Here is a 144,179-nt window from a genome sequence, read left to right as displayed (position 1 = left end):
TTACCCTTTTCATTATAAAAGTAAAAAAATTATAAATGAAGAGTTGAGAAGAAACATACACATTTACCTATTATAACATACTGATGCATCAATTTTGATTAAATACTTATTAAATGAAAAAGCATATTCAGAAAACTTTATTTTTAAGATTAATATATATTATTTATTAAAAATTATAAACATGATGGATCATTTTCACAATTCTATATAAGTTATAATTTACTCATAGACTTTTTTTTAATCAAGACTAATTCAATATTGCACGTTTTAGGAAATGAAAGTAATATTTTTATATTCGTTCTTTAGAAGTGCATATTATTAAACATAAAAAATGAAATTAAAAAATAAATTATATATATATATATATATATATATCATATATCCGTAGATTTCAATTTATAATAAAACTAAATTACATAGTTTTGTAATACTTTAAATAATTTGGTTAATTGTTTTTATTTAAATATATGAGTGATATTTTCACTGTGTATCTATTTTATACATAAAAGTGTTATTAACTATTTTACTTTAAAAAAATGATTTTATTTTTTATAGTATTATATAGAGATAATTGTATTTTTTTCTTATTTAGATAAAATATTGGAATGTCATATTTTTCTAATAGACTTTTCCTATACCATTTAAATAAAACTGTATTCTATAATCAAATGATTTTCTTAATATTTATTTTATATGGATTTAAGATTTTTTTTTATTAACATTTGTGAATTGATCAAACTTTCAAACATTATAAACACAGTAGACAACTGAATATTTAAAATGCATTAAGAAAAAATTATTCTTTCTATATTTTCTTAAATTCTTTTTGGTTTTACATATTTGTTTTTCTCTCTCAATAGAACTCTTTAAGTAAATTATTTTTCAATGACCTTTTTATTTCGGTTTCTATAAAAAAATCTTCCTTTTCTTATTCCTATAAAATTTAAAATAACTCTTTTTAGTGCTTACAAAATATACTAGTTTTTTTTATTTAATCCTGAAAAAGTATATTTTCTTTTTCTTTTTTTCCTTGCAAACTTTTAAATATACCTAATTAAATTAATATCTTATAATACTAATAATAAAAAAGACAGATAAATTATCAAAATAAAAATTCACGAGGACCAAAAGTATAATTTAGAGACAAGATTATTATTAAATTGTAGATTATAACATAGTTATAATAAGTTTCATATTTAATATTAAGAGTGAATTATATAAGTTTTTATGGTGTATGTAGAATAATTATAGCATATTTATAAGGTTCTGTAACAATGATTATGTGAGAAGTGCTTAATCATTCTCATTTCACAGTTTTCTTCTTCAAACAACTTTCGCAAAACAATGCTCACTTCCCTCTTCTTTTTCTTCCTTTTCTCTTCTGTCACCACCGCCAAAACGCACCGTTTCGTGAAAACCGTTTCCCCTTCCTCCTTAGGCCTCGACCAGCCGCAGAAGCTCAGCCACCTCCACTTCTTCCTCCACGACGTCGTTGCCGGCACCAACCAGACCGCGGTGCGCGTCGCGGCGGCACCTGCCACGGAGAAGTCCCCGACGATGTTCGGCGCGGTGGTCATGATGGACGACCCGCTCACGGAGCTCCCGGACGCCGCCTCCGCAGTGGTCGGGAGGGCGCAGGGGATCTACGCGTCGGCGTCGACGTCTGAGCTGGGGTTTCTGATGGCCATGAACTTCGTGTTCACCGAGGGGAAGTACAACGGGAGCAGCCTAGCCGTGCTGGGGCGGAACACGGTGCAATCGGCCGTGAGGGAGATGCCGGTGGTCGGCGGCAGCGGGCTGTTCCGGTTTGCCCGCGGGTATGCGACGGCGAAGACGCATTATTTTGGTCTGTTGGAAGCTGTTGTGGAATATAACGTTTATGTTTTCCATTACTGAAGGCTTTTGTTTTTAAAAAACGCTATTATTGCAAATCACGTTTTCTTAGTTATCTTTCTTCTTTAAATTCTGCTAATAATATGTTCCCAAGTCAATTCGGATTCAACTTGTTTTCACTAAATTATACTTTTTCATGTTTTTTTATTATTGGTTCCTTTGAATTATCTTTATTTTTTAACACATTCTTTTAAATTGTAAAAAATAGTTTTGCAGCTAACCGGAATATCTCACACTTTATTAAATATTTAAATATTACAAATTTATAATAATTCAAAAACATAAATACTAGTTATTCCGGTATGTTGAATATAATTCTTAATTTCGGTATATCAATATTGTACTTGTGTGGATGTCGGGCTTGAGTGATGTTGATCTACGTTGATATTATAGTTATTAAAAGTCTTTCTTCTTTCTTGCGCGCTCGTTCAGTCGGCGGGTACCTGCGATTGCACTCTGACGCTCAAGTCAGTGCTAGTGTTTAGTTAAATTTCTCTGATATTATCTTAAAAACGTACATTTCTCCCTTTTCAAAAGTTCTTTTAATAGGTTGACTTGGGTCTTAGCTGTGTGGGCCAAGTAACCGATTGCTAGAGACATGCTTGTTTAGTGGTTGTGGTTCCTGATATTATGATATTAAGAGAGTGCTTTACGAGTGTCTTTGACTCATTTGAAGTTACACGGTTTATATTCCACTTGTAACCACGTTTATTTATTTATTTAATGTGCAACCTTCGATCGTTCGATGTCGGTACAAATATAATTCTATATCCAATATAATTTTATATAATTTTAATGAATCGATATGAATCAATGAATCAAATAATTATAATTTATATAATTCTTTTCTTTTAATTTGTTTTTTAAAGATAAAATCCTCATAAAATATTAATGTATGGATAATGTTAGTGATGTGTTTTCAGTTTCGTATAAATTTTGTATGTTTTAAATAAATAAACAATATACAGATATACAAATAAAGTACAATAATGATATAATAAGAAAGAAATTTGTACTGTGTGAAATTTGTTTATATTTTTAGGAATTAGAATAAAAAATAAGATATTTAAATAGTTTATCCTAATTTAAACATTTCATCCTAATTAATATTCAACCTAAATTATATGAAGGAGATGAAAGAAGGATTTATTTGTAAAATGGATTGGAAGAGAATTTATATGAGTTAGAAAGAAGAAAAACATGATTAATAAGGTCATTCTAAATAAAACCATGGGAATTATTTATAATTTATTTTATGCTCTTTGTTTTTTTTTATATATATATTTTTTATTGATAATTTCTCTCTTTTCTTAATAATTTTTTGCTCTTTTTTAATCTTTTTGTGGTTAATTGAATCTTGAGTAAATATTGATTGATTTTCTTGTTGCTAAGTTAAGGTACTTTTAATGAATATAGTTTCAGCAGTAGCATTTTAAAAACATAATTTGAAGCAAGACTTATGAAAGAAATTATATAATTAAAAAATAAATAAATAAAATCTAAAAACGTGCTACTTCAATGAAAATATGAAAAAAATTAAAAATCACGACTTCTTCTTAAAAAAAATAAAATTTTTATAAATTTTTTTATTTAAAAATCATTTCTATAAATACAACTTATCCAATTATATTTTTTTTTAAATTACCCATTTCATGGAATCCACTTTTAATTTATAGAAAGATTACCTCTAACAACATTTATCGAGCTATTTTATTTTTCGAAAATTTACAACTTGGGAAATATATATTTTTATTCTGAAAAAGTATTTGAATAAATTTTCTATCGTAAGATATAAAGAGATATTATTCAAATATTGTTATAACATCTTTTTATGTGTATCTCATAAAATAAAAATATGATCTAAAAGATAAACACATCATAAAGAAAATATAAATAGATTTTAAATACAGTAAAATGCGAATTTTCATTCTTCTTCTTCTTCTTTCTAAACCTTTTCAGTGACTAACACAGATCGAAGTAGCACGCAGAGAGAGAAGAATGGGTACTCGAGAGGTCTACGAAGAGAAGCTAAGAACAGGGAATCTGGACCACGATCCCACCCTCAACCCTGGCCTCGGTTCCCCTCGATGCCCGCGCTGTCTCTCTCTCCTCAACCCTAATTCCGTTAGTATTTTTCTCACTCTCTTTTTTCTCAACGTCCTTGTTTCTAACTGCGCTTAAGGTGTTCGATGAATTGACTCAACCAAATTGTCTTTGTTTTGCGATCAGGAAAGGGGCGAGTGGACCATCACTCCCGTCTTGCACGACGCCACTGCTGTCGTAAGTTCCTCTCTTCCCAATTGGGTCCGCTTTGAGGTTATCGTATCATTGCTATTGATTTTAATATTCTAATGCCTTTGAGGTTAATGAAGAATTGCGATTTTTGTTTTTTGAATTCAAGGTTCGAATTCTGACTTTACGTTTGTTTTATGAGTGTTCTTTCTTGATGCTTATTGTCTTTGTGTTTGCCGTTGAATAGGCTGGCTCGGGGATTGGTGGTATGCTTAGTGCAGTTCATAGTTTGAATACAGGTAAGTTTAATTATCTGTTTTCTTCTTTGCGGTAAACCATAGGAGATTAAATTAAATTTGGTATCTAATGTCTTAACTATTTATTTTTTAGTTAGGAATTATATTTTAATTGGACATTTTAATATTTTTGAAATTTTGGTTTGTAATCGAGCCAAACTCTGTCGTTGGATGCATATGTAGCCGCGCTCACGCTGTGGGATAAGGCTTTGTCGTCGTTGTTGTATTATAAAATCTAGAGACGATGTTAAATCCTCTGTGCTGCTTATGGATTAAAATTAAAATTCACGTTCCTTCTTTGTTGAGGATATTGCTAATTATCTTTGGTTGTAGGTTTACCATATCTTCAAAAGGGTCTGAAGGGACCGAAGTGGCTTCCTTTTGTAGTCGGGGTATGTAGACCTTGATTGACTTTTGAGTTTGCTTTGCAAATTAAAATTACCTGGCTTTATGCTTTGTTGATGCTTTGAATAAACTTTGTATTGAATTTGGTTTCAACTTATTTACGCTTTCCTTTATACTTAGCATATTAGATGCCGTCATGTACCATAGAGTTGGGTTTTATTCTATAGTTAACTTATTTATTTGATGATTTGTTCACAGATTCCTCCATTGTTGATATTCTCTGGCTTAAGTGCTGCATTTGGAGGTAACTTCTGCACATGCCTACATCTTAGGCTTAAATTTGGTTCCTTATATTTCTAATAGTGCTCACAGAGTCATAGCTGAGTATTTGACAACTGTTGCACGGCATTGGCTTTAACATAAAAGGAAGCATGAAATGATACGTTATACCCCATTTATTTTTGCTTTTTCCTATTCCAAGGATACTACCTTGGGTATAGGACACAAGTATGTGTGCTAGTAACATGGAGTACAAGATCCCAGTATACGAAATAATATTCAAACAAATATAGATGCATGTATGATGACTGAAATAGGAAAAATAGCCTTACAATCACAACTAACGTATCATCTAACTATAATTGAAAATGCATGAAAAACTCATTACTCGCATCCGAAGTTAAAGGTCTAACTGATAATACCAAAGACATTAGTTTTAGTAACAAAAGAGACGATATTTTTTACTACCTATAATCATCTGAATTGGGAGAAAAGCCAAAGTTCCACTTCAACTTGAAATAATGCCAAAATATAGTATGTAAGTGGAGATAATCCTCATTTTATAAGCTGGTTTTGTTGGTTTAAGTTAGGTTTAAATTGTATATTTCACTGAAAAGTAAATACTGGGGTTTCCGCAGCTGGAAATTAACGGTAGGTGTGTTCCTTCTTAGTTGGGATGCAAGGTACACCATATGGAGGAGTATTGTATATCCATTAGAAAGGTGAAGCTCCCTATAACCTGTTGGATGGATAAGTCGAGTTGAAGTTTATTTCGAAGTCCAAAATACCTGGATGTTCATTAAGGATTAGTTGCTTAAGCTAAGCATGTAAGGGTCAACAATCCACTGGTATAACCTTTTCTGGCAAATAGGATCTTCTAATGATAAGGCCATTGAGCCCAACAGGGAAGTGGATCACATTTCCAGTTTAAGCCAAAAAAATCCAGCCAATTGGAAAGTATATTCTAGAAGAAAGAAAAGGGTAAGTGAGATGGTAGTTAGTGATGCTCAAGTTGTGAGGAAGTGAGGGACTGGATGGTTTATGAGGAACAGATGTGGATAGTGTGGGCCACTAAGGTGAGTAGTATTTCTCTGCTGGAGTGTGGAACAGGGAGTTTGTCTTCCTGTAGTAAGATTCAATCTCTTACCTTATTCCTTCCGATCTCTATCATCCTACACGGGGAAAATTCAAGAGAGCTTTTAGTAGCTTGATACATTAGGGAATTCAAAAATCCTTTCAAAGAGTTTTTTGACTTGAGGCAAAGAGGGTCTATTGAACAATTTATCAAAACATTGAAGTTCATCCAGGTCATCCCACTTGCCATAATAGTATATAAACTTTTGTTTGAGTGGGCTGCAGCCTGATGAGCATTGGAAGATTACAAATAAAAATTGGTTGAAGGTTCACCATTTACCTCAGGTATGTCTCTTTAAACTTGATGTGAACTGATGTCAGGGATGAATGATATTTCAGTTTTGAATATCAAGGACTAATGCCGTAATTTATAAATCTTAGGGAGTACTGTAAGTAACCCTAACAATTTTTAGAGACGAAAGTGAGAATTTACAACCTCAAGCATGGAGAGGCTGTACACCAGTGATTAGTGAAATGGAAGGGAAAATCTATTGATTACTTAGTTGCCACATTTTGTCTTGAGGACAAGGAAATTATTCAAGTGGAGGGCTGTGATAGGGACCATGAATTTGAAGGAGAGTTAATGATACGCGGCCTGAAGTTTGCAGGGTTTACCAGAGGAGTGAAGAAGGGAAATCTAGCGGAGAATCAAGAAATGTTAGGCTGAGCAGAGCTGGCTGGTTGTTAAACAGTTTGTTGTGCTATTAGGGGTAGTGTCAGGTGGGTTTGAGAGGGAGAGGTCCATTTGAATTTTGCAATACTACTGTGGTGAGGGGGGACAGAGCTTCATCTCCAAAGTCGTTTACGCATATTTCATTGAAGCTAACAATAATACTGGGGAGTTCTCTTTCAGTTCTTGGCGTTTTCCCTAGTATTTTGCTTTTCTGTCCTGTATCGTAAGTCCTAACAAGTTCAGCCCTTGCCATCTTGCAACCTGCAGTCATGACCAATTGACCGCTTATGCACGCCTGACTGTTTGGAGAACAAAACGGAGTTACCTAAAATTTAAAAAATAGAAATCTTGCCAGCTCCAGAGAGGGTAGAAAAGGGATTTTGTTTAAAAAGAAATGAAAAAGACATAATAGATTCCAATTTTGAGGAATCATTGTGGTTGTAATGCTGTGTTTAGGTCATATGACAATTCATGCCACAACTTCTGGCAACCCCATTAGGTGACTCGAGTGGAGCTTTGCAGAAGTTGGTGTCCCTAAATGGCATTGCTTTGCTGCAATTGCAACTTTATTTGTTTCAGTTGACTACTTTAGTATTAAGATGTAATATTTGGTAATTGATACTTGAAATGCAGACTCTTTTATCAATATTGCTTATAGGTTTGAACTGATGTTTACACTAGCATATGTTATTTGCCATGTGGTATGCCATACACTTTTCATAAGAAAAATCACTTAGAGGTGTATTAATATTAAGTCTTGTAGTTTATTGTGGCGATGATACTATATGCTTTAAATACCTTATAGTAATGTGGATACATGTGGAATTTTTAGGTTATGTGCTTCCAAAGTTCACTCAACTCACTGTAACATCCTATTATGCTGCCTCGAGTGGCTCACATTATGGAATCTCTCTTCTTACCCGACATATTGAAGAGAACTACAGTTCCAAAACACATATTGAAGAGAACTACAGTTCCAAAACTCAGCATCTCAAGAGGCTCTGATGATTCCTTTCGGGTGGACTTACAAGGAAAATACATTACCTACCAATTTTGTTTGCATTACCGTCTTGTGGATGGTTAGGATTGTTAAAGTTCTATAATATTTTTGTTACTCCATACAGAAATGCTTATGTGAATAATCCTTGTTTATATATTTTACTATTATCCCGTGATAATAAGTCCATTTATTTAACTGTAATTTGTAGTGTTTCAAGGGAAAGCAGATAAGAAAGATAACTTAGTAAAATTCAAGTCAACCAATTTTTTTAGTCGTTTTATCTGTAAGATTAATTTACAAAACCAATTCTAGCCCTACGCAGTTGAATGGGCTTCATATGCTCTGCTAGGGTCTTGCTCTGTTCTACTCCTAAATTCATCTCATACTTTCTTCTCTCACTCCCATAGTATATAATATAAGGCTAATTCTCCATGCACCATATCAATTGTGATATGCACCCCTGCACAGAAAAATGTCTATTTTACTCTTAATCTTCTGGATATCCATATCTGTAACACAAATAAAGCAATTCCAGATATGCAAATTCAGAATTGAGATGAGCTTTCTGAATATGACCATCAGTAATACAGGAAGAATTTAGAACTTTTTTTTCTCATTCCAGATGCGAAAATCTGAAAAAGGTAACAAGAACAATTTGAGATTTTAAAACAATATGGGTGCAAATCAGAATTGATCTGTGCAAAGGAGAAATAACCTAATATAATTATGTGCTGTTATAATATTTGGGCCAGATTTATAATATATTTGGGTCAGGTTTTGTAAATGGTAACGTTCATATTACGGAATGTAGAATATAATTTTGAATTGTGTAAAAGAGAATAAGATTATGTAATTTGGAAAAATATTCTAGATTGTGTATTTGTAATAAGATTACACAATCTAATTAGGTAATTTGGCATAACATTTTGGTTTGTCTAATTTGAAATAGGATTACGTAATTCTCTACTATATAGTTTTAGATAATAAAATTTTGAATATATCTATTATGTATTTATATAATTTAGAATATATTTTAAAAACTTTGAGTTGCTCAATTTGCAAACATCTCGGATTACTTGTTTTGAAATATAATATAATATGGGATATAGTTTTATGAGGTTAGAGAAGCAATTATGGAAGTGCACAAACAAAATCTAAATGGAATGGGATGAGAATGTTTATTATTATTATTATTTGGTAATAGTAGGCTGAGAATCATTCAGAGAAAGAAAGTATGTAAAAGATGTGTTGTGTAGTGGATAACATGATTCAAGTTGTCAATGTAAAGAGAGAAGGTTATATAAAAAAAGATACATATTAGTAAATAGGACACACAAATTCAAAGGAAAAATTATATAATTATTTCTTAAAAATATTGAAAGAATGGAGGAAAAAGTGAAAACTAGATGAAGTCAAAGCATTGTGGATTTAGGGTTTAGTATATGGGAATATAATAAAAACATAAGACAAATATTACATGCTGTTGGATCTAAGTTTTATCAAGCTCAATTTACGTAACCCAATATGATTTGTAAGACATTTTTTTTTCTATATTTTCCTATCTCATCATAAATTATATTTCATTTTTTTTTCTCTTCTAATTGTAAATCTTATCACACACATAACATATTTTTCATGAATTTAAAATGATCTAGTGATTAACCCAATTTACTTCTTGGGTCGGACTAATCAATCCACTTCGGATTTATGTAAAAATAGTATAATAATCCTAATATGATTTTTAATTTTATACTGATCTCATAAAAAATAATTAAAAGGCTTATTTATTTTCATTCACACCTCTCTCTAAACATGCACAAGGAATTAATCTCTCTGCTTTCAACTGTGCAATATTAATGTTCTCATTGATAATTAAAAGTAGTTAAATCGAAAGAGACAAGCTTGTTAAATGAATAAAGAGGAAAAAGAAAGTGGTGGCAATTAAGATGTTGATGGTTGAGTTAGCATCTTATGGTGTTGTTTGATGCTGATCTAATCTATTGTGGTGCTGATACGACACTAAAAGATCTGAGAGTACTTGGTTGCAAACAATCAAAATAAAAATATTTTTGTATGATTTGGTTGTAAGATTGAAAAAGCAGGAGTACAATGATTTTGGCATCTTTTGAAGAAGATTGAAGAAAAGAGGTAAAATGAATATGAAGTGCATAATGGTACATGAGATGAGATGATAAAGTCTACACCACACATTATATCAGAATGGAAGAAAGAGCCTTCTCTTCTGACACTTTCAAACTTCAAGAAATGAGCTTTGGGTCTTGTGATCCACTCCTTTATTGCATGGTCAAACAAGGTACATATATATATATATATATATGCATAAACAAATTCTCAAGTAACAAATCTTGCCTTTTATTATTTATCAACATAATACATTTATTGATTAGGTCACTACAACAAAATAATAAAAAGTATAATTATTTTAGAGATTAAAATAATTAATTAATATTAAACTAAATTAAAGATTATTTTAGAAATTTAAAAATTATTAGTATATAAAATAATTTTTATTATTAATAAAAAAATTAAAGTAATTTTTAAATTAATATTTAATTATTAGTTACAAAATTTTAACTACTTATATTTTAAATTAATTTTCAAATGACTAATTAAAATCAATTTAAAATTTAAAATATTACTAATTAAAACTTTGATAGCTAATTTAAATATTAATTTAAAAATTATTTTATAATTTTTATTAATAATAAAAATTATTTTAGATATAAATAATTTTTAATTTTTAAAGTAATATTTAATTTAGTTAATACAGTGATTAATTATTTTTATCTTTAAATTTAATTTTTATTTAATGATTTTTTTTTTTAGTAAGTTAAATATTCATTTTGCAAGAGCTGAATTTTGATTTTTCTTTTGCCTTCCTTTTAAAGACACTTGGTCATTAGATAACTAAAATCCAATCTGATTTACCTTTAAAAATAGATTTTGAATTAAGAAAATAAATTATAATTAGACAATAATTAATTAATTAAAGAAATGAATGTAAAACAAACTAATTTAAAATAAAGTTAACTTATTAAGTTATTTATGTAACATATAAAATAATATATACATGGAAAATTTGATAATATATTAAATTAAGTTATTACTATTACTAATACGAAATTAAATTTAAAATAGTTAATTTAGGACATGTTTAAATACAGTAATTTTTATTTTATTTTATTACATAAATCAATTCCTTTCAACCTTCTATTTATTTCTTGTAACTTTTCAATTTTTTTTTTATAAAACTTAAAACTTTCATGAAACTAGTTAGTATTGAAGATCTCTCACATCAATTAGAAATAAGGACATGTTGAGTTAGGTTGGAAATAAGGACATTTAAAATCTATTATAGTATAAGGTTGTTGGACTTATCATCAAGACCACCCATAAATATATAGTCATGAACGAGTTGACAAGACATGCAGAGGTGTATTGGAGATCCCACATTGACTAGAGATATGTACAAGTTGAGTTGGGCTTAAAGTCCACTCTTAATATGGTATCAGAGTTATTTAGAGTCTATATTAGCGAAAGTTTGTTGAGCTTATCAGGTCACCCACTATTTGGTCGCTATCGAACTACTAATAAACATATAATCTTACACACAAGTTGACAAATATCAACATGAGAAAGTGTGTCGTGTTGGAGATCCCACATATACCAGAGATAATTTTTTTTCATAGTATATAAGTGAATGCCTTTATAAACAAATTTTATAAGGTTGAGTTAAACTTAAAGTTCAATACTTAAAACTATATCAAATCAATAAATTATCCTTAAATTAGTAAAATAATAAGTTACCTTAATTTAAAGATTGATACAGTTTCAACCGTCTTAATTTAAAGGTTGATTGGAATTATTGAAAGACTCCCTACAAGTTCAATTCACCATTCCAATTTTTCCTATCTTGAAATAACATTATGATTGAGCCAAGTGGGTCAGATTCTTTTTCCAATCACTGAAAATCTTCTAGTAGTTTATAAGGAACTGCTGCTGAAGAAAAAAAGAAAAAAATTGGACTCATATCTATTACAAACCATAGATATTTTTTGAAGTAAGATTTCATAGTCCAAAAATGGTATAATTGACAAATTAATGATTCAAAATGTAAATTGTGACAACATATAAATAGTCTAAAAGGGGATATATATTTCTAAGTTGAAATTTAAATCCATCACCATCATGATTAGAATTAGCATAAGAGTCTTCCCTTTTATTCCTGAGACCTGAAACAAAAGTATGGACAAATATTGACACCAACATTTGAAGTAAAGCCAATTGAAGATTCCATTTCTGAATTTTCAGAAGGACAAAAAGGGCAGTGAACAGGGAAACTTCCATATTTAAAAGAAGCAGAGTGATGAAAATGGAAACAGTGGGACACAAATTGTTAATTATTAGAAGCATGTTTGTGTGATGAAAAATGGTGATTTGTAGTGATAATGAGGATGGAATAATAATGGTGAAAATGGTACATTCCATAAGAGAAAGTTGTGATAATGAGAGTGCATGGAGTTGTGAAGTTGCAGAGAAGGTGAAGATGAAATTGATTTGTGTAGGTGAGAATCACATGGATGAAACTTACTTAACCAATGTTGTGTGTGGGTGTGCCTACTCTACATTGAAGCATTGACTTGTTTGTGGTCCTACAATTTTGTACATTTTCATCATTTAATCAATAAAAAACTTGGCACCTCCTAAGACCCAGAGATGGGTAGCTTCTAGGGATGACCCTAGCTAAGGGACTAGGATTCCCATTCTCTCATCATTCTCTACCTTCAAAACTATTACTTCTCTTACCGTCCATTCTTTGTGGGGTTCCAAATTAATTCTAGGATCAAGAACCCTCTAATTATCTTCTTAGTTTATGAAATTTGACTACCTTTTTTCTAAAATTGATTTTTCAAAGTGAAGATGTCCAACAACATTATAAACAAGAAAATTATTAAATAAAAACTAATTTTATAGACAAAAATAATTAATTATTATATTAACTAGATTAAATATCATTTTATAAATTAAAAAAATATTAATATTTAAAATAATTTTTATTATTAATAAAATATTTTTTAAATTGGTGTCTAACTTTCTATGTTTTAACTACTAACTACTTATGTTCTAAATTAGTTTTCATTAGTACGATTAAAGACTAATTTAAAATCTAAAATATTAGTAACTAAATTTTGGTAACTAATTTAGATACTAATTTAGAAACTATTTAAAAATATTTTATTAGTAATAGAAATCACATTAGATAATCATTTTTTAGTCTCTAAATTTGTATATAATTTAATCAAAATAGTGAGTAATTATTGGTTAGTATTTAATGATTTTTTTAAGTATAATGATAATGTAATATTATATTTCTATCACTTTGTTAATTTTCATTGTTGAGACTAACAGTGTACTTTTTAAGGATTTGAGAAACTATTTTTTTTTCATAGGAATGAATTTATCTCAAATTTTAAGGATTGAAAACATAGTTAAAGATCAATAAATAATAATAAACAAACTATTAAAACATCTTAAGAGTGTTTTTAATAAAAGGGTTTTTAAGAACAAGAAAAACAAAGATATAAAATGTAAATTCAAAGTCTCTTTTATCAAATTATAAAGGATTTCTGAAATTTGGAAGTTTATATGGCTTTGTATAAATGGAATATAACTTTTTTTTTGTAATAGATTCTTCATGTCATTTTAAAATGATTCTTTATTAAATTAAGAAAAACCTTGTTATTTATCCCAACTGAAAACTTGCAGGGCATAGAAGAACTATAATATTCTCAAATTAATTTCAGAATTACTTTCTATTTCCATGGAGAGAAAAAATTATGAAATAAATTTATCCCTAAGAGAAGAATAACAACTAAACTTGGCATCTCTTGTTAGTACTATCATTCTTAATATAAGAATCTTGCTTATAGACTATCTATAGTATTATTACTTCTGTAAGTGTTATTTTAACCTTATCCTAACTTTAATAACTTGTTTAAATTAAACTTTCATAGACAAAAAGGAAATACAAAAAAAGCATCTCAATCTGAAGAAAGAGTTAACAAAAATCAGACTAATACTATATGTAAATTTCAAATCTTGTTGTCATGATGTGAAAATATATTCTTCATAGACAATTAATAAATACATACTTCTATTAGTGTTATTTTAATCTTGTAGTTACTTTAATGCATTCAATCACATAAACTTTCATAGACAAAATAAACAATACAAGAACATAAACTGTCACCACAGAAAAATTAAAAGAAAATTTGTTTGGGATGAACACATGAGAAAGAATGAGAGAGACAATTTTTTTATTAGTAAAAAAAATAGAATAAACACTAAAAAAATCACTAAATAGAAACTAATCTTAAAAACAAAACATAATTAGTCACTATATTAACTAAAATAGATACTACTTTAAAAACTAAAAAAATTATTGGTATCTAAATTAGTTTCTATTTTTAATAAAATTTATAAACTAGTTTCTAAATTGGTATCTAATTATATAATTAGATTTTAGCTATCAACTTTAGAATCTAAAGTAATTAGTAACTAAAGTAATTAGTAACTAAAGTTTTAATAGGAAATTAGATTCCAATTTAGAAACTAATTTATAAATTTTATGAATAATAAAAATTATTCTAGATACCAATAATTTTTTTAGACTCTAAAATATTATCTAATCACTACAAGAAAATCATGAAATAGAAACCAATTTTTAGAGACCAAAATAATTAGTAACAATAGGAACTAAAATAGAGACCATTTTAGAAACTAAAAAAAAAAATAGTTTCTAAATTAGTTTTTATTATTTTCTATTATTGTTAAATAGTTTTTAAATTGGTATCTAATTAGCAACTAAGGTTTTACATACCAATTATTTAGTTTTTAAATTTGGTCTCTAAAACATTGGTTGCTAATTAGATACCAATTTAGGAACTATTTAACAATAATAGAAAATAATAGAAACTAATTTAGAAACCAAATTTCTTTTTAATTTCTAAAATGGTCTCTAATTTAGTTACTATTGCAACTAATTATTTTGGTTTCTAGAAATTGGTTTCTATTTCATGATTTTCTCGTAGTGAATTTAGTTAATATAGTGATTGGTCTAACTTCTAAATAACAAAAAAAAAAACATAGAACTAAAAAATAACTTCAATTATTTATCCTACCAAAACTAGCTAAAAACGAATTAAATTTCAAAAACCTAGTATGGTTCCTAAACCCTACCTGAAGGTGGTGTATGTTAAGCATGGTGAGTGAAGGTGAGGGTGAGAGGGTTTAGAAGTAGAGAAAGTTGTTAAGATTTGGTGATGAAGGGTTTGTGAGAAGGTTGGCATATATAATAAGAAGAGTGAGTGTAGAAAGTGTGGTTTTCAAAGTTTATTGAGGTGTGGGGCGATGTTTCTTAAATTCGACTGTTGTTTCCCTCTCTGCATCTGAAAATAAGAAGGAGTGGTCCTAATAAGTCATAATGTGTGTGTACTCTTCTCTCTCTGTGTCTTCATTGTGGCCTTTATCACCTTTGCTCCCTCACATGCGCTTTTATATGTTGCATTTACTTGTGGGGTCTTCCATAGTTGGACTGATGTTAACACCACGCCGGTATTCAGGGATTGTCTTTATTTATATCTCTCTTTCTCTTTTGGTGGGGCTTTTCATCACTTCAAACTCAGTTTTATCTCCTTTTGAATCTAAACCAAAACCAACCTAGCTTTCTAGCTACCCCCTTCTATATCAAACTCTACAATCATCTATGTCTATGTCTATTTCTATGTGTTACACATCCACCATACAACACAACTATCTGCAAAAGTATATGTTAAGGTTTAATATATCCACTTCACAATTTATCCCTATACATATATATATAACACTACTCCCACCCAGCATCAAATTACTTGTTTATTTCACTTGTGCATCACTAAAGTCTGAGATTGTTTCTTCTTCATTTTTGTGTGTTAGGTCAAAACATCACCTACTTATTTTAACTCACTGTTTCTTATCAGATGCAGTAGTTAATGTCTTTTTCTTTCTTCTCCTTGTTGTGTAAAAAATAAGTTATTGAGGAAAGAGGGTGCTTTGTTGTTTGTTACTGTAGAATTGTTTTTTCAAAGTCTTGTATGATGGAACCTCAAATTGATTGCCAGATTGTGTTCATGTATATGGATGAATGAACATAATTGGCTTGGTTTAGGAGATAGAAATCTGTGGTGGGATTTCAAATTCTTGAAGATGACACAACAATATTAGTTGTCACTCTTTTCAATTTTTCTTTTATCAATTCGTTAATATACTCTCACATCATTCACGAGTCGAGGTCATAAACAATTTATATACTCTTATTCTTTCAATTTTTTAAGGACAAAATCCTGAAAAAACACCAATTTTCTAAACGAACAATATTTATCAAATGTGATGATTAACCCAAACCATACTCCTTTTTAACTTGAGGTTGAAACATCATCAAAACAAAATAAATTAATACATATATATTTGGGCGATACCTCAACCCTTCTCCTTAAACAATACTACGATTCGTTACCTCAATGGTAACCTTTAAACTTTTTGATGCCACTCTTTTCAATATCAAACTGTGAATGGTGTTTGACTACAGAAAGAGAAAAAAGAGAGTCAAATCTGGGTGAAGAGGCAGGTTTTGTGTATATGTGTTGACTTGTGTGATCTGCTAGAAGAACTGTAGTAGCCATGATGATTGAGGAAGTTGATGTGGAAGGAAATAATTTATTATATTTTTTGGTAATGGCATTGAATTTGATGAACATTTAAGATGTGCATACTACCTTGGGAAGTATCTAACATGAAGTCAGATGAGGACCTAAACACATTTTTATATATACATGCAGATTGCCGAATCTAACTGGTGAAAAGAAGAGTCCTTAATTATATCACAAGTCATGATGAGATGGGAAGTGAGCAGTGTTTTGTACTACAAAACACTTTCTCTGCACATCCCTTTTTTTTTCACCTGTTTGTTGAGAGAACTGAGCAGAATTATAGGGAAGAAAGATCTCTTTTCATTTTCTAAAAGGAAAAATAGTAACAGTCAGAAAGACACACACAGTACTTAACATACCTCATCACACCATATAATAATACATTGCCTTTAATTTCCCTTCCCAACTTCTCACTCACTGCTTCTCCTCATTTACTAATTCTTATATATAATATCAAAAATACTATTACTAGTTTTTATAGCTTCTACACTTTTCACCTTTTACCTTTTCTCACTGCATTTTCTCATTTTTATTCACCCTGCTGCTCTTTTATCAGTTCTCGTATATGTCAATGCCTATCATTTTCTCTTCTCAATCTTTATTGCACACATTTTTTTAAATGTAATGTCTATTATAATTATAAACTCTTCACAACCAAAAATTGTCTGATATTATTTTATCTGTTTTTTTTATTAGTAAGAAAAGATATACACTTCAAGCAAACTCCAACCGGCTATCCTGTTACAACTAGCTAAAAAACGATTTAAAATTCAAAGATTAACCTCATTGTCCTATCAACAACTATTAATTGAGTATACATACATACCAAAGGTTCAAGGTACCAATCAGAGAACAAGAAACTCATTGATGGTACATTTGACGAGATCCAAAATCAAACCTTAACTTAATTCAAGGAGAAAACTTCAAAATAGTCTACCACTCCGTTGAATAAACAATGTTGAATAAACAATTATTTCTACCTCCAAATTTCTGGCTTACCAAAGCAATCAAAGAGAGAGAATATTAATACAGATATTATTTTATCTGTATTAATTTATGGGACTAGTTGTCTTAGAAAGATTATATATGCAACCGAAAATACAAGACATTGATGAACAAGTACATGATAATGATCCTATGAATTAAAATTAATCTTATTTTCAATTAGTAAGGTATGCATATAATCCTATGAAGAAGTACATGCATGGTTGGTTGAACCATTATTTAAGTTTAAGGTCATTTCTTCATATATATGTACTTGTACGGTGGAAAACAACAGACAAATGAGTCCACCTCCACTGAAGTTTGTCGACAATGTCTTCATCAATGACTCATTCATCTTGTTATCTTTTTTGTTCTTACAAATCCCTTGCAATATTTTTCTTAATGCTTTTCTTTGAAGCATATACCTAGCTAATTATATCATTAATGCAGGTATTTTATGAGTTCTTATGCAATATTATTGGCTTGACTTATGGTATATGCAAACTAATTAATGAAGTTTAATCTATTATTAAGTTTCTTGTCGATCTCCTCATTTAAAAAACTCATTATTTATAATTGGTTAAATTTAAGAATGACTATATGATCATTGTCCGGGTGAAAATGAAAAATAATATTCATGGTTTTGATTTCTTCTTGAGTGAAAAATAATAGAAATATCTCTTTTAAAATGTAACATTTTCCTCGAATGTAACATTTTGGCTTGAAAATTTATAGATACGGAGAATGATACTTTGACAGTGTAATTTTTTCAAATTTACACTTGACAATTAATAATAATATTATTTTATTTTATTTAATTTTTATTAGTTGAATATAATATTTTATTATTAAAAGGGTTGTAAAGTAGAAGTGAGAGAAATAAAAGAGTGTCAAACAGTAATAAATTTTTTAAGCTTCTCTTTGTACAATTTTGGTTATATTATAGAAAAATCATTAAATAAAAATTAATTTTAAAAAAATAATAATAAGTTACTATATTGACTAAATTAGATATTTTAAAAAATAAATAATTATTAATTTCATAAATAAAACTTGAGTAGTTAAATAGATAATAATTTAGAAATTATTATTAATAATAAAAATTATTTTAAATACTAATATTTTTTTAATTTTAAAATAATATATAATTTAATTAATATAGTAATTATTTATTTTTTATCTCTTTCATATTATAGGGTGGAATAGGGTAAAATTTTTGGAAAGTGTATTACGAATAGCATTTGATTTTCATAATTTGAGTTTTAATTTTGTTAGGGTCATGAATGAATAAACTTATGAAGTAGTCTATATGATTGACTGATTTTTGTTTATATGTAAAAGATTTTAACACTCTTTTGTATTTTTTTTTCAATTAAAAAAATAAATATATAATAATAATAATAATTATATTAAGAATTCACGTTTATCCGATTCTACTAACATGTAATCACTTTGAAAGATTGTGTTTATTATAGACAGCATAAACAGAATGGTTGTTTTGGTTTTTTATTAAATGATTTTCTTACGTATTGTTTATAACATTTTTATGATACGTTATTAATTTTTTTTATCAGCAAATAATAAAATAAATAATGCAAAAGGTTAATGCAAATATTAAAAAATATACAGCTTAATACTTTTTTATGGGAATGTATTGTGAGAAAAATATGTTTCATAGTTGCATTATTTGTATTTTGTAGCATGTAAAGGTGAATGAATGTAGCAGCACGTTGAGGTAATTAATGAATAATAAGTTATGATATGTATTTGTGAAGTGTTTTTGTCAGGATATGGTGTATGCATGTGTGCATAAAATCTGATTGATCCACTGCATTCAAGAGTTGTTTGTACAATTGCCTGGAGACGCAGATGAAACGCCCAACAACAACTGTAGCCGAATTAAATTATTTATCACAGACCTTCTCCTTACTTGTAAGAAATGGAATGGTGCAAAAGTACTGCACTCATATAACTAGTTTTAAATATCCACAGTTGAATCAACTTTTGTTTCATCTGAAATACTGCAACCCCAATTGTTAATGCTTTTTACCATGTGGTTAATAATGTGTTCTCATCATTGTGACTTTCATATGTCAGATATAATTTTAAGAAGCTAATATTTGTTTTGTAATGTGTTTCTGGCTTCTTGTTGTATTAGACGATGGTTTGTGTGTATTGTTTTGACTAAAAATATGTTATAAGGACTCTGACACGGTAGATGATGATTTATATTGATGTGATCGACTATCCATGCATTTTAATTGAATATTGGTTTGGTGGTTGACAGATGTTTGTAGGTCAGGTGTTTGACAAGTTGGTACATCTTTAAGTGTTTGTATAAGAATTTGTACATTCTTGAAATATCTCATTTTATTTTATTTATTCTTAACAGATTAAAAAAATACTCTAAAACAGAGTTTATATATACTTTTTAAAGACTTTTCAAACATTCTATAAGAGATGTTTCAAATATGAAGTATTATTGCTCAACAGTGTGGGAATAATTTTATGTGGAAGCAGAAAGGGTTAGAAGGAGGAAATAGGTGACAAGAGAAAGGATCTTATGTCCTACCTAATTAAGTGTTGACCATTAGAGAGGGTACTGATTAAACTTGTTCACCTAGTTAATTCAGGAGGAGACCCAATATTGATTATGCAAACACATTTATTGTTTACCAGTCACCTCAGAAGCTGGTTTAAGTTTTCACTCACATTAATGTGGTTTCTCTTATTGTTTTTTTTTGTAAACTAGCCATGAAATAAGCATTATTATAGAGTGTTAAAGCATTTAAGACAGTGACATATTAATTTCTGCAAGATTTACATTGAATTAGATGAGAATAATCTGATATGAGTTGATCTAATTATGGTGTGGGGAGGGATTGGGGTGTTGTGTGAATGTTGGTATTGGTATGTCCCAAGAATTTATTAGAGAATGGACCTGTAACATGTGTGTGATTGATTACCTTTTTTTCTCTCTCAATTTTATAGGTATGGTAATAGATTGGGCAGTGGCCATTGTGGCAAATAAATCTCTGACCCTTTGTGCTGCCAAAATAACAGATGATTAAAGTAGACAGAAGCATGAGTACTAACTATCAGTCTATTATTGTTAAGGAGAACATGTCCTCCTCCCTCTTTCCCTAGAGAAGGAATCTACAAGTCCTATATTTCCACTCACAACACCAAAACTAACCCACCTAACATCTCTTTCTCTCTCTATCTTTCTATGTATATCAGACATAAAAGCAATGGGTACAGAAGATGGAAAAATAAAGATGCCAGTGTAACTACCATGTTCATATGTTCCTTAAAGTCCTGAGAGGAAAAGGAAGACACATCCTTTTCTAAGGGTTGGTTTTGCCATTTTAAACCCAAAGTAAAAACTCTTGGTACCACTTCCTTTGAATTGAATAAATATGACCCATATTAGGAATCGTTCAACACTTTTATTCTTACAAAGCAAAAGAGACATATCCCTTAAGAAAACTCGACTATCTATTGTGTCATAACTAACTAAAAAATACTTAAAATTCAAAGATTTTAAACCCTAAACGCTAAACCATTTAATCGATTAGATTTGTGTTATGGAAACGTGGCATAAAATAAATAAGTAAACCATGTTGTGGGTCAACACTACTACTCATCAAATCAAGTTGCTAAATTATTCGCTCTCTTGTCAATTCAATTTTGAATCATTAACACTCATTACATATGTGCATCCACTCTAATTCTGCTCTCTAGATCCTTCAAACCGTTATCAATTTTTCCAAACATGAGGACCACTTTGTTCAACATCCATAGCCAGTTGAGTCATCTGGGGTCAACCTAGCTAGCCATTCCACAATGAACCCCACAGAAAAAGCTCCAACATGTTGTTGAAGAAGCAACATATATGCACATGGTCTCAACCAAGATATTCCTTCCCCCATTTATTGAGAGAACACAAAAATATGCCATGTTTTCTACCTTGGTTTTGCTCACTTTGTCTCTGAAGCCCTAGGTGGGAGCTAGTTAGGTTCCGCCATGCATATTAGACATACAAAACATGGCAAAACACACACACGATCGATCATGTTATTAACCCAATCCATATGTGCACAAACCAATACAGGCACACATATAGAAAGATATCTATGAATCTTCAATTCTTCATGTTACCTGTCACTCATTAATTCCCTCTCTGCTGGTGTAAATGAGTGAATGAAAAACAAAAAACGTAATTTTGCCATTAATTGAATTGGGAAGCAATGGTGCCTGCTAATGGCATGGAAATATCACTTTCTTTCTGCAAAAACTTGAGCAGACCCATCAAACCTTATCATCATTACCTTTCACAATTACATTACATTGAATCAGAACCCACCTCTCTCATCACCCCACCTCCCTGGACAACATCATGGATTTCGGCACACGTGTGTCTCCACAAATTCTTCATGCGCACACAACTCTCTCTTACCCTTTCCATTCTCCCACACGTATCAAACACTTCTCCCACTCCTCACCATGAAACCACGACGTTACTATACGCATACATATGCAGTTTACTTTCGATCAACCTTTTGTTATATTATAGATTCGATCATCTGAAGTGATTCTTATGTATATAATAAAAGAAACTATCACAGACACACTCCATTGTGACCATAAATCACCACATGGTAACGAACCAAACCTCCATCTTTTTATCAAGATTAACAAAACGCAAAACACAAAACAAAACACATGTTTTGTTAATTCTAGTCACTTCAAACGTGTAACAACTCATACAAAAAAAAAACAGAAGCAATTGTTTTCCGGTTTGAAGAGAAAAAGCAAAACAGTGGAAAGAGGAGATGAGATAATCATGATTAGAACATAAATTAAGGTTTCATTTGTGATAATTAAACCACATATATATGATTTAAAATTGAACTGTTAATGTGAAAAAAAGGAAGAAAGAAAGAAAGAATGAGAAATGGAAACAATTTATCTCCCTCGTGAGGGGTAGAAAATTGTGATATTTTATGGATTGTGTCCCCAAAGTCGCTCTAGAAAGAGTCGCTGCCAAATCCCTGGATTCTCGTATTTCCATCATAGGTTATTACTGGCTCACGATAATACTATGTACGAAAACTATGGAAACATGTTATTACAGATGAAGATCCAAACTCACATGCTCCTGCACACTTCCGCGTTTCGAGTCATACACGTACCGGTTTTGGGACCCCGACCCTCCCACCACCTGCGACCCTCTCACGTGACTTATTTCCTCCGACGCGAACAACGCCGATCGTTCGTGGCTGAAACTAGGGTTATTGCTCGGAATTCGCCACAGGGCCAAGGGGTTTCCGTTGATAGGCTGCTGCTGGTGCGGCTGGTGGCTGTGGGAAAACGGCGTCGTTCCGTAGAACCTCGTGTTGGCGGCGGCGGCGGCGTTGTTCCACGTCGGATACGGCATTGGCGGCGTTGGAGCGGAACCGAAGCGGTAGTTCATGAGGTTGTAGACGTGGTGCGCGTCGGAGAACGTGCTTCCGTGCACCATCGTTGACTGGAGATGCGCGCGTTTGGCGTGTTGGCGTTCGCGCTTGTGCGCGTTTTGGTGGCCGCCGAGGGCTTGGGAGGTGGGGAAGTTGCGGCAGCAGTAGTGGCACTCGAACCGGCGACTGCTCTCGCCGTTGGTGTCGGTGACAGTGACGGTGGTGGTGGTGGTATCGTCCTTGTTAGCATCGAGTTCGAATGAGTTGATGTTGTTGTTGGTGTTGGTTGTTTCTGCGGAGTCAGAATGGTCGGGTGAAAGAAGAGTGTTGTTTCCGCCGGCGAAGTCTATGCCGAAGAGACGAATGGGTGACTTGTCCTTGGCTAGAGGAGCAGGGCGGATGAAGGGGAGTTGGGAGAAGGAGTCCACGTTCATGAAGTCGTGGAGTTGTCTGTGAGAGGAGGTGGTTGTTGTTGAGGTGGTTGTCTTGTCCATAAGAAAGTGGAAGGAGGGTTGAGAGAGTGAGAAGGGAAGAGAGTGAAGAAGAAGAAGAAGAAGAAGAAGAGGTTTGTAGGGTGGGTCCTATAAACAGAGGGAGAGTGGGGACTAATCTGTGGACAATTGGGTCTGATCCATCTCAGAGTGAAGCCTGACAAGGCCACAAAGTCTCAGAGTGGCTTCGCCTTCTCAAAGTACCATCTTCACTCCCTTTCACTTCATTTTAACTTCATCTACACATTTTTCTTTTGTTTTCTTTTCTTTTCTTTTATAACCAACCACACTTCCTATACTAAACAATTTCAAACACTCCATAAAATAATATTATATTTCCTATTAGACAGTAAAATCATTAAATAAAAAGTAATTTTAAAAATGAAAAATAAAATTAACTAAATTAGATACTATTAGATCTATTTTAAAGATTAAAAAAATTATTAAATTTTAAATTAATTAAAATAATTTTTAAATTAATATTTAATTAGTTATCAAATTTTTTACTAAATTTAAAATTTTAATAATTGATAGTTAATCTTACCAACTAATTAGATACTAATTTAGAAATCATTTACTAAAATTTTAGAAACCAAAAATTTAGAAATTATTTAAAAAAAAAAATTAGAAATCAAAAGTTTTTGTTAGTCTTTAAAATAGTATCTAATTTATTTAATATAACAACTAATTATTTTTAGTGTTTAAAATTAATTTTTGTTTAATAATTTTTTATAACTTTTATGGTTGAATTACATTTTGGGTCTCTAGAACATTTAGAAATTTTACATTTAATGTCTAATAAAAAAAATTCTTAACTTTTGCTCATTGAAATATTTAAAGATTTTGTATTTAGTTTCTGAAAAAAATATTTGTATTTCGTCAAAAGATCATCATGTTTTTCTTTTTAAGTTATTCTTTAAAATATTTTATATTTTTCTCTTGGTCTCTCATTTTTCTTTATCATAATAATTGGTATTATTTATTTCATATAATGACATCATAATAATTGTCTGAATTTTTTTTATTACAGACTAAATGCAAAATTTCTAATGGAAATCTACTTAAATTTCATCCAATGTGATAACAATGTCAAAATGGTTTTGCAATGTTATGAGTATTTAGGCTAGAGTTTACGACTTGACAAGTAGGTGTGATGACTTTAATAAGTGGATGTGATTTACATGTGAAAGTAATTTTTTTATTAAAGATGTACAATTTTACAAGATAATTATTAAAATGAGTAAAATTTTAAAAAATGACCTAAATGGTAAATATCTCGTATTTATGAGCATGTTGATAGTTTGATACTCTGTACAATTATTTAACAACTCAAATAATTAAGATTTTGAATTTTTATTATTTTTAATTATATAATATATATTATCATTATGAATTGTCAAAGTGAACGTATTTTGAGATTTTCTGAGACTGTTATATTTTAAAGATTTTCTTTCAAAGGAAGTGATCATATATATAATTTTATAAGAATAAAAAAATCTTAGTCTAATATGCAACAAACAATATCAATTTTAACTTGTTTTTGAAAAATAATACAACTCAACAACTAAATCAAGTAGACAAAAACAAATAACGGTAAGAAAAAAAAACATTGAATATTTTTACAGTGTGTATCTTAATTAAAGATATGTTAATTCTTAAATGACAATTCAAGTTCCAATAACAATAAAAAAATCATTCCTAACTTACAACACGATTATTTTTTAACTAATTTCTTCAAATTAATATACACAATTTTTTTTTAACAAACAATGTTTAGCTTACATACAATGATTTTTTTAAGAGTGGTTGGAGTTACATTCAAATGATTTGAGAGATATTTGCAAAGAAAAGAAAAACTTGTTTGCTTGAAAAAAAAATATAAATAGTCCAAGTACTTAAGACATTCAAATGATTGAGAGATATTTCTCAAAACTTCCTTACATAAAAAAAAAACAAAAAGATTTTCCTTTTGTCTACTTTAGAATCCTTATAGGTAGTTTCATCTCGAGTACATGCTTCAACTACTATGCTAAATTGTATTCATAATCATTCGGGCTCTAACATTTTTTTTACATCGTACACCTAAGTATTTTTCTCACTAGCTCTAACTTGATTGACGAATATATGGTGTAGCAATCCATTTTTTGACAAAAAAACCCTAAATATTAGAAAACATCTAGAATGATCCTATACACAACCATAGGAATAATGGAAACATAAAAACAAGAAAAGAAAATAAATGAGAGATTTTTGAAACAATAATTATAAAATTAATTTTTTTATCATAAATAATATTCAATAAAAAGAAATATATATATATATATATATATATATATATATATATAATCAATACATGGTACAAGAAAACTTATATTTGGTGTGAATAAAAAAAAATGCTAACAAGCAAATTAATCGATAGAGTTACATTTGTCAGACGTGTATGTGACTTTAAAATCATTAATGTTAAATTATTAGGGTCTATTTTAAAGTATAATGATTGAATCACCTTTGAAGTGGTTAACATTTATTTTTTTAATTATTATTGCCGATAAAAAAAAAGTTTACTTTTAAAAACCAACTCTAAATAACATTGGTTAAGTCGACTCTAATTTATCGTTAGTTTTTAAAATAATTTTTTAATTAAAGAAATTTAGGATCATTATGAAACACACTTTAAGAACCCAACTATGCATAACAATGGTTCCAGACTAGCCACGCAAATCTACACTCAAAGAACAGATGAGTGCAAGACTCCTCATCCACTCCGCAAAGACTACACACAAAACTTACTAACGTGATCCCACGTTTTTCCAAATTAGCCTTAATAGCTAACTTATTTTCCAACACCCTCCAAGCCGTAACTTATGCAGAAGGTACAACCTTACACTTCCAGAACTTCATGAACTCCCCTAAAGAGACTCACATTATTGTGAAGGTATCATAACACTATGTAAAACCGAGAGAATAGAGAGATTTAGCAGTAGTTGGTCTGTGTTTGCACACGTCAATTCCTCCTCAAGGTTTTGTTATTTGATGTACGTGTATTCATGAGATACCATGGATTGAGTTGGATCATGAATTCTAACTTTAGAAGGACTAAGAAATGAGGCTAGTTCTTTGGTAAAGTTGATCTCTCTTTCTAGGACCATGTATGATAGTACTAGTTGGTATCGCTTCTTTATTTCCTTGTTGCCTTATTTTACATCTATTGCAGGATTCTGCACACGTGGTCCTCCATCATCATGCTCAATGCTCAATCAACTAACTTACTACTATACTTTGAGTTTTACCCACAACTTTTTCTCCATTTTTTTAAATAATCTTATTCTATCTTTTTATCAAATAATAACTCCAACATTACAATTTAATATTGATGTGTTAGTTTCTGGATTAATTATTGTTTTCAAATATAACAATGAATAAGTAAAGAAATATTTTTTCATTTCATGTTTGATTTAAACAAAAACAGATTTAAAAAATTAATCAATGCAAATCAATCTAATAAAGAGCAGTAAGATCTTAATATATAATTAAGCCTCTGTGCTAAGACGAAAAAGAAACACTACGGTAATGACAAGCAATTTAGCACTCTCAAAGTGTTTTTTACAGGAGCACTTTCAAAGGTGAAAAGATTATGTCATTGTTTCTGATATACGTACAAAAAGATATATATACGTACAAAAAGACATGTCTTTAATTCCCAAATCTCAACTTCTATATTCACGAAGCATTATACTTTAAACAAAATACATTGTGCATACGACTTTAATCAAACTCTACGCAAACTGTTAAAATTAATAGAAAAAAATTATTTTCAACTAAAAATTAGTAATTAGAAACGAATAAATCTAAGGGAAGGGGGAATTTAAGAGGGGTAGTGATTATAAGATCAGTTAGTTAATTAATTAATACAATTTATATGAATAAATATTTGTAAGTATTATTTTTGTATTATTTTTGGAGTTCAGTATGTAACGGTTTTATCTTCAATAAAACGTCTCAGAAAGTTAAAGAAAGAATGTGTATTTAAAATATTTTTGATTTCGACTCCTATATAATGTGAAATTATTGGACGTACTCATATATTATTCGTCTTAGGAATCAAAATTCAGTTTATTCTTATGTAATAGACTTTTTTTTATAAGTAAATAATAAATTAAATTAAAAAGTGATATTTTAGGGGTGTATCAACTCTTATACAAGTACCAGAATCTTCACCATCTATCTTATAAACCAGAAACATTAAGGAACGCTTCAGAGTCTCTTTTGCTTTGTAAGATGGTTGAACCAACACTGAAGTGAGTCATATTTATTATATATTTTTTCGTTAATAAAAAAAATCAGAAATATTGCAAAACGGCATAAGCTTATTATGTACACTTAGGCTTCATAGACTCTTTTCATTGTAGATTAGACAGTAAATCTGCAAAAAATTATAGTGCCAAGAACCCTTACAAATCCTTACACTATCTATTAATCTACATACATACATAAATACAACTTTTCTGTACTTGAAATTGTTCCATTACATAAAGAGAGAGAGATAGGGGTTGAATGATTAGTCGTATTCAACTTTTGTCTAGCCTGAAATTGTTCCATAAATATATTTTGTGTCATATACAAAAAGAGAAGAGCTAAAGATGTCAACCTGTTTTTGTTTCAATTCTTTCAATAACTGCAGTGCCCATCATCTCACTTTTAACTTTTGTTTGCTTAAAACTTACTCCTAATTCACCCATTTTCAAAAAGAGAGAGAGGGTGACCTCTCTTCTTCTCATCAGGACCAAAGAGAGGTTCCATTCATTTGTCAGTGAGTTTTTCACAGAATTTATCTGAAATGGTAATTTAATGATTTTTCATCACTTTTTTTTCCCTTTCTTTTGTGCATAAAACAGACCACTCTTTATTCATCAATCTTTGACTCCCTTTGCCATTTACAACTTTCTCTCACTCTTGCATAATTCTAACCCTTTCTTGCCCATCCAAGACATGTCACCATCCACACTTTCTTTCTCTGCATAATATTCATTTTCTCACTCTTGTCTCTCTTCATTATCATCATCATCATAACCCTTTTTTCTACCATATACTTCATGCTCTACTTGCGATACTCAACATCTAATCAATCTATCTAACTACCCACTTTTCTTTAGGGTTTTGGGCTTCTAAACTTTTTACTGTTCATTATTTCATTTTTCTTTAAGCAATTCGTAAACCATTTAAAAGTAACTATGTAAACTATTTAACACATTAAAAGTGATGCATTTCAAAAACTAAAACTAAAAAAATTAGGTATAATTAGTTAATATGTTAAATCTTTGATGAGCACATTGAATTGGACAGAGTCTATTGGAGGTTTTTTTGAAGCAACAGGGAGAAACAAAAGAGTTTACAAAAATTTTCAATAGGATGAAGGGATATATTGTTGTGTATGTCTTAAGTTTAAAGTTTTGATCACATTTCTTAGTATTGTCCGATTATCTTATAGTATTTAATTAGGTTCTCTCTTCATATTTTTGTTTAACTGTTTTGAGGAAAGAGATATTTTAGACTATATATCTATGTAAAATGGTTGAAGTACCCCTCAAGTATTTTGAAGTAAAACTTTGTTTAGTTGTTGGATGTATGTCTTTAATTGAGGGTGTGACCTCTTTGGGGGGTTGAAGTAACTGTATTTGTTGGGTTTCTATATCTTGTACTGAGATTTTATGTTGATCTGTAGTGCAATGTTTGTTGGATCCTTAGTTGGTAGGGTGTTAGAAAACTTGGTTTTGGAGTTTTGTATAAGGGTTGAGACACTCCTTAAGTGTCTAATTTTATTTTATTTATTTTTTGCTGATAAAAAAAAACTTGAAGTTTTTGTTGGAGATCCCACATCGACTAGATATTAGAGCCTTTCATTGTATATAAGTGAGTGCAAACCTCACTCCATTGAGTTGATTTTATGGAGTTGAGTTAGGCTTAAAGTCCACTTTTTAACAGTTTTCTTATTTTATTTATTATTCATTGTTAAAATAAATAGGATATTACTAAATTCTATTGAAATACTCCTAAAATGTTTCATTTTATTTTATTGTTCACTTATGAGAAAAAAAAACTTAAATTCTTGAAGGAAATAAGGTTTTCCAACAGATTATGAATAAAAGTTTAACCCCATCTAAAAAAATATAGTCGATATATAATGAATGTAATAAATAAAAAAAAAGAGAAGTTGATTGTTTTGTTTTATTTGAAGAAACATTTTAGAAAGTGGAGGTTTTGATAAGTCCTTAGCAAGAAGCCCTTGGAAGCTCACATCACATCCCCTCCCTTAATCCGAACAAGAATAAGGTCAGTCACTCATCATCTCATGCAAAGGGCTTTGGCAATAAGGTCACATTCATGAGAGGCTTTAAGAGAGGGGACCATAGTTAACACATGGGGTTTCAATGCAATTGCGCCACTTTCATGTCCTAATAAAGTAGAAAATTTACCAGATGTGAACATCACCAGTTGCCTCTTTGCTTTGCCTCTTCATATGCCAACATCATCAGCGACGTTTCATGAATCTTAGAAAACGACACTACTTTACTTAAATTATATACTTTTTTTTCCACCATTCTTTTTATTTACTTACTAACAAACACCTCTTTATCTCACACCACACAAACTCACTCTTCTCCTCAATCTACACTTTCAAAAATCTTAATCAACTTCATTAATATTTTACCAACCTATCTACCCATGGGCTAAGATCCTTATCAATAAATTTCGCACTATGTTTCAGAATACATGAACTATTGTTTTGTGGAATTTGTTCATGTGGTGAGAAGATCATGTTGGATATGAAGGCATGACCAATTGGGTTGGGCTGACTAGGCACTATGTTTAGTGGGTGAGCTTAATCATTGTGTCTCTTTTATAATTTCTATTTAAAAAGATTATTGTACTTGTAATTGGTGTGCAACATAGTTGCCAGTGTGGATGTAGATTGCAGTTGACGAACGAACCACGTTAAAATCTTGTGGTATTTATTTTTCTACAGTTGATTCGTGATTTGTGTGTTGTTTCCGCGTGTGTTAAACCTAATACATGAGTGAAATTTGTTCATGTGGTGCAAAGATCCTTAAAGTGTTTCTTTTAATTTTATTAATTTTTTTTCTGATAAAAAAATTACACTAAACTTGTCTTATTGTATGTTAAATTGGATGATCTCCATTAGAAAACAGAATACTGGTAGCAATTTGGAAGATGGACACGTGTCTTTCACTACCTTTCATATATATATTTTCTTCTCTCAAAAGTTGCCAACGTGACTAAATCTTCTTTTATGGTTTGTTTACCTAAAACTAGCATAAGAAGGAATACTTATGCACTAAAATAATGATAAATAATCTAATTAAGACGAATTTCATCGATAATCATGTGTAGACGTGTTTAGATATAATTAGTAAATTCAAATCTGCCAATAATAGTCAACATAGCATTCTATCAATAATTATAATGCTTTCAGTGTGGTGGACAGTTAATACTTTTTAAGAATTAAAATCAATTTATTCTACTACTAAAATTGCATACAAAATAATCAATCAAATTTCTCATCTCCATTTATATTCCTATGGTCAAAGTTGTGACTCCTACAATTATAAGCAAAAGTAGTTTACTCACAATAAACCTCAAAAAGCCAACTTCAATATAAAATATAAAATATTTTATGACACTGAAATTTTTTTATCAATAAAAAATAAATAAACTAAAAAAATATATTTAAGAAGTGATTCAACCTTTATATCCAACAAAATATACTAAAAAGTAACTTGTCCAATACTCAAACAAAATCTAAAAAAAATCGTCTACAGCCTATCTTCACACTGATAATTTTTTGTTTTATGTTCATATGGTACCGTCCTTAATATGAGTTGAAAAAATATAATATTTTATAACAAAATAATAACATTTTTCCATGACAATCATTTTTATCACTAATGCTAACGCAATGAAAAATAATAATTTTATAAATTAATTATATAAAAAAATTTATTAAAATTAGTAAGTTATGTCACTTAGGATTTAGGGTTTAGGGTTGTTATTCTTAAATGTTTCATTTATTCATTTCTTAAATGATCAGGTTGGTTAGCGAGATCTAGAAACACATGAATAATTGTTTATTTAAATGAATAGTAGTTGATTATTCTGAAGTTTTTTCACTTGCACAAGTTAAGGTTTGGTTTTGTATTTCCTCATAGGTACTATCAGTGAGTTTCTCGTTCTCTGACTGTTGTCTAGAACCCCTGATATATATGCATTCAATTTAAAGTTACTATTAGGGCGACAGAGTTGGTCATTGATCTTTTGTTAAATTTAGTTGGTAGTGTCAGGATAGGTAGTAAGCGATTTCTTTTGAGTTTTTGTTTGTGTATAAGAAAATATATTTTTGACTTTATTGCTATATATGAAGGTTGAATCACTTCTTAAGTGAATTTGTTTAATTTATTTGTTTCTTATTGATAAAAAAATTATTATTTTTCTAATAAAATAATACAACCTCAATATTAATTAAAAATTAATTACACTACATTATGATACTTGAAATCATTTTACACTGACACGACTGGTCTATTTTAAAAATTTATTTATTTAAATAATTAACCAATAAAAATATTCTATTTTACTAAAAAAAATTCACAAAAATTTCGTGTGGGGACGAAAAATACTTCCAAAATCCATAACTAATACTTTTGTGATAATCCTTTTAGGCAACTTCTTCCAGAAACAAGTATGTATGGTGAAAAATGTCACACATCAACGTGTATCTATTTATTTATACACATTATCGATTACAATGTGTAAATCTGACATCAGAAGCCTCTGGAACACGAACCTGCCATTAACAGAAAAGTTTAAAATTTAAAATAATTTAAATTTGGAGTGTGTTTGAAATCACAATCTCCTTGGATAAAATATTTTTTTCATCAATAATAAATAATATATACATATAAACCATAAACCACTTCAATAATAATTCAACATATATAAAAAAAAAACAAATACAACTTAACAATAGAACACTCCCAACACAACTACTCAAAAACTAAAAACTATAAGAAGAATAAAATATTAAAATTTGATGATTTTTAGCTAGGTTTAGCACAAGGGAATAGAACCCAAGTATAAGCCAAGTGTCATAAATAGATGATGTCCTTATTAGGAATAATTACTGGAAGACATGTGACTTGTGAGCATGTATATGTCCAAATTTGGCACTTATTCACACTACGTACCCTTCAGACAAGGGTCAGAGTCAGAACACAGAATAATCCACAACAAAACCAAAAACCTATCCACTTTTCGCATATTTTTTCTCTCTATTTTTCCCAATAACCACTAACAAAATTCGTATATATTAATGTTACACTGTTTTATTAGCTTTTTTTTTATAATTTTATTTCAATAATAAAATTAACCTGTTCACAATTTAAACAGACAGTGAAAATAATATATTTTTTTTTTATAATTATTAATATAAAATTACTTCCAAAAACTGTCTTTTACTAACGCTAATAGAAAAAAAAATCAAGGATTTAAAGATAACGAAGGTTTAATGGTTAATATATACATATATTGTAGGTTTATATATGCTAAAGTATGACATTTAAGCTAACAAATAATTTTATTAAAATAAAATATTTTATATATTATTATATACTCTACAACAAAATTATTAAATAAAAAATAATTTTATGTGTACAAGTTACAATGGTTTATTGGTGTAGGATTTCTTGGCCGAGGGATGCTTATGTTGGAGTATGAAAGGAGAAACTCAACTTCTGATGGATGCCTAAAAAACTGCTTCTTGCCATTATGAATTGTCCAATTTTTTTTCTAGCTTTTATGCTACTATGCAACTTCACTAAATTAGAGACTATTTTAAAAACTAAAAGAATTTGGTTTCTAAATTAGTTTCTATTATTGTTAAATAGTTTTTAAATTGATATCTAATTAGCTACCAATGTTTTAACTACCAATTATTTAGATTCTAAGTTTGGTAAAAAAAACCTTAGTTGCTAATTAGATATCAATTTAAAAACTATTTAATAATAATATAAACTAATTTAGAAACCAATTTTTTTAATTTCTAAAATAGTCTCTAATTTAGTCACTATAGTAACTAATTATTATTTTTTTCTAAAAATTGATTTCTATTTCATAATTTTCTTGTAGTAATAGCATGACGTCTACGCTCTTGGATCTTATAATCTTGACTTTTTACGTCTGTTGGTCATTACTACATCTTTATTTAGTTGGGTAGTACTGATGGGAGTAAAATTTATCTTTAAAACAATTATAAGATGTGTGTTTTTGTTGTTCGTATTTGTTCATTTAATTGTTTATACTTAACCTGATTGATTTAATTGTTCATTTAATTGTTGGAACATTCCTAAAATATCCCACATTTAATTATTTATTATTTTGTTGATAAAAAATATAAATATATATACATATATATGTGCTAAAGTATACATTAAACTAACAAATAAGACAGCTTGATAATGAAAAATAAGGTGAAAATGAAATAATTTTTTTTATAATTATAGAAGAAAACATTAAAGAAAATAAGAATAAAGCAAACCCTAGATGTATACGTGAGTATAGTTCTGTTTCAGAGAATAAGCATGTTGGTCTGGGTCAGATTTTTGGTGTTTTATTCGTCGTTGGCTAGGTATATATATATATATACATACCTTAATTCTCTATTTTCTGGCTACCATCCACACTTAGGTTAATTGTTTCTTCTGTGTACGTATAATCAAGAAAAGGGTCATTGTCCATTTGTTCCTTCTTATCTCTTTTTCTCATCACTGTCACATTGCTTTCCCGAACCACCTCCCAATCTTCTTCTTTTACCTTTCATATTTATGTGTTATCTTTCTCTCTCTCGTTTCAATACTCATATCAAGGGAGAAAAAATATTCAAGAAAATATTTCTTTTTTTTTATCAATAAAAAAATAATTAAAATAATATGCAACTCCAAGAGATCTTCCTTTATAAACCTAAAATCAACTACATAAATTGATTTTCAATATTACTTGGATACTTTTCATTTTGCCCGGTTTTAATCTCTCAGTTTCTTTCTATATTAAATATGAATCTCACAATTACAATTAATGTGTATAAAAAAATTGGAAAATGTAATATAAACAAAGTATTTAGGATATTCATATATATATATATATATATCATTCAAGTAATTATGTAATTATTATGTATAAGATAAACCATTAAATAGAAATTAAATTTAGAGAAAAAATAATTAGTTATTATATTGATTAAATTAGATATTATTTTAAAGATTAAAAAAATTATTGATATATAAAGTAATTTCTGTTATTAATACAATTTATAAATTAATTTTTAAATTGATATTTAATTAGTTATCAATGTTTTAACTAAGTTAGGTTGACGCTTAAGCCCATGCTATAGGAATTTTTAATCAACAAAGTTCACCAAGATACCTAACCTACAACTAATCTTAATCATAATTAGTAATTAAAACATTGGTTGATAATTAGAAACCAATTTAGAAACCATTTAACAATAATATAAACTAATTTAGAAATCATTTTTTTAATATTTCTAAAATGATTTCTAATTTAGTCACTATAACAACTAATTATTTTTGTTTCTACAAATTAGTTTTTATTTCATGATTTTTTTTAGTGTATCTTTAAATTTTTATTTAAAATTTATGTATAAAAAATAAAAATTTATAAAAAAAGTTATATTTTCTATTATGTGATTGTGGAAAATTTGTTAAATATTGATCCAGTCGGTCATCGGTAGTCGATGACGTCAGCAACAGATAGCCACGTGAACCGATCTTAGCGGAACACGTGAGCCAGGGAAGCAGATGAGTCATTGAGAAAGTCACCCAGAGGGTGATCGGTGATAGGGGGTGGTCAGAGAGGGTGCGCGATCAGCGCCTAGGTGAGCGCTCGGGAGCAGAGGGTGAAACGTAATCGTGAATCGATCGGTCATCTGGTGAGAGAGATGATCATCGGTCATCAGTGTATCGTCATCGGGTGTGATGACGTAGCATGAGGCAACCTTGTTGGCGTGCTTGAGAAGGACACGTGGCAAAGGAAGAGTAAGTGAGAGAAGGCGTGTGGCTCAGGAGTTGATGAAGTCGCCGCTCGCTGGAGTGGTGGCGTTCTCCGGTTTCTAACACACGTAACCGGTAGTCGCCAGAGTTGTAACGTGATCGCCGTATGTGAAGATAAGAAGATCAGGCAATTTGCACATCGCCGAAAGAGGCAGGCGGTTTACACATCGCCGAGTATTCAGGAAGGCTTGTTTAAGGCTTCCAAGAGGTACAGGCGTGAAGGACGAGTGGCATGTTTGTCACATAGCAGCGGAGGTTGAGGCTATCAGATGATCACACCCTAGCATGAGGACTGGTTGAAGGCGCAGTTCTCCAGAGCATTCATGGTGTAGTATTGAAGCAAATAGCACTTGTGGCAGGCGGGACCACGGAGAAGGCGTATGCAGTGGCACCCGGTACTCGCCCAGTAGAGGTTGCGCTCCAGAGCAAGCTACGTGCTAAGTTATTCCTTGCGAGGATAACTTAGTCGCATAAGCAAGAAGAGTAGAAGTGACGCTCAAGTCGTAGAAGCTCCAGATGGTGACACGTGTACAGCTGGATGCGAGCCACGTGTCCAGAAGTGTAACCGTCAGGAGAGAGAAAAGGCTCAGGTATATAAGGGATTCAGAACAGATGTTTGAGGTAGGCTTTCAGAACGCTTTTCAGTACACTGAGATTCACTACGCACGGTTCCTTGAGTTGAGATATTCTCTCTGAGTTTTTGGTGATTCCTCCACTGACTTGGGCGTCGGAGCGCGATCGGCCGCAGTGGCGCCCACTTTGTTTTCTTCAGGTTCTTGCGAGGAATTAAGGCGTGAAGAGCAAAAGCTAACGTGGTGCGAAGCTGATCCAGAGGAGAGATCTTTGATGTGGCAAGACTCTTGCACTCAAGTCAAGCGGCAGGATCAAATACTAAGTAGAAAAAGTGTGTTACAGGTAGAAAAATGTATTATAATGATTCCAACCTCATTAATTGAATAAAGCACATAAAAGCTTTTTCTGTTCTTGAGTGACATTCTCCTTCTAAGAATATTTTGTTGTTGTTAACCACTGAAGATAAACCGTTGAAATAACTAGAACTTTTTGCTGCATAAATACCGAAGCTTCCTGTGTTCTGTTTGGTGTTTGTTTTCTTCTTTGGGGGACTCTATAAGTGTAAGCGTTATTAAGGTCAATATGAGTTATTAATTAGCCTTCAAAACAAACATAGCACTCCAAAATGGGTTATAAATGTCTTGGCCCTTTCACTCTTATATATTCTAGTTTTCTTTTTCTTAGTCTATTCAGCCTCCTTTTAGCTTCCGTAACTTCTCATAGCAAGAGTTTAAGTGATGGTTGTAGTCTTGTTAGAATTCAAAGATGAAAGATTGAAGAAAACGTAATGCGTAAATTATAACATTTCAGTGATGGTAATTGATTTTTGTTTAGTTCTTTTCTTTCAAAAAATAAAGTAAATTTTTGAATGTTATATGTATTATTCTTATGAAATATTATATTTGTAAATTGTGTTAGAGGAGTTATCTTTTCATCATGTTTTATTAAATTGAACAATTAGAAATAGACGATATTTGTTTAAAGATATTATGTATAAAAACTGAAGTATTTTTGAAATATTTATTATTATTTTTTTTTATAAAAAAGTTGCAAAAGTTTAAGTGTCTTTATACCCAATATAAGGTAGCCTCTTTCAATTCACTAATCATAACTTTTTTTTGGTAGGTGTCCATAAATAATGTTGTTGTGATTAAAAGTATGATAAAAATCTTTAAATTAATTAGTATCAGATCTTACAGTAATTTTTTCTAGAAATAGTTTTGGTGCTATTGAGGTGGATGATAAAAAAATTGTGAAAGTGGCAAAGTTGTCAGATTATAGGGTTTCTTTTGTTTTTTTGGGAATTCCAATAGGAACTAATCCTAAAAAAAGGCAACATGAAACCCGATTATCATGAAATTAAAGAAAAAATAGCCTTTAAAAAGTGTAAATAATTATCTTTTGTAAGTGGAGTGTATTCATAAAATTAATATTATAATAACTAAAAAACATTTGTAATATTTTATAAACATTTTTCTAGTTCTTTTATTATGTTAATTAACTTATGAAGAAATTAATATTTCATAAATGTTTTATAAACATTCTATCTTTTTCAGCTTTTTTTATCAGTAAAAAAGAAGGAATAAATTTGAAAGATTCAACGGATGTTCCAACACATATGTAATTAAGATTAAATAAGAAAACTTTATAAATTATTTATACATAAAATAGTTTTAAATTATAAAAAACTAAAGTATTTATTATCCAAAGATAAATCTTAAGATGTTACAAACTAAAGTACTCTCTGGTTGACTTTTTCTCTTTTAAAAGTATTATTTAACTTAAATCTGAGAGGTTATTTGTGGTGGGAAAGTAAATAAATATTTAGACTTAGGAAATTGAGAAGAAAAAAAAAATAAAAAGCAATTAATGGATATTTTATATAGCATAGAAGAAAACAGAAAGCAAGAATGTGGATGACAGAAAAGTGATGCGAGTGGCAGAGAAAACATGAGAACCCACCATTTTTGGAGTTGAAGGATAAAAGCTATAGCCAGATAGCACCATCAAGCACAAAAACAAGGTAATAAACATGTATGCATGGACCTAACATAGTGATGATGATGATGCATTGTGGGTTTTTTCTACAAGCAAGACTCTTAACTGTCAAATACATGGATACATAGTTCTTTGAATTCCTCAACTTGAAAGCTTGATGGGTATGATATCATTGTTTTCTGAAACTAGAGGGATTGGACCACAATGGTGGCATCTTTTCAGATGTTCAATTAGCACTGTGGGGGCCATTTATATTACGTGATATCTATGCTTTCTTTTGTTTTTATTAATCATCATCATAACCATTTTCTTATATCAACAAATCTTCATTTTCTGCATAAAATTTCTGCCCTAAACTCTAATCAAACACACTCAAGATGTTCTTTGGGAAAATAGTAAAATATGCAGATCACTAGGGTTTTCACCAATTTAGGAGCTTCATGTGGATTCATGTATATATGCTACCTGTGAATATTGGGTAAGAAAACAGCTAAATTTACCCACATGTTTCGAACACAACTTCATCAGGATTATCATATATGTACATGGTAAAGTAGGAATTTGCATTGGAGCATCCTTAAAATACTACATTTTTAAGTGATCAAAATAAACAACTCACTTGAAATTTTTATGTTAAATTTTGTCATGATGTAGCAGCATCTTAATAAAAAAATTATCAACAACAAAATGTATATTAAATAAACTGATCATATACAAATTTAATCATACTACAAGAGAAAATTATAATCAAACTGAGGAACAACAAAACATTGACTCCAGTTCTAAACCAAAGCATTTCCTTCTCAGTGACTGAACTGAGAACCATATACATAAAAAAAAACAGAAAGATCCCAAAGGAGAAATCTCTCTAATCCCCTCTAGAAAATGGAAGAATTAAAAAATACACACCCTCTCAGACCATTGAATTCAGTATTTCTGTCACAAATTGTTCTTAAAAAATATTAACAAAGTATATTAAAAAAAGAGCTTACTAACAAATCATACTCTTTGGGTGAATTCAAAAGTATTGTGGATAAGTTTTTTCTATTCTAATTGGTATCTGAGTCTTTGTTAGGTATAAGATCTGATAGAAAATACCAGGAGTTAATGTTAAATTGTGAAATTGTTTACGTTTATTTGTTTGTTTGTTTGTTTTTTATAAAAAAAAATCATACTCCTAGTTAATGTAAAACTTTTGAATATATGGAAATATAGTAAAACTTATTTTGATCCTATGAGATTATGAGAAAGAAGAAGTAAAAATTGAGTGGTGTGGGAAATGTTGATTTGTAGAGTTAAAAATGAAGTGGGGGAGTTTTGAAATGTTTGGTTGACCACCCTTTGTTAATCTTCCACATATGTTTCCATCATCTTATCATTTTGTAGAGATTTTAATGGATTCGCTGCAATGGATAACGAGTGGTTGATCATCTGCAGAGTCCATCAATATAGATTCGTGGTTCCCGAGACACAATTCTCCACATGATTACAATGTGAAAAGAAGTGGGTTGGACAAGCAACATATCATTAATTATATCTTTGTCTTCCATTAATTACATGATTTGATATTCAAAACAACATACTCTTAACTGAATCATTAGTTTTAACTCAAACAAAATGCCACCAATTCTAATTATACAAAGTGATGCTGTTAATGAAATTTAGTTTTGTGTGGGAATAGCAGTAAAGGACAACTGTAAAAACAAATGAATAAGAAAACTTTTAGAAATATCATCGTGAAATCTTCACGATGGCGCGACTGAAAGTTTATCCTTAATAACTACGAAGGTAGAAGTAATATGTTTTATTTTATTCTGATTGGTGTCTTGGATCACTCGTTTTTATGAGATCTATTAAAATGAGTAAGATATGCTAGTGATTAAATTGAAGTAAGGTTGAAAGAGCATGATGTCTTTAGATTGAGGTAGTGTAGTACAGTGATTTTGTGTATGGTGGTGTTTTTTTTACTTGTTGTATAAGAGTTAGATATTTCTAAAATACCTTCTGATAAAAAAAAAATTATTTTTACATAGTTGAGCAAGTGGTAGTAACAGCAGTGGTAAGTTTGATTTAGCTGTCGCTATTAAGGACAGAGAATCATGTGAGGGAGAGGAAGAGACACGAAAGGATGGAAATTGATTCACATTTGTATGTTGTTTTGAGTTTGACATTAAAAGCAGTACAGTATAGTATCTGAATTTGGTAGTTGTAAGTTAACGACGTTCACATGAATAATGTTCCCTTCATTTACTTCAATCACTGAACATTGGTCCACATTCATAAATCAAGATGTTGACACTTGACACTGCTCTCTATTCCATAAAGTGCTTCTAAACTCAAACCTTTTGTGCATTTATGCATTGCTACCTAATACTTCAACCTCTATGCTAATCATTATTTTCTATTTTTAGCTTTTCTCACCAATTAGTACTTTGGAAAATACTACTTTTCATTGCTTTACCACCCTAATTCACTCGTTATTCTTAAATACCATACTCTTTATTTATTGATACTTAATGAGAAAATCATACTATATCTTTCACTTCCCAACTATACCAACAAAATCCATCACTAGGAATTGATTTAGCATTATCATCATAGAAAATTTTGTTTTTAAGTGGTGTATGTAAGAGTGAATTTTAAGTGTAACTCAACTTCATAAAATCGGTTTGAGGTGAGATTTATACCCACATATATACTATAAAGTGTCTTAATATCTGATAAATTTGGAATCTCCAACACACCCTCTCAGGTCGAGGTTGCCAACTCGTGCGTGAGACTACATATTATGAATAGTCTGATAACGATCCGATAACGGGTGACCTGATAAGCTAATCAAACAATTACTAAAATATACTCGAAATGACTCTCACCATATTAAAAAATGAACTTTAAATCTAATTCAACTTCATAAAACAACTTCATAAAACAAGCTTATAAAATGAGATTTGTACTCAAATATATACTATAAATATACTAATCTCTATTGAATTTAAAATCTTCAACCTTAATAACAAGAGCAAATACCTTCTCTTATTGTCTGATAATGATTTACAAGAATCACACATGTTATTTAATTGGAGTAAGGAACAAATCTGAAAAGACATTAATTTACTGGGTTTTACCTACATCTGTAAATGGAAATGTGAAAACCCTAGCTGGCTAGCTGATTGAACCATGCACTCGGGCTCAGTGGATGCAGCTGTTCTAACTAATTTGCCACTGTATTTGAACTTTAATGTGCACCAAAAACAAAAAAAGAAAACTCGTGTCAACTGTGTAATGACAAGAAGTGTCAACTTCTTTGCAGGTTTAACCTAGCCATTTTCCCTTCTGAGCAAGAATCCAGTGCATCAGAGCTGCATGTGTTGTCCAAACCAAATGCTGCACGTTTCTGTTATCAATTTCTATACTCTAATGAACCCTAGCCCACCTGAAAATTTCTCATTTCTCTCTCCCCACACAGCACTGTATCAGCACAGTATAATGTACGTATTTGTATACATATTATTATACAACAAGAGAGATGTAGTTGGTAGGGCAAATATAGTAGTACGGGGTGAATTGAAATTAAACCAGCACTCTTTCACTGGTCCCTTGTTCTTGTGAATTGTAAAATCATTATTTCCTTAATAAATGTGGTCCTCCACCAAAAGAAAAAAGAAAGAGTGTCTAACTTGGTGTGGTTTTATCTTGTGTTTCCATTGGTTTGCTCCACACACTAACCTACTTGACCTTTTCTTGAATGGTTAATGATGTGGGGTAGGTGAGGTTTGATGTGAAATGGGTGAAACAAAAGGTTCCATATATGATCGCAAAAGGCTAAGATGCACCACACACGCATAGTCCAAAACTGTAAAGCTAAGTTGAGGACAAACCAGGAAAGCAATCATAACTAGTTATGGACGACTAAACATATATTCTGTCTTCACGTATGTGTTGTAACCCTTTCTTTTCATTTTTTTCTCTTTTTTCATTTGGGGACAAACACTTGTATCAAATATATGTGCCCATTGTTTGCTTCACAAAGGTGGGGGTACCTATGACCAGGTGCCAACTTGCAACCCTTCATTTTCATTGTCTTCTCATTCTCATCTATTTTTAATTAAAGTTTATATTAGTCATTTTTTTATCCATGTCGGATTGAAGAGACTTTTTTTTTCTATTGATGATAATCAAATACTTTATTGTAATAAAAAATTAAAGTTTAATAAATTTGAATTGTTTTATCTAAAAATAAAATATTTGAAAGTGATTTAAATTTAATGTATTTAAATTGAGAACATGTATTTGAATTTCCTATAAATTTTATAAAATCATCTATCCAAAGGTTAAGGCCTTACTTGTGATTATCCAAATATAGGTTTTAATTAAGATTGTCCAAACTTGGGGTTGCATAATTGGTTGGAATTTTCTGGTTTCTAACATTTCAATTAACCAATTGTGTACTAAAACAGTTACTATAAATTAATTCATATTACTCCATGTCGAATGAACGATGAGTGTAAGTTTTCCTTTTAGAAGGACTTTTTTGGAGAAATTCAGAAATGGGTGACAGAAGAACTAGGTATGAAATCTTTCAAAATAGTTAACTACAAGTTGATTAAACCAATTAGAGAATATTATGATGAAGTTCCTATCATGGGTGAGTTTGAGGAAAACCAAGTATATAGTGAGTTCTTGAACTGTATCTATATCTTTTGAAGTGATTCTAGATCTAAGAAGATGGTTGAAAATGTTAGATATAATCATTCATGGATCTCCACCTAAACTTTGGGAAACTTAATTATTGACATGTAACAAAAAAGTTGAAAATGGTGGTCCTGAGTTTGTTTTTGTCTCCTCTATTCTTAATTCTGACAACAGGTTAAATCTCAGAATGAGGTAAATAAGGTTGTATATATATAAATAGCCCGTTTTCAAACTCAAAAAGATCTTGCGTAATATAAGATCATTACAGACCTGTAAGTATTATTTCCATATTTTAAGATATAGTTTGTTCTTGGCATGATGAAAAGGGATAAAGCTACCACATGGTTCAGCATGGACCATGGGATAATTTGCAATAAATTAAAGAGGTGTTTATGGTATATTTCAAGTTCACAAGTTACAGATGTTAGAGTATATATATGGACATGTATGTATGAAAGGATTTTCTTCATTATGTTATTCATGTGAAATATCTAATAATTTTGTTAATTATTATAGTTTAGGCTTGAAGAAAGGACTTGTGAACATTCTATCAAGTAAACTTTATTGTGTGCTTAATAACTAAACAAAGTTTGTTTCTTCATGCCCCTCTTCTTCTTCTTTTGCATCCCATATTTTTTAAGATACCAAAAATACTCTTTTTATTCCATTGATGTTTTCTTGAGTGATTTGGAAAAATTCCAAATTATTATATAATCCATAAGTTATTTCTAAAATATGTTTATTTAAAAAAATATATTTCATATTATGAAATATGAAAGATATTTTCAGCTTCAGAAATATATTTCAATCCAGGATGTGTAAATAAAAAAAAATACATAAAAAAAAATGGATTGCAGAATCTAGAATGTATTTTTGAATACGTAAATATCTTTCAGATTTTACAATATGAATACAAAAATACCTTTCAGATTCTACATTTGAGATGTGTAAATAGAAAAAAATACATATTAGATTACAAAATCGAGAAAGTATTTATGAATATGGAAATACCTTTCTAATTCTACAATCCAGAATGAAATTTTTAAGGATAAAATGGTCTTTTCGTCTGACCTACGAGGGTGCGAGGAGAAGCTACGGAGGTAAAGGAAGAAACAGCCCTAAACAAACAGCTTAATATATAGCTGGGCTACAAAACTTCTTTTTATCGGCAAAGGGCTACAAAACTATAAGGCCCTTTTATATGCATATTTGTTTTTTCACTCACACCTTCCTAAAGTAATGTCTTTGTTTTTCTGTCACGGGTTTCAGTTGGTTGAATGAGAATTGTTCTTATATGGTAAAGATCCATTACTAATACAATACCCTTATTGTTAAATCGGTTTCAAAATGATCTTATGTTGAGGTTACCAATCCTACAAGTATATTTTATTCTATTGTGTGTGTTGAACTGCATCAAAAATAGCATCAAATAAATAAATATATATATATATATATGAAATAAAAGTGATTTTTTTATTGATTTATTAGTAATAAAAAAAATATTTATAGTTTTTTTATTTCGGTGAAAAATAGTTTTTATTTTTCAAAAATCTAGAGGTTACATTTTGGATACACAACTATCACTTTCCTCCTCTCATAGAATATAAGTACCAAAATATCTTAAGAAAATTTTATATCCTTCTTCCATACATAAAAAACAATGAACCCACATAAAGTCTTCCATAATTTATAATTTGATCAAAAGATATATATTTTATATGTTATTCTTTTATTTATTTAATTTAGATATAAAGTACATCATTTATTTGTTTGTTGCATTATGAGCACTATTATTATGTTTTATTATCACGAGAATGAAAACTGAAAGCGAATGCTACAGTCATGGTTGGAGATTTTCCTCTAATATTTTAAGAAGTTCATGTTTTTAATTTTAGAATGTGTATAACAAAACAGATTTTTTGGAAGTTTAACTCCGTAATATATGAACAGACTTCAGAAGTTCAGTCACAAAACGAGTAACAAATGAAATTGATGAAACTTAATTATAAAAAATACACATGTCTAGTTTTTTTTTAAATTACAAAAGAAATTGGTTTTGCAGAATTTAAATTCCTAAAAATAAACTAACAGGGAAAAAATCATAATTTTATTAGGGACGAAAATGTGAAGAATGCGAGTAGGTAAAAGAAGATATGTGTAATACCTTGATTTGACCATAAAAATGGTAACAATTCCATGTTAATAAATCAATGTTTTAATTTTAGGGGAAAATCGTCATTTTTATGGTGTAATAAATAGAAATTGGTAACATTTCCATGCTAATAAATCAAGGCTGATTCTCCTGTAACATATCATTTATGACATGGACGAACACAGTCACGTAAAATGTTTATTTTGTTTTTAATAATTTTAAATTTTTGTCTTTCGAATATTCATATCCGTAAGTCAAATTACAAAGTTCTAGATATATAAATCCGGAACTAGTATGTCATTTCCAGATTTCACCATCCAGAAATTTATTTTGACAACATAAATAACCTTCCGGATGTCAAGATCCGTAAGCAAACATAAATGAGTTATGGATATCAATCTTCAACACTATTTATAACACATAATTCTGGATATGAAAATCCAGAACTTATTATTCACTTCTGGATATGACCATCCAAAAGTTTAAATGAAATATGAAAATGAACTTTTCAGATTTCAAAATTCGGAATGTATAAAAATAATTTCTGAATATTGAAATTCGTAAGCAAATATGTAAAAATGAAGGAAAGAAATTTTAAAATTTTTGTTGGGTGCGAGTCAAAATTGATTGGTGCAGGAAGCAATGACCATAAATCAATGTTTTATTTACTATTGGGTTGTTGAAGAAATTGCCAACGCGAACATTTCAAACCCCAATTAGGTCCATTGTTTGTTTGTCATTGTTATTGGCATCCCTAATTTTTTTCTTTTTTTCCTGCAAAAAAATACCCACCGGTGGATCAAGCAATGGTGGTGCAACTATATTATTTGCTAATGGGCTATTTCCTTCTCACCCCATAATTCCAATCTGCAACTCCATGGAATTATGAAATGACCAGTATCTCCTTAATAACATGTATATTTTAAACCATTCATTTTATCTTCTTCTTTTTTGGTCACAAAGAGTGAGTCTGCATCGGACTGTTTCTTCCCGTACTTCCATAGGTTTTTCTGTCATCTTCATATACAACGTAAAAATACTTTTTTAACTTTTTTGTGTCACTCCCAAAGAGTAATTTCTGGATTTTGTAATCGAAATACGCATTTGAAAAAGACTTTCAAATTATGTAATTCAAAAGCTAAAAAAGACTTTCGGATTACATAATTCAAAAACTAATAATGCATCTAAAAAAATGCTTCCGGATTATGTAATCCATAAACTAATTATGAATTTGAAAAAAACTTCCAAATTATATAATCCGAAATATTACATAAAAGATATATTTTCAAAATGTATGGAGGTGCAGGAAGAAACAGCCTCTGCATCGTTGCTCCTTCATTGGTTGTTTTAGATCCATTACCACCACGTTACTGGAAGACAACTTCTTTTTTTCCTGCACCATATCAATTTTATCCTGCATCTTATATTTTTTAAATAATCGAGTATATAATAGGCGTTACGTTCTTACTATTATTTATTATATAGCTATTGGGACATTTAAGGGGCAAACAATGGTTCAATTAAAATATAATATGAAAAAAGTCATATGTGGAGCATCATAAGCTCGTTGAAACTCCGAAAATGAAAATGATTAAGATACCAAAAATCCAAAAGCATCTAAAATTCTCAATGAACCGTTTAAAACTATACACATTATATTTTATTATAACCAGGTTGTGAATCGAAATTTTGGAGTTTAAAACCACTACAAAACACAATTTTTTCAAACCATTAGAAAAATTATCATTAGCCACATCATCTAAATTTCTAGTGACATCAACTATGATTAAAAAATAAGTTATCTATAAATTACGAGACTAAAGAACAATTTTAAATTGGAGAGAAAAAATCACCCAAGTTTGAGAACTAAAAAAACATATTAAAAATTCTCTTTGTTTGACCGCTATTTTTTTTATTGGAATAGATTAATCATAACCACTAAATTAATCAAGTCAAAGAGTTAATCTAGTCTTTAAAAGTATATCTCATTGTGACTACTAGAAACTAATAATTTTTTGGAATTTCATGTAAGTTTATGTAATTATTATATATATGTTTACTTTAGTTTATAATACTATATGTACCTCAGACATAAATATGCGTATCATTTTTAAAATATAACAGAGATACATATTTATATATTATATAATTATAAATTATATAAATTATAATAAAAGTTTATATACATAAATATTTAATAGAAAAAATAATTTTTTTATGTCTGATTCAAAATAATTTATTCTTTAATTTTATGATTATAATAAAAATTTATATAATAAATTTGAATTTTTAAAAAATTAATTTATATATATTTTCTAAAATTATCTTAAAATAATGTTAAAATTATAAAAAATTAATAATTTTTTTTTTAAATTAAACACTCCATCGATATATATTTTAGGAGTATGAATATCTAATACACTATCATGACACAAAATTTTAGGAGTTAACTTAGTTAATTAATGAATTAATTTTTAGTAAACATATGTGTAGTCCTACACATTAGCATTAGAAAAGAAAAGAAGAGCCCCACCATTTTTTTTGTACACAGAAGCAAGACACAACAAAGCCCCACCACTATCATATTTTGGTTCCCACTTTGTACAGTGGCGGAAGTTGGGCACCACACCTTTTCTGGGTTACTAAACACTCGTTTCCTATCTGTCAGAGAAAAAAAGCATTTGTTATAATCCATCTCTGACGTTGACTTCTTACCACCCAACCTTAACCCAATGTCAATGCCCTTTCGCTTCATCACTTCCAAGCCAAGACTAATGTAGCTTAACCCATTCTCAAACAAAACAAAACTCACCGTTTCTCTCTCTCTCCTTGTGTTGAAGAATTTGATGCGCGATTTTTTCCTTCTCCACTCTCTGAATTCCCTCACACCACTTTCCCTATTTATTCCCCTCTCCGATCTGTCTCCGATTCTCCGTCTCCTTGCAATGCGCCTCTGATATTCTCTCTCTTTCCAGAATTCCGCGGAATCGTTTCTTTGGATTTTCGGCTGCTTCTTCCTCTTCGGACTGTAACTCACAACAGATTGAAGTAATTCACTAATTCACCTAATTTTTTCTTTATCATTTCCGCGTTTTTTCTGTTTTCCTTACGAATTAGAATGAAATCAACGTTTTCGTCGAGTTAACTTGTTGTTGTTTTTGCGCTGTTTGTGAATTGTGGATTGGAGTTATGGCGATGGCTTCGAAACGAAGCGCGAAGTCCAAGGGATTACGATTGAGCGGTTCCAGAGCTGCGAATTCGCCGACGTCTTCAACGACGTCGTCTTCCAAGCAGTTTCTAGAAACTTCCGTGGATGGTCTGAGCTCGCCGGCGTCTTCTTCCGCTCTGAGCAAGACGCCGTATTCGTTTTCCGAAGGCGTGCCTTTGGACGTGAAGGAGAATGTGACCGTTACGGTGCGGTTTCGTCCTCTGAAGTAAGTGTTTGCGTTTCGGAGCTGTGCATCGTCGTTTTGAGTTTGTTTGGGTTTTAGTTTGATTGGGGTTTGTTTGTGGAATGGTAGTCCCAGGGAAATTCGTCAGGGAGAGGAGATAGCGTGGTACGCTGATGGAGAAACCGTGGTGCGGAACGAGTATAACCCGTCCCTAGCGTATGCTTACGGTAAATATAAGGAAATTTGATGTTTATGAATAGGGTTTTTGTAGTTTTCTTTTGTTTGATTGGTTTGGAATGTGAAATTAAAATGTATGTGTTAGTAGTTTGCGAGTTTGGTGCTTTTGAGGTTAAAAATATTGTACATCATTTCGCATTCAACTTCTCTTCGATTTATTTTTGAGAATAGAAGCTTGTGAAGGTGATCGCAGCAATGAATGGTGAGGTTATTGCTGACACGCTGATTGAATTGATGAAACCAAAGCCGGAAGTATTAGTATCTTTTTTGGGATAAGAAGAATAATCTTTTATTAGAAGAAAGAAAGGAATATTAATATTAAGAGAGAGAAGGATGAGAATCATCGTTAGGCAAATCTAATAGGAAAGCCAGACACTAAACAAAAGCAAAACAACTAATTATACAAAATAGCTCTCCCAATCCCTTTCGAAATCTATGATGGGAACTCCTGGGAAGCATCTGTGTATTGAACACCAAAGAAAGGCCAAGCAGATAAAGATATGTTACATTAGCATTCTAAGCGTTGTTTATTAACTACAGGTGCCGAAGTACTGTGAGCATGTACTACTTAGACCTCTGAAATTAATGACTAGGAAATGATACAAGTTTTCAGGACACATCACATGCCCAATTGTCAGCATATGCTCCCAAGCAAGCCTCCAAATTTAGCATGCTTTTAGGCAATGTCATTTGAGGATTTTCTTCCTTACATGGATCCTTATATAAGAAAATGAGTCCAAGTGAGGACTTAGCAGTGGGACACACCTAACCATAGTAGTCATAGAATTGAGAAACTGATTCCCTACTTTAATTCTAACTGACCCACTTTTGGTTCTGTTAATTTCAAGTAAAAATAGTTGACATAATTTGAAGGTTAATGATATAATAAACCTGTCATGATCCTCTGAGAAAAGATTCTAAATATCATGTTATTGTACAATTTTTGCAAATAAAATAATTTATTGCATGGATTTTTTTCTTGAGAAATTATCTTTCTCTCCCTCTCTTTATTTCATGTCAATGCTGTGTATTTAAGTTTTTCCTGTTACTTGTAGATCGTGTCTTTGGTCCCACAACTACAACTAGGCAGGTCTATGATGTTGCTGCTCAACATACTATTAGTGGTGCTATGGAGGGCATCAATGGTAATTGACAGATTGAATTATTACTTCTATTTGTTTGGCTAGATTAAAGTATAAAATATGGTTTTGCTATGATCAAATTATCCTTGTTATGCCAGATTAGTTTGCGAATGTAAGCTGTAAGATAACACTAAACAGTATTATGTCAACTAATTTAGAGTCTATAATTTGATTTGTTTAGTTTGATATTTACAAACAGCTATTTGTTTGATACTAATGCTCATTAAAAATCAAGTTTGATATTTTGACTTTGGAACTGTCAATGGTATTGACACTTGACGGACTGTTGACAAAAATTTACCAAGAATTGCCATCCATAAAAATTTGATCAATATATGTAGAAGCCATATATTTTCTGGCTTCAACTGTTCACTTACCTTATGATTGTTGATAAAATAAGATTGTAAACTGCTCAGATGCTTGCTTAGGGAGGTAGGCCAGATCATGATGTAACCTCTAGAGGTTTGAGATTCAAGATCTTAGCAACTGGTTTCACATAATGTTGTCGTTGCATACAATAACCAGTTGGCTTGGACCTTCACATGATCAATGCAGAAAGAAAGTGAGGTAACTTGATCATTTGGAGCATGGAGCATTTCCCTTATGGGTGATATGCATGCAATTTCCTTTATATGGCAACCTATTTATTAGTGGCACTTTCTTCTTTAAGTTGGTCATTTCAATTAAAAGTCATCATCCGTCGTGACTTATATCTCCAAGGAACTATAATTTTTCATATATGAGTAACTTACAATTGAACCATTCTTCGATTTTTATTGCAGGTACAATATTTGCATATGGTGTAACAAGTAGTGGGAAGACTCATACAATGCATGTAAGATCACACTTAAATTTTTTTTCTCCCCTCATCTTGTTGATCTTTTATTGGTAGAGATCACATCTATTTTGCATTGAGAAATCCTAATTGAGTCAGGTAAAACACTATATGGCTTGAGCACAACTGTTGCCAGTGGAGGATACCTGTGGTCTCTTCCAAAAATAAAGAGAAGGAAATGTATAATAAATTTACCTATATGCGTATATTTATATGGCCTTTCCATGGCAAGGTATTTGTGATCATCAAACCATACCTAGAAGCTATTAGGTTAATAAACATTAAGGATGTTATATCTAACATGTTCCTTCACTCAAGAGTTTTAAGGAAAGAAGTGTGGACAGATGCACATGCCCCTCTTTTTCACGCTGAAGAATATGGCCAACAAGTATCATAGACTAAGGGCTGTGATTGATCGAACATAAGGTCCTTCTAGGAGAGAAAATTAGAAATTAACTTCTCCATAAGCTAATTTTGAATATAAGAATACATAATTTAATTGATCTTATTAGCTATTGTGTTACATGGTGATAGTACTTACTTAGTAAGATAGGAATTGGGGATACTGTGTATAACATTATGAATCCATTTGATTTACACAAAAACAAGGGACAAGACAGCATTAAAGTACTTGATTAACCTTTGAATTTAAAGAGTTGTGAGACAAAACAAAAGAAGTGGGAGATGACAGAACAAAAACTTATTTTTTGTTATTCTGTAAAAAAGGGGCAATGCTCGAAGTACAAGATCCTCAAAAGACAAAATTACACATGTTCTCCCTCACTCTGACTCCACTATTATATATGATAATGGATCGACAAACATAAAACAGCTCTGTATTACTACTTAGAAGTCTTTTACTGGTAGACCATAGAACTATGGTCTTACTTTTCCACAACAAAAAAGGTGGATAAAAGTGTGGCAATAATACTGCAATTCATAAACTTTTACATTTGTATTATGTAAACATATATATATATATATTATAATTTGTTAAAATATATAATACTATATTACTTTATAATAAATAATTAAAATATATAATAATATACTATTTTATGATTAGATAGAACAATGTCCATTGTTCATCAAATGATGCACAAGCTAGAAATTTGTTCCAAAACTTAAATGCCTGTGCTGTACTGTAGTATGCATTAAATGCACCCAATATGCTTATTAAACTCGTATTTCCAGGGTGATCAAAGATCTCCAGGAATTATACCTCTTGCTGTGAAGGACGCTTTTAGCATTATCCAAGAGGTATGTTGAATGCCAGTTTTCTGTTGCTTCTGTTTATTGTACTTCTTACCCTATACATTATAAAATCGGATGATCCTTTCACCAGACTCCAAACAGAGAGTTTCTTCTTCGAGTTTCATATCTGGAGATCTACAATGAGGTAGGCTGCTTCCTGTTCTCTAGCTTCTTGCTTGTCTTCATGTTGATATTGTCTTCCTCAAACTTAATTATTTTATTCTGAGCTGTGCATAAAATGAAATTTAAAGAAATTTAATGAAATGTTACTGCTACCCCTAAAGCTTTGGCTTTATTTCAGGTGGTTAATGACTTATTAAATCCAACTGGACAGAACTTAAGAATCAGAGAGGATGCTCAGGTGCTGATTTTATTTTTTTCTTACCAAATTTTATCATATTCTGTCTTTATTCTTGATAACTAATTGAGATTAAAGTTTGGATTAAGTTATTTTGATTTTCTTTGACTGTGTTGTTATTGGTCTCTACTCCAATTTTTTTATTATTGAGTATATTAACCATAGTTGAGTTAGGGTCAATTCATGTGAATCACTGACTTGAAATTATGACATTGACATCAATTTATTATGTAGATGGATGCTATAAAGCATCATGGGCATTATTAGGCAGGTAGATTAAGTGATTAACTGCATACTGAATATCGATGGTTTGTTACGTTGTCATATCAGTCCCTTTTTCTATAACTTCAGTGATTAGACACTGAAATTCTTTTCTTGATTGTTTGTTACTAAATAATTTCAATAAACTTACGTGATGGAGTTGGACTTGAAACTCTGGTAAGCATCTTTAATCATCATTACCTAGAGTATGGGGAGAAGGAGCAGATTTTTAACTTATTATTATATGTCATGTCTTAACATTTTCAGCTTTGTAGCTTTTATCTTTCCTTTTAGTGCTGTTATGAATGAGACTTTATGCTTACTTTATTAAACACATGGGTGGTGAAGGTGATACTTTAACACCCACATAGTAAAACACATTCACTTCACAACCCAATAAATTATTATTTAATTATATTTATTTTATTTTTTAATTTAAAATATTATTATAATTGGTTGTCAAATGTATGTTGTTTTCTTTTTGAGTGTCAAAGAAACATTTCCCTAAACACATTCATGAATCTCACTTGATATAATATATTTTGAATTTGTTATTATCTTTTATTGTTGTGTTTAGAATTTTTTTTTCTATGTTTTATTTTTTCAATTTGCCTTTTAATTTACCTTCTATGCTTCCATATTTGCCCGCAGTGTTTCTGTGATATCGTATGACAAATTTTTGTTTTTCTTCCATGGACTGCCATAAAGGTTGTATATTCATGGAAGATAAAGTTCTAGGGACTAAAATAATAATGAGACATAATTGTTGAGGCAGAAGTTCTCCATATCTTCTATCTATTTGGAAGAAATGAAGTACTAGAAAATAATATATGCTGCGTTTGAACAATTGGACATTGACTTGAGATGTAACTAAATTATAGTTTATAAGTTACATTACAAACTAATTTTGTGAAGTTGAGTTAGATTTAAAATTGATCTTCTAAGATGGTAGCAAACTATACCTTAGAGAAGTTGTCAGACTTATTGTGCCATCTGCTATCAAGTCATTATTAGACCACCTACAAGTATTTAGTTCCACACTCGAGATTTGCTGTCCTTGACGTGATGATGTGTGTTGGAGATCCCACATCGACTAAAGATATGATCACATTATAATATATAAGTGGGTAAAAGTTAGGATACACATAGAAGAGAAATTAGTTAGAATTAGAATAGTCACGAGTTAGTTATTTGAGGTGCTAGTTAGATATAAATAAAAAAGGAGAGGGGGAGGGGAGTGTGTGATTTTTGTAGATTGAGCTTTAGCTCTTTGTGAAGGGGAAGCCTTTGAAGGAGAGAGTGCTCTCCTATTTTTGGTTATTTTCATTCTATTCAATAAAAACATTTCTTTTCTTCTCTTTATAATTCTTGGTTCCTAACAAAACCTCATTTTACAAACCAATTTTATGAGGTTGAGTTAGACTTAAAGTTTACTTTCTAAGATCCTAACCTACTTTCTTCACTCATCATCCATATTAGGATGGAGTCTCATGTGAAGCATGCTCTTGGTGTTAATGTTATGGGTCGTACTAGATCCAGAGGACATCTGACTCAGGTTAGAATGAAGTTTTTGGATGATTAGAACTACCATATCATCTCATGATTCATGAGTAAAGTGAAAGGACTTGTGAGAGAAGGAAACATTATTACCCTACTCGAATCTGAGAGGGAAGTAAAAATATTGCATTAGATGTTGTTCGAGTCTATCATAGTAAGGTTTGTTAGGTTTACTATGCCACTTTCTATTAGGTTGCTATTAGACCACCTGCGAATATCTAGTCTCATGTTTTAGATGTCCAATCCTAAGCGTGAGTGGTGTGTTGGAGATCTCATATGAATTTAAAATATTATCAAATTATAGTATATAAGTAGGTACAGTTAGGCTTAAAATGCTTATTAATAGTCATGCAAAATACAAAATAGGAGTATTTTGAGAGAGAACTTGTGACATTTACATGTTATGGTATTTCACAGAGAAAATAGTATGTCGATGTTGCACTTACATATGTGTGTGTGTATAGACATCTTGATTTACCTATGTCCTACATACTTCTGAATAATAAATTCGTCATGAACAATCTATACCAAATGTTTAAGCTGTTAGGTGAAGATGAATGAATACATTAATGATTTTAAATTAATATTTCTAATGCCACCTTTATGCAAGAGTCTATTGGGGTTAATGTATGGATAATGCATGGGTCCACCTTGTGTTGAAATCAAACCTTTTTATTAGAAGAACTGGGATGTCAAGGATTGAACTCTAGACCACTTGGTTATGGAGGATTCGATATCCCAAAATCTTAAGCTGTTAATTGAAGATGCAAACTGATTTTATGTTTATATTTCTAACATTTCCCCTACATTAGATTCCATCTTAACCAATTTATATTAAGTAAAGGTGTCCAACAGGTGTACACTGCACCCTAGTACTTGAGACAAACTATGTGGGATTTTCCAACACTCACTCCTCCCCATCCCAAAAGCCCGTTGGACCAAGTGATACATGGTGGAGATTCCCTACAAATCACATAAACAGTGGAAATGGGAGCACCAATCAATCCTTCTTTATATTAATTGTAGTCCTAACTAAATAGAAACCAAAACATGAGATACGGAAATATGGTAAGATCCTAATAGATAATGAGGATAAGTTTTAAAAAATAATCTTAAGATATTTTAAGAAGTAACCAAGATATTATTGGATACTTCATATATTCTAAGAAAAGCACTCCCATTCTTTAAATTCTCACAAGAAAGATTCTGTTCTCTCTTTCTCTACATTTTCCCTTCTAAGTTTAACATGTTGATTATTATGTAGGGAACCTTCGTTGAGGGAATAAAGGAAGAGGTTGTACTCTCCCCTGCTCATGCACTGTCCCTTATAGCAGCCGGAGAAGGTAAATATGCCAGCTATTTTTGCTTCTTCTGAATTGTTCCAGTTTGTTGGTTTGCATACTATATAAAAGTCTTACTTCTTTTTCTGTTGTTTCTTTAGTAGATAGTTTTTGGAGTTTATGTAATTTTTAAATTATCACTGTTAAGACCATAGGAGAGAACATATTTTCAATGCTTTGTCATGGAAAACTACATGGGTAAAGGCAAGAGGGACTTACACAGGCCGTACCAAATTTTAATGTGACAAGAAGTGTGGGGGGGGCATTGAAGTAAAGTCAGAGGCTGAGTGATGATTTATGGGAAGAGGGGGCAAATGAGAGGTAGGAAATCAATTGGGGTAGTTTTGGGTGTTTTTTGCAAATGGGCAAAGAAGTTTCTCTTCTACATCTTTATTCCTAGCTCTCTATCTTCTGCATTTTCGCTTTGCAACCGGAACACTTTTCTCTGCAATTTTCCGTATTAATATTCCATGGTAAATCCAGTTCCTATCACCTTGTTTGGAAGTTTTCTTTTGGGAAATTTATTATGCATTTAAAATACTTAGCATATTGATGGACAATTTTTAATATGATATTCTCACTAACACAAAGTAGCTGCATACGACATATATGAGGCATATGAGTGGTTGGTTTGTAAATCCTAAACAAACCTAATTAACCTGTCCTGTTAATGATATTGGGAATTGGATTGCGCTATAACACTACTTGGTGTGCCACTGCTGAGTTATGTTATTTAATTTGATAACAGAGCACAGACATGTTGGGTCCACAAACTTCAACCTACTCAGCAGCAGGAGCCACACAATATTTTCCCTGGTGGGTTTGCAAGACCTTAAAGGATCAATAATATTTTTTATTTAGTTGCTATCATAGTTCTTTTATTATGTCCTATCCTAGCTATATTATTGACATTTATACTTGTTCCATGTGTGTTCACATCTTGAGTCACACTTTCATGCAGTTATATTTAATAAGCATGTAATGCAGCTTTGTAATTAGGATTTTGTTCCTGCACACATCACTTGATTGAGTTACATTGGAGCAACTCTTGATGACCATCTTTAATCCAAATTCCGAAGTTTTTTTAGAATGCTCCTTATTCTTGACATTTTCTTTTCCTTCATATGATTAGAAGGACTTTTTTTTTGTGTGCCAAGAGTTGTTTTTATGAAGAGATAATTTTACTCTTTTAACTTTTGGCCATCTTGTGACAGACTGTAGAGAGTAGTCCATGTGGTGAAAATAGTGAAGGAGAAGCAGTAACATTGTCTCAACTGGTAATTATTGAATTGTGTTTCAGAATTTTTTTTCCAATTCCTTCTCATTGCAAATGTGTTATATTCCAATTTTTAACTTGGGCAATGATTTTATTATTCATGCTTTACAATTTGCTATTGTAACTTACTTTTTTCTTTTTAAAAATACTTTACTTATATATGCAGAACCTCATCGATCTGGCAGGTTCTGAGAGCTCAAGGGCTGAAACAACTGGCTTGAGAAGGAGAGAAGGATCTTACATTAATAAAAGTCTTCTAACTCTTGGAACTGTGAGATCTCAAACTCTGTTCGCTGATCGTATCAGATTCTCTCTGTTTTTTCTTTTGAGATATCCATGTCTTTTCACCAAATTTGCAGTGTTCTCTGTGTCTGTTAGATTTCTTTTTTGTTGTTGTCTAGTTATTCATTTGTCATTGTCAGTCATACTGAACTAGCCTAGAATGTACTGATATGGGCTAGAAGAGACCAGAATTATTTAAGTTAAACCAGCCTATCTTTTTAAATTTAATCCACCAAAACTTGAAAATTTAAAAGATAACATATCAAGAGTCAACTACCCCACAAGTTTAATCTCTTGGGTGAAAACACATGAATGGTTTTTTATTACATCCCTCTAACATGCCCCTTAATCGAGCTCGGTGGACTTGAAATATTGATAATGCATAGGCTCACCTAACTTATGCTGAAATTCAAGTTTTCATTAGAAGAATGGGGAAGGCGAGTATTGAAGTCTAGATCACCTGGTCATTATATCTTGAACTAACTCTCTCAAGTTTAGGCTATTAGGTCATCATCATGTTTGTAGTTCTTGTGCTTGCTAAGGGAGTTCGCTTCTGAAAATAGTCATGAAGTTTTTCTCGAAGTTCATAGGTGTGTATGAAACCTAAAATGCATGGAAATCTTAGATGACAAAGATGATTGCAACCGTGAGAGCCTCATTTGATCCTGTTTTTCCAAACAAAATTCTCAAAATTCAAGATTCTATCGGATTGATTGCAAATATGGAGAGGAAATATGGAGCAACAACAATGTTACAAAGCCTATATGCCTTACTCACAGGTTCTACCTGTTCGTGCCAGCAAAGAAAGTTCTTCTCATGGTGCTCTTTTGAAATGGAGTGAAGTAGGTCACCAGAGAAGAGGAGGTGGAGGAGAAGAAGGATCCATCAAGGATCAATGGCTTGACAATGTATTAGGTTTAAGATTTTGAGAGAAAGTTCGGAGATAATTCTTAATTTCATTGAATGACAAAGTTATAAAGATCTGTTACAAGAATTGTATTTATACCAACCTAACTGAACTGAAACTAACTGACTTGACCAGCAAGCTAATGGTCTGTTTGGTTTAAGGGTAGGGGATGTAAATAAGGATGATGGAATTAATGGGTTTTCTGGGTAGGATAAGGATACAAAGGAGAGATGAATAAGTGAGTGGCCCCCAACCAGTACTTTTGCACTCTCTTACCAACTTATTTATGTTGCTCTTTCTATTTTTCTCACTTTTATTCTATTTCCATTCACGCCATTTCTTTACCTTTTTTGCTTGGGTTCTTGTGTATATAGCTTATCAGTTGATGTATCATACATCCTCCTTTCTTTCTTTTACCATTGATCCCATTACCTTCACACACTTCCTTTTTCTAGATTCTAGGATTTGGACTTCCCTTTTGCTTTGATATGTGTTAGAGATATGATTTGATTACATTAAATAGGGATGTGATAGGGAAACATCTTACCAACTATTTTGCATCATTAGATTTTGATTTTGTTCCATATTATTGTATCACTTCTTCATTATAAATAAGAATACTCATGTATGTATCCAAGACACGAAATTATTTGCATTCCTTCTTAGTTTCTCTCTTTTCAACATGGTACAGAGAGCAGTATCATCCTCCGTGACTTGTTTTGTCGCTCATCCTTTCAACAATATGTTTACTCAGTACATGTTTGTCATCCAATGATTACCTGCACTTATATACTGTTTACCTGAATGCGTGCAGTTCTTAATAGCTTTGTGAAGTGTGATTATTTTTGTTGCACAGGTTATTTCAAAATTGACTGAATGCAGAGCTAGTCATATACCTTATAGGGACTCCAAATTGACTAGACTACTTCAGTCTTCTCTCAGTGGTCATGGGCGTATATCTGTAAGGCTTTACTTTTGTATAGATATTCAGAAATGTGATTACATTCATTTGTTTACTAAAATAAATTTTACTATGATGATCTTTGTGGCCCAAAACTTGAAACATGGTTATTCTGACATTTTGCTGTCATTTAAAATACAGCTCATTTGCACAGTAACACCTTCATCAAGTAATGCTGAAGAGACACATAATACATTGAAGTTTGCCCACAGGGCAAAGCACATTGAAATACAAGCAGCTCAAAACACGGTATATTGAAGTTTTATTTCTATACAACCTGCACAGTACAAAATACAAATGCTGCTCCCTTTGTACAATGTATACTCTATTCAATCAGCCTACTACACATGCAACACTCCAATTGTAATTTGTAAACCTGTTGTAACTTCTCATGGTGGTCAATCTTTGATTTAAAGCCAACCTTAAAATGAAGTTATTCTTGAGAGTAGGAAAATAATTTCATCAAGATTCTGTCAAGTAGAATATTAAAATTTACCTAGGGTATTCTCTAGTAGTGGATGCTTGAAAATTACCTATATTATTACCTACCATGCTGTGCGTACATGTCCAGAGAACCTTATCCCTTCTAGACCTATATAGCTGCATCCCAGAATGCTTAATTGAAATTGGTTGCAAGTAATTTGAACATGAATAATTTATGTGGGAAGGTATTTTAGAAGATTTTCTATGTTAGTAGTTCAAAGGAGTATCTAGTTGGAATGGGATGTTTTAAATTCAGTAAGTAAACCATTTCATGTAGTTTGGAAGCAACATTTTCTTGACTTTTCACTTTGTTGTCCTACATCTGACATTTCTTGAGGAATTATAGCCTGTAAATATTTTAAAAAGATTAGAAGTCTTTTATTTGATGTTTTTCTTTTAATGAAATCCTTCTATCTGGGAATCACATCCAGCAATCTCGTAGCATCTCTGCTCCCTTAACTAATTTACATGTTAAATTGAACCTACAGATAATTGATGAAAAGTCACTTATCAAGAAATACCAGCATGAGATTCAGCACTTAAAGGAAGAATTGGAACAAATGAAGCGGGGTATTGTCTCAATTCAGCCAAAAGAAACTGGCGAAGTTGACTTTGTGCTCCTAAAACAAAAGGTAGACGTTGTTATATTACCAGGCTTTGTTTTATTTTTGGTATCCTATTACAGAGTGGACTTTAAGCCTAACTCAACCCCATAAAACCGGCTTGCACCCACTTATATACAATGAAATGTCCTAATCTCTAGTCGATGTGGGATCTTCAACATATCCTTTTTTAGCTTAAAGATGGTTTTCAGAATGTGATTTTTCTATAAATATTTTCTAGATATTAATCATAAAGGCAATACAGGTAATTATTTTTCAATTGTTTCCACTCTAAATATTATTATGCGTGGAATTGGAAATTAATGTAATATTAATTATGGAAATTATTTTGAACTAAATTTCCTTTGTATTGAGTTCATAGTTATTCTACGAAATTCAACATTCTGAATTTAAATAGTCATCAATTCTTGTGTAATGTGTAAAGCTAGAAGATGGTCAAGTCAAGTTGCAATCAAGATTGGAAGAAGAAGAAGAAGCTAAAGCTGCTTTATTAGGAAGAATTCAACGCTTGACTAAGTTAATTTTGGTCTCCACTAAACCAGCACACTCAACTAGATTTTCTAATCGTCCTGGTCCTCGTAGAAGACATTCTTTTGGGGAAGAAGAGGTATTTCTCTTTTCAGATTAGCTATATCAATGTTTTCTTCTCTAATACCAAGAATTTAAGTTGTTGTTTGGGGAAGAAGAGGTATTTCTCTTTTCAGATTAGCTATATCAATGTTTTCTTCTCTAATACCAAGAATTTAAGTTGTTGTTTTACATACTAACATAAGATGACGCTACTCTGCTTACTTCTTTTACTCATGTATATTTTTCTAATTGTCAATTGTGTTTACAGTTGGCATACCTTCCACACAAAAGAAGGGATTTAATCTCAGATGACGAGAACACTGATCTGCATGCTAATTTAGAGGGGAATGTGGATACAGCTGATGATTCTTATAAGGAAGAGAAAAAGACAAAGAAACATGGGTTACTAAATTGGTTGAAGATGCGGGTAAGTTGTCTTTTGATTCCTCTATTAAGTTAACTCTTTAAATATGCTATATAAAGACTAAATAAGGAAAATAATAAAGAATTATCTTAATCTGTTGTGAGTGTTCTCACTCTCACTCTCACTCTCGAGCTAAAGCTTACTAAGCTTTAAGCTTATGACTTAAGAAAAATTAGCACGCACTCTCAAAAGGAAAATAACAAACTCTAAAGTGGGCTTCATAAAACATGGATGAAAAGATAAGTCAATATTAGAGTCTGATTGAAGTGTATTGCTAGAAAGATATCGTAGCAGGGTGGTTGAATTGATATTTTTCCTCCTTATTTTTCTTGATGAGAAATGTATCTAAACATTGCCTAAATTAATATAATGTAATATTATGACTCAGAATACTAACCCAATAGTCCTATTTGTACTAATATTGGAGAACAAATAACTTCCTAAAGATAAGATCCCTATGAACTAGATAAAGTTCCTAACATTAGCTCCCTAAAATAAGGAAGAGTTGTCTAAAAAATAACAGGATTTATCCTAATCTATTAAGTTCCGTTATATTCATCTAATATTTTGTAGTTATTCCATCACTTCTATCTCAGGCATATCAATCCAGTCTATGGTCTTTGGAAATTAAGGAACAAAATATTTGTTAAACCTTATGTATAAAATAATTAATATATCAGGTTCATGGAGTGATGGCCTTTTATGCATTTCCGGGTGAAATTTGGTTTAAATTATTCTAATTAAAATGTTGTGTTGAATTCATTCCTATGAGAATTTAAAATGTGTATTTCTGTTTGAATTTACAACCATCAACATAATGTTAAAATCCTTTTACCAAGGAGTCAAAGGTATATTTGGTATAACATGGATACAGAGGGACAACAATTTGTTCAAATTTAGGATGTGGTACGTCATTAATACATTAACTAAAAATTATAAAATATTTTAGGATGTGGTACGTATAATTATTTCTCATTCTAATTAAAATTTTGGAAGCACTTTTTTCTTGATCAGGAATTATTTTGAGGTTCATTTTGTAGGTAATACTTCACAATTGAGAATTTTAATCATCATTCCTGAAATTTGTGGACCGCATTTAATTATGCAAGAGTTTAAACCTTCTTTTAATCATGATTTATTTTGCTGTATTCTTATACGTTAATGTCCCGTTTCTTCAAGTTCCTGCATTTCACTATTTTTTTTCTTTTATTCAGAAACGAGATACTGGGTTAAGTGCCTTTTCAGGCACCAGTGATAAATCATGTGGAACAAAATCTGTTAGCACACCTTCTACTCCTCTTGCTGAAAGTGGCAATCATGCGGAGTCCAGACATTCCCATTCTCTACCTGCACAAAGCTCTCCATCGACGGATTTTGTATCAGCAACAAGAGAGGATAAAGAAATTCGTGAGGATAGTTTATTGGGACAAGAGACACCTCTGGTATGCTCTTGACTGCTTTTATTGTTTCATTCTGCAGCTTGAGAAAAATTGCCATTTCTTATGCCTTTTGAATTTGATTCTTTTGGTGAAATAATTGATCAAAGATTTTGGTTATAATCTAAATAAGTTAATGCTAACACAAGCCTGGCATTTGAAAAATCTCTCATTCGCTTTGTTTTGCCAAAACCCAATTAAGCAATTTATAAGTCATTTCCATAGTCTTAAAAATCACCTTAACATATCTCAATTTTGGTAGCAATGCGCACACACATATAGAGGCAGAATCACATGTTTTAAATATCCAAATTTTTACTCAGTTAAAATTTGTGATAAAATTTTCTTGTATAACCAGGAAAGAGATTTTTGAAGTAAATTATTATTTTTTATTCCTGGGTTACGAGTATTCTCAAACATTGTTTATTTGGTTTGTAGCCAAATTCTAGTATTGTAATAACTTTTATCTATTGATATTTTTGCATATCTGAGCATGTGTTAGACTTAGCTAAAAGAGTAGTATAGTAGTCATGTGTTGAGTCCAGTTGGATGAATCTTTCTTAAAGTACTTTATTTTTGGGAACCTATCTCTATCTTCATTACTGAAATATGGATATGGAAGTTCTTGCTAGAGATGTGATGAGTTTTTGTATGCTATGGCCACACACACACACACACATATTTTTTTTATTCCTTGCTAGATTCCAGTTTTTTTTCTTCTTATTTCTAGATAAGCATTAAATCAATTGATGAGATTGATCTCTTGAGGGAGCAACAAAAGATTCTCTCGGAAGAAGTATCTCTTCATTCAAGTACTCTGAAGAGATTGTCTCTGGAAGCTGCAAGAAATCCTCAAATGGATCAGATTCATGTAGGCTACTATTTCTAAATCAATGTTTGCCTTGATTAGTATGATAACTTTCACTATTACGCCAGTATATCTGGGAGTTGATCTTTTTGTGGTTAATTTATACTTAAGGTGGAGATGGAACGGTTAAAAGATGAAATTAAGGCTAAGAAGGAACAGATAAATTTTCTGCAAAAGCAAATTGCTGATTCTTTCATTGCCTCCAATAAGCTGGATGAATCAGGGGTATCGCTAGTATATTCATTTTATATCATTGTTGCTTTTCTTTCACTTGTTACTTCTCCAATTCAATGCTGGTTGTTTTGTGTTGCAGAATCTCGCCGAGCTACTCACACAATTAAATGAAAAATCCTTTGAACTGGAGGTGACCATTATATAAATTTTGCCATATTTTAGTCTTTAATTGAAATTCAAGTATTCAACACTCAATATGTCTTCTTGTGGAGCTTTTTGACGGTTAAAATTTAAATAAACTTTTGGTTTGTAAACGGAGTTAGTGTAGTTCAAATCAGAATAAATAGTAGATAGTAATTAAGTAATTTGTTATAATTTTTTAAAGCCTTGCTCTGATCATACAAGAAGGCGATGCTCTTATTATATTATTAGCATATACAGTGTAACTTCCACAATGAACATACAGCCTTTGCCGCAGATTGTTTCTGATTAGTCTCGTATCACATAATTTTTCGCATATTCAGGTCAAAACAGCAGATAACCATATAATTCAAGAACAGCTTCATCAGAAGGTGAAAATGCCTAAATAATTTTGTATCAAATTTCTTGTAGTCTTCTTTTTGTGCTTTTAGCTAAGCAAAAAATTTGGCATTGTCAGATCCGTGAATGTGAAAGCCTTCAAGAAACAGTTTGCTCTCTGAAACAGCAGCTTGCAGATGCACTGGAGTTGAGTAACTTAAGGCCTATACTCGATCATTCTCAACATTTCTCTGTAACCAAAGATTACCATGATGAATCTTACCTTGAAAAGGAATCTGCCATGATGACCAATTCTGATGAAAAGATTCTTTTGCAACAGCAGGTATATTTTTTCTTCCTTGTGGGATCTACATTGAGTGGTAATCCCATTTGATTTCTTAGTTTCACATTCCACTATGGGAGTGATAATTAGGAATAGAATTTCACATTAATCCAAAACCATTTGTCATTCCATAAACATCTTAAAACTAGCATAAATGTGTTTTTTGAAGGGAAATATGGACCATTCAGTCATCACCTAATCTTGTTTAGGCTTTCTAAAACCTGCCACGCAAAATATGCGTCTTAGTTACTATATATCATTTCAGTTTTCTTTCTTCTTTCCGTTTTTGCTAATGAAATTCATCCCACAGTTTTACTCATCATTGAACCGCTATACTTACCAAACTACCTCCTTATGTACGAGTCATCTGATACCAAACGAATTTTAACATCAAAGAGCAAACTAAACTCGTGACTTTGGATTTAAAATTTTCACTTCGAACTTCCTCACGGTCTAGGGAAGAAAATACAATCAGGCAGATAGGATGTGTCTAAAATCTGAAAATCGCCCGTACTTGCCATCTGTTCTAGTGCTGCAGTGCTTTATATTATCATCATCAAATGACATTTACATTTAGTATTTGCCTTATATTCAAACTATTATTTCCACTTATCTGTACAATTAATTAGGCAAACGAGATAGAAGAGCTGAAGCACAAGTTGGCGGAACTAACAGAATCAGAAGAACAGTTAGAACTTCGGAATCAGAAACTCGCAGAAGAGAGTTCATATGCCAAAGGCCTAGCTTCTGCTGCTGCCGTTGAGCTTAAGGCGTTGTCAGAAGAAGTTGCCAAACTAATGAACCAGAATGAGAGATTATTGAATGAGCAGGCTGTATTGAAGAACTCTCCTGCCCAACGTAGAAGTAGTGGAACTGGAACAGTCCGAAATGGAAGAAGAGAAAGTCATGTTAGAAGAAATGACCAGGGTGGATTAAACTCTGATATCAAGAGAGAACTTGCCTTGAGTAAAGAAAGGGAACTTTCATACGAATCTGCTCTTTTAGACAGAGATCACAAAGAAGTCGAGCTTCAAAGGACGATTGAAGAATCAAAGCAAAGGGAAGCATACCTGGAAAATGAACTTGCCAACATGTGGGTTCTTGTTGCTAAGCTAAAAAAGTCACAGGGAGCTGAAACTGATGTTTGACATTTTATTGTGATCTTGTATTAGTGAGTTTGAGTTACTATCCATTACGACAATTGGATATTTCACTGGAAAGAATATGAGCGAGAGAGAGAGAGAGAGGTGCGCAATGAGTGTGCTTCTTGGTATTGGTCCATGAAAAGGGTTTCCAACCCAGTTTGTGTATACGAATGATGATTGCTATCTTAATGATTTTCCCCCTTAAAACTCGTTGTTAAAACAAAGGCATTTTTTTTTACTTTCACCTTCATTTCTTTTTGGCACATTGTAGCATGTGTTTTCATAAAGAATTTTAGAGGGTAATTTATTTCAATAAAAATGTTAAAATGTTTGATATGGCAAATCATATTTTTAAGTCGACGATGATCAAACTCTTCTTTTTATCAACACAGATGACCTAATTATGACACCTTTTTAGTCAACTTAGTTATGATTTTTTTATTGATGGTAATGAGATTATTTGTTTTGTTTATGCAAATTTGATATTTCAATCAACATTGATAGAGAATATTTTGGAAGTGTATGGTAATAACCAACGTTATGTGTTCACAAAACCCACTCAAAAATCATTTTGCCCTTTGTTTTAATGTGTTCAATTTTATCATTACTATACCCCTTTCCTTTGTCATTTGTCACCACTTATGACAAACGACATAGGTGAAAGACATGTTGCAGTGTTATTTGACAAATTAAAGTTCTTAGCAAAATTTCCTCACTCAAACATTGTAAACCTTATTTGCAAAACAGGTATGCCCATATTCACTCTCCTAAACAATACATATTTAAATAGTTCCCAGAACAATGCTAAACTCTGAATCTCACAAATAGATACTCCCAGTTGCCCTGCATCTATCCATATCCACACTCTCTTATCTCATATCATTTTCTATTTCATCACATTTAAACTGAATCTAGATCTACGTTTCTCATCTTAAACCTGTAATAAAAAAATCATTAAATAACAACTAATTTTAGATATAAAAATAATTAATTATTATATTGATTGAGTTATAAAAATAGTTTTTAAAAGACTACACACGACCTTCACCCCCTTTATTTAGCTTGGACCAAATATAGATGCCCATAGGAAAGTAAATAACCAAAACAAACACAAATTAAAGGCACGTGTAAGAAAGTAGAACACCATAGTAATAGAAAGAAGAAGAAAAAAGACACACAATTCAGTCCCAAGCCAGAATTGAAGACCCACACGTAAATTGCCTTAGATCTTCAAAGGCAGTTTCTTCGTGCACCCCCTACATTTTTCTTCCTGCACCCCCTACATTTTTCTTCCTGCATCCCCACAATTTTGTAAATTCCGAAACTGACCCCACAATTTTGGGATCTGGGAGTATGCTACGGATTCATCAATTCGGAAGTGAATCATGTTGCATTCCGGATGAGGGGGTGTTTTGGAAGCAAAGTTTGCATAAATTATTGATTTCTGGATTGCTGAATCCGGAAGTCTAATTTCTATTACGGATTGATGGATCCGAAATGATTTTTTTCATTTATGGATTTTTGAATCCGGAATGCATATTTTGAATTACGGATTGGCGGATCCAGAATGGTTTTTCAATTATGGATGTTTTGCATTTTTTATTTTGGATTAACACTATCATTCATGTACTACCAGAAGCATCAATCCATAAGATTACCGGATGCACCAATCCGAAAATTTACCGGAAGCGTCAATTCGAAAATTTACCGGATTTCATAATCCAGAATACAAAAAAAAATAAATGTACAGTTTATATAGGAACAGTTTTGTCTTTGCACAACTTTGTGGGGTGCAGGAAGAAAAATGTAGGGGTGCAGGAAGAAACTGCCATCTTCAAATTCAAGTCCAACTTCGGTTTCTTGAATAAGCCCTTCAAACCAGGTGGGCTAAATGAAAGAAGGGTGACTTGAATTACTCATGGTGACTTCAATTTCAATAGCTTCATTCTTCCTGCACCCATTAAATTTCATTTGCACCCAATAAATTTTTAAAAAGACTGTTTTACCCTTTTTTTAAAAATGACTTCCCTAACATTTGTTTTCTAAAGTTTTTTTCTAGAATGTATTTTCCGTAATTAAATATATTCCAGAAAATAATTTCTGAAAACATTTTCTAAAAGACTTTCGAAATAAATTTTTTAAGACGTATATAATGTGTTTTTCGAAACATATATAAAATATTATGAAATGTGTTTTCTGAAATAATTTTTTCAGAATGTTTTAAAAATAACTTTTCAAAACGAGGATATATGAGACATTTGATCTACCTAAATAATGCAAATAGATACCCTGTCAATTTTCAGAAAAATGAGTTGTGACTTTAAAAGTGGTCACATCCTAACACCTAATTTGATTTTGTAGTTTTTAATAAATTGCAAATAATTAAAATGTGTTAATAATATAGGTATTTTTTAATAATTAGAATTGCTTTACATTCTACGAAAACATTGCGCATTAGGCATTTTTTTTTATCTCTTTTGTTGTGTAATATAGGTAATTTGGATATGTTACAGTTCAGGAATTCACATGTTACAAATAATTAAATTATTAGTTTCAGATTTTACACTGATAAATCTAATTCAAAATATATATACACTATTAAAAAATCATTAAATAGAAACCAGTTTTAAAAATTAAAAATAATTAATTTTCATATTGATTAAATTAGATACTATTTTAAAAATTAAAAAAATTATTGATTTTTAAATTAGTTTCTATAATTGATATTTTCTAAATTTGTATCTAATTAGTTACCAAGATTTTAACAACCAATTAGATTCTAAATTTTCTAATAAAAATTTTGGTAGCTAATTAGATATCAATTTAGAAACTATTTATAATGATAGAAATTAATTTAAAAAACTAATAATTTTTTTAGTATCTAAAATAGTATGTAATTTATTCAATATATATAACAACTAATTATTTTTATATATGAAATTAATTTTTATTTGAAGATTTTCTTATAATAATATTTGACATATATATAATTTGATATTTGTCAAATGTTACTGGTGAATATGCCGGCATATTTATTAAGTATATTAAATATTTCTCCAAAAGAAAGAAAAAGAAAATTGAATTTACAAGTGAAATATAGTTGAATTTATTATTGATTCACCCATTTAAAGAATAAAAATAAGACCATTTTGTATGTAGATAAATTTATGTTATAATTTATTTAACATCTATTTCAGAAAAGGTTTTGCTCTTTACAATTTTATAAATATGTTACTTTGATTTCAATATAATTTTAAAGGCACAATTGGATTTTCATTTTTTAAAATTAAATAATTTTGATCAATTATTATAATAAAAATATTAATACTCATTTGGTGAAAAGATATAATAGGTATCACATATGAACTACATCTTATTGTATTTTAATATGATGTTGTTGTCCAACATGATATCAGGTGTTATATATTTTATGAAAATTTTAAGGTGCAACTTAATGAGAGGGAACCTAAACCTAAATCTTAAACCCTAAATCCCTTAATATAATTAGTTGTTTTTACTTACTTTTTTACTTTTTCCATGTACTTTTTCCATGTAGAATTAATTCATACTTAAAATCCTCACAAAATTAATATTTTGCTTAGTATATAATTTGGTTAAATTACTTTTTATTATGACTATTTCATAGATTTTGTTAATATTTCTTTTATAAAAAAATAAATGAAAGTATTTGAAGAATAGTTCATATGCCAAAAAATCTGATCCGTATATAAAGTACAATATATTGCTATGAATGTAGTATTATAAAAAGAACAAGATCCAGTACAATATTGAACTACCACATTACCCCTGCTGCACTCTATTTTGGAACTTTGTTTGATTTGGAAACCAGCATAAATACTAAAAGATAGAATCATCATATTTTGTCATTATTTCGTTTGTGATAGCTTAATCTAAGAAGGAAACTATTATTATTTTGTTACAACTACTTTCTATTAGATTCAAACAAAAGTATATTGAAAAGTCTAATGTAACCAGTTCTAACAAAAATCTTATTCTGCAAATCACTTACTCTAGAAAAGATCAACTCACAAAAGTTGTAACTCTTTCAAAATCAACTTATGAAAATAAATGTGTTCTACTTAAGAAAAGACTCATTGGCTTCACCAAAAGGTATAACATATCATCGATCTTTATTTAAGTGCATGGTTACAATTTTAAAGATCCCTTTGTAGTTTTTAGACATGGAGTAAAGACTTGAGTATTTTCTTTATCAATAAAAGAATACATGAGATATTAGGTATCTAAACTCTTATACACAACGTAGTCTTCATGTTGTACAGTATCAGTCTCTTAGTCTCTTCCTACCTCAAAATAGTTTTCCTTCTAAGATAATGTTTGAAAAATAGAATGATACCATATATCTAAATAACTTAGAAGACAATAAGAGGTTTTTCATCACACCATAGGAGATTCGTTTTATATGTTTTCTCTCACCAAACACATCATGATATATCCAGTTCCTAGTTATTTAAATTCTTGCAAAGTGTTTTTATAAGGTTAGGTTTCTCTTAAGACTTCTTTTGTTTTCTGTTTCCGGTCTTTACGATCTTTAAGTACGATGGTCTCCAATTAAGTCTTCCTTTTCGCTGAATGATTATGGAGAACGGTAAAAATACTCCGATATGTAGGTGAGTTGAGAGAGAAAAATTACCTCAGACGCTTGACTACCTATAATATTTATACCTATAAAATTACATTTTAAATATCTTTTTATCTGGTGTTTGAGTTTGTCTGAGAGATTAGCTTCCCGAAACCTCTTAAGGGATACATTGTGCCGAGGCATGTGGTCCACTACTGAAGATGTGATTGTGGTAATCTCCTTGGATTATAATTTAGAATTCCTTCGTCCCCAGTTCAAATAACTCATTCATTCCCTTTGCTTATGTAGTTCTTCTCTATCAAGTCCACACCATGAGTTCTCTAATAGCCATACCTGCATAATTAAGTAGTTTACCTATGCTATATAGGCAGCATGAACATGGTTACCTTAAGTTTCATCACAGAGATATTAGTAACAATTCAATCTTCCAACTATTTCTAGTTTACAAATACCTAAAATATCTACCATTTCAGTAGACTTCTGTAATGATAAATATAAGTCTAAATTGGAAGATTTTTAGGCTCTAAATTTGGAAAGGGTGTAGAATTCACAATTTTCAATATGTTAATGATATTACTCTATATGGATAGGCTAAAGTTAAAAAAAATATTGATTTTAAATGCTATTTTGAGATGTTTGAGCTAGTGTTAGTCTAGAGATGAACTTTCATAAAACCAACTTCAATGGAAACATCTAACATTTCTCTTTTCAAGTTTGGTGGTGTCACTCTTTGATCATATAAGATTACTTTTTATTGAGTTAATGCAATAATCTTTTAGGGTTTACAACTTCATTGTCTCTTTTTTGCTGAAATTGGAAATATAACTGATAAAAAAATAGGTAATTTCTCAAAAAGTAAACATTCCTTATCAAATTGGCACATAAATAGGGGAAAAAAGTTTAGAAGATCTCAAAGTTGATTCCATTTCGTGAATATTTATGCAAAGACATATTCGGCAACTCAATAATTACACTACTTACTTTAGAAATTTCACTTTAATATAGTTAGACTTTGTTTTTTGAACATAATTCTAGAACTAACCTTTTGTAGATATCATCCTTTGAGAAATCACTTTATGATCAAAGAACAAGTTTTCTAGGACTACAATGTTTACTCAACATGTGAAAGAATACCATTTAAGTCAACACTTGAGATGAAAAAATCATAAACGTAAAAAAAACACATTTGTATGTGGATATATAGTAGTATCTAAGGAGAGAACTTTGTCCACTTGTTGAAATCAATTTTTAACTCACCTCTTCCTCTATCAAATAAAGAGATTTACCAATAAATACAACTTCATGGTTGTTGAAAACATGAAAGAAAAGGTATATCAAAAGAGAGAAATTAGTTGTTTATCTTCAACTTTTCTATCGTTTCATGATTGCTAAAACCTGCACCTAGTTTATCATCTAGCCACGCTTGAAACTAATTCAAGGTCATATTTTAGGTCTTGAATCATAGCCCTGCCCATTCTTAAGAGAGTTGGTGAGTTCTATATATTTCTACGAGATAATTAAGTAAAAAAACTTTTAAGAAGTCTAGTGTACCATATAGTATCAAGGGAGTTCCGGTCAATATCATTAATCAAATATTCTTTTGAAAAACGTATTATTCATAGTTTTCATAAATCCAACAAAAACTTCTTAACACAAAATTATTAACATAATCACAGTACGGACAAAATGTTACCTAAAATTCAAGGTTAATCTAATAACATGTCTTAATCTTGATCCACTTTCAAACATCATGATCTTATAAATGTATACACCAACCAAGGTAAAAGTGCTTATTAAACAAAAAAATTTACTCTCACCTACTTTATATTGAAATCTAACTTAGACATTGAATTATTTTTTGCAGTACATCACCCGCACGGACTGAAGATTGAAGATTTCATGGCATCACGAAGAGATCAATAACAACTTAAGAAGATCAAGAGAGGACCGAGACTTTTTCCATCTTTTGTAAAAACATCTATAAAGATTGAATACAATACTTAATGTGTCTTATGCACCTAAAGAGAAAATAAATCTAATACTTATCTTTGATTATTTATGATAATCCTATTTGTATGTCACAACTTCATGTTATCAAATAATTGTATAAGTTGACAATACAAACTTTGTATTCATCTCTCCCAACTACAAGTGGATAATTTTTCCATATTTGTTCATAAAACATAAATTTATGATCATTTAGAATTTGTAAAAGCTTCTAAAATTTTCTTACATATAAGTTTCAATCAGCAGTCTAAATCCTGTTTATGTTTCTTTAAAAGTCAAGTTTGTTTATCCCAAGTTGAGTAAAAGGACATGAAGTGCTAACAACAAATTTTCTAGTACACTATTTATACTCTATTATTAATTAAAGTTTGCTTATAAACTATAAGATCACAGAGAAAGAATCACTAAATATAAATTTAGATTTATAAAAAGATGGGATTTTTAATACATTTTAATTAATAGAAGAGTGCATTATTAACATTTTCTTAAAGGATCACATTTTTTCACTCTCTTCCTTGACTAGATAATAAAAAGTAAAACATTATAAAGAGTAAAAAGGTGAAGATGCAGAGAAGATAGGTGTGTTATTGATAAAAGAAATAGGTTATTGAAAAAGAAATAAAAGGTAGTTTCTGTAATCATATACAATGAGATGGGCAAAAAATTTTGCTGGGTTGATTAAAACGAAATATATGATTAATGTGTTTAGCAAAATTTAATCTTAAATGTTTTGATAATGGGTTGTCAAATATTCAAATTTAAGAACAACTTATTGAAAATAAAATGTGGGAGGTTGTTGAAAATGAATTAAGAAGAGTTTATTGAAAAGAAAAGAAAAGAAAAAAGGTTGCAATAAGTTTTAAAAAAAAGCAATGACGAGAAAGTTATAAATATGAAACCAAACATCATACAGAAACACCATTAACCAAAGTCGAATCAACATTCATGATGTCCACTCAAAATTCCCATTACAGCTTCCATTATGAAGCAGCTTTGGTTGAAAGGTATTTGGGGAAGGGGGAATTGTGATCTCAAGCAAGGGCGAAAAAAGCCCTTCAAGAAACCAGCACTCGCAATCTTTCTCTACATCAAGAAAAAACACAAATTGGGTAACAATCGACTAATAAAACTATGGGCTAAAAGAAATTGCTGAAGGAAGCTTATGTTTAGAGAATTACAGAGTACTCAAACCTCCATTACCACATGAAGGAAGAGACTCAATTTCTTTTTAGAAAATTGAAAACCTCAAGGATTTACTTGCCGCAAACAAGTTGTACTCCTCCATCACAGTCGTCTCGTTTTCATTCTCAACTTGATCTACAGAACTCTTTGTCTTGAAATCTCCCACATTGTTGTCGCCTTCATTTGAAGATGCAGTGGCCAATTTATGACAAGTTGAAAGGTCTGCTGGACCACCAAAATGAAACAGGGAGAAACCAGTGTCTTGTGATTTGGCAGAATTATCATGTCCAACTTCCCCATTCATTGCTGCTTTTTGTGAATTAGCTCCGGCTAGAGAAACCCTTCCCATTGCAGATCTATTCAGATGCTCTTGCAGCATGGATGTTGGCTTAGACATTCGAACCGGTTCCTCGGTATTTAAGCTTTTAGCTCTGGCAACTGGCTGATAAACTGGAACGGAAACAGGATTAAATAAGGGTGTTGGTTGCTGTAAGCCGCCATATTGCAAGCAGAATCGCGGATCCTCGTTTATGCTATATCCAAAAGGGCCACTATATAAGTAGGGGTTTGGGTACTGGATAGGCACCAACCCATTTGTGGGAGCAGCTGACCATGAAACTGGATTGTGATGGTAATAGCCCATTGCAGAAGGAGTCTGAAACACTGGAAATTGTATATTTTGGTTTGGCACTGGAGGGAGCATGCTTTGAGATTGAGAACACACATTAAGAGGGGAAAAACAATTATCAAAATTATGAGCCATTCTAACCACGGGATTCCCCAATACATCACCTCTTGCTGCATCCAAGGATGGACCAAACGTTGACATGCTGGTCAAGCCCTCGTCATTTGCATCATGAATTTTCTCCATTCCAGCTTCATGAGAACTAGACAATACATTGTCAATGCAGGTTGAACTTCCTCTTACTTCAGATTGTTGGCTAGCATCTTCTGAATCAGATGTTGAGGATTCTGTATTTTCACGGTTTGAAGAGGTGGTATTGTTATCACCCTCACTTAGGCATGATGAACAGTTATCAGAACTAGAAGTGCTACCTTGATTGGGATCAGAAGAATTATTCAAGGAAGAGCCACCCATCATAGATGTTTCAGGTTCCTCAGATGCAATTTCAGTGGAACTGCAAGATCCTCCAGCTTCAGCATCAAGATCATTCTGATAGCCTTCACCCGCTCCACTTTTCAAATTACAATCGACATAATCAATTTCAGCTGAACCACCAATTTCATCAATAGATGACCTTACCATATCGAACTGAAATACTTGACCTGTGGAACCCAATGTAACATCAGAGTCTGAATTACTACGAGCATACTTCTTGTGGGACTCCATAGGCTCCCAAACTTTCTTTGAGTGAGGCAAATCTCTACTAGAATAGTTCCCTGAGATGACCCTGCTTTTGGTTCTTCCATTACTCTCGGACATGAAGTCTACATGATTATACTTGCTACCACGGTAAAATTGCTTAGATGTATCTACTGTGGATTCAGACTTACTAGCAAGTTTTGTCTCCCAACTAACCCTATTCATTCTATTATTACAACTGCATGAATGGAAATCATATCTGTCGTTCACCCAGCCGTTAGAACTATAAAACCTCTCATTACACTTATGACCAATATTTCGACCATTGGATTTTGCAGCACTTATTCTAGATTGCCTGTTCAATCCATTGATTCCTCTGGAATGCATCCCAAAATTATCTTCACAGTGTATTGGCTCTGATCTTCCAACCACCACACCATTTTCTGAAACAACTGCATTAGAGCGTCTGTCAGACCACTTTGTTGGCGGATCCAGTCGAAATTCTTTCCTATATCTAGGTCTCTGACAATAAAACTTTGATTGCTCAACGGTATAAGTATCATTCCTGTCTTGTGCATTTGCAATGTCTCCATCACATTCATCGTAAGAGTGGCGTTGCACATTTGCAATGTCTCCCTCACAGTCATCGTAACAGCCATCTTGTGTTGTCAAAGTACTACCCTCTCGAGTGAAGTCTTCATCTTGGACTTCAGGATAATCATCCCCTGTTACAATGATTGAATTACTGCCTCTAATAGAATTATTTTGCTCTACATCAGCAGCAGGAGACAATTCTTCCTTTGAGAGTTCAGGAGAGCCAGGAACATCAATGGATTCAGAAAACTTCCTTTCTGTATCCTTCTCCTTTCCTTTAAGTCTTTCCTTTCTCCTAAGTTTTTTCTCCCTTTCTTTTGTCCTTTTCCTCTCCTTCCGTTCTTCTTCTTCACGTTTTTCCTTTTCTTCTTCTTCAAGAAGTTTCATCTGTAAGAATATCATATGTTTATGATTTTGGAAGTAAAAATCTCAAAATGTAGGAGTTCAGTTTTTTAAAGCCTGTTCCTAAACAAAGCAGAATAATTAAGACCTGTTTTTCTAATGTAATGATTTCTTTGCATGCTACATGAACTCGTTCTTCCAGCAGTTTCAAAGCAAGACAAACGAATATGCTGTGGGCATTTTGGCGTGCTGTTCCTTCTCTGAAAGCCTTTTCAACCTGAAAGGATAAGCCCTTGGTTAGCAATTAAACAAGACAGACAGAAACACACACATATACACACGTGTGTGACAACCAAGGTCACTGCAAATTGCAAAATAATCTAAACAACCAAAGAATACACTCACAGTTCCTAATAGCCTTCTCAGGTAGACTGCTAAATTTTAAGCATCCTACAAAACCCTAGCACATATCTTTCATTGTAATTAATTAATCTATCTCAAATTAAATGGCAAGTTCATTTTCTATCTTTAGAGTTGGGGTACCAAATTATCTCCAAGGGAAATTTAGCCCAACAATACTTATGCACAGGAAAGCAAAATCAATGGGACTTCAATGTTCACTATTCCACCACTCTCCCCTTCTATTGGGTGATATAGAAAAAAATCTCAGGAACACTAACTCAAGTAAATATGTTTGTTAAGCTAAAATATCTGACCATAAAATTAAAAATAAAAGAAAACATTGTGTGTGGAAGGCACCAAAAAGATAAGAGACCAATAGTAAGCTAAACGCACTTAACACCATCCTATTACTTTAGCAGTACAAACATATCATTCATTTGTCATATTGATATCCAATGCCCCGCCCTCCTCACTGGACCAATCATACTATTATGTGACATACAACTAAAGACACCATATTATCCTTTAGTAATTAATGATGGAAATTCAAACACAATGTAAAGATATCACAAGCAGGAGAAATCAAGACATACTATGAAGCTGTAACAACAATAAAACAAAACATGCCTGCTCTTTAAATATAACAGTAGCAGCATCTAGAAGAAATTCTCGAGCAAGTTCAGGACTCTTTGCATGCTTTTGGGGTCGGGAGCATTCTCCGTCAAGCTCATTTCCATCTTCATCAATCAGATCATCATCCTAGAAACAAATGTTGCATAATTAACAAATGAACTTTGACAAAATCCCTCATACATGATTTTAAAATAGTTTCCCTAGTGAAACTTGAATTACCTCTTCTTCTTCTGCCTCTTCAGCATGTTCAAAGAATCTTCTAATACTTTCCCCTTTTGTAATTGTAACATAGCCATCCCCAACAATAAGCCTGCAATGCACACACCTTTGACCCTTTAAGGCATGAGCTTTAACAGAATGTTCAGTACAGCGTCCATCTAGCTTCCAAGCTCGGAGGGTGATGAAGCATGCACTCAAACCACCAAGATCTAGGCCACTAACTTGTACACATCCATTCATTCCAACATTTTCAAATTCCAAAATGTCAGATTTTCCTTCAGTTGTCCCCACAGCCCACTCAAAGTGATGATACAATCCCACAGTATCAGCAAATGTCTGGCGCCAATCAGCTTGAATTGAGTCATCAGATACCTGACAATAACAGATGCATTGAGTTTACTCCTCAAATAGCTTGAAAGAAAACTAACATTTTCATAAGAATGTTGGTATAAACTCTCTCATTGAAATTCCAAACATAAGAGAATTCACAACACAGAAATATGGAAGTCACACCTCATACTGAAAAGCAGTATCAGCAACACAAAACCAGCTGGTGCAACGAGGTTCTCTTCGCATGCGCTTCAGTTCTTTTAGTTCCTTGAATTCTCGAATAACATTTCTTCTACAATCTCTGCAAAATCTCTTGCTATCGAACCTGGAAGATCAAGAGTAACCTTTTGATCAAATCTAATACATAATTTGCTACACAGACAGAGCCCTAAAGCATGCATCATAACTAGTTTAAAATAAACTCATTCCAAGATTAAGGAAGCATTGCTAATATGTGTTTTAATTAGTAAGAGAGAACAGATGGGAAAGAGCTCACTCAAGAATAAAAAAGAATCATTTCTCTAAGTCTAATAGCATGAAGAACCCCATGAGGTGACAAGTTTTAGATGACACACAAAAATTGCCCCTGGCCTACACGTCAACTTATACTAAAACTAGACGAATGTTACAAGCATATTTTGTCATTCAAGCTTCAATATATTCTAAAGAATCAATCCCCAATTAATCCCCCTCGATTTTAAGGTCAAGGTTTCCTCATCTAACCCACTAGAGTTTGCTTAATACTTTTCTAGACTTGTAAGTCTTTAACAAAGTCAATTCTTATCCAATCACTCATTTATACAGTCCAGAAAATCCCTAGTATCCAACTGAATACCTTCCGTAATATCCTAAATGAAGGCTTTCCTTTAAACAATCTAAATCATTCTGCATTGACAGCTCTTGACATCAAGCTCATATTTCTAGCTTGCACTATAATCATTTGCTGTTTCATTTTACTATTGTGTAATCTGTCCTAATCAAGATTCAGGATGTGACCTTCAAATGCAGACAGGCTTAGACAACTAATGAAATACAGATCCAGCCACTGGCTGCCCCCTAGTTGCTGAGCTCTAGGACCAATTTGAACTAAGCTTTTAATCTAACCTAACTGAACTCCATGTCTAGGATAGTGCTCCACCATTCAACTTTTTAACATCTAGCAGATAGCTAATCCATTACAAATCAATTGCATACCAATGGTAAGAATATCAAAAGGAAATAATCCTTTTTTTCTCTTTTCTTCCCTGAATTTTCACGGGAACACAATATTTGATCGTGGTGAAGATGCCATATTCAGGATATTTACGCCCTTTCTGATTCATATATCATATTCTCATCACTTGTATATCACTTCCAACTGTATCACTGCTTCTAATACAAGAATTTATATTATTAATCCACTGAAAACAAGCTATCACGTATCTAAGTCTATCACAGAATGGGGAGTTAACAAAATAGATAAACACCTGTACATGAGTCTCTCAATAAAATCCTCTTCCTTCATCCTTAGAAGAGATTGCCTTGTCTCATCTCCTAGTGCTGACCAAAAATCCACTAGCGTATCACATGAAAGTCTGGCAGTGTGCAGGGCACAGGTTTCCCTTGTTCCATGCCCCCTACCATAACTCACAACTCCTTGGCTTATCCAGCCACGGCCACCCCCACCACAGGCATCCGGATAAAGAAGTTCTCTTTCCCGCTCCCTAGCCCGTGCTCCATCAAACACCTAATGAGCAAATGTTAAGCTACCAAACAGGGAAAAGGACAGCATGATAACACAATACAAATTAACAACACTTACAATTTGCAGTCCTTTCAGAGACTTTGAATACAAGTAGCAGTCCATGAGTGTTAGTGAACCCTCACGCGTTGTGGTCAAACCACCCCAAGGATGGACAGTTGGATCTTGGATTTCATCCTGGACCGCATTAGAGATGGAAGATCCACCGTTATTTTGATTCTTCAAACCTCCAGCTCTGCTACAAGGAAAATGAACGACTGCTCCCTCTTGCTGCAAAGATTTCCCATACGTAACAATCTGCAGAAATCCTTCAAGAAGTAACCCATTGCACCTGGAGCAGTACATATTTTTTCGTGCATGCTCAAAAAGGGTTTGCTTATCTATCCTCAAGAGCTCCAGCCGAGATTGTGGTGACAACTCACACCAAAACTACGTCACAAGAAAGCAAAAAACACATTTAGCTCGTTACAAATTGCAATTTAATTAAAATAAATTAAAGAAAAAAAAAAACTAATAGCATGCACAACACATCCTTAGGCCAAACTCTCTCTAATTAAGGTCATGTTTGAATAAACTTATCCATGAGAATATATGTAAAGGAAAAACAAGAAAGTAAAATTAATTGAGTTCCTCTCATAGGTACAAATGAACTTGTGTAAGAAACTCAATTCTTGCTACCTTCTCCAATCGATAATTTAAAAAAAAAAAAAATCAAAACAAGAATATCCAGTTCTAGTGGCCACTCATTGCTTGCCCCCTTTGTTCCCACAATTTCACTGATTGCGTACACTCATTGATACGTCATTCCATCAGTTAAAAAAACATCAGGAATCTCAACCACGGGCAAGCCAATGCATGTCTACAAAGTGGCAGATATTAGAATATTACTCAACTCAAAATATCAAACACAAGTAACATAACATCAATTTTAATTTTTTATATATACCTCCACCAAGCACAGACACTCTCACACACAGTGAGGTGAATAAAGAATCAAACCGAATTTCCATTCGTCAAACACCAACAACCGAATCAGAAAAAACAAAACACAATTGCATCCAACAGTTATAACATATCCCAGCCCCAAAAAATAAATTCAATCACCGAATTGTTTCGCCGCAAGATCCAATACACGGCCACGCAATTCACCATTAACAAAACACCACAGTCACAAACTCCAACCAATACCAAAACAGTGATCCAGCACCAATTCACAAAACAAACAAAAACCTCAGGAACCAATTAAAACGAACATTAACAACAAAATAAAAAAAAATAAAAATTGGATCCAGTACCTTGAGGAGTTGATTGTAGCCAACATCGTCTCGATTCCTCGACCAGAATCCATTCGCACAGAATTGGTGATTCCCGTTCGGTAACGCAGGCATTTTCCCGTTCAAACTCTACAAGATTCATCCACTAACCACGCTCTCATTCCCTCAGGATCCGACCTGCTTGATTGAATTTCGTTTATCCAAAACGGATTAACAATTCACAGATCGAGGGAGAAAGAATTGGAAGAGATTTAGAGAGAGAGGGGGTTATGGTTGATGATGATTGTGACCACGATGATGATGATGGTGATGAGATTTGGTGTTATGCGAGACCTGTGTTTGTGCTGTGTCATGTGTGTATATGGGTGTGTGAGAGAGAAATATATATATACACCCACACATATATACATATATATATATATAATAATTTATATAAATTGTAGAGAAGGAGAGAAGAAACACACTTGGAGGAGGATAGAGAATTGCAAAACGGTAATGGTAATGAAATGAATGAAAGTGTGGTGTGGTACCAATAGCACTATGCTTCACACCTTTAAAACTTACCCCAACCTCTTTTCTTTGCTTTCTTCATTCACTTCTCATGTAAATACCACCAAATCTACATTAATACTAATTATAATATATATATATATAATGCTTTTATAATTTTTATTTTGTTCTATTCTATGATATTATTGTTGTTCTGTCAAAATAAATTTATTTTCTCTCGCATTAAATTTATATTATTGTTATTTCCAAGGAAGCCTCAAGGTTAACCTAATGGCAGGACTTTGGTAGGCTGGACAATTTTGTAGGTTAACAGATATGTTATTTATTTATAATGCACAAAATATTTGAGTTGTCACAAGTAATACAATAAATCTAAACTAAAAAAATTCATTATGTTAAATATAAAAAAAAACAGTTATATTTATCTAACAATTATTTGTATTTTTAATATTGCTTGTAAAATACTTTGTGCAAAAAATTCTAAAGAAATAAAAAAAAATGAAGGAGGTAAAAAGTAAGTTTAGATGAGTTATATTTTGAAGCAATATAAAATATCAATCCTAATTTTTTTATTTATTTTGAAGCCAATTTTTTCTCTAACTTATTGTTCTCTACAAATCTATCATTTCGCACAAAATTGTAAATGAATTTCATTGAGTGATGTTGTAAATGTGGTTTCTGCTAAACATGAGAGAGATGAAATTCATGTTGATTTGGTGGATAACCTTATTTATAAAGGTGACGATAATGAAAGATATGTAATAGGGAAGGGTGACCTAGTAAAAAAGGACAATCTTCATTTGCTAACACTTGAGGGAGATAGACCTTACATTTATATGCCTCAACATGTAAAATTAATGTTGTCAAATAACAATGATTATGATATTTTGTCTCTCTAAAATCATGATTGTATTATCAAGAGTATGAAATATTGTCTATTAGGATGTGTTTAGTAGCATTAAGATTAGATGATAGCATTTCGTCTAATAAGTGGATGTGTGTATATGATTATTGTGAAAAACATCTAATGATTATACTATAGGTCTCATGTGAACTCCAACATGAGGTTTACTTTGATTATTTTAACATTCTTTCGTTGTTGTATCAATTCTATATCATATTAAATTATTTGGAGTACATTGTACAATATGTGTTTTTAGTGTATAGAGTCTTGTGTAACTTAATTTCCTTCTTTCTTTTGTTCTTATGTTTGTTTTCTATATTGTTTGAATCCAATATTAACATCGTCTTTAAGAATGAAAAAAGAAAGTCAAGAAGATAAAGAATTTATACATAAACACCAAGTTTGACATTTAGAATAGAATGACTTCAAATCATGGAGGATCAATATAAAATTTATCTTAATATAACAATGATGTACTCATACGATGAAGGGGGAAGCAAATATGTCATTATCTTTGTCTCAAAAGGAGAAAATTGACATGATCAACAAAGTCAGAAGTGTCATAATTATGTGTATGGAGATAAAGCATTCAAGGAAGTCACAGAGGAGAAGACTATTGTGTCAATATGGAGGAAACTTTAGTCATTGTATATGACAAAAATATTTGACACACAAACTTTGTTTGAAGCAACAGTTATATTTGTTCCAGGATGACAAAATCTATAAATTATGGACTAACTAGCAGATTTTAACAATATTTTATATGATATTTAAAACATTGAAATGAAACTAAAATATAAAGGTAAGGTTTCTTTGCTTCTTAATGATTTAATATATTTAAGCATTTTAAGAACACTTTATTGTTCGAGGAGGAACAAATTTAATAACTTTAGAAGAGATTTAAACCCCAATTTAGAGTAAGGAGTTTTAAAACTAAGGGTTTGTGGAATCAATTTAAGATGCAAAGATGAATTAGGTCATGAACTTAGGTTGCGCTTAGGATATATGTCTAATAAAATAGTTCTTTAAGACCTGAGAATAAAAAAACAATGCAAGGTATGAGGTCGGTCATATTGAAAATGTTTGACAGCTAATAGGCGTTATTGCAATAAGTGAGGTATGTTAATATGTTTGGTCTAATGAGTTTGATAACTACGATTGAAAAAGGAATAATCCCCACATTTCAGTGGTTCAACAATGATTATGCATGCATTTGTGGCTTGTCAGGTGATACAAGATAAGACAAAGTTGTGGCACTTGAGACTAGGACATGTAAGTGAAAGAGGTTTGGTGGAATTGTATAATTAGAACCTCCCAAAAGGTTATAATATAGAGGAATGAGAGTTTTGTGATCAATGCATATTTGAAAATTCTTATAGATTGAAGTTTAAGGTGATATGAATGTATATAGTATACCATTTAAATATGCTCATTAATTTTTTTAAGATCTAACATAAGCTTTAACTCGCAATGAAAAGTCTTGTTTTCTCAATATCATAAATGATTACTCAAGGAGATTATAAATTTATATCTTGAAAAGTAAGACATAAACTATTTAAGGACACCATGATCGAAAATCAACAGGTAATTAGAACTCACAATCAATTTAACATGTACAAGAAAAAGTTAATGAAGATGCATAAAACAGTTGTTAGTGTACCTCAACAAAATGGTCTTGTTGAAAAGATGAATAAAACTATTTTGAAGGGTAAAATGTATATTATTAGGATTTGAATTGTCTAAGTCCTTTTAGGATAAAGATGAAAATATTAGCGTATATTTGATAAATGGATATCCATCATTTACTCTAAAATTTAAGACTCTCATGAAGGTGTGATGTGAAAATCCAACAAATTATGCTAATTTGAAAGTGTTTGGTACACTGACATTTGCACATGTGGAGCTTGAAACCTGGGGAAGCTAGATGTTTCATAAGTATATATGTCACATTTAATGAAAGTTGGATGGCTATGATGTGTAAAAATCTAGAGAAAACCAAATAGAAAGTTGATATAGACAGCTAGCTTTGGATTGGAACATCTAAAGGGGTAGAACGATGAAGATCAATCATCAACTTCTCACTCGAAAGGTTAAAACGTGCAAAATTGAACTCCAACTATGAACTTACGTGTGATAGAGAGAGGATGATGATCAAACCAACACAAAGCTTTTGAGTATACTAATCTCATTTGTTATCCCTTTAGTGCAACTGGAAAGATAAAAGGTTTTGAACCTATAAACTTTAAAGAGGAAGTATAGAAGGTTAGTAGTGATAGTTTGTTATGGAAGATGAGTTTGAATATTAGAAGAGGAAACACTTGTGAATCTATCTATAAATCAAAAAATGGTTAGATGCAAGTGAATATTCAAGAAAAAGGAAGGAATAAAAGTGTGGAGTAAAAAATATTCAAGGAGAAAACTATAAAAATTATTCTCATGAAACATTTATCTATAAGGATGTTGATGTAAATTTTGTATATTATAATCTGGTGTTAAAATAATTGAACATTTAAAATAACTTATTTACATTGAAAAATTAGAAGAGATCATATGTATAAAAGAACCTAAGAATTTTCTTGAAGATAACTCTTCCAAAAATCACCATATGACTTGAAACATAGTTCACAACAATTATACTAAAATTCTGATGATTTATTAAGAAGCCAAAAATCACCATATGACTTGAAACATAGTTCACAACAATTATACTAAAATTCTGATGATTTATTAAGAAGGATGAGATTTCATATGTATAATTATGATAATTGAATATCTGTTTAGAGAAAAAAAAATATTTTCTTTATTCTTGTAGATAATATTTTATAATTATTTAGCATAAATATAACATAAAATGACTAAAAAAATAAAGAAGTAAACTCAAAATTTGAAATAAAATATATTGGTATTAATAAATGGTTGGGATATGGAGTGTTCATAGATATCCAAATTGAACTAGGTTAATATTAACTAAATTACTATAAATGAGTAAATTCTTTAAAAAGAAAAAATTGAATTTCACTATTGCTAATTTAGTATTTAAATTTAAATTATATTTATAATAAAACTTGTTAACTTTAACCAAACTTCAATTTATTACATTAAAAACAATACACTCTAATATAGTAGTTTAATAATGCTACATTGCACATTGCATCACCTAACCACAAACCTAACCACAATTTGCAATTGTGGGAATGAGTTAAGAGTGAGTTTTTTCAAATACCAAAAACAACAATAAATGTATATATATATATATATATATAACAATATATAATGAAATATTTTCGTTTTATCTATATATTTTTATTTTACTTTTAATTATATTTTAAAATTATAATATTTCGAAAACTCTTATTTTACTATTAACTATCTTAAAAATGCAACGCAACAATAGAAAAAAAGATAAAAAAGTAAAATAATATATATAAATTATTTTTTCACACATATTTCTACTACTCCATAACATATTTTGCTCCTTTTTCATGCAATATATATTTTTTCTCATTTAGCGTTATTTGTATTCAAATTATAGATTAAACACATTAAGTATGGAAAATAATAATACATATATTTTATTTAAATAAAATATATATATATATATATATATATATATATATAAGATTAAAATTGATAATAAGATAGAAGTATTGTACTTCATAAGAAAATCATGCATGTCTATTTATGAGGTCTTTGTTGAGATCGAAATTAAAACATTAGTTGAATCTTATAAACTTTTCATTAATAGTTCTTTCATTATTTAGAATCAAAATAATAATCATGATATTTTGGCTTTAAAATCATTATTTTAGAAAAAAAATCTTATGAAAAATGTAGAAGATTATTATTAGATTGTTGTAATTAGTAATGTTAATTACAGTGATTACTTCAACATACTTACCACTACTTACTTTTATTTTGTTTCCATGAAGGAAAAAAATGGATCTTAGATTTGATTTGATTATCATAAAGTTTGATTTTAGTTATATATTCTTTGATTTTCTTAAACCTAGTAGTTTTTTTCTCTATATATAGATTTCCTCTTCGAAAAGTAAATAATTTAAACCTAAGATTCTTCTCTGTGAATTATTGTAGGACTAACAAATCAATGGTGGATATATCCTTATTGAATATTCAATTTATAAGTTAAATGTTTTACCCTTATATTTTATGTGATTAAACTTAAAGATATCACTTTCTATATACTTATCTGAGTTAAATATTTTACATATCTAAATCAATTAAACTTATTAACGATATATAATTTGAACTAAAGTAGAATTTTATTTATCGATTTCATATCGTGTAATGAGTTATAAATAATTAGTTCATATTTATGTGTATAATGTACTTGTTTTTACTAGAATGGAGCATGATTCTTTTAAGGTGGAAAGTGTGATATTTTGAGAAAGTTGAGCTTGAATTTTTGATGAATGATCATCGAGTTATTGTTGAAAACTTGTTTATAAAAGATTCTTCAACGTTCAAAGTAAAAACTGTAAAAATTGAAGAAAATATGAGTATTGAGCAAGTACTCCTTGTGGAATCAAATTTTTTTTTTGCCAAGGCTAAAATATCCAAAAGATATTCAAATAAGTAAGAGATATGGTTAGTTGGTGAATACTTGTTATTCAATTATTTATAACGAATTATGTTTATTATATGTATATATAAATATATATAGGTATAGATATTCGAGTTGTTCAAATTATTGATGATATTTTATATGTTACCTCTGAATATCTTGGATGTGGGTAGTACATAAGTCCTCAAGCTCGAAATACATGAATGAGGTGTAGGTGGATCGATTTGGTGGATGAACGAGTTCTTGTATTTGTCGAGTTTCAACTTGAGTAATTAGTTGCAAGGTTATATTTTTTACAATAATCTTTTAAAGGTCAAAACTTTGCAACCTTATCATGGAGTTAGGTTTTATTTAGTTAATATGTATATAGTATTTTCACTTTTACTATATGATAGGTGGTATGTCTAGGGTTATTTACATACACATTTATGAGATGTTTTCACCTTTAATGATGCATTATTTCTTTTTTACAAGACAATTACGTCATTTAGGGTTTACCTTGTCATGTCATGTTGCTCTAGAATTCGAAGTTTTGAGTGTCTCATCATCTTTGTGTATCTTATATTCAAACATCACTCCTACTTACATTGCTCCAACCTCTTCCAAAAACAAACTCTCGTTCTCGATAGATCTCAAGATTTGTTTTAGTATGCTCGATAGTCTCACATTATTTAAGAGTTGAGATCAATAGGTAATTTAAATACATTTTTCTTTAACAGTTTGAAATATTTTTTAAGAAGAAAATTATGATAGAACTTTAAATTCCAAAATAAATAATACCTTGAATATAATTATTGAACTTGGAAATAATAATAATTTAAAAACAATTAATCCATATTTTATTTATAAAACAATTAATCCATATTTCACAAGTAACACAAAACTAAGAAAAATATTTTTCTTTCCCATTGGTTTTTAAGTTGGTTATATACTATAGATATAGTTATATATATATATTGAATTTTAGTAGTATATAGTAATATATACCCACAAATATGTAAGTAGTTCATGTATTATTTATATAAATAAATATATACTTATCCCGTTAGTATGAATAGATTAAACGTGGAAAATACAATTCACCTTATTTAGTAAGGTTTTTAATTACAAAACTGGCCTTGTGAGGTTTTATTTAAAGAACTCAAATTCATTCTAATATGAAATAGGTGATTATTTTCATTTGAAAAATCTATACTTTCTAAATATATAAAATAAAAATTATTTGATTTTTTTAACGATTTATTTTTAGGTTTAAAATAAAATATTAACATGATAAATAATTAAACTTAATACATAAACCTGATCAAAATTTTAATTTATAAAGAAAAATTAATGTTTAAAATTTGGTGTTAGGATTATATCACTTATCTATAAACCTTTATCCATTTTTAACTTTTTAAAAATATATAAATGGTTTGAAAACTCTATAGAAAACAATGTTCTCTAGTTTTGCAAAACTACTGCTTGTAACAAAAATGTAATAAATTGTTTTTTTTTTGTCAAAACAATTATTAGAGTAGGTATAATGAATATTTATGAAGAGATGTGACATTCTAATTCAAAGATCTTTTATTGAATTTTAATTCCAACAGGTCCACAAAATTTGCATTTATTTTATAATTGAATTTCTACACAATACATAAACTCTTACTTCCTTATATTTATTACTTTCATATATTTTAATAATTTTATTATTATCCAAATTAACGTGTTTACATGCATTGGCTATTGATTTTATTCATTAATTAAATTAGTGTTTAGCATTAAATAATTTTTTAAATGAACATGTGGAAGTCTTAAATTTAAATCTTTTACATTAATGATATACATTGGGAAAGAAGAATTCACATGAAGTTGTCAGAATTTTTCTTTTATAACGTCTTCTTTCTTCATTATATATTCTGTAACAATTTTAAGAAAAAAAATAACAGTAGTATTTATAAGCAGTTTTATATATTAAAATATTTTATATTTATTATGAAGTTTAATAAAACTAATTTAATTTAAATATATACGTTATTGTAAAAGATAAAATAGCATTAATTAATTAATTAACTATTTTTTGTATTTTTTGTTTTTTAATGTACTAACAACTAACTTTAATAATAAAAATAATTAATTATTATATTAATTACTTATAAATTAAAACGTTTAAAATAGTTTTTATTGTTAATAAAAATTTATCAATTAATTATTTAATATAATAAATTTTTAGTTTATAAAATAATATTTAACTTAATTAATATAATAATTAATTATTTTTTATTTTATAATTAGTTTTATTCCATAATTTATATTTTCTTATGTATTCTCTCACCAAATATTCAACATGATTTTCTTTACTACAAAATAGTGTGATCATTTTTTGGCACAGTGTGTTCATTATTTGTCATTTTTTGTCACAGTGTGTTCATTATTTGTCACAGTGTTCATTATTTGGAAAGGAAGGAAAAAAATATTGTGATTCAAAAAGAAAAAAATTCCATAAAAACTTGTTCCAAAAAGGAATAGTATTTCAAGTTTTATCTCAACACAAATATATCATATATTTCTTATAAAAGATTAATACATATTAATGAAAATAATTGTTCTGAGAATGATTTTCTCTATTATCAAATATCAACAATTAGTTTTAATATTGAATATTTTTAACTCAACATTCATGGTACGTTCTCTTTTATTTTAATTTTTTAAGATACTAATAAATATTAATATTTAACTTATTTTAATCTACCTAACCTTTTTTAAATATCTACATTTAAATTCTTAATTATTATTTTACTGACATTTTCAACTAAATACATATTATATCTTTTATTTTTATTTTAAAAAATCATTAAAAATGAATACATATTAATCTTTAATTTATTTTAATGTAAAAAGAAATGCACAAATTATATACTTACTGACATGAATAACCTCTTTTTTATGATTTTTAATAGAATCAGATATGAACATCAAATATTAAATCATGATATGGAATAAAAAATATATAATTTTTTTCCTTTTAAAATCCTATAAATACCATACAACAGTTAAAAGTAAGCATGATTATGCACTGTTAATGTAAAATATTATACTTTACTGTGGTGGATATAAATTTTAAAATAATTGGCAAAATAAAAGTAAAAAATATTATGAATGGTGATTTGTGATTAATATAAAAAAATATTTACATTTTTAGCTTATATATTATTATTTTATGTTTTTCAAAATTTTATAATAAATATAGGTGTATTTTAAATCAATGCATTACAATTAAATAACCAATAAATATTTAATTAATTATTAAAACAATAAATTTAAAAATCTTAAATTATCATTTATTGCTTATAAATGATTTTATATCATCATTTAATTATAAGTAAAAACATTTCAACTCTCATTTATTTTATATCATGATTTATTTTGATACTTAATAACTTTTACAGGACTATAAAAACTACTATTTATAATTTAATTATGATAACAAATGTTTGAGAGATTCATATTCTAAATAAGATATTACCATAAAATTAAATGATAATATAAATTAAAATATATTTAATATTCAAGTAACACTTAACTAGTTGCATAAATGTATATTAAAAAAGTATATACATAATAATATAACATGAGATTACATCAATAACTTCCATCAATAAAACTTCATCAATAATTTGATATAAAAAATATTTTCTTCAATCGAAAAGAAATTATTATGAAAAAAAAAATCAAAATTAATTTTATTTATTTTTTATGATAATATAAAACGGAACCTTTGTGTGTGTTTTGATTATTTAAAATATACGGAGTTGAAACTAAAATAAATAAATAAAATGTTATCTAGCATGTATATACAAAATTTTGAAAATGTAAAAGAATTTATATAACTAGTCAATAGAATCAAATTAATATGAGAAAAATATTTATGTGAACCAAAATACAATTAGTATAGAAAATATCATTAACGATGGTTAAAAAGATCATATAAAGATAGTTTCCGAATCGTTGTTATAAAATTATATTAACGACATGTGGAAAAATCTTGATGTCAACGTCGGTTGCAGTTGCGGTTGCTAGTGGCACTATGGGCGAAGAGTGAATGGAAGATGACGCGCGAAGGATGCAAACGCACACGGTGGTTGGAGACACAAGACCACGCGGGGTGGGCACGATCACGAGGAGCAACGACATGGCGTGGTGGGCCCTGTTGCGAGTCACAGCGGCACGGTGAGCGCAATCATGGTCGGTGGTTTGGCAAGCGCGAAAGTTGTGGCATGGTGGGCTTTGTCATGGGGTGCAATTTTGCGGCAGGCATAGTCTCAGTCACAGTGGTTTGACAAGCGCAAAAGGTATGGTGTGGTAGAGCTAGCGATCGCAATGGCGCAACGGGAAAGAGTGGAAGATGAAAGGAGAGGAAGGCAATGAAGAGTAAAGGAGTAAAGAAGATTGAAGGGGCGAAAGGAGACACAATGAAGAGTGAAGAAGTGAAGAAGACTGAAGTCGCAAATTGAAGACGAGGAGTGCAAGTGCGGGAGTTGAAAAATGAACAAATTAACAACGATTCAATCTAGAACCGTCATTAAAAATTCATAAATAGACATATAATGACAGTTCATGCTTGAGTCGTCGTTAAAAACACTAAATAATTACAGTTTGTACTAGTTTACTAAAAAAAAATAGGAATAGGATATTATTTTATACATTAATTTTGTTAACGAAATGAATTATCAATCATATAACAGATATAACAATAAAAAAAAAGTAAGTGAATTATTTTACATTCTTGGCATGACTAAAATAGATATAAAAACTAAAGATGTATTGAATATTTTAGAATAAAGCAATTGAAAAAGAAATAAGGAAGTCCCACCTATTTTCATAGGAGTGATATTGTGATTTGGAGAATGAAGGGTTATCTTGATCCTAATAAAATAATGAAGCAATTCCACTTATTTTTTTAATCAAACTAATTTCATATTATCATAAGAAAATATAGATATTTAGTGTCCGTTAAAATTTTACAATTTTTAACATTTTTTAAAAGATTAATCTTTTATATCGTATTAGAATCAGTGCAGTCAACTTTAATAATATCACAATTTCATTAATATATTAATATATTAAAGATTTTTTTTAGAGTGGACGTTACTTCCTCTTTTTATTCTAATCTCACTCTTAACAATAATCACTATTAGAAAAATCAAAATGATGGTTTCGACTTGTTTATAGTTTTTACATGAAGAAGAACGTTAAACAAAGAAACAAATAATATATACAAGCACACGATAAAGATGTGATGAAGATGAATAAAAAGTCTGAAAACTAGAAAAACTTGAGAAGGTGATTTTTGCTTTCAAGAATAGTGAGGTTATAATTAAAGAGAGTGCTAATTAATGGGGTAATTACTGGTTCTAATTAAACAAATGATAATAGGTTATATATCCCCAGAAAAATCTCAAAATATTTTGCCATTTTTTGCAACTTCTAAAGCTTTTAAACAAAAATTATTTCTCCAACATATTACTATATATCGAAAGGTGAAGCAATATACAATAGATTTGCTTCTATTTACATAGAATACAAGTGTGTATTCACTTTCCAACGGTTACTTTTTTATACATCAAAATTAGGTAAATTATGTTTTTCGTAATGTAAAATAGAAAAATTAATGAAAAATATCCACAAAAAAAAAAAAACTTTTTGACTTCATAGAAAATATAGTTTAGTTCATATTGAAATCCATTGGTGAAGCTTCACTAGATTTGCATGATGAGAGAATTGATAGCGAAAAGAATAATTATCATAAAGATTATATAGTATAGATTAAAAATGGCTTAAATTTAGATAAGTTGGTATTTATTCCTTTGACTTATTATTTTATTATTCTAATTAACAACTTAAGCCCATAAACTTATTTTAGTTTAGGCCTATTAACCTTGTTAGGGTAGAGTTTGTTGATAAAACCTAACAAGTTTTTAAATAAATTTTTATGTCTAACGCGTCATTTAAGAAAAGGCAACAAAAGCAAAAAAAAATCCTATATTTGGAATAGGTTTAACTTAAATCAATTAAAAAAATTAACTAAAACTAGTGATAAATAATCTTCAAAACTACAAAGACTCTATCAATTAATAATTGTTACAAGTATTTTAAATATCAAGTCTAAATTAGAGTGAATATATTAAGTCATTTATGAATATATATATATATATTAATTTTTCCTATAATTAAACACAAAATACAAAATGTTTGTCCAAGCAAAAAAAAAAATTGTTTAGAATACAATTATCACTCTAAAAATAAGGATATGAAATGGTGATTATCCTTGCTTTTAAAGACTAAATTTTACTATGAAGAATTTCTAGAAAACACTCACACTCTATGTTGTCATGAAGTTGAACTTTTATAAAGCACTTAGAACAACTTTATTTTGTATGAAGTTGTTTCTATTTATAGACTTCACAAAAAGAAAAGTTATTCCAAGTGTCTTGTCCTCTATGCAAAGTCTTTTTAAAATGTATTTGACTAAATGTTCACTAAAATTACTTTCTTTGCACTAATAATAACATAAAAATAGTATACAAAGTCATATTAAGAAATACATGCATCAGGATCTTGTTTGGAGAGCGTGAACATTCTTTCTTAGGATAAAACAATCATGCATGTAGAATGCGTCTAAAAATGTTACATTTGAACGTCACCTTATAAAGTTATAAGTATCTTGGTGTTGTAGATTGCATCTAACTCACCTTAAAACTAACCTGCATGATAAATTACATCTAGCACATCTTAAACTCATCTATTCATGGTCGATAGCATCTAGCATATCTTCAAACTCGTTAGGTCTTGTTAACTTGCGTCTAATGTTTATTTAGAAGTCATGTAAAACTTTAATTAGATTTCGTCTAGTAATTTTGTCAGAGACATTTATCTAGTATTGTCACATAAATTTTTATCTATTGTTTCACAGTAACAAACTTTGTTAGATAATCAAAATTTTGTATTATTTGTTATGATCAAAATCATTTTATAGCTTTAGACGAGATACTCAAATATAAACTTACATATGATCATGAATTAATCCCTTATGTATTAACACATTCCACGAGAAAAAATTTCCTACATACTTAAATACAAAGAATTTCTAGCTTTTTACAAAAAATATGCTTTTTAATTTCTTCTTCACACTTTTTTTTCCTTCCTCTAGTTTTCTTTCCTTTGTTAGCCTTTTTTCTATTTCTTTTTTCTCTCTTTCCTTGGTCATATTCATTATAAAGACGTCTTTAGGTGTATTTCCTTTATTTTTTAAATTAAATAATATAAGAAAAATGTGTTACCCTTAAATAATAAAATTTTCCTTTTTTCCATATTGATCAATAAAAACTTGATTATTTAGACCCACACATAGTAATGAATTCTTGATATCTTTTCTAAGAATCTTCATTTGTTAATCTTTGTACCTTTGATTTTTTTTGTCAAAGGAAAATAGTGTGGTCTCCTTCATGCATTATGATCACAATACTATGTTTCCAATTGTACAAGAGATCAAGAAGACAAAATCAACATTGGTTTAGTCTTAGTATAACCTCTAGAGCAGTAAAAGTGGATTATGATTAGCATAAAAACTTGATTAGTCTCCAAGACTTAATTAGGTGTGGCTATAGTGTTAGCATTAGGGTTTTGTTCAGAACCAGCTGGTTTAGAATTGAGAAGTGGTTGGAGAGCTTTGACAACAATTGTCATGTTTGGCCTGAAATCAGCTTCATATTGCACACAAAGTGCTGCAACTGCTGCTAACTACATTATCATATAAAAACATTTGTTAGAAATTTCATACTATATTGAACATTGAGAACATTGATTGAAGACAACTTAAACATTTCTTCGATAAGTTTATGCTTAATGAAAGCTAGAAACAAACTCTTTATTATTGGTTTAAATTTTTTGTAAACTACAAAATCGTGAAAACAAATTCACAAAATCATGAAAAATATTCATTAAACAAGAAGTATGGCCTACAAATTTTAATAACTTTAGTCAATAATAAAATCATATTAGTGGAATGATGATATAATTACTTAACTTATTTTAATAGTTTCTTCTAGAAATGTATTAAAGGCCAAATAAAGAGAGAGAGAAAAAACTAACCTTAGCAATTGCCTTGGGTGGGTATTCATTATTTAGTTTAGGATCCACACATTGTTTCACTTTGTCCTCACTCAATCTTGGAGTTGCCTGTAATAGTTGGGAATAACATCACTATAAAAATATTTTATATTTTTTTTTATCAGCAATAAATAAATATAATTAAACGAAATACTTTAACAGCATCTCAATTTTTATACATTAAAAGTCTAATCCAGCCTATCCAAATGAACTTCTATTTGACAATACAAGGCATATCTATTTCAAACAGTCCTATAAGAAAACTCAAAGTCTTTAAGAAAAAATAAATTAGAGATATGTTCATCAAAAAGAGATGATATATTGACAACCTGCTCCACTGTACAACCTCTAATTGATTATATAAAAAATGATATTTTTGTTATTTAATATAAAAATTAAAAATTTAGAGAGAAAAAAGGTTGTATAATGGAACAAGATTGTCAATGTATCATTTTTCATTCATCAAATATGATGAGGAATAAGACTTACCCAAGTTACAAGACTTTGTTGCCCTTTAGGCATTGTATGGTCGACAGGCTTTCTTCCTGTTAAAAGCTCCAAAAGAACAACCCCAAAACTATATACATCACTTTTTTGGGTTATTTGTCCTGTCATTGCATACCTGAAAGTGAAAATAATTTATAACATTGAACATGCATGACTTCACATAATTATATCTTCTATAAAAACTAAAGACTTAAGAAGAGTAGAAGCATACTCTGGAGCATGATAACCAAATGTTCCTAAGACTCTTGTTGAGTGTAGTCGAGCTGCAGTGTCAGAAGATTGGTTTGACAAGTTGAAATCTGCAATCTTTGATTCATAATCATTAAAGAGTAAGACATTGCTAGATCTAACATCGCGATGAACTATAGCAGGTTGACACTTTTCATGAAGAAACTCGAGTCCTTTTGCTGCACCAAATGCAATTTTTACTCTTTGGCTCCAATTTAAAACTGGACCAGGTTCAGCACCTTGCACCCCTTTTCTTCCTACAACACCAAAATCATAGTGTTTGGTTAAAGTAGAGAAATTTTTGCTCAATACTAATATACAAAACTCATTCATTAGTGTTGTTTGGCCTACCATGTAATATGTCGTGCAAAGAACCCAAACTCGCACGTTGATAAACCAAAATTCTGTTGTTTTCCTCTAAACAATATCCCAACAACTCCACAAAGTGGTCATTTTTCAATCTTGAAACAATTGATAACTGCATGATGTAAACTATGAAAATTTACTATCCAAAACAATGCCTTGGTGAATTTCAAAATGTTGAATCAGAAAAGGCCTACTTGTGCTGCAAAATCAGAGTCAGGTTCTGGAGAAGAACTAGTATCCAACTTCTTGATTGCAACATCCATGTCATCACTCATCTTTGCATAATAAACCCTTCCATAAGAACCTTCTCCTATCAAAGCATTTGTACCAAAGTTGTCTGTTAACTGATTTAACTTATCCAATGAAATAGCAGGTATCTCAATTGGCAATTCTTTCTTTGGAGCACCACTTTTCACAATGTTTCCCCTTGGCTCTCCTCTATCTCCTCCTATATTCAAAGAGAATAATAACTTACTATAATGCAAATTAGGATATTATTTCATCAAGATAAATAGTAATTAAACAATTAAGTTACTAAATTATAACATTATAGTTTATTTCAAGACAAAATGTGCAAAACAACTTCTTCTGGTACCGCCAATATATATAGTTTTACATCATTTAAGAGTCGAGACCAATAACAGTTTAAATAATTCATTCTCCTTTAACCCACAGAGGAGTCTTTTAAGAACAAAATCGTGATGGAGCACCAACCTCAAAGCGATCAATACCTCGGATGCGGTGATTAACCCTAACGATATTATCTCTCCGACTTGTGGTCAAAACACAACTAATGAATATGTCATCCATTTACATCATACATAAATATTTTTTGTTTGTTTTCGAAGGTAAAACAATAAGAAGAAAGACATTGATGTATATGGTGAATAGAATAAAGGGTGTACTAAGTGTGCTACCTCCACCACCATATGCATTGCCTTTTTCAAGTGATGTATTGTATTGGTTTGCAGGTGGAAAGCCAAAATCCTCTTCAGCACCTCCGCAACACGACATAGCTTAAAATAGTCTAGCAAAAACAAATTGTTATCAATAAGTCATTGAAATTAAAATTATATGAAGTTATTCTAATGCCCGGATTTTCATTTTCCAAATACTTTATTAACACTAGTGTTAAAGAAGAAAGTTTGTCTTTGAAATTCAAATTCAAGCCAACCACAATTTACTAGTATCATAAACTAATATGACAAAATGGCATAGCCCCTCATATTTAAGATCCAAGAAGAATAAAAAATTTGGTTTCATAAATGAAAAAGAAAAATATTGTTGTTTAACAATTTCAAATATAACCATTTTGATATGTTCATTTATGGTTTCTTTTATATTTTGAGAACTAAATTCAAGATTCATGTTCTGATCATAACATTGAGATATAACAGTGTAAATGAAAATACAGAGATCGTCAATTATTAAGAAGATGAGAGAAAATAAAAGGTAAAGATGAAGAAATTATATTGTTATAGATCAAGTTTTTCATTGTGGCATTACACAAACAACCATGCATAAAAACATAAACAAAACTAAAATCTACATAAGAAAACAAGATAAAGAAAATATGCCTCAAAGGTATTACCTCTGACTTGTTCTTGAACAAGCCAGAATTTTCAAGGAGACAATCTATGTTAATGATGAAAACTAAAGGATTATAAAGAAAAAAATATGTACAATAATTGATAAGGTTGGTGAAAAGAAGAAGAAGAAGAAGAAAACATAATTTGTTGTTTTTCTTCTAACTTCTTCCAAATCAAATGAATCTCTACTCTGAACAAAAAGGACATGTTGGTATGTGTCCCGAAATAAACGGTTCTTAACCAAAAAAACCATAACTTAAACTAAGTGTTATCTTAACATTAACCTTCCGAAGTTTGTGTATATACCACCACGATGCACATAGTTCGTTTGTTACTATTTTAATGCACAACTTTATGATTTGTTCCCTGTCACACCACACATTAAAGGGTGATATTTTCATTTTCATGCAACATGACAATACTACATATTTCTTATATAGATTTAAAACTATGATTTGTAATCATTCGTTTTATCAATGTTTTCTTTTTAGATCAAGTCAAGGATGATGTTAAAAACAAGAAAAGAAAAAAATATTTATAAATATCTCTTTTTTATTTAGTAGATATTTATTTATTTTAATAATATATATATAATTTATTTTATGAGTTTTTGGTGAATGTATACGTACTATATTTTCTAAAAGTGAAATCAAAGATTGTAAATTGGTTAAAATAAAAGGTTCAAAAAAATATTTATAATTGTTGAAGAAATAAGCATTACAAGTTATATATTATAATCCAATAATCATAGATAAATTTATTGACAAAATCCATTGAGATAACATGATTAGAGTCAATCACCACATTCAATACATTTGTTTGCTTTGGAACTCCATCACAATTTTGTTCTTTTTAAAAAAAAATCTCAAAACAAATACCGTAAAAAAGGTGTATTTAAAAGAGAACATTCAGTTCAAAAACTTTATAAAAAATATTAAAAAGTTTAGAAAAATAACTTTTATAAATAAATTATTGAATAGTTACAATTATTATTTACATACTTAATAATCATTTAAATCATTTGGTTTTGTATGTTGAAAAATACCGAGAAAATAATATTCACTTACAATAGTAGACATTAACTATCTACATATCCACAAAATTCAAATATCCTCAAAAACTGATGAATATCAGTTAATGAGATATTTTAACAAGTACAAAAGACTATAAATATAATTTGAAGGAGTATTAATATAATGTTAAAACTTTTATATTCATTTAATCACTCATATATACAAGTTTTTACTGACTTAAACAAGTAAGAATCTTGTACAAGTGATTCATCATTCAGTTTTTATTGTCAAATTCAACAATCCTTCAACGAATACTTATAAAATCTATATAAAAAAATTAGAAAATACTGGAGATTGAAATAAGAAAATTAACTTCTGTTTAAAATTTTAATAAATTGAAAAGTGAGAGAAAAAATAAAGAAATAAATCATAAAAAGTATTAATGGTCACTAATTTGAATTATCTCGGCTTATTAAAAACATGAGTGGAACTTTTGGGTATATGGACAACAAATTGTGATATTCTCGATTTACTAATAATACCATGATTATGGTGTAACAACCATTTTGTTTTATGGGTTCAGTCTCAAGGCCCATAAAGTTAAAAGTTAATGTCGATATGGGTTCATTCCCAAGGCCCATAAGCTAAAATTAATGTGGGAGCCTCTTTAAAGAGGCAATTTCTTTATCCACCTCCATATTTTATTTTTTGAACCTCCATAATATTTTCAATTTCAAAATTACCCTTAAGTAAAAGGTACGAGATTTTTTTTTTCATTTTTAAATTGTATAATCCGTAGACCTTTAAATTCTTAATTCTAGAATTTAAAATGTACTTTTTGAATTCAAAAATACCTTTTAAATTATAAAATTTAAAATAATACAAAATTGTATTCTTCATTCTAAAGTTCAGAATGTATGAATTCAAAAAAAAATTGAGTGTCAATAAAAAATAAAAAAAAATTGTCATCTTATCGTATTCTATGGAAGTGCATGAAGAAAACATTGAGGTACAGAAAGAAATTGCCCTTCAAAAAACTCGTCAATCATTTCAAAGGAAATAGAATGACACTTATGGTTTCTTCCTGCACCTCCATATGTTTTTCTGACACCCTATACACAACATGAAAATACATTTTTTAACCTTCTTGTGTCACCCCCATAAAGTAGTTTCTGGATGATGTAATCTAGACACACATTTGAAAAAAGATTTCTGAATTATGTAATCTGGAAGCTAGAAAAGACTTTCGGATTACATAATCCAAAAATTAATCATGTATCTGAAAAAAAAGCTTTCGAATTATGTAATCCAAAAGCTAATTGCAAATTTGAAAAAAGACTTCTATTACATAATCCGGAATATTACATAGGGTTATGTTTAGAAATATGAAAATGTATGGAGGTGGAGAAGAATATATGGAGGTGCAGGAAGAAACAGCCGACATATTAAATAACCCAGAAAAAAGCTTTCTAATAATTTTGTGCAACATAAAATTAATAGTTATTATAATTTTAATATGAAATAAAAATATATATGCACAAGAAAGGGTAACTGTCTGTATAACAACTTTTGGAAATATTTTTTAACATTAGAATTATAATAAAAAAACTTATTTTAAGTTCAACAACAAAAATAATATTATAAATTTAAGACTTTCTTTTCTTCTTTTTTTTTTCTCGAATTTTTTCTTCTCTGCTCAAGTTTTTCCTCTTCTATCATCTCTCTAATTTTTAGAAGTCAGTTCTCATCTTTTTATTCATTAAATTACACTAATGAAATGATGACTAAGTGAAGATCACTTATTATAATATTTTTTTTAAATAACTCCCTTTTGACTTTATAAATCTCTCTCTTTATCTTGCTTGGTTTTCATTTTCATGTGAAAGTTATGAGGTGTATAGTGTGATAATTGATTATGGTTTCATATTGGTATTAAAATGATAACCTATGTTTATGTATGTGGTGATCTGATAAGGGTTTTTGTACAACTTTGTTGAATAAATACATTGTGTTTTCTAAAGATAATTGATTATCCTTATGCCATAACCGATAATAGGTGTATTTTCTAGAGTATAAGATATTATCCTTTGTCAATAATCAATTATAGCTCCAAGTTAATATTAAATGGTGATCCATGTTTACATATATGGTGCCCCATACAACTTTTTTTTGAATAAACACATTAAACCTGAAAGTAAAGCGAGACAACTAACCTCAATATCAACACACGTTTTGACCTGATCCATAAAAGAATTAACGACTTGTAACATCTCATTAATAACTTTGTGACTATTATGAATGATACATAATTCACTCTTATTATCTTCTAAAACATTATTCTAAAATCAATATTTTTCTATTCATACTTTGATTATACTGTAATCTATTTAATATCTAGTAATTTTACATGTACTAAAATACACAAAATAAACAAATCATATTTTTTTCAATTATTTTTAAACACAAGACTAAAGTTATAATTTTACTTTTTTTATCAATTAATAAAAATAAAAACTTCAATCACATCATATCATATCACCACTCAAAATCTTTCATACATTTTTTCTTTAATTTTTTATTTTTTCACTTAATTCAAACAATTTCATTTTCTACACTATTTCACCTCAAATCTACTTTCCCAAATTTAGTCCCTAATTGAAACAAAAACTTTATTGGAAAATAGTTGATGAGTGTAGGGTTTGCAATAAATAGTAGAAATTTTGTAAATTTACTTAAGTTATATTGAATGACACATGAGATTTGGTTGTGTAAAGGCGAAAGTTGTGGGCCTTTGGCGGCTTACCTGGCCTGTAACTGCAAAAAACGAGTGTCTCCGCTGTGTTCTAGATCCTTCTTCGGTCTTCCCAAACTCAGCTTTTCAATTTCTTCCTTTCTTCGTTTTTCCCACTTGGCTGGAACACAACACCTTCAACACCATCGCATTCTAGATCCTTCCAACTCCCGAACCCTCTAGACCCAAACCCATCACCACCCTTATTATTAAAACCACCCTTCTCTTCCCTTCAACACCACTCCGTTATCTCCACGTTCAATCCCGTTTCCATGGCCAAGTTCGGCGAGGGTGACAAACGTTGGATCGTCACGGAGCGTGCTGACGGCACCAACGTTCACAACTGGCACTGGGCTGAGACCAACTGTCTCGAATGGTCCAGAACCTTCTTCCGAAAGCTCTTCGCCAACGTCGCCGTCGCTGACGGTGACGTCTCCGTCGCCGTCAAGAAGGTGGAGAGACTCGATGGCGAGGCCTACGTTAATGTGCGCAAGGGGAAGGTGATTCCCGGGTACGAGATCGGCGTGACGCTCGCGTGGGAGGGCGAGGTGCGTGGCTCCGACGGGAAGGTCCTGCAGAAGGTCGACGGCTCCGTCGAGATCCCGTACATCTCCGACGAGAACGCCGACGAGGATCCCGAGGTTAGGATTACGGTGAAGGATAGCGGGGAGGTTGGGAAGAGGCTGAAGCAGGTGGTGGTGGAGAAGGCGAAACCGGTGATTTTGGAGAAAGTTAGGGTTTGGGTGGAGAGCATGGCGAAGGGTGGGCCCGTGAAGGATGATCTTGAAGCGAAGAAAGTGGTGTCTCAGAAGAACAACGGTAGTAGTAGTAATGGTAATGGTAATATTAATGGTAATAATGAGAATGATTCGAAGAAGAATGAGAAGAGTGAAGGGAAGAAGGGGTTTAAAACGATTAGTTTGACGGAGAGGTTTAATTGTAGAGCGCAGGATTTATTTGAGATTTTGTTGGATGAGAATAGGTGGAGGGGTTTCACGCAGAGCAGCGCGAAGATTAGCAAGGAGGTTGGGGGTGAGTTTAGTATTTTCGATGGGTCTGTTACTGGCAGACATTTGGAGTTGCAGGAAGGGAAGTTGATCGTACAGAGGTGGAGGTTTGGGAGCTGGCTTGACGGGATTCAATCCACGGTAAGATTTATGAAAGAAGTGAATTTATTTGAGTTTAGGCTTGTGCTTCTTCTTTTTTTGGATTGGTTTTATGCAATTGTCGTGGAATCAGAATTTTACAGTAAGAATGGTATAAGAAAGAACATATTCTAAAGCTAAGTTTGATAGTTAAAGCCTACGGGAGATTGACTTAGTGAAGGGATTTGACATTCATATCACGTGGAATCAAGGTTCTGATTAGTATAGAAATGTCTCTTAATTAGAAATTAGAATGTATGTGGGAAATCCTAAAAATGTTAATTGTATAGAGTTTTATTTTGATCCACTCCTTGGGTAAACTTTTGTGCAGTTTATACTCACAACCAGTTGGATGGTGATTGATCTGAAATCAGTGTAGATATGATATTTAAAGTAACTATGTTAAAAGTCAAATTAAATTATATTTTGATGAACTTTCTTATGAAACCGAACAGGATCTTTCAAAAGTCTCAATGAATTTTACAAAAACACTTATCAAAATAGTTCTCTTTAATTTAAGGAAAAGAAGAAAATGATGGGTGGACGCTGAAATGCTATTGGACACAAACACAAACAAATAGGGATAGAGTTGAGAGAGGTGTGTAGGTATCATGATAGATGATGTTACGGGGTGAAAAAGTGACCAATGGAGAAAAATGATGTTTTTTAGTGAAGTGTTTGTAATAGAGGGACGTATATCTTTACTCTTTAGATATGATTGAGCTTGTGATGTTAGATTTTATGTTTAACTAAGCGCTTTGTTAATAGGCTCTTGTCATATTTGAAGATGAGATTTAATGTAATGAAAAAAAATTTATAAGTTTTATTAAGTTTATGGAGGTAAACTAGAAACAATTTTTAAGAAGTATCAAATATGTTATTGTTAAAATTGTTTTAACTTACTAAAAGTTGTGTATTTAAACATGGTGAAGTGTTTGTGACTGGTGTTTTGTGTTCTTTTGAAATTGACTGGAGTGTTTATTTCTGAGTTGTTTTGTGAATTCTGTAGGTCAGGATTGTGTTTGAGGAGCCTGAAGGTGGAATCACAGTTGTTAAGCTCACGCATAGTGATGTGCCTGAAGAAGACAGGTGAGTTAGTGTTTGGTTGTTTTGGTCCTTGCTTTTGGTTTGTTATTTGTTTTGTTAGTGAAGTAATGTGGTTGCTTGTAAATGCAGATATGGGAATGCAACTGTGGTGGAAAACACAGAGAGGGGATGGCGGGATCTCATTTTCCAAAGGATACGGGCTGTGTTTGGTTTTGGAATTTGAGGTTTTCTGTATACTATTTGTGTTGTAGAATATTTCTTTTTCCTTTCAAGGGATTTTTGTTTTCTTTTTACTTTTGTATCTTTTATTTAAAAATGAGATCTGTCACCATTCATCAATGTTGTTAATGTTATTGGCATCTTTTGTCATTGCTTTAACTTTTGTTGTACAACAGTCACAATTTCAACTAGAGCTAAATTGCTCCCATTTCACAAAACTATTACTTAGAGTATACAAATTTCCAGTTGCATGTGTTAATTCCTACTTAATTCCAGCTGTGTTGTGGTTTTAGTTCTGTTGAAATTGGATGTTCAAATTGGTCTATGCTTAGTGTATACAAATTTCCGGTTACATGTGTTAATTTCTACTTAATTTCCAGCTGCAATGTGGTTTTTAATTCAAGTTGTAATTGGATATTCAAATGGGTATTGGAGTAGCTACTATGAATTTTAGATTGCAGCCATGCATGCGCGTATTTGGGAGCGGTCTTGCATAATCATGACACATAATTATAAGTTATTGGGATCCTATGCCAGTTCTAGAATTTGAATTAGTTTGTCATAATTATTTAACATATTTGAGTGAGTTAGATTAGATTAGATTAGAACTTGTCTTTTTTGTGTTGCCTATTTCGTCACTTACATGTAGCTTGTAAGTGAGTTAGCTTTGTCAGAACGTGTTAACTTATCTTTTGCTTATTGCCTATTTGTGACCTATGTGTATATTGTTCATATTTTTTTCCCTAAATATCGATCCCTATGAATTTATGAATTGGGTAAGAGATGATTAATTTCTTAAGCATTCTTTCTATTTTTCACTTTTAAGTTCGTAATAGAGGGGTAGACTTTGTTTTGTTTGTCATTGTTAGGGTGAGGGAGTTCACTGTCGGCTTGATATGTTGTTTCGCTGCTGTCTTGTTGGCCACCTTCACTTTTTCTTTGATAACTACCTAGTCATGTTCTCTCAAGCACCATATTTGGATTGTTTCTCTTAGCCCTCCACAATTACTTCAAAATTGTTCAATGCCAAACTTATCTATCTTGGTTTAAATTTCTTGAGCTTTGTTTTTAGGCCAAGGTTCCCATGATAGTTTGGAAGAAGATCACAGGAAAATAGCATTTGACAAGGATGAACTTCAACTGTGTCACAATATGTGGAATTCAAATATATTAGGATCACTTGGACCATTCAGAACTTGTAATTCCTTTTGGAAGAAAACTAATTCTATTCTTTAAAAGAGATTTAAAAGGATGGATAAATTCTATGTGGATACGATCATTTATGCCATGAACCCAAATTTGGAACATGTGGGAGAGATCACATCCTGATTGATCTAGAAATTTCATAACGATTGTTTCCTGTTTCCATTCTTACTACCAAAAATGTTAATGATTTTGTTGAATCATTTGTCCCAATGTCTCTACCCGCAAAGGAAGGAGGATGAAGTGTATAAGGAAAGTCTTATATACCATCTACCCATACTATATAACTTAATAACAAAGATCCTAGTTGGTCCATGTTTCTCTGAAGAAGTATTTTTTTAATCTGTCGTTTATATCTTATTCACAACTTTCTAAACTATCATTGATTCTTCTCATTGTATACTTTTATTTCATTTGTGTCCTTTATTGAAATCCCTTAAAATGTATGTGAAACATTTGGTTTTTCAGAACGATGACAAACCGTGATTAATGAAATGTAGCACAGGTTCCTTGACCAGAACTCAACAGTTGGAAAGAAGATAATAGGATCCATCAAAGTTGGGTTATATTATCGTCTTAAAATAAATTTGGTTGCCAAATACCAAATACTATTGATTATTGTTATACATTTTCTCTTAATGTCCAAAATTACAACTATTCTTTATCATGATCACTACTCAACATCGAATATCAAGAATGTCTTGTTTCATAGTAACCAAGAGGAAAAAAATTTACATGTAATAATCTTAAGGATTTGTTTTTTAAAGGGGGTGCGAGAAGTTTGTAAATTGCATCAACCTTCAACAATTTCCATGCGTTTGGTTTAACAAATTCGGTTACATTGTACAAACTATTGGTTCAAGTATAGTAAATAGATTATTCGATTTTTTATTATCATATCAATTATGGAGAATTCATGTATTTAATTCTGTTAGGTTACATACAATATATATTATGAAATTATATCATTATATAAGTAGTTATGCCACCAAGTTAAAAAATATGTAGGTTTGTTGGGAAAGTAATTTATATAAATATTGTTGTATAAAGTAAACAAATACTATAATGATTGTGTATTATGACGATGATTTAGCAAAATGTTTTAATAAGTTGCTATTATGTTTTTACTAGAAGTAATACTTTTTTTGAAAAAGCAAGTAATAAACTGGAGAATGGGAAGAGTTTTTGTGAGTTTTTCTTCTTATACTTTGTTCATCTCTATCTAATGTGTGATTTTTAGTTTTATATCTAAAATTTTCACTACTTTTTGGTTAATTGCTAGTTTTTTTTATATGACATTGAAAATCTCTTTTCAAAATTTTAAAATTTGCAGATAACATCACCTTTAATGCAAAGGTATTCTACTCGTATAGATGACTTTAATTTTTGGATTCTTTGAGTGAAGATACCAAGACTTATGGTATAATAATGAGATTTTGATTAGATAAGAATCTAATACTATCTTTAATCTAAAATCTTAAAATTTGTAGCTACAAGTATCCAAGTGTGGTTCTTCTTAAAATTAAAGAAATTCTATACAAAATGTTATCATTGACTTTTGCAACTTCTATTGTTTGTTTTGTTTTTAGTTTGTCATGCTTATCATATATAAATATTGACGATAAATACTTTAAAATTAAAAAAAAATGTATTAGTTTTTCATTACGTACCTATGAGAGTCTTAACCTTCATGAAAAACTCTAATTTCAAATAAATCTTAATATTCGTGGTTTCTCTAAAAAAAAAGACTTAAATAAACTAATTTCTAATATTGTAAACCTTACTTTTCAAAATTGGTTTTGTTCTAAAAAAAATCTTTCTTTCACTCTTTTGTCTCTTCGTAATCATAAATATTTTTGTTGAATACCCAATTATTCCCAAACAATAGCCGCAAACCTTAAAATTCTACAAATTGACATTGCTAATAATGAAAAGAGTAACACTAATTTGTATACAACTCGTTGGAACATAACAAAATGTGGTTATTAAATGATATTGAATAGACAAGAGATGAAAAATGAAGGTTGAAGAATATTTAAAAAATACATCTTTAGTTATTTGTTTTATTGACATTTGCATGAGATTTATACTTTTAGATTTTGCTAATGTTTTTGAAAGGTAAAAAAAATAAAACAAAAAGCAAACGTCGCCTGAGAGATTCGAACTCTCGCGGGGAAACCCCATGTACTTAGCAGGCACACGCCTTAACCACTCGGCCAAAGCGACTCGTTGATTAACAGAAACCTTTTTATAATTAAATACTATTGTTCATTTAAATTTCATCTACAAGAGAGGCCAAAAATACATTTTTCTTTTCTGAAAAACATCTACAATTTTATATTTTCAGCTGCCCCATGAATTTATATTTTCATTGAATTAGTCACATCCCACAAAAATAAATTATTTATATACATGTTATAATTTTAAATGATGTTCATTTCAATCAGGGATAAGCATGAGATTTGGACTGGATTGGGTTCATAAGATACTTATATTGTAATTAATCTTTTCAATATCTTGATTTTATTTAAGTTTTTATAGAAATCATTTGATAATTGAATAATAAGGTCTACATATATAATAATAAAATTAAACATAGAAAAAAAATCATAATAAAATAAATAAAACGAAGTTGATGAATAATTTTAAAATTCACAGTGATAAAATTATGTAAAATAAAAAATTAATTTTTATATAAAATTGTGTAGGTTTTCAAGTATTGCATGTGCTAATGTCTGACTCTAGAACTAGCATAGTTAAGCTTGCAATTTTAAAATACTGACCAAATCGGTCATCTCAATCAGTCTAATTTTTCTCTTTTCGTTTGATTTTGAGTTTATCATTGTTAAATATATTCAAATTTGTATCAACTCCTAATGGTTATAATATTTATATATATATATATTATATGTGTGTAAATATAAAAATATAATAAAAGAGAGATGGATTCTTTAGAAAAATATAATAAAATAGAAAACAAAAGGTTTAATGTTATATTTAATTATAGGAAAAAGGAAAAAAAATGATAATAAGAAAAAATATGTAATAATAGGAAACGCTCTACCTTCCATGTATATATCTATACGAAAGAAAATATATTATCCTATTAGGTGTTATACTAACTATTTTGGTATGTCTAGGATAATTTTATATCACTTAAAAAAAAAATTGAGATTAAAAATAATTTATATATTTTTTTCTTCTCGAATTCACTTATACGGCTTTTAAAAATAAATCTATGATGGAGCTAGTGCGGTGATTAATCCTTAAGATATTATAATTATTGAAATCAAATAAAAAAATTCCACTACATGATTTATATATACTTTAGCTCTTGTTTGATCATATTATGTGATTGGTGAATAAATAATGTTTAACAATTAAGACACTTTTCACAATCCCACCAAGCCACATTTTTTGACTTAATGTAACCATTTCCTCAATATTACTTACTAAGTGGCTAAGTATTAGTGGTCTAAACTTCATCACTTCAGTTCATTCTCCACAAACCAATCTTAAACTACATTTCTCACCACCACACCAATCTTTTCATTCAAACCCATTAGGTAAATTTGTATGCTTTTATAACAAACTAGGGTAAACATTATTCTTTTTCATAGCCAACACTATAAGTCAATTTTTTTCATAAATTAACATTTACATAGAGCTTGGGTAGAGTGCCATTATTGTTTTTAGGGTGTTTCAAAAATAAGAAATTTTATTTCGATAACTTATGTAAAATTTGACTATATATGTTATTGTATTAAGTACGATCATAATAGTTACCAAACAAACTAAAAATTATAACAAAGAGCAGTGAACTTAAACAAATTATAATTCAATAAAAATGTTTTAAACATAAATCAATAATAATTATTGGTTTAAAAAATAATCAAAACACACACATTACTTACTTTAAGAAAAGTTTAAGGAATCATGAATCCAATCTTAGTCTTTAAAGATATTTATAAATAACACACATATCTCTAACTTTCATAGATACCTAAATAACGAGTATATATTCTTAATTTTCACAAAAATCTAGAAATTACATATATTTATAGTCTCCACAAAGTTCTAAGAAATTGCTCATGTGTCTTTAGTCTCCACATAAATTTAGAAACCACAGATATATCTCTAACATCCACAAAGATCTAATGCGCTATTTAACATCAAAAAGGTCTTAATCCCCTTTAAATTCAATTCCCATATGCCTTTATTTGAAAAAAAAATATGCTTAACCCTTTGATGTTCATATAGTGGAATTATGCGTAAAAATGAGTATGAGAGTATTTTTGTATAATTCACCATTTGGTGTTCTTTTTCTCTTTAATTTCAAATTTTCATTTTATGATTATGATTTGTGTTTATGAATTTAGAATTCGAATTAGGAATCAAATAAATCTTATTTGATAATATATTAAATAATATTTTATTTTATTTTAATTTTTTTATTTAATAATATTTGTTCGATACTATGATAAAGGGAATTGAATAAATCTTGAATTTGTGAATTCACCTTTCATTTTTCAAATTTTTTTGTTTTCAAATTTTGTATTTTCTAATGTTGTTTCATCCTAAAAATCCTCAAATTAACTTATCAGAGAAAAATATTAAGGATTAATACAATAAATATGTCTTCTTTAAATACAATAAATAGTTGGAAGATATTTGATGAACAGATAAAAAACACAATATAAGTATTTATTAGTTGAGTTGTAATATATAATAATAATTACTATATATCTTATCATCTTTCTAAAGATTACGACTTTGTATTTGTGATTAATTAAATGAAACAACTATTTTATATTTCATTGTTTTGAAACACTAAATTAAAAATAATTAGATATGATGTTATATTTGTTGAAATTTAATCTAACAATATTTATTTAATGATGGATCACATCTGCACCAAAATAAAACGCATTCCAATCCACATCTATTACCCTATCAGAATGCCACGTGGAAGCTATCAACAGTGTATTAAACAAAAATTGAAACAAATTTGTTATTGGTTGCAATGAATATAAACCATGTCTTCACATAAGTTCTTGCGGTCACGTTTGTTTGTTAAGAAAAATATTATTATTATTATTATTATTATTATTATTATTATTATTATTGAAAAGCTTAAAGTTCAAAGAACCAAGTGTCAACTTGTACAAAAATAGCGTCAAATATGATATTCTCTTTTACAGAACAGAAGTCCATGCTTAAGTTATATAATCAATTTTACTAATTCAAATTATTATTAATTTATTTAACTAATGCATTCTCACCCAACTAATCCGGCTAAGTTTGGGGGATTCAGATGACTTATAATTTTATCTATCTTACCATATTTTTTAATTATTCTTTATTAAAATTTAATTTAAATATATAATGTTTTTACGGAAAATGAGCTCGGAAGATAGGATGTTCTTCGGAAAACGAACTTTTAGTTAGTCTCAAAGGGAATGGTCACCTGAAAAACACTATCCGATGTTTAAGTCAATAAAAATATAAAGATGATGAATTCTTAATTGTAGGTGAGTTAAGAGTATGAGATCAAATAATATTGTACTTTCTGGAAAGAGTGAGTATTTATAAATTATTCGTGATATCTGAATTGATGTTTATGAGCCTCTTGTAATGGTCATGTAACTGCTATTCAATGTTTCATAAATAGATTCATCAAGTAGTTTTTCTAAGTTAATGGTTGTGAGTATCTTGTGATAACCACATAATGTTATTATATATTTTATAAATAGTCGTTCATCATTCAAGATATTAATTAATCATTTTATCTATGATGATTAATGATAAGTAACGAATTATTAATAAGTTGAAAAAATATTCCAAAAACTATTGATAATTCCATATTTATTCAAATACATATAAATATATTAAAATTTATAGACCCAATAACACATATTTAACATAATCCATGCATTTAGACAATTTTGTGAAAATGATAAAGAATAGGATAAATGAAGAATGGCAGCACTCGTTTTCAAGTTCTACACACATCACTTTCTCTCAACCTTTAACAGTTTGTTATAAATGCACATCATCTCTTATCTTTTTTTCACCATTTTAATGATATGAAATATTTATCTGTTAACTATTTTTTTACCTAATTTAATCATATTTTGGATAAACGCTCAATAAGTAATCTTGATCTGATTTTAAATTTAATTTCTATAAATTAATTTTATCTTGAGAAATTTTATTTGAATTTTCTTTTCTTTATAAAGTTGTTATCGTGACCATGTTATTCCATACTGCAACGTGTCATGGACCACAATAATCTTTATATTTACAATAATGCCCCTACTTTTATTTTCTAAAATTAAAAAAAGTTTCGTAAAATATAAATAACCGACAACGGGATAGTTTGAACGCCGTACAGTTCACTGTTGACTCTTATTACAACGCAACATGACTGTCACCGTTGAGTTGAATCGCTGTTCGTCACGAAAATGATAGTCAAGAATAAAATAAAAATATTACATTACATGTTTTAATTTGGTTTAAATATATTTTTAATATTGACATAACAAATTATTTATTTTTATATTATTATTATTATGTCATTTTAATTTAATTCTTATGTATTTGAAAGAAAAGTGAAATAATCGATAATCGTTCTACATTATACTTCCTCATGAGTATTATGGACACAGTATCAATAAATAATGTTTTTTTTAATATGACAAAAATAAATATTATTTATCTATTTCTATTCTAAATGAATGTTAGAAACTAAATTAATTATTTTAGATTTTGGAAGAATAAAAGTAAAAAAAATATTTTAGGAGAATTAAAACTAAAATTCGTATATTTTATTTTTATTTCAGATTTATAAGATGAAAAATATTAAAATTCACTCATTTTGTATAATTAAAAATATTACTTTAAAAAACTATTATATTACGTATTATATTAGTTAACACTTCAAGTTTTAAATGAAAAAATATTATTAACAAAAAATATTAATAAATATGGAAGAATTAAATCAAATCTCATATAATAAATTTTAAAAAATAATACTTAAATAATTTATACCTATTAATAATAAACTAAATGACAATAAAAATTACTTTTTTATAAATAAAACATATGTTAACAAGTTTATCAACATAAACCATGTTTTTACGGAAAAAATGTGAGAAATTATAAATATGATTTTTTTCATAATTTTTTGTTCCATCTATTATTATAAAAATTTCAAAAAAATTAATCCAAAAAAGTAGAACAAACTAAAACATATTTATTCTCTTGTAAAAATAAATATATTTATATAAAAATAAGTAGATTACATGTAAACAATTTTACACTATAATTTAATCACAAAAAACATATTATATAAATCTTATCACTTATAATAGTAGGGATCTATACATAATAAATCTTCATGGTGATAATTAAAACTAGACAATAAGAATTAAAACACACATTAAAATATATCTAACATAAATAAGTAACATGTCATATTTATGAAAAAAAATGAGACATTACAGTTTGGATGTTTGTTTCAAAAACTGAAACTATAAAAAAAAAAGTAATAACCAAAATTTACAATTTTTATAAAATAGAGAGAAGAAAATTACACTAAAACCTATAAATTATTATATGCACTTTGTCTAATATTTTTAAAAGCTATAAAAAATTTCAAAACAATATTTAAAAATGGAAACCAAATTATAACACAGTTTCTAAAATTGCTTAATCTTTGTTGACGGTAACAAAATTGGTGGGCATCTATTTAGAGGCAATCCACCTAAACCAAACATCTTTTGTCTCTGTTGTGTGTTTGGAGTCACCACCGGCCAAACAGTTACAACACCACTTGTAAGTTGAAACTTCCATGTTTCTAACATTGTATAAGTCTTCAACAACAACACATGTCTTTCTCTGTCTCTCTCTTCCAATAATCTTAGAACCATTGTATAAGTCTTCAACTAAAACACATGTCTTTCTCTGTCTCTCTCTTCCAATAATCTTCTTAGGGACTCAAACAAAACCACCCTTCACCCTCATGGCTGATGCCAAGTACATTCCAATAGAGGGCACCCTTAACTCAGACCTCAAGACCCTCTTCTCCATTTCCAAAACCAGAAAAACTCTCACTTTTGCCTATGCTTTTACTTTTGCTTTTGTTGTTTTCACTGTTTTCCTTGCCTTTTGCCCCTCTCCAAACACCTCCTCTCCCTTCTTCACCAACATTTTCTCCTCCACTGCCTCCTCCACTTCCTCCACTACTGCATACAAGTCCCAACTCTCTTCCATTTTCTCTTTCTTCTTCCACAACACCACCTCTTCTTCTTCTTCATCATCATCATTCAATTCCACAGCTGCTACCGCCCATAACACCACCTCCTCTAGATCTACCAACAACACTTTTCAATCTCCTCCAAAAAGTGAAAGGCCTTTTAAAACCACCCCTTTTGAAAACCAAACTCAAACCACCCCAACTATAAGCAAGATATCCAGCAATCACACAGCAAAACCGCATGATGGTGATGTTGTGAATAAAGAGCCATCAAGTGTTTCCAATCATACCCGAGTTTCTGGAACTTCTTATGAGGATAAAGCTTTAAAGAAGACAAATCATTCTTCAAATGGTGTTGCTTCTGCGCCCAAGGTTTCAGGGGGGAGTCCCCATGAGAGTCTGAGTTCTTTGGGGAAAGGAGGGGACACAGGGAAGGAGGTTGTGCACAGTAATTACACGGCTTCCGTGGTGAAGAAACAGAAGAATGGGAACAAGGAAGAGGATTCGAAGGTGGAAGATGAAACGATTAAGGCTTTGATCAAGTGTGATTTTTTTGATGGGGAATGGATTAAGGATGATTCTTATCCTCTCTATGAACCAGGTTCTTGCAATCTGATCGATGAACAGTTCAGTTGCATACAAAATGGAAGAGCAGATAAAGACTATCAGAAATATAAGTGGAAGCCAAAGGGATGCAGCCTCCCAAGGTAAGAGAACATGGTGATCTTCTGTTGTTTTAGAACCTGTATGTTTTGACAAACCTTGTGTGTACCTCCATTAACGCTTTTGGTGTTTTGATTTTGCATTATGAATACTCGGTGTTTTAGATCACTCGAGATTTAGAATTAAAACTTCAATTATTCGCATTAACTTCGAAAACACCTTGGACTTGCACTTAACTTTTATGATTTAGTTTTGGATAAAACATAGATACAGTTCTTTAAATGTTTCTGATGTTATCTAATCAAAATTGAAGTTTCGTTTCAATGAAACATATGCTGATCTTTAGTTCAAATCTTTATTACGTAATTACAAAGCAAATTTCTAATTCTGGTCAGGGAACAACCCCAGAAATCATCAAGGAATTGCATTTAAGTTTGGTACTTTAATTTCTTAGGTCTTCCTTCCATTTGACAGTGTTTGTTATTTGTCCAAATTTGACAATATTTTCTTTTGTAAGATTCATCTTGGTGTTTTACTTTGATGATGTTGGAAGTTGCTTTGGGAATGTTTCTTTGGTATTTTGGATCCTAGTTTTTTGACTTGGTATGCAATCTGTGCTTGTAATTGCTAATAGGTTACACGGACAACGAATGCTGGAAATGTTGAGAGGCAAGAGGCTTATTTTTGTGGGTGATTCCATCAATAGGAACATGTGGGAATCTCTCATCTGCATCCTGAGAAACTCTGTGAAAGACAAAAGCAAAGTCTATGAAGCAAAAGGAAGAGTCCATTTCAGAGGGGAAGCCTCTTATTCATTCATATTCAAAGTAAATACCAAGTCCTTCTATGTTTTCAATTTTTCTTTCAATGGTGTTTACTTAACTATTATACTAATTGCTTGCTAGGATTATAACTTCTCCGCGGAGCTTTTTGTGTCCCCATTCTTAGTTCAAGAATGGGAAGTTCAAGTGAAGAATGGAACAAAGAAGGAAACACTTCGTTTGGATTTGGTTGGTAAATCTTCAGTCCAATATAAAAATGCAGATATAATCATCTTCAACACTGGTCACTGGTGGACTCATGATAAAACTTCCAAAGGGTAAATGCATTACAAAATCTCTTAGATTTGACTGCAGTTCTGGCTTTTCATTCTTAGTCTGTTTTCTAAGATAGCAAGTCAAGACCTTGTTAACTAACTTGTTCAAGAAAAATTCTAGGAAGGACTACTACCAAGAGGGAAGCCATGTCTATAATGAATTGAATGTTCTGGAGGCATTTAGAAAGGCAATAACCACTTGGAGTAGATGGATTGATGCCAACGTAGATTCATCCAAGTCTATGATATTCTTCAGAGGCTATTCTGCTTCACATTTCAGGTACACTGTACTGTGTTTGGATTCACATTGATTCAACATCATGATGAATACTAGTTAACATGATTTTAGTTAAATGTTCATATATGTTTGATCTCACTGAAAAATTGAATCTGGGTAAAATATTGATTTTGAGCCGTAATTTTAGATAGTTTTAACACTGGATAAGTTGGTTTTTAGTATAAAAATATCCAACCATGAATTACTTTACTTTAAAATCAAATTTTCAAATTGTAACCCAAACACATAAATGGTGGTTAATTGTACTAATCTTCATGCCAACAAACAATCGTTAGGATAGACTCAAAATGACTATGATATCATATTAAGAAGTGAATTTTAAGTCTAACTTAACCTCATAAAACCGACTTATAAGGTGAGGTTTACATCCACTTACATACTACGAAATGTCTTAATCTCTTATACTATGAAATATTCTAATCTCTAGTCGATATAAAATCTCCATCATCTTTACTTTGGCATTTAGTTTCAATATCATTCCTTTAAGCACATTATTGTAATAAAGAACAAGAAGATTGACACAAAAACATTTGTTTCTTATTCTACAGTGGGGGGCAATGGAATTCTGGTGGACAATGTGACAGTGAAACTGTGCCAATAAAAAATGAGAAGTACTTGAAGGAATACCCTCCTAAGATGAGGGTTTTGGAAAAGGTTTTGAAGAATATGAAAACCCAAGTCACCTACCTAAATGTGACTAAAATGACAGATTTAAGGAAGGATGGTCATCCCTCTATTTATAGGAAGCAAAACCTATCAGCAGAGGAGAGAAAATCACCATTGAGGTTCCAAGACTGCAGTCACTGGTGCCTCCCTGGTGTTCCTGATACATGGAATGAGATCCTTTATGCTGAGCTTCTTTTGAAACAGTATCAGAATCAGCATCTGAAGAAGAAACCATAGGTAAACTACACTACAAATCACTCATATTGAGTGAGTTTAGCTGAAAACAGAACCAGATGCAATATATATACTATTTTTACCCTTTCCACCAAAGGATATGGAAAGGAACAAACCATATAGAACAAGTTTTTCTAGTTTTGTATAAAGGTTCACAGTGTTGTGAGAAAAGAAAAAAAAAACACTTTCCTTGAAAGTTTAAACCAAATGAACTTGTTCATATGAAATATAGAAGTTAGTTAGGAGATGGGAAAAGATAGAAGAATATGATGGGTGGCAAAATTTGTGATTGTAAACCACCCTCTAAATTTTGTTTCTAAAGAGAGGTTCAGTTCTATAATATTGTGACGCATTGTTCAGATGAATTGGTGAGAAGAAAAATATTTAATTTATATTCTTTGGAATTATGTGCTTGTTTGGTTCTTTCTGTGAGGTTTCCCACTGTCTCTTCAGAGTTTTTTTTTTTATTGGTTCAGTGATAATTGTTTTTATGTTGAAAACGTTAAGCTGATTTTTGTCAGGATTTGGTTTTCGCCATAAATGATGATTCTTTGATTCTTCTTTCATAAAGAATTCAAATGGGTGTGAACTTTTTTGTGTTAAGCCACGTGAAGCCTTTGACTATTACAAATCATGTTTTCACCATTGTCTCTGTCGGTTCATACACACTATATTTATAATGTCTTCTGCAAAATCATAAAAATATTTTTTTTAGATTTTAAATAGAAATGAGGTACAGTGTTAAATATATTCTGTTCTGTAGTTAGATTTCTGAATTTTTGTTTTTCAGATTTTTTTTGGAATTTTATTTTTAGAACGTAAAAAAATTATTTCAGATTTTTTTTCTGAATATGTATTGCTTTGATTTTATTAACAATATCACCTTTGTAGTTTCTTTAATTTTTTTAACTTGTTTTTAATACAAAAATTCCTTTGTAATTTCGAATATAAGAAGAATGGGTCTTCGCTTTTGACCTTTGTAGTTTTAAACACATAAAACATAAATGAATTGAATAAAATAGTTAAATTGTAAAATGTTTTAAATAAATTGAACTAAATCTATCATATTTTAAATAAAATAGTTATTTTTCAGCTTTTATATATTATAAACAAAAAATTATACTAGAACTCTCTATTTAACAAAACATTATATTTGTAACAGTTGTTGTGGTAGTCCCATTAATATTTGTAATATTAATAATTGTTAAATAATTTATTTGATTAAAATTTTATGAGTTTGAAAGTTAAATAACATTTTTTATAAATTTAAAAACTTAACGCAAGTTAAAAATTCAATCTTAGAAAAATTCATATTAAAGAACTATGCATAAATTAAAAAAGTTTAATTAATAGTGGTTGCTAATAATATTGATCAATGAACAATGACCAAAGAGAAAATTGAAGTAACCAACTAAAAGTTGGGCTGGACTTAGCTTAGCATTAAGGCAATTGCTTCCTGCACCATATCATTGTATCCAATTTCAATGGAAAGGACAAAAATATCCTTAATGTATCGGATTTTTCAATGGAAAGGACAAAAATATCCTTAATGTATTGGATTTTTTTATCCGAAATGTGTTTTTGATTTTTTTTCCAGATTTTTATATCCAGAACACAAAATGCTCTTCGATATATATTTTTCTGAAGTGAATTATTTTCTATTCAGGATTTTTATTTCCGGAATAAAGGTTATTTTCGGAATTTTCTTAAATTGTGTTGGGTGCATTTGAAAAATGTTGGGTGTAGGAAGAATTTGTTTAGCATTAAAGTAGCCACTTAAACATGGGCCTGGATTTCGTCACCAATATTAGGCAATGATTAATAGAACTGCCATGTGAAATTTGTTCTCATTTTAAACTTTTATATATTTAAAAAATAATTTAATTAAAATTTATGAAAGTACTTTGTGAATTTCATCTTAGGTTGTCATGTAAAAGAAATTATTACCTGTTAAGAAGATTTTTAGGAGTCAAGTAAGAACTTCTATCTTAAATTATCCACACCTTTTTTTATCCCTCTCAATTTACTGTTTCTCTTTGAGTAAATATTTATTTTTGTCTTTAAAAGATATTGGAAGTGACAAATAGATTTTTATTTAAATTTTATTGACATTTACCTTCTACTATTTTTATTAGTTGAACAGTTAGTTAGTAAATATGTTAGAATATCGTTAGTGATGGTTTTTTAATGAGTTGTTTAACTTGAAGAAAACAAATATTTCCTTGGAAATTTTTTATATGAACCACCCAGTAACTTTTTAATTGAAGAAAAATTTACTATATAAGAAACTATTCATTCAAAGCAAAAACATAATTTTTTAAGTAAATTAAACAAATTTTTAAATAAAATCCATTTGAATCGTAACAAAAGTAAAAATAAAAATATAAGAATAAGTTTTTTAATTTTTGTTATTATGGAATAAAACTAAGTAAATTTTTAAAAGAATGTTATCACATTATGGAAACTAAAAAATAGTGTCAAAATCACCAAAATTAATTTATTTTTTTATAAGAAAACCATGTCTTGTTAATATAAACAATTGTTTCAGAAGTAACAATGAATAATTTCTTTCTCTTGGTCATGTCATGTAAGAGAGACATTAATGCTTGGCTTTGAAAATAAACATTCTCTTCACAAAGTTATTGCATTAGAAACTCCTTAGTCTCCTCAACTTTCTCGTTATATACTCATCCATTTATCTCATTGCTAAGATTCTTTAATCTGTGTCAAATAAATGATTTTACCTATGATTTGTTTGGATTATCACATGCAACAAACATAAGAAAAGAGCAACTATATGTAAGTTAAAAAATTAGATTAAAGAAAAGAATTTTTAAATTAGTTTATATGTAAGTTATAATGTATGAATTGATGATTTAAAAAAGGCATGAAATAGAGTTATTTGATTTAATTTCCCAATGGAAGATGGAGCCAAAGTGTAGGTGGATATTAGGGTAGTCTAGGGCAAGTAGTCGCAGAAAAGGGTGAATCTTAGCTAAGATATATATAGCTGAGAGACCCTTATGTTTATAGGCCTGCCCAAAGATCTACTTCAGATGCTCTCTTTAACTTATATGCATCTTCATCCATTCACATGCAAAGTCAAAGCCTTCTATCTCTTCCCTCATCCCAACTTTTTCATTCTATATCTATTCACATTTTATATAATATTATAATACATATTATATTATTATTATTATTATTATTAACATTTGAATCTGAATTCTGATATTAAGTGAGATTTGGTGTCATAGGAATAAAATCATTTTTAAAGGTAAAGTGTTGAATCACTCAAAGATTTTTTTTTATTTAATCGAAAGGTTTAGTTTTTGATTTTTCTTTCTCTATTTCTTTTATCTTAATTGGTGTTGATCTTTTAACTTGCATTTTCTCGATTTAGTTTGTTTATGTTAGTTGAGGGGAGATTTGGTATCTAGTTATTTAGAAGGTTTTATGATGTATGATCAATTTAGTCTTTCTTAATGTGTGTAAACTTGTTCAATCACTACAAGAAAATCATGAAATAGAAACCAATTTTTAGAAACCAAAATAATTAGTTACAATAGTAACTAAATTGTAGACCATTTTATAAACTAAAAAGAAAATTGGTTTCTAAATTAGTTTTTATTATTGTTAAATAGTTTCATCTAATTAGCAACCAAGGTTTTAACTACCAATTATTTAGTTTCTAAATTTGGTCTCCAAAACCTTGGTTGCTAATTAGATACCAATTTAGAAACTACTTAAGAATAATATAAACTAATTTAGAAACCAATTTTTTTTAGTTTCTAAAATGGTATCTAATTTAGTTACTATTGTAACTAAATTATTTTGGTATCTAAAAATTGGTTTCTATTTCATGATTTTCTTGTAGTGAATAAATTGAAATTTTGACTGTGATGATTGAAAAAAAGTGAATTTTTTTATCGACAATAAACAATTATGATAAATCAATTTTTCTAAGAGGTGGTTAAACTCTCATACAAGATAATAAAAAATAAAAATTTCTTTCTCCATTTTTATCTACTTTCTTTCTCAACACTAAAACTAAACAAAAAGAAAAAATATTGTAGCATTATTAAATCGAGTACTACAAACGAAAAAACATGATAATCAATTAAATGGAAAAAAATGAAAAGGTTGTTTATGGTATTATGGTGTTAGTAACGGAGGATTAGGGTAACTGCAGACCTACACTGCAAATATCTAGCCCTAAAAATTTGGTTCATAAAGAAAGAAATCCCTTGATTGGACCTAGAAGTAGCACATACAACAGCCGAAAACACTTTAATGCCCCTTTGTCAATTCAACCATTATGATCTACAGAATAAATGATAAAGAAAAAAAAAGTAGTACAACTTCACTCTCACCTTCCTCACTAATCATAGACATACACCAAAACTAAACTTGTCTTTCTAATAACAAACTACATCTCAGTGTACAGAACAACCATTTAATGCTACCAATAATGATAATATTTAAGTCTTCAAGGCTGCAGTACTTAAGGTACTTAAGTATGCAGTACAATATTAAATTGCTAAAAACCAACTTCATGGTACGTGGGCTATTCTGATGTATATACATATATATATTTTTTAAAATAACAATATGAGATATTTCTATGTATTCATTTCATTAGTATACCTTATATTTAAAGAATACTATTTTTAATATTTTTTTATTTTATAATTTTAATTTATCACAATATTTAATTAATTACATAAAAACTAAATCAAATAAAATTTTTGGTATATACAGGAAATGTAGTGTTTCTTTAATGTTGATTTAATAGTCATTTTTTTATGCAAGGATTGTAGTATTCCTAAAAATTATAAGTGTACCAAAATTCTCTCCTTTACAAAGTTTTTGTTTAAGAAAAATTCTTTAACTAAAGCAAAAATCACCCCAATGTTTATTAATAACCGCTTAATGAATACAACCAGAAAATTAAGTAAGTAATTTAAAGGTAAAGTCTATATGAACTTATTAGTAGATAGGTTAAATTTTACCGAAAATAGTAGAAATATAAATGATTAATTTATTGATGCAAATTATATTAAGAAGTTGTTAAAGCAATTAGGATGAATCATTAAAAGAAACAGAAATGAATCGAATATGAATATATGATATAATATAATAATGGAAGCAAGTTCTCCTTGATTCAAGTTAATGTTGTTATTATCGAAACGCGTGGCATTTGGTTTGTTCTATGCTGTTCTGATATTTCATTTTCGTTTGTTGTACTCTTCACTCAGCTGAATGGTTGGAAATTATATGAGACCCATCATTGGTCAATTCAACTCATTGATCCTTCATCCAAACTAATAATTGTGCTCATATTTTTCCTTCTCAACAAGGACACTCATACTCCTACTGCTATATTATTGAGTTTAATAGTACTATATTTTTTAGTTATATTATTGGAAATTCTTTCTTATTTCAATGGAAATCATGATGAATGAACCTTATAACTCATTCATGGAATATATGGAATAATGGTGATTTAAAAGTTTTTGAATTACATTTATTTAAGACGGATAAATCTTCTTCTTATTCTTTATATAAAGAAAACTTGTGAAGAAGACAAAGACAGACAAGTGAGAAAAATAATATAGAGAGTAAATGAGAGATTATAGATATTCACCATAGTGTAGATTAGAAATCATAGTGAGAAACTAGAGAGATATTGTATTTCATTCTTGTTAGGTGAGATTGAGTGTTATCTTTATCGAGTAAGAGAAACAAATATTGTAATCCTACTTTCATAATAAAAACATTTTCTGGATTAGGTCCCGTGAGTTTTTATTTTTCAAATTGAGAAGGTTGTTCTAAATTAAAAAAATTCGCATTTTTCTATTTTCTTTTATTTTTCTTTTCTTTGCTTGCAAGTGCCCATTTTGTATTTACATTAAAGAGAAAAAAATTGTTTCTCAACACTAATACAGTCCACTAATATAGTCTAACATCATTCAAAAATCGAGGTTAAAGATATATTTCTTCCTTCTGAATCTACCAAGGATCAGAACATGTGTATATATTTTTTTCTCTATTCTTAAAAATCAGAAATTGCCATTTTGAGCAATCTTGGTGTTCTTGCAAACTGGTTGAATATGAACATGTTTGAAACATCCTTGAATTGGCCATGAAGGTTGGAATAACATGATTTTTATGTAAGTATTGAGACAAAGGAGCAAAAAAGTGTTGATTGGTTTAAAAAATGAAGGCTTGGGCATGAGTTTTGCTGCCTGGTACTTTTGTAAGACGTGCATGATCACAAATTAATTCATATATGTACACCCACCAAACTGCAATCATCAAACTTACATTTATATTGTAGATTCAATCTAACATCATCATTGTGTTTTTCCTAACTTCCCATTTTCACCATCATGCCCCCACATTCATATAGGTTTCCACATCCATTAACAATATATACATCATCACCAATGCTCAATAGTACACAACAAAACCTTTTTGAAAGAATAATCATGAACTCAATGAGGATTGTTTTCGTGGGATAAATAAAAACAATAAAGTTCTTACATATCAAAGAATTAGCAAGAATGAAGCTAGATTTGTCTAAACCTATCAACATCATCACCACCACTACCCATCACCAAAAAATTACTTTCACCGTTCTTAATGCATATACTGCTCAGATAATAAAATAATAATAGTAGTCAAGGAATATACTTTTTTTCCATTTATAAACTCCTGATATTTAAGGCTTTGCACAATGTTTAAGGAACATTTAAAATCACTGGTAATTGGTATATTTAGTATAAAATATATATCTTCATTAAATAACATCCACAATTTTTACTATTTGTTTATACAACAAGAAAATATGACAATTACGACATTCAAGCAGGTGCGAATATATGTGGAAAGTTGTAAAACAATAAGAGTTTAGAAATAAAAAAAAGTATTAATTGGAATAGATATTATTTTCAAACGTTCATTCTTAATAATTGATTAAAATTTATAAAAAATTGAGGATCGCAGATTATATTAAATATTTTTTATTTTACAATTTTTCGTAAATTATAATCAAGTTGTGAAATATACATAAAGGAAATAGTACATTAAAGAACGTTAGGTCGACATTTTTATTTCCACCAATCAACCTTCTGTATTAAAAAAAACATGTCACGAGTATATTAAAGAACTCCCTGTGCATGCATGCAATTAGTATATGATTCAAAAGTATCACAATATTATAGTTTTCACATCCCTCTTCTTGCTAACTCTCATAAATTAAAACAACCAAAATCATAAAAACATTAGTTAATCTTGGGATGTTGACATAGATTAATAGTTTCACATTCAATTAAGCAAACCTTTTGAATCATTCTTTACTATTATATTCATTAAATAGAAACAATTTAATCTCTAACTTTTAAATTTAAAAATCACAGATTCAATTTCTAGAAGCAAATTTTGTTGAAGTTGAACTAATGAAGAGTAAATGCAGTTGTGTTTGAAAGTACACAACATACCATAGAGTGATAGAACCAAAGGTGGCAAAGATTTAAAAACCTCCCACAAAATAAAACACTGTGATTACATGGTTCAATTATTATTCTCTGAAGTACTTAATTTTGTAAAGCTCAAGTAGGGTACGTTAAGGGTAGAAAGGTCATTCAAAAGTTGGCTCTTCCTCATGATGGCCAAGGAAAATAAACGAACCAAGACAAAGACTGAGAAAAAAGCTTTTCATTTCACAATTTCACCACCAAAAAATATGGTGCATTCTAACCGATCGACAAAAAGGATCATTCATAATTCTTTCAATCGAGAAGAGAAAAAAAACAGATGAATGAAAAGTCTAAAATATATACAAAACGATAAATAGGGGAAGTGAATCCTTTGTCTTTATCCTCTATGATATACCATAATATCAAGCTATATATTTATATATCATATGTAAAAACCAGCCAAAAAAATGTTCACTGAGTGAAGATCACGAAGAAGCTATCCGATGGGCTTGAGTTTGGGCTTGGGCCTGGGTTGCCTGGGCCTGCCCATTTGGGAAGGGCAGTATTCTGGGCTTGCTTAGAGATAACTCCACAGGGATTTGAGAAGCAGTGTTGTTAATGGTGGAAGAAGTTTGGTTAGTGGTTGTGGAATTTGTGGCAACCCTTTCACAAGAGGGACACATGGTGAGAGTGGTGGCTGGAAGCTGCATGTAGAAGGGTTGAGAAGTTTTCAAGGCTCTTAGTTCTTGAAGCTCCTTCTGCAACCTTCTATTCTCTTCTGTTAGAGTCTCACAGCATCTCTTCAAGTACTCACAATCCACTTCTGTTTGCTTCAACTTTGTTCTGAAGTCACATTCCCAAATCAAACACAGAACAAAAACCAACATAACACAACACAATGTTTAACAGACAAAATGTAAACTAAGGTTGTTCAGTGTAGATTACCTTGCTCTCCTGTTCTGAAACCAAACCTCCACTTGACGAGGAAGGAGATTCAACTGTTTAGCCAAAGCAAGTTTCTGCTTCTGCAAGTTATGGTCAAAATTAGAAGTTAATAAATAAGTTAAGAATATTTAGGACCCATTTATAGAATAAAAAAGGTATAGAACAGAGGAACTAATCTAGTTTATCTAAAGAAGAAAGAACAAAAGGGTGTTTTGTGTAGACTTACTGGATTGAGAGTGGTGTGTTCTTTGAAGCTTTCTTCCAGAAAAGCTGATTGTTCTTTGGAGAGTCTGAGTTTCTTCCGAGTCGAGCCATTTTCCTCGTCATCGCTCACTCTTGTACCTTCACCCTCTTGTTGTTCCCTCTTGTTTCTTCCTCCAAACTCGGCATTACCGTTTCTTATGCTGAAATCCATCTGAAACGGCGACACCGCACTGCTCGGCGACGACAGCGACGTCCCGTCATCGCCGTCCTCCGCAGCCGAGGGAAAAAGATTTACATCCAGCACCCTCGCCGCTCCACCTATAGTCAACAACCACAGAACAAAATCTTAGCAACACAACACAGCTCTCATCATCCTAAGAAACTATATAATAAAATAAAAACGAGAAAATTATCTGTGTTCATTCTCATCCTAAACAAAAAAAAAAAGTATTTTCTATAACCATTGATATACCCAACATGAAAAGAACATCGTAGTCTAACATGAAAAGAAACCCGACATAAATTTTCAGTAAAATTTTCTGCTTTCACTATATTCCTTATCTGTAAAAGTCAAACTAGGAAAATTGTTTATTCAACCTAAAAATGCAATGATTAATTTGTTGTTTGTGTGAAAAAGGATGAGATTGAATTAATGAAGCAGGTTGGAAAAGGGAGAGAGCATTACATGGTTCAGTGAGCCAAGGGATTCGAAGCTGGGAAGGAGGTTGGGATCTGAGAACGGGAGTGAAAGGAAGAAGATCAAGTTGAACTGGTGGATCTGAAGAACCCCTTTTCTCAGCATCGGTTCTTTTGTCTTCAAAGGCTTTCCCCGGAGCTATGCAGAACCCAGGTGGGTCCTTGGAGGGTAAATTTACAGGCTTGTCGAGAAAAGCAAAGGACTTGGAAGTGTCTCCTAAGCTCAAAGCCAGTTCCATGGTAAAGGGTTGATAAAAGGTGTGTAATTTGAAGCAACAGAGGAAGTTTGAGTGTAGATGATGATGATGATGATGTTGTTATATATGTACCGACAGAGAGTAGTTGTAGTTTGTTGAATGGAGAAGAGGGTTAGAAAGAGCACATTGGGTTGGTTGGTTGGTGTTGCAGAAAACTTGTTCTGCTTCAACTTCTTGTTCTTCTTCTCCTTAGAACCAACAAGAACAGCAACAACACTGCCTTTTTATGTTGGCTTCTTCCCTTGCCTTTGTGGGAATAAAGATTGACCGACAAACACAGGTTGACAAAGGCACGTGAATCTATTTAAATATTCAACCGTTGTCATGCCTTCCCCCACCACCACACTCCCATAAAATACACCACCACCCCATATAGCCTAGGATTTTTTATATATATATATGGTAGCTTTGTACACACTTCTCATGGTTTAAGATAAGAGAGACAATGAGTTATGTATGTATATATATTTTTTTAAGGAATATCCCTTGCCCAGTAGGACTCACAAACCAAATCAAATTTATTAATTTAATTTTATCACTCATCGTGGTTTTTTTGTTATTTTTTTAAAGTTAATTGAGAGAAACACCTAATCAACCAAACTCAGCTTCAAATATGTAAGATTAAAAACATATCATTCATAAGAATGAAAAATAATTGTATAAACTAAACAAGCAACTAAATATTTTTTAAATTGTAAAATCCAATTGAGCATTTATTTTAATGAACTACCCTTATGATATGTTGTTTCCATTACATTTTTAACCTAGCATATACTTAAGAAAGAGAATGTTGTATTATATACGTATATATAATGAAGCAAATGGAATTTAGAAATGATAATGTAAACATTGGAGAATCTAGAATGAAGGAAAATAATCAGTGGTCAGAAAAGCCGACTGAGATTCTATTAGTTATTTTGCAGTTTATACCGTTTTGAGTGAATCAAGTTAGCCCTATTTTTTGTTTTTAATTCCATGGGTTGGTAAGGCTTCCTTGTGTAATAAATTATAAGAATGAACCACCACAACCCTCATGGCATTTGTCATTTTTTTATTCCTTTCCTTCTAAGAGAATTTTTTTTATGGTGTTTCTGATGAGAGTTTTTTCCTTGCAGAGTTGTCATCATCCAAAATTTAATAACACAATATAAAATGCTTAAGCAAAAAGTGGTATAAGGAAAAGGGGTACAAAGAAATTCCATTCTAGTGTAATGTTGTGGTGCGTACTGATGCAGGAAAAAGTGGTACAAAAAAATGTGTAGTCAATTTTCAACTGAGTTTAAGCAAAGAGATTAAATGTAGTTTTCTTTTTACTGAGCCAACCCCATTAAATGGACTCAAATTTAAGAGGGTGCACCAAACCAGAAGAAAGAAGAAGAAGAAGAAGAAAAAAAAATAGCGTCATGATGACAAGAAGAAAATGATATATCATCTGAGAGACATGTCTGGGATTATAAACCTGCTACTGTTGTCTTATTGATTAGCCAGTATATATGTTGGCCTTTCATCTATCGTCACCATCATGCTTATTCTCATTCTCATTATGCATGACAGTATGATAAGAATGATCATTTGTCTTTGGTACCCAATACAGAATCATGTGGGCTATGTCTATTAAGGCATTATAAACAGTTCAACTGTACTGTTTCAGGGTTTCATTTTCCCCAAGCCCTTCTAATTAATTAACCCTAATATTATATATTTTTCTGCACTTTCCCAGTTAAATAATAAACAATTTATCACTAGATTGTTTAAATGATGAAGTGAAATGACCTGCTTCTAGCTTCCAGCTAAAGATTTTGAAGCTGCCCAAAAATCCTATTATTTCTAGCACTCAGATATTTATGATATATGTTAGGGTTTATAATATTCTTTTTCATAAGTATTTTTTATAATAAAAAAGTCTCATTACACCATAATGTATAAATGACAAAATTCAATTATTTTTAGTCATGACTTGATATTGACATGATACCAAGTATGAAAAAGTTTCCCATGCATTTAATAATAAAAATTTGTTCATTTAAAGAGTCAATTTATTGTTTTTTAAATAAAATTCTTTAATTTATCGTTTCCTAAAAGACCAAATAAATCACTTATTTTTTGGTTATATTTTTACAAAAATGGTAAATCCTTATTAAGTAAATAATAATATGTTTTTGGTGTAGTAAAGATGGACCACTTTAGGTTTGAAACTTTTCACCTTTAAAAAAAGTGTTAGATATATAGATCTTGGTCTTGTTTGTTCGTTAAGCTGTCTGTAGCAATCACCAGCTAGTTGGCCGCAAAAGCACGTTTAAAATACATTTCATTTAGTTTAATGTTTTATGTTTTTGAATGAAAACTAATTGATTTTGTTTTTAGAAATAAGCGTGATGTGTGGGAAGAAAAACATTGGAAAAAAGGTGGATGAGATGATTAGCACGAGATTTGAATTTGACCTAATTGGGATTATTATAATACATTGATTAGAGAGACAAACCGACCGGATTTTACTATTCCAACAAAAGTTTTCTGCTTTCGATCTTGCTTTGCGTTGGTTTAAGTAAGCAAATGAGTTTGTGGTTCGTGAAAAGGGGAAGCCAAACTTCTTTAACTCTTCCCATCTTTTCAACCATTAGCATCTTCAAAATCGACATGCAAAAATGGATTCTTAAAAGAATTGGTATCCAATGACAACAACTCCTTAAAATGAGGGTCGCCCGAGATGTCTACAATCAACTTCAATAATTCCTTCTTGCATGAATTCCAAATATTCTTTGCTAATAAAGGACTCATATTTTGAAATCATAAAATTCATTCAGGAAAAGAAAAAATTGGGTTGGTTACACATTGTATGAGCCAATTTGATGTAAGAAAGTTTATGTTTGAATTATTTGTGTTTATTAAAATTTATCATGCAAAGTAGGTGAGATTAATGTATTATATGATGTTGAATATCTAAAAAAAAAATAAAAAATATTTTATTGTATTTAGTTGGATACCTATTTTATCTTATAGGATTATAAGATTAAGTTTGACTTAAAAGTTTAACTAAAGATTTAATTTTGGATAATATTGTTTGTTTTTTCTTTTCTGATTAGTATTATTATCCTCTAGTCTATATGTATTTGATTAAAAATAAGTGATTTATTTTGGTTGATCATACTATATTTGTTCTAGTAAAAAAATAGCAAGTTTTTGAAAGAAAAGGTTATTCGTCTCTCTTTGTAATTCTTTACGTGAGTTGGATTATTTTAAAATAGTTCTTATTTCTTTTTTTTTTATTAATAAAATATTAAAATTATTTAAAATTTATTTTAATAAAAAATTTATTTTACTTATAATAACAAAAGTTTTTATAAACTTATCTAAAATTTCTTTAAAAATTTATCAAAAAGTTTAAAAAAAAAATGGTAAATTGTGGAGTTTAGGGTTAGTGTGAGAAGAAAGGTGAGGGGGAGGGAGAATGAAAGGGAGGGTGGTCCCTTGCGCGTGGGAGGGATAGGTTTGGGAAAGAAGTGGTAATTAAAAATAGGCACACAGAGGAAATGAGGAGGGTCAGATATGTCATGCTTTTGGGATCATTGCAATAATTGAACTCATGCAGGCTTTAATGATAAGCTGCAGAGAGAGATGCGTGAATTATTGGATGGGTCCCTCTTTTTTCTCTCTCTCTCTCTCTCTCTCTAAACCAACCATGCCATAAAGTCACCCTCATCTAATAATTCTTCATCCAATTACACTCTCACAAAACCCCACCCCTTTCAATCCAATCTTCTATTCAATTCTATCAAGACAAAACAACCACATAAATAGTATCATCAAAATACACCACCCTACTATTATACAAACTCTTTTCCTGCATTCCAACATGCTTCCTACTATCTTTATATTATTACATTCAAATACCTACATATTCTACTTAATCTTATATATCATATTTTAAACAAGAAAAAAAAACTCAGTATCACTAATTTCTATGTAAAAGATTATCTTTTCTTCAAAAAATATTATTATCATCGTTTTCGATTTCGATACGAGGTTGGTCAGAATTCAGATGAATTTTGAGTGATATTTCTTTAAGTTCTAGTAATTCAGCTTTCAAAAAGTAAGAAAATTATACGATTCTGACCTTAAGTTCAAGAGATAACATTATTATGATGGTGTGAATCACCACCTCTAAAGAATGAGGAGAACTTCATTATTTCTACCTTAAATTTGAAAAATAGCATCGTTATGTTAGTGATTCATCGCATCCGAGGTATTGTAAGCTTTTGAGGTCAATGTTTCGTCACAATTTTATTTTTAGAAGACAGTAAATCAAAAGAGAAAGAAGTATATAAACTGTAATTTATCTCTACTTTTGAGCGATGTAAAACTATACCGAAACGGATAAAATTTTATTTAGAATGTGACTGGAAGTGACTTGGTCAAACAAGGAAACAACAACCACCATAGAATCGAATTGGCACGTTTCATGAATCTGGAGTAAAATATTTTTGGTCTGACTTCAAAACCACGCTGCATGACCCTATCCAGATTAGTGGCTTCATTATCCAAATCTCAACCAAAACACGTAACACATTCATCAATTAACCATACACAAATATTGAATGAGTATATAAAAGTGTACCATCACCGTGATTCAAATTATGGAGTTCTTTTAATCATTTTAGGTCTAGGATTTGTGATTTCATCTGATATTATTTTAGGTTTAAAGTGCAGGCTGTTATGAATGTTACAAAGAAATATTGTTCTAATCTAAAGGAGACTTTCCTATCAAAAAATCTGATTTTGTACTATAATATGAAAGAAAACAAAGCTACTTGGTGTTGGTGGATCAGTGAACGTGGCAGTTCTTCAACATTAAATAAAGCCACTACCTAGTATATTAAGGTAAGTGTCTTTTTTTCTTTAAACAAGTTCTCATTATAGGTCATATTCTTCTTTATTGACTTTCAGATGAACCTGGTTTAGATAATTCAAAATAATGCTGCTGCATGTATACGTATATGCTACCATATAAGACCAACTTGTATATTATTTTTCTAACACCGGTCAAAGATTAGGTCTTCAAGTTGTTATAAACTAAAAATGTGAATACATAATATTACTTTAATTCTTTTATTAGTTTACACAATTCCGTATAATACAGTACAAAACATGTCATGGTGTAATATATAATTGATTCAAGCCAAAAACAGATTAGAACTTTAAAAGAAAACAAATATATAATTAAATACTTTATATGAGTATGGAAAATTGTTGTAGGTTATTGTGTAAATAATTTTTTATAATGCTTAGTTATGTATAGAAAATCTATAATTAGACCGAAAAATCAAAACAATATTTTCCAAAGTATAAAAAAAAGCATCGTGCACATAGCCATCAAGAAAATACAGCCATCTATCAAATCATAAAGTGTAAAATATGTCAAATTGTAAGATTTTCTTTTCTCTTTATGTAATGGTGAAAAAACAATAAAACCCTACTTGAATACATTATAATTATTTAGTTATTTTAACTATAGCTTCTCAATTTGATGGATCAACTTAAAGCTAAACTTTTAATATTGTAGTCAAAATTAACACACTCATTATTAAGTTTTATTGTCTGCAAATGGAATTCTCACGGGAAGACTAAATATTAATGGATACTAGAAAAAAAATTATGAAATAAAAATTAGTTTATAGAAATCAAAATAATTAATTGTAATAGTAATTAAATTAAAGATCATTTTAAAAATTAAAAAAAAATTAGTTTCTATTATTGTTAAATAGTTTTTAAATTAATATCTAATTAACAATCAAGATTTTTGCTATCAAATTTAAAAATTAAATAATTGGTAGTTAGAATCTTAATTACTAATTAAATATCAATTTAGAAATTATTTAATACTAATAGAAAATAATAAAAACTAATTTAGAATTTTTTTTTTAATTTTAAAAATGATTTTTATTTTAGTTTCTATTATAATTAATTATTTTGGTTTTTCTATTTTATGATTTTTTTTAAACGATCGAGGAGGTTGTAATCTCAATCGATACAAAATACTAAATTAATACTATGAAGTTTCAGGATATAAAATTTTGTAACAGTAATTAAGAAACTTGTCTTAACAAATATGATTAAAAACTCTTGTACAAGTTGATCATTATCATCGAGGAATATTAAAGATTGTGGTATTAAATATTGGTGATAGAAAAGAAAAAAAAGTGTATGGATTAAATTAAAAAATGAGGAAAAAGGAGATAATTGAATAGGAGTGAGAAGTGAGTGAGTGAGTGAGTGATGGATAAAAGATGTGAATGATGCAGAGATGGCATTGAATAATGGAATTTGGAGGCACGTGAGAAGGGGAAGAAGTCACGTGAGAAGGGGGGTGAGTGAGTAATGATGAGGTTTGGTGTCAGAAAGAGAGAAATGACGTGATAGAGGAGAGACAAGTCATGGAAAAACAATAATGGGTTCACTGCACTCTCTGCCTTCTCCACTGCTCCCAACTGCCCACAACCATTAATCATCTGCACCTAATTAATCATCTTTATCTCCCTTTGACTGCTTTCCTTTTCCATTCCCTTCATCACCATCAATTTAATATTACATTTTACATTTTTTTTATCTTATCTAAATAATATAAATGTGTTTTTTATTAACAATAAAAAATAAGTAAATGAAAATCACTTTTTCAAGAAGTTCAACCCTTATCAATAAACATCTTCTAACTTAAATAAAAAACAACTAAATCAAACTCAATCAGCCTCATAAAATTTACTGAGTTCAAAACTCAGTTAAGTACGTAAAGAAATTACAGTTGTAATATCTATATTTCTATTGAGTAAGAAATATAAATGTGTTGTAATATCTATTGGATTTTTAAGTATTAAAATTTTGATTTAAATTTTTTTTTATAAAAATTAAGATATTTTATTTTATTTTTTTATTCTGATAAAAGAAATATTATATTTCTTCAACATTTTCGTTGTTCATAAAATTATATCTTCTTTGTTATATTCTAATTATCTCCTTATCGAATCATGCTAGTTTATGGCTAAATTTTGGAATATTAATTCATTGTGTTTATAAAGAAAAAAACAAATGTAACATATTGATATAATGATTAAACATTTTACTTTCGTGTAAATAATAGAAAACTATTTATTTGAACCGCAGATGCATTATACAAGGAGAAAAAAAGAAGGGAGGGAGGGAAAACAATAAGATAAATACTTCAAAACAAGATAATCCAAAGCATCACTTTGTTCGTATGTATACGAAGATTATATGAGGAAAAATAGAGACATAATTTATTATGTCTTTATAAATATATTACATAGAGGATATATCAATTATATGTTTAATACGAATAATTATGTATTTTTTTTTAAATTATGTTTTTATTTATTATAATAAATAAATATAATATTATTAAAATAAAAAAGTTATCACATTTAATATAATTTTTGTAGTTAATTTTTTTTTTTTTTTACATCTAAACACTTTAAATTACGCTTAATATAATTTTTTTGAAAACGTAAACTGTAACAAGTTATAGTGTCTTATTGATATGTCTTGAAGATGTTTTGTATCTTCACTGAAAGTTATTAAAGTAAAATTTTCTTTATGTACGTTATGTTTATCAATGTAAAGTGATGATAAATGTAATACATATATATCATGTTGTATTTGGGTATATAATTATAATCATGCTTAATACAATAATAAGTGAGACGGTACATAATAGTAAAAAACTACTCATGATTAAAATATTGTTTTTGTTTTTCTTAGTTGATTTGTACATTCTTATTCTTGTGAAAAAAAATTATATTTCAGATATACATAATATGTACTATAAATGAATATAACTATTGACATATGTATAAAGGTGAATCATCCTAAAATAATTCATATTTTTTTTTCTGATAAAATAAGTATACTATATAATATTCTAATTATTGACTAGATTAAGTGTTAAAAAACTGATATAATTAATCTAAAAGAGTAATAAAAAATCAATTTCATCTAACACAAATACACTAAGAACTAAATTAAACTAGTTTAAACTTAAGAAATCAGAGTAAAATTAAAAAATATCAGAGACGGAAATATTTTTAGCGAGTTTAAAATAACATAACTTATGTTTAAGTATTTGTTCTCCAAAGAGTGGTTAAATAGAAACAAAAAGAAACGCTTTTCACACTAAATTTCAAGTGACATGAACATCTGACACACATGATTATAAAACTAATAAAAATAGTTATACACACACACATTTGTAATATATAACATTTTTTTTATAATATTTATGTTCATAAAATAATACATTAAAGGTAATTATTATATTTACAATGTTCTATGTTTTAAAATTAAGTAATTTTTTATTTAAAAGAAGTTTCTATAAAGTTAAAAAAATATGTATATGAATTATTATTTAGTCTCAACTATGAGAAATTCGGACATAGAAAAACAAAAAATATATAACATTAAATTTTACAAGATAATACTGATAGAATCTTGTACTTTATTATTTAAATTTAAATTAATCTATTTAATATTTAAAATATGTTTTTATGAGTTAAAAAATAAAAGTGCATATAAATTATATGAAAGTTTCAGATAACTTGAAATTTTAGAAAATAATATTATTAGTGGATATATTATTAGAAAATAATTTTGCAAATCTTGTTGTAATTCTTTTACGTACCTCAACTGGGTTTTAAATCCACTGAACCCAGTGGATTCAATGAGGCTGGTTGTTTAATATGTTTTCTTGAGTTGCTTTGATTGTTCTTTATTTAAGTTGGAAGGTGTTCGTTGGTTGAATATTAGTAAAACGTTAGTTCTTTACGTATAAGGGTTAGACCACACCTAAAGTGATTCCCATTTATTTATTTTTTAATATTGATAAAAAAATGTATTATTAAATAATTTTGGAATATTATTTATAGAGTGGGTGAGAAGAGAATGAAAATAGTTAATAAGAATGATTAGTTGAGTGATGGGGACGTGGTGCAACATCTCAAGGAGACAATCTATGGAGCACCAATCATTTGTACGTCGGATCTTATATCTTACCCTAATCTATCACTCTATTCTTCTACCTTCAATCCTTTTCCTTTTTCTTTTTTCTTTTTCTTTTTTCTTTTTCTTTCTCTTTCTTATATTATACCCATTTCATCTATTTTTTTTTACAAAAAATGTTTGATTATTTCTTATTGTAAGAAAATTATGAAAATGGTACTCGGTAGAGGGTCCCAATGTCCTCACTGGACAATTATTGGAAGTTGATTGATTTTAAATTCATTGAATCCTCTGAAACTTGTACGTTAGGTTTCTACTGTACTATGCCTTTTTAAACTCACTTCAATTCCATTGCTAATTTTACTCAAGCTTTCATGCTATATATATATATATAATATTACACTTTCGAATGAATAATATTTTTATTACTTTTAATATATCCACTAATGTCTATTGCTTTAAAAAGTAAACATACAGTTTTAATGGTGTTGTTACTATTTTTTTAGTGAATCTATCATTATTATTTATCCAAAAATGTTAGTCATTTATCAAACCTTTGTTGAACTAGTGATTTAAATAATTCAAACCTGATGGACTTATTATTAATATAATAATAATAATATAAACTAAATAACAGATAAGTATTAATAATTAAATATGATATCAATTTTAAAATACTAAAAAGAGAAGTATCATTTTACAGATTCTTAATATTAAAAAATATACATAAAAATTAAATTTAATATATCATAGAAAATTAAATATCAATTAAGATTATCTATTAAGAATGACAACTTTATATCTAAAAATGAAAAACACAATTCACATAGTCTTATTTTTTAAAACAAAATTAATTTTTTTAAAGGGTACTTTTATATTGTTTGACGCTATTGACTTTTCATTTCTAGTTTAATATTGACAAGGGTGTGGCCCATTTTCTTTGTTGAATTATATGGGTAACTTTTGATAACTAAGTGAGTCTATTTGTATGAGAATTTTATGTTATAAACAAATAAAAAAAAGTGATATTTGTCGATAATTATCCATTTTACCCGAAGAAACCATAACAGAAAAAAATTATAATAATCCTATTTTTAATAATCTCATTCTAATGTCTTATTACACTTTAGATTTGAGATTTTTTATTAACTATGAAGTGTTAAAAGTTTGTCTGCAGCATCCTTAATAATGATTTTGGGTATAAGATAGAGATTATGTGAAAGGGACATTTTTATGGTAACATGGTCCACTTTGGAATCTAGGAAATAACATTGGTACTGTTTGGGGGGAGGGCATGTAAAAGTACTTTTCTCCCATTATACTTTTAATTCTATCAAACTATTTGAATCAATTAACAGGCTTTATAAAACAGTACTTACTAGTGATTTACTTGAAGAGTGAAGAGACATTGTAGAAAATCCAAAGTTTTTTTTAATGAAGATGTTGTAACTGTTTAACTACAACATAAACCAGACCAATAATAATGATCTATCCTCGTAGTAAAAGAAAAATATATTTATTGTCCTTCTAAAGATACGAAGGATTATACCAACTTTGAGTAAAACAGATGTCACGTGAAGTGGTGAAGCAAAAACTACTCTAAAAATGCTTGTTTCAAATTGTAAAAAGGTTCTTTTAATTAGCACACAAATGAAATCTAACAAACAAATTTATGGCTACAATATTTCGGACAATAAATTGGATTCAATTAAAAAATCTGACACATGTCAAGGTTTGGTATTAGATTAATTCAAAGATATTCAAAGATATTCTCAGTGAGTTTTTTGGTGTTTTGTACCCTTGGTATGTATGTACTCAATTTAATGTTGATGCTAGAAGGTTAATATGTGGATTTTAGTTACGAAGGTAGAAAGAAACTTTTATCTTTTATTCTTTGTATGAGGGTTGAACCACCTATTAAGTAAACCAATTTAATTTAATTGTTTATTGCTAATAAAAAAAACTAGATTGAGTTGAAACTGCATTAATACACAACATTCTGAAATTCAAAATTATAATTATAAATAGGAAATCACCCCTCCGAAAGAAGGTAATGAAACTCTTATACTAAAACCTACAACATTCCTTTTTTTTAATTAACAATAAAAAAATATAACTAAGAGTACTTAAGGAACTCTAATCCATATACAAAAACCTTATCCCAAAAGATTACGAGGGTAGATAATTCCGTACATTTACAACATATCATAACAATTATGAGGCTGGTTGTTTAATGCTTTCTTGAGTAGCTTTGGTTGTTTCTTATTTGAGTAGGAAGGTGTTCCTTGGTTGGAGGTTGTTAAGGTGCTAGCTATTTATGTATAAGAGTTGGACCACCCCTGAAGTAGTTTCTATTTATTTATTTTTTATTGTTGATAAAAAAAAACAATTTTATTCAAATACACACACCTACAACACTTATATTCTTAAAACTAACTTAAGCGTTAAAATCTTATTATAAATATCTTGAAAACAACAAAAACTTGATAAGAACCGTATGAGAGTTGGAAAACCTATTATATACTAGAAAGGATAATAATATATTAATAATTCCCATTTTTTATATAATTACATTACAACTCTCGATACTATTATTTTAATATTTTTTTCGAGTCATATACAACTCTAAATTATCAAAATATCATTTTCCAAATTTTTTATAACCATTAAATTATGAATGAACATTAGAATGGGTCCTGTGTGGAAATATATAATAATAGAAGGGAACAATAAGTAAGGGTAGGTTTAGTCTGTAATAAATTATGGCAATCATATATATAGGTGTTGTCTCCTTGCAATTTTTACATATATATAAATATAAATATAAATAGTATTAGGCATTAGGCACAGAGAGCTAGTGTGTAGAATCTAGATGCAGGGAACTCAATGAAGATATGGTCAATCTCTTGTTCCTAATCTTTTTGTAATCATCACTACCCATGTTCCTGTCACCACCATCCAACCCATAATTTTCATATACGCCAACCCTAATCGACAAACTCCTCAGAATTTCCACTGCTGTCTACGATCATCACAAAACCAAAATACTTTCTCCACACAAAAATCTTCATATTTTTATGTAATAAACTCAATATTAATCCTTTCTGTTTCTTTAAATTATAATTAAAAACAACCTAGATATATTTTACTATTTAAACTTGTATAATATTAATTATAAAATTGAAAGAAATCTTTGTCTAAGGAAACCATACTCCAATGATGTAGATGTTTCCAAATTTCAAAGGGTCGTTGACAAAGATCTTGATATATAAGAGCCTTGTCACCTTTAAACAAAATGAATTTTCCAAGAAAATGCATTTTACAAAAGTTACGACCTAATTTGTATTCCTTATACATTTTTTTTTCTAATGTATTAGTGGAGAAGAGCTTTCATTAGTGAGTTTGATCTATTGAGTTAAAACAACTCTAAAAAATTACACATTGAAGAGTTGTTATCACACTATTGGATTTTTCTTTTGAACTAAAAAGATACGTGTCTATTATTCAATGAATGTAATTTGATTAAGAAAATGTTTCAAAAAATATGTAAAATATCCTAAAATAATAGTAAAAAAACTAAATTTAAAACTATGCAATGGAAAACAAAATAAAATTTTCACTTGATATAGAAAAAATAAATAACAATTAATATGAAAAATATAAAAAACCTCAAATATTACTTTGACCCCCAAATTATTTGTAGTTTAAGATTTTTACACATAGATGATCAATAAAAATTTAGGATAATTTGAGAAGGAGTATTAGAAAAGTTGTTAGCTGGTTTTAGTGACAGTAGACATTATGAGACATTAGAGATGGTGTTGTTGTTGTTTTGGTTAATTATGATGATTGTAATGATTTCCATCATAATCTTTAACTTCTCCAACCTGGAATGCTGCGTCTTGTTGGCAAAGCATGGGACAACTCACCCTAAAATATTTGCACTTGCCTCTCTATTTCATTACATTCTTCATCCTTTTCAAATCTTTACTTTCTCATCATGCAAAACTATTACTACAACTCACAACCTCCTGCCCCCACACTCTTCAATCAATACACTAATTATATGGGACTTCCCACATTCTTATTTAGATTTCCATGTCTTAATTACATGTCTTAATTAAAATATAGTGAGGATTTTTGTGTAAAGTGTTCTAAATGTAGTTGTATGGATGAGAGGGTCTAGGTAATGTTTATCCACTGATACATAATTTATTGACGTGCTGGTAGTTTTTTAATCATTTGAAGTTCTTCCTCTCGCTGTGTGTGTTTCGTCGGTTGGGGTACCTGCGATTGCACTCCGACACATTAGTGCTAGTATAATTGATGTATTCTCTTAGGATATGAAAAACATATATTTTCTCCTTTCAGAAGTTCTATTTATAGGTTGACTTGTGCCTCGACTTGTGCAAGCCAGATAATCAGTTGGTCAGAACATGTGTAGCGACTCCCTGAAATCATGGAGATGTATCTTTCGATTTATCGTTGTGTTGAGATATTTATCCGAATATCTTGTAATTATCTCCTTATTACGTATTTATTATGTTGTAACCATTATTCAATCATATTTTCGGTTGTTCGGGTCCGACCGGTAAAACCACGTCACAAAATAGTTTAGCTTATATTTTTTATTTTAATTCTAACTCATCGTGTTAGAATATAGAGATTTGTAATCTCTCTATATCAATTACAAATGATTTTTTGACAATCTCTACTTATTGGTGGAAACTTGCGTATCTTATAAGAGTTCTATTTCATTACTAACATTCAATATGTTATATAAAGAACATTTTTGTTTTATCGTATAATCAACATTCCTGTTTAAGTATTCTGTAAATCAAATATTTAAGACCCATGGTTAAAAAAATAGTGCCATTTAAATAAAGTTTCAATTTCAGTACAAACGGTACAAAGAAAGTTTGATGAAAGCAACAAGGCACACAGACTCTTTACAGTATTTTGCTGTGGATTATAATTCACATTGTCAAAAAAAAAACTCAGAAATTTTTCATGATCTTCCACAACCTTCGTACCTTCTACGAGAGACTACTTGGTAGAGCCTAGTAATGGTTGCATTCAGGAGAATATATAATAATAATAATAAACCAATATTTTTCATGTTACTACATATGTTTTGAGAAATAATAAATTGAATAAATGAAAGACATGGAATTGAATTTGGAGGAAGCATGCCTGAGATTGAGAGGGATGAGTGAATAATTATTATAATAATAATTATGAAAGTGATGATAAGAATGATAAAGAATAATGAAAGTTTGTCGAAAAGAAATAATGTTTAGGGTAGAAAATGGAATATTGGGTTTCATTATGGAAGCATAAAAAGAAGAGTGAAGTTTGGAATGATGATGATGATGGTGCCAAGTTTTTGTTGACCACAAAACAATGGAAACAAACACCAGATAAGATGCCTTCACACACACTCACTCGTGTGTCCAATCATGCCCTTTCTACTTTCTTATTTCTATCTACCAAAAACAATTCAAATTTCCAAATTCACCTCTCAATAAATCATAAATTATTTTTAATATATTATAAAATAAAATCTACTGTTGCTGAATAGTCTTATAAATTGGATCAATGAATGTTTGTCACGTGTTTGGAGTGCAACAAAATTACTTTCTTCCTTCTTATTTAATGCACCTCGATCTTAGTTTAAGATAACAATATTTTATAATTGAACATTTTTTTTAATATATTTAAAAAATAAAATGTTGTTATTGAATAGGTTGCAATCAAAACTCAATTAGTGAATCAATTGACGTTTGATTGAATTTACAAATGCCATTTTTTTGGTGGAAGTATATACAAAATTACAAAAACGAAACCTACTTCATTTTGTACAGGTGGTACATGGGCCTTTATTTGGGATTAGGCCCATTAATCACATCCTGAAATAAAAAGCCTAAATTTTGGCAAATTCTCCATGGACCCTATCAATTTCAACATACACCCAACCAGTCATTGAAAATGAGAAAAATGCTCCTGAAAAATGACAAAAATACCCCTGAAAAATACGAAAGTAACCTTATATGAAAGAAGAATGTATATAAAAAAATACTTCCGAAATTCTTTTTCTGGAATATATTTTTGGATTTAAATTTTCTAAACACAGTTTTAAATTTTGGAAATTATTTTATTTTCAGATTTTGTGTTTCAGATTTTTCTTTTGGGAATAAATTTCCGAATTTAGATCTGATATATTTTTGAATTCTGAAAATACTATTATGAAATGCATTTTCAAATTTTGTGTTTCAGTTTTTCTTTTTCGGAATGTACTTTTTACATTTTGAATTTCCTTTTCTAGAATAAAAGTTTGATTTTTAAATTATATTTTTCGAGTTCCAAATTTTCAAATCCAAAATAAAAGGTAATTTTGAGAAATTTAAAAGATAATAAGGTGCAGGTTGAAATTGATAGGGTGCAGAAAGAACTTGCCCTAAATATTCTGGGATTGGGGCTTTCAGCCTCATGAAACTGTAATTTTGACCCAAGATATAGAGAAATTTCTACCAATGGGCTTGATTTGATTTGGACCATCATCATGATGATCCAATTCCACTATGTAAGAGCCGTATTACCATTAAGTAAATTTTTCTTACTTTTAATTTTGTACTTCCACCATCTTAGTTATTTTCTCTAAATATATTTTGTGTTTGATAATATTACGAATTTCAGTTTGATTTTTTAAAATTGTTTTCACTTTTAATTTATATATTTGTTAAAAGTGATTTAGTTTTAGTCTCTCTTAAATACTAAAAATATGTTTTTAATTAAAATATAAGAACTAAAATTAATTTTAAAGATAAAAAATAATTAGTTATTATATTAACTAAATTATATACTATCTCAAAGACTAATAAAATTATTGATATCTATTCTAAATTAGTTTTTATTATATTAATTTTTGTAGTATTTGGAATAATATCTAATTTAATCAATATAGAAACTTATTATTTTTTTTGTTTTTAAAATTCTTTTATATTTAATGATTTTCTTTTAGTGATGATTTATTCTTAAAAAAATTAATTTAAAGGAAACATTACATTTATTTTCCTGTAAATATTTTATTAGACAAATTATACCAATAGAAAGGAAGGGGTTGCAACAATTCTATTGTTTTAGAGGAGTTTATTATTCTTAGTTGGTGTGTGTTTTTTCATTGCAATTAGTGTGAGAAACGAAAATGGTGTAGTGCAATGCAAGTTAATAGGTTGAATTATTGATAACATCATTTTTAGGAAACAAGAGAATAATACAACAGCTGTAAACACAATAATTTATGAATAATTTTGTAGTCCACCCAGAAAGACAAAAGAACAAAACCATATTTTATGCCCTAGATACACAAATGCAAACATTAAACTGTACCCAATTTCTTAGCCACAAACAAATGAAGAATCAAAACTAAATATACATGATAAGATTATAGAACTTCTTGAAGATAGTGTTAGTACTGTCTTCAACTTCCATTAACTTTCTTGCAGTCAGTTCTGATTTGTCCTTGGGTTCCAGTCAAAGGACTGATGTTACCCATGTTGATCATGGACTGAGCAAAAGCTTCAAAGAAGGCAGATTGGTTGTTGGCAAAGTTGTTAACAATGGAGATTGTGGAAGAACCATCAGTGGAGAAGAGTTCTTGATCTGTTTGGAGAAGACCTTGGTTGATGAGAAGATTGGTGAAATATTTGTTGTCAAAAGTATCAGGGGTTGAAGGGTCAAGGTTATTCAATGTAGCTCCATTTCCATTTTGGGGACAGTTTTGTTGCAGAGTGCCCAAATAGGTTGTGTTCAAGGTAGGATCAGGGCTTCCTGTGCCATTGAAGTTCAACAATCTCTGGGAGAAGAATTGACATTGGGAACGACCAAAGGTGTGTGCACCTAATCAAAGTTCAATTTTATTCAAACACTTTATAAATACTTTACAAAATTTTCTATTTTATCCTTTTAACTTCTTCATATTATTTTTTTTTACCAACAAATAAAAAATAATAAACATTAATAATTTAATAGTGTTTCAACCCTTGTTCAAAAACATAACAAAACTATATTATTATTACCAGATAATGCAACAAGATCAGTTGTGTCTAAGCCAACAGCAGAGAATTTGGATGAGACATTGGTTAGGTTTTCAAAAGGAGATGGAAGGGAAGTGTTGGCACCACCTTGATTTGCAGTCACACTGTCTCTTCTTCCAAGTAATACAGTCCATGAAGGACCCTGTGACTGCAAAAATTTACACTTCATTAAAGAATCTATAAACACAACTGTTATTTTAAATGTATAGGAACTTTTGTCTATTATGAGAATTTAAAACAGTTAATTAGGTCAACTTCAGTGATTTATTATGAAAGTTCGAAACACACAAGAACAATCTTCTTATAAGTACTTTCAAAGTCTGTGTGTATTTTATATTGAGAAAAAGGAAAATGTTGTAAGAGATTGTTATCAGAAAGTTACTAAGGACACAGAAGCTTCAGCTGCAAGTGCAAGAATATCAGCACAAGATACAACAGCAGGACATGAAGCTTCGATGGTGCTCTTTATGCTGTCAACCACATCAAATCCCCGAACCGAATTCTCATTGGGAGCTGCATTTTTCTCACTCTCTGTTATGTTACCACCTACATCCAGCAAAATGGACCCATCACACCCCTAATCACACAAACACAAACAACACTTATTAATACTTCATCAATAAACAATATATATGAATCGAATCGTTTCACGAGTGATCCGACTCATGTACAAAAGACTAATCCAACCATACAAAACACATTTCAGACACAATAACACACTTAACCTGTTCAACAAGAGAACAAACACAGAAAAATTTAGTAGTAATACAAGATGAAACCTTCATTAATCCTATAATGACACCAGAAAAAAGGTAGAAAGAAAAAAGAAATGGAGGATGGAAGCTTACATCGACAAAGCAATCATGAAAGTGGAGACGAATGAGGCTTGCAGCAATACGTGAATCAGATGTCAAAGCCTGCTGCACAGAATCCCTCACAATAGATGACACATTGGAGCAGGTGCTGGAATAGAAGCTTGCACTCAATTGCCCTTCTGAAGGAAACACAAATGTTAACACTAACAAAATGGTGGCCACAAGGGAATAATAATAAGTGTTGTTAGTAGAAAACATGGTTCATAATTTTATGTATTGATTCGCAGATGTTGGTGGGTTTTTTCTGATTCATAATATAGGTGGTATGTGTATATATAGAAGAGAAAAAGCGCGTCATTCATTTTTTTTACTTTATTTTTCTTTGGAAGAAAACTCTTTAACTGGTTTTAATAATAAAATATTAAGTTATTTAATTGGAATATAAGTTAAATTATTGAATTAAAAATTATTATAAAGAGTTGTGAGAAGGTAATTAAAGTTTGTAGGGGTTGTTAATTATATGAAGGCCTATTTCTTTAAGATGAAGTTAGTTAGAATTGTCAACTAGACATATAGTTTAAGTTGCTGTCAATTTTGAATGTGTAATGGGTTCACTAGGGGACAACTAAAGCAGAAAATAAAACCACAATGATTGAAACTTAACTAAGTTGAAGTACTAATGAAGTCATATGCATTAATAAAAGTATTATATTAATATATATTATTTTGCATGCAATTTTTTTTTATCAGTATCTCTAACTCAAATTTACAAAATTAATTTATAAAATAAAATTTATAATTATTTATATACCATAAAATATCTCTAATCCATATAAATCTTTAATATCTTGAGTCATATAAAAATTAATTTTGTTTAAATATTCAAACAATGATCAACAAGTGTTATAATAATAATAAAAAGAGAACATTTCTTCACATTCCTTAATCATCAATATTTTTTTAATAAAAAATATTACAAATATTACTTATTAATCATCAATAGTCCTATTTTTTTTTCAAGAGTATTATAAATATCACTTATTACTCACCA

At 29.9% G+C, this 144,179-nt stretch overlaps 10 protein-coding genes and 1 non-coding gene across 15 annotated transcripts; 5 read left to right on the top strand and 6 right to left on the bottom strand.

Annotated features, from left to right (window-relative positions):
- Positions 1-1,149: 1,149 nt before the first annotated feature.
- On the top strand, positions 1,150-2,017 carry LOC137830665 (dirigent protein 22-like). Its single transcript, XM_068638128.1, has one exon. It carries the CDS (start codon positions 1,345-1,347, stop codon positions 1,894-1,896), a length of 552 nt encoding a protein of 183 aa, XP_068494229.1. The 5' UTR covers positions 1,150-1,344; the 3' UTR covers positions 1,897-2,017.
- Positions 2,018-3,806: 1,789 nt separating this feature from the next.
- On the top strand, positions 3,807-8,047 carry LOC137830664 (uncharacterized). 2 transcript variants are annotated; one of them, XM_068638127.1, is made up of 7 exons: positions 3,810-4,017; positions 4,123-4,173; positions 4,373-4,424; positions 4,755-4,813; positions 5,025-5,070; positions 7,685-7,805; positions 7,836-8,047. In XM_068638127.1, exons 1-7 carry the CDS (start codon positions 3,892-3,894, stop codon positions 7,855-7,857), a joined length of 477 nt encoding a protein of 158 aa, XP_068494228.1. In that variant the 5' UTR covers positions 3,810-3,891; the 3' UTR covers positions 7,858-8,047. The 2 variants fall into 2 exon arrangements, with proteins under 2 accessions (XP_068494227.1, XP_068494228.1); XM_068638126.1 differs by having other exon boundaries at positions 3,807-4,017; positions 7,685-8,047.
- A 14,393-nt stretch (positions 8,048-22,440) lies between these two features.
- On the bottom strand, positions 22,441-23,894 carry LOC137830662 (zinc finger protein 8-like). Its single transcript, XM_068638125.1, has one exon. It carries the CDS (start codon positions 23,555-23,557, stop codon positions 22,736-22,738), a length of 822 nt encoding a protein of 273 aa, XP_068494226.1. The 5' UTR covers positions 23,558-23,894; the 3' UTR covers positions 22,441-22,735.
- A 23,758-nt stretch (positions 23,895-47,652) lies between these two features.
- LOC137830661 (kinesin-like protein KIN-7K, chloroplastic) lies at positions 47,653-65,703 on the top strand. 3 transcript variants are annotated; one of them, XM_068638122.1, is made up of 24 exons: positions 47,653-48,157; positions 48,297-48,543; positions 48,631-48,728; positions 49,794-49,883; positions 50,663-50,715; positions 51,910-51,975; positions 52,061-52,114; positions 52,271-52,330; positions 55,410-55,488; positions 56,234-56,301; positions 56,700-56,762; positions 56,928-57,032; positions 58,807-58,911; positions 59,053-59,160; positions 59,883-60,026; positions 60,442-60,624; positions 60,856-61,014; positions 62,226-62,453; positions 63,178-63,318; positions 63,427-63,540; positions 63,629-63,679; positions 64,014-64,061; positions 64,148-64,351; positions 64,981-65,703. In XM_068638122.1, exons 2-24 carry the CDS (start codon positions 48,299-48,301, stop codon positions 65,497-65,499), a joined length of 2,985 nt encoding a protein of 994 aa, XP_068494223.1. In that variant the 5' UTR covers positions 47,653-48,157; positions 48,297-48,298; the 3' UTR covers positions 65,500-65,703. The 3 variants fall into 3 exon arrangements, with proteins under 3 accessions (XP_068494223.1, XP_068494224.1, XP_068494225.1); XM_068638123.1 differs by lacking the exons at positions 47,653-48,157; positions 48,297-48,543; positions 48,631-48,728; positions 49,794-49,883 and adding an exon at positions 50,309-50,447; XM_068638124.1 differs by lacking the exons at positions 47,653-48,157; positions 48,297-48,543; positions 48,631-48,728; ... (3 more) ...; positions 52,061-52,114; positions 52,271-52,330 and adding an exon at positions 54,054-54,143.
- A 7,342-nt stretch (positions 65,704-73,045) lies between these two features.
- LOC137830660 (uncharacterized) lies at positions 73,046-80,698 on the bottom strand. 2 transcript variants are annotated; one of them, XM_068638120.1, is made up of 8 exons: positions 80,187-80,698; positions 78,952-79,320; positions 78,617-78,876; positions 77,334-77,475; positions 76,821-77,192; positions 76,596-76,727; positions 75,715-75,843; positions 73,046-75,611 (listed from the first exon to the last, which is right to left on the bottom strand). In XM_068638120.1, exons 1-8 carry the CDS (start codon positions 80,277-80,279, stop codon positions 73,353-73,355), a joined length of 3,756 nt encoding a protein of 1,251 aa, XP_068494221.1. In that variant the 5' UTR covers positions 80,280-80,698; the 3' UTR covers positions 73,046-73,352. The 2 variants fall into 2 exon arrangements, with proteins under 2 accessions (XP_068494221.1, XP_068494222.1); XM_068638121.1 differs by having other exon boundaries at positions 78,952-79,750; positions 80,187-80,526.
- A 12,783-nt stretch (positions 80,699-93,481) lies between these two features.
- On the bottom strand, positions 93,482-97,212 carry LOC137830658 (probable protein kinase At2g41970). Its single transcript, XM_068638118.1, has 8 exons — positions 97,005-97,212; positions 96,331-96,440; positions 95,608-95,861; positions 95,399-95,525; positions 95,031-95,304; positions 94,802-94,934; positions 94,295-94,381; positions 93,482-93,943 (listed from the first exon to the last, which is right to left on the bottom strand). The coding sequence occupies exons 2-8, from the start codon at positions 96,425-96,427 to the stop codon at positions 93,791-93,793; spliced, it is 1,125 nt and encodes a 374-aa protein (XP_068494219.1). The 5' UTR covers positions 96,428-96,440; positions 97,005-97,212; the 3' UTR covers positions 93,482-93,790.
- A 3,537-nt stretch (positions 97,213-100,749) lies between these two features.
- On the top strand, positions 100,750-103,435 carry LOC137830659 (uncharacterized). The gene is made up of 3 exons (XM_068638119.1): positions 100,750-101,954; positions 102,961-103,040; positions 103,128-103,435. Exons 1-3 carry the CDS (start codon positions 101,079-101,081, stop codon positions 103,219-103,221), a joined length of 1,050 nt encoding a protein of 349 aa, XP_068494220.1. The 5' UTR covers positions 100,750-101,078; the 3' UTR covers positions 103,222-103,435.
- Positions 103,436-106,564: 3,129 nt separating this feature from the next.
- On the bottom strand, positions 106,565-106,646 carry TRNAS-GCU (transfer RNA serine (anticodon GCU)). Its single transcript has one exon. It is a non-coding gene; the product is annotated as a tRNA-Ser (tRNA).
- Positions 106,647-112,139: 5,493 nt separating this feature from the next.
- On the top strand, positions 112,140-116,041 carry LOC137830657 (protein trichome birefringence-like). Its single transcript, XM_068638116.1, has 5 exons — positions 112,140-113,384; positions 113,975-114,167; positions 114,246-114,439; positions 114,558-114,716; positions 115,283-116,041. Exons 1-5 carry the CDS (start codon positions 112,273-112,275, stop codon positions 115,635-115,637), a joined length of 2,013 nt encoding a protein of 670 aa, XP_068494217.1. The 5' UTR covers positions 112,140-112,272; the 3' UTR covers positions 115,638-116,041.
- A 7,294-nt stretch (positions 116,042-123,335) lies between these two features.
- Positions 123,336-125,649, bottom strand: LOC137830655 (homeobox-leucine zipper protein HOX11-like). Its single transcript, XM_068638114.1, has 4 exons — positions 124,947-125,649; positions 124,284-124,579; positions 124,058-124,137; positions 123,336-123,955 (listed from the first exon to the last, which is right to left on the bottom strand). Exons 1-4 carry the CDS (start codon positions 125,194-125,196, stop codon positions 123,598-123,600), a joined length of 984 nt encoding a protein of 327 aa, XP_068494215.1. The 5' UTR covers positions 125,197-125,649; the 3' UTR covers positions 123,336-123,597.
- A 15,839-nt stretch (positions 125,650-141,488) lies between these two features.
- On the bottom strand, positions 141,489-143,437 carry LOC137830653 (peroxidase A2-like). The gene is made up of 4 exons (XM_068638113.1): positions 143,162-143,437; positions 142,696-142,890; positions 142,296-142,461; positions 141,489-142,116 (listed from the first exon to the last, which is right to left on the bottom strand). Exons 1-4 carry the CDS (start codon positions 143,384-143,386, stop codon positions 141,698-141,700), a joined length of 1,005 nt encoding a protein of 334 aa, XP_068494214.1. The 5' UTR covers positions 143,387-143,437; the 3' UTR covers positions 141,489-141,697.
- Positions 143,438-144,179: the final 742 nt, after the last annotated feature.

The sequence above is a fragment of the Phaseolus vulgaris genome, chromosome 7 (genome assembly GCF_000499845.2).
Source record: "Phaseolus vulgaris cultivar G19833 chromosome 7, P. vulgaris v2.0, whole genome shotgun sequence".
Taxonomy (NCBI): domain Eukaryota; kingdom Viridiplantae; phylum Streptophyta; class Magnoliopsida; order Fabales; family Fabaceae; genus Phaseolus; species Phaseolus vulgaris.
This window is presented reverse-complemented; position numbering and strand designations above follow the sequence as displayed.

What these genes read in the sequence shown, in the direction of transcription:
- LOC137830658 (XM_068638118.1), bottom strand. Translation starts at nt 96,427, where the DNA reads ATGTCGTGTTGCGGAGGTGCTGAAGAGGATTTTGGCTTTCCACCTGCA. An exon ending in TTTGGTTATCATGCTCCAGA is followed by an intron (nt 94,935 to 95,030) that starts GTATGCTTCTAC and finishes TTTCACTTTCAG; the next exon opens with GTATGCAATGACAGGACAAA. An exon ending in CACCCAAGGCAATTGCTAAG is followed by an intron (nt 93,944 to 94,294) that starts GTTAGTTTTTTC and finishes ATGATAATGTAG; the next exon opens with TTAGCAGCAGTTGCAGCACT.
- LOC137830655 (XM_068638114.1), bottom strand. Translation starts at nt 125,196, where the DNA reads ATGGAACTGGCTTTGAGCTTAGGAGACACTTCCAAGTCCTTTGCTTTT. An exon ending in CCCTTGGCTCACTGAACCAT is followed by an intron (nt 124,580 to 124,946) that starts GTAATGCTCTCT and finishes TGTTGACTATAG; the next exon opens with GTGGAGCGGCGAGGGTGCTG. An exon ending in AACACACCACTCTCAATCCA is followed by an intron (nt 124,138 to 124,283) that starts GTAAGTCTACAC and finishes CATAACTTGCAG; the next exon opens with AAGCAGAAACTTGCTTTGGC.
- LOC137830660 (XM_068638120.1), bottom strand. Translation starts at nt 80,279, where the DNA reads ATGCCTGCGTTACCGAACGGGAATCACCAATTCTGTGCGAATGGATTC. An exon ending in ATTGAGAGACTCATGTACAG is followed by an intron (nt 77,476 to 78,616) that starts GTGTTTATCTAT and finishes TTGATCTTCCAG; the next exon opens with GTTCGATAGCAAGAGATTTT. An exon ending in CTGTTATATTTAAAGAGCAG is followed by an intron (nt 75,844 to 76,595) that starts GCATGTTTTGTT and finishes TTATCCTTTCAG; the next exon opens with GTTGAAAAGGCTTTCAGAGA.
- LOC137830662 (XM_068638125.1), bottom strand. Translation starts at nt 23,557, where the DNA reads ATGGACAAGACAACCACCTCAACAACAACCACCTCCTCTCACAGACAA.
- LOC137830657 (XM_068638116.1), top strand. Translation starts at nt 112,273, where the DNA reads ATGTTTCTAACATTGTATAAGTCTTCAACAACAACACATGTCTTTCTC. An exon ending in CTTATTCATTCATATTCAAA is followed by an intron (nt 114,168 to 114,245) that starts GTAAATACCAAG and finishes ATTGCTTGCTAG; the next exon opens with GATTATAACTTCTCCGCGGA. An exon ending in CATGATAAAACTTCCAAAGG is followed by an intron (nt 114,440 to 114,557) that starts GTAAATGCATTA and finishes GAAAAATTCTAG; the next exon opens with GAAGGACTACTACCAAGAGG.
- LOC137830653 (XM_068638113.1), bottom strand. Translation starts at nt 143,386, where the DNA reads ATGTTTTCTACTAACAACACTTATTATTATTCCCTTGTGGCCACCATT. An exon ending in CTGAAGCTTCTGTGTCCTTA is followed by an intron (nt 142,462 to 142,695) that starts GTAACTTTCTGA and finishes AAATTTTTGCAG; the next exon opens with TCACAGGGTCCTTCATGGAC. An exon ending in TGATCTTGTTGCATTATCTG is followed by an intron (nt 142,117 to 142,295) that starts GTAATAATAATA and finishes AACTTTGATTAG; the next exon opens with GTGCACACACCTTTGGTCGT.
- LOC137830661 (XM_068638122.1), top strand. Translation starts at nt 48,299, where the DNA reads ATGGCGATGGCTTCGAAACGAAGCGCGAAGTCCAAGGGATTACGATTG. An exon ending in GGAAGACTCATACAATGCAT is followed by an intron (nt 50,716 to 51,909) that starts GTAAGATCACAC and finishes TCGTATTTCCAG; the next exon opens with GGTGATCAAAGATCTCCAGG. An exon ending in CTCAAATGGATCAGATTCAT is followed by an intron (nt 63,319 to 63,426) that starts GTAGGCTACTAT and finishes TTTATACTTAAG; the next exon opens with GTGGAGATGGAACGGTTAAA.
- LOC137830659 (XM_068638119.1), top strand. Translation starts at nt 101,079, where the DNA reads ATGGCCAAGTTCGGCGAGGGTGACAAACGTTGGATCGTCACGGAGCGT. An exon ending in TTGACGGGATTCAATCCACG is followed by an intron (nt 101,955 to 102,960) that starts GTAAGATTTATG and finishes TGAATTCTGTAG; the next exon opens with GTCAGGATTGTGTTTGAGGA. An exon ending in GATGTGCCTGAAGAAGACAG is followed by an intron (nt 103,041 to 103,127) that starts GTGAGTTAGTGT and finishes TTGTAAATGCAG; the next exon opens with ATATGGGAATGCAACTGTGG.
- LOC137830664 (XM_068638126.1), top strand. Translation starts at nt 3,892, where the DNA reads ATGGGTACTCGAGAGGTCTACGAAGAGAAGCTAAGAACAGGGAATCTG. An exon ending in GGCTTCCTTTTGTAGTCGGG is followed by an intron (nt 4,814 to 5,024) that starts GTATGTAGACCT and finishes ATTTGTTCACAG; the next exon opens with ATTCCTCCATTGTTGATATT. An exon ending in CTTAAGTGCTGCATTTGGAG is followed by an intron (nt 5,071 to 7,684) that starts GTAACTTCTGCA and finishes TGGAATTTTTAG; the next exon opens with GTTATGTGCTTCCAAAGTTC.
- LOC137830665 (XM_068638128.1), top strand. Translation starts at nt 1,345, where the DNA reads ATGCTCACTTCCCTCTTCTTTTTCTTCCTTTTCTCTTCTGTCACCACC.